The following is a 123,378-nucleotide window of genomic DNA, read 5'->3' as shown; positions in this document are numbered from 1 at the left end:
CCACGGAAATTTAACTTTTCTCGGGTTATAGTTATAAGTTATACGCTGTGTTCGCCGCAATTGGTATTATTTTTTTAACCGTTGCACCATCCGATTTACGGCCGACTTCCTAGAGTGCGATGCTTCAGGTCGCTGAAGAGCAACATTACTTAACTGGATTCATTGGCGCATCCTTCTGGCACTTGGAGACCAACAAACATTGCGCCATTCCACTATCCTTGTAGGGAGTTCGGTGCCGAGACATGTAGTATCAGTAGTGTCGTGCGGCAGCCTCACCTGTGCGGCACCACCAGAACAACGGTATTATTTTTTTTAACCGTTGCACCATCCGATTTACGGCCGACTTCCCAGAGTGGGCAGCTTCAGGTCGCTGAAGAGCAACATTACTTAACTGGATTCATTGGCGCATCCTTCTGGGACTTGGAGACCAACAAACATTGCGCCATTCCACTATCCTTGTAGGGAGTTCGGTGCCGAGACATGTAGTATCAGTAGTGTCGTGCGGCAGCCTCACCTGTGCGGCACCACCAGAACAACGGTATTATTTTTTTTAACCGTTGCACCATCCGATTTACGGCCGACTTCCCAGAGTGGGCAGCTTCAGGTCGCTGAAGAGCAACATTACTTAACTGGATTCATTGGCGCATCCTTCTGGCACTTGGAGACCAACAAACATTGCGCCATTCCACTATCCTTGTAGGGAGTTCGGTGCCGAGACATGTACTATCAGTAGTGTCGTGCGGCAGCCTCACCTGTGCGGCACCACCAGAACAACGGTATTATTTTTTTTAACCGTTGCACCATCCGATTTACGGCCGACTTCCCAGAGTGGGCAGCTTCAGGTCGCTGAAGAGCAACATTACTTAACTGGATTCATTGGCGCATCCTTCTGGGACTTGGAGACCAACAAACATTGCGCCATTCCACTATCCTTGTAGGGAGTTCGGTGCCGAGACATGTAGTATCAGTAGTGTCGTGCGGCAGCCTCACCTGTGCGGCACCACCAGAACAACGGCCGTGAAGGGATCAGTGGACGATTTTTTATGCATAAGCATTTCTTTGCCTACCCAAAGAGAAATTTGACCGTCACGTAAGACAATGAATGTATCATACCTCCTTATGCAAGTAAAAAATGCAATGGCTCATACCCACGCATGGCCGAAGTACAAGGGTTCAGCAAAGTGAAGCGAACAGTGCAGACGTTCATTAAAATCACCCATACAACACACATAACTGCATACGTTTCAGTAAATAACCAGCTCAAAACAAGCATACGAACCATCAATAAGCAATGCACACCCCCTTAAGCAAATTTGGTGCTGGTTTTGCAACAGCTTCGCTAACATAACCATAATTCAGGTTAACACCAAAGGTCTTGGGTTCGACTCCCACCAAAGGTCGAGGGTTACATTCGCTTAATCGAATCTATCTTAGGTACGTATGTGTTCGAGTGCCGTAATGAACTGTTTTAATTAAACCTGCCTTATCATGCTCGCTATCGAACTTGATAAGCGAACGACCGATGATGGTTGATAAAGGTTTATGCTGGTGGGATTAAGTTCCATAACATTGGTAATATCATCCGGGCTGCGTGGAGAGGTGCAAGTAACACAGTGCTTACGCACACTTGGGAAATTACCAGAGGAGTTCCTGCGTCATATCTCTAACGTAGCGCATGGCTCGCGGTTTCTAATCCAATGATCATGCCAGAATTTGTTACCCTTAAACGTAAATCGTGCCCGTTGTGATAATCCTGACCTATGTCTGTCGCTTCTAAAGCACATAGATTACCTGCCACGCTAACGGATTCGCACATCGTCGGGCACGCTTTCTGATGCTATTTTTTTTCCGTAATTTAGCACGGAGATCATCTAACAATGTCTTTCAAGAATACGAAACACGTATGTTGACATAGTTAAACGAAAAGACGATATTCACGACCCTGCAGTGACGGCTTTATTCTCGCTTCACCACAGCTCGCAACGGCTCTCCGGGTTCATGGGCGCGTTGTGCTGGCACTTGAAGACCTCGGCAAACTTCGGGTAGTTCTTGAGAGGCACGTTTACTCGCAGTCTGGCCGGCACTCCGTCTTTGTAGAGCACCCGCCGGCGTTCCAGGTTGGCGCTGACGCGGTCGCAGTGGGCCACGGCGTAGTTGACGAAGAACAGCTTGTCCATGGTCATGGTCTCCAGGCCCGGAACCCGGGTGTCACGTGACGTGTGGCGTGCCAGGTGCATCGCCTTGCGGTAGACGTCGTGCAGCGGGTGCAAGACGGCGTTGTCCGCGACGTTCTCGTCCAGAAAGAAGTCCTCGTCGATGTCGACGGCCAATGCGGTCTGCGCCTCGGCCGCGTATTGGTCCTGGAAGCACTGCAGCTTCGAGGCGAACCTGAACCGGCTAGCGTTTGACCACCAGTTCACCACCTGCATCAGAACTTCTCATTTAATGCAGCGCTACGCCGGAGCAGTGGTCCCGATACATTTTTTTTTCGGAAGTGCACAACCTTCATGCTCTACGGAGTCTAGAGGGTCAAATATTCAGGCTGTAAAGTGGCGTTGCGGACGTGTATGTGTTAGGTTAGAGTGCAACTGCCATATGCATTTAGCTTTGCTGTCTTTTTTTTTGTTTTCAGACGTTATCTTTGAACGCTTACGAGCTAAAAGAGGAAGGTATGACAATCTTCACACGAGGGATCTTAGAATGTGTGCAGTTTTAAACAGGTGACCCCAGGAATTTGAATATGAAAGTGGTTGTACTCTAGCGTGGGCTGTGGAAGTGGGGGCGGAGGAAAGAGAGCATTACACCACCACCCTCTTCAGACTTCATAACGACTTCCACTCTAGGTAGTCGGCAAGGCTACACCACAACGGGCAAGCGAGCTGCAAAGAAAGTTCCGGTCAGGGGTATGGTCAAGCAACTCGAGGACGTGCAGTCACATGATTGACCGGTCCTGCTCGGAAGCAACCGATCACGAATACCAGAATCACTTGCGTACGGTAAGGATACAAATATGTAACCAGTCAAGTGTACTGATCGGAAAGGTCGCGGGCTAGAACTTTTTCTATATCGGTATCTTGTTGAACTGTCTCCTGCGCTAATCTCAGTTCCACTACTACGGCTGTCGGCCGCTCCTTACTCTATATTTTTGGCGGCAACTATACACTCGGTTGCTCTCATTGTTGAGTGGCGAGTACGAATAACACCTCAGCACTAGCGCCACATCTCACTCGAGAAAGGGTTTTAGAGAAGCTACCTGATTCTGGAAGGTGACGGTGGAGCCGCGCCGATCGATGGCGGCGAACATGGCGCGCAAGATGGCGGGCACGATGAGCGGTACGAAGAGCGGGTCCAACGTCGGCGTGATGTTGCTGGCGAACGCAATGAGGCCGTGCGGAATGAAGATGAGGTTCTTCTCGGCGACGTACTCGACCTCTCCGGCGACCAGAGAGGAGGCCTGGTAGCGGGCGTCCAGGTCATACGATGAGTTTGTGATCCAGTAGAAGGTCATGGTCTCGTTCAGAAGCTTGTAGTAGCCCAGCAGTGCGTCGCTGGCCGGGAACGGGCTCACAAACTGCGGATAGTAGGCGTTCACCTGCTCCTCGCTCTCCCTGGCGGCCAGAAAGTCAACTCGAAGCTTGTCGATCTTCTGCGACGCAGCGTCCACTTCGGCCTGACTAAGCCAGGGCGCCCTCTGTACCGTCTGCTTCATGCTTTCCCTGACGAGGTAAATCAGCTTGTGCATCTCTTCGTCGTAGTGCCACTGAGGCGTGGTCGCGTTCTCCCGGCCGATCGTCATGCGCGCCATCTTGCGGACCAAGTACGGGCACAGGTCTTCGAGCATGTGGACGCACGCCTGCAGGCGCTCGGGCACTGTCTCGAGGTAGTTTTCGTGGCTCAGCGGTACGACGAAGTCGACGTCGCTGGGGAGGAGGGGGGAGAACTTGACTATCAGGGCGTAGCCGAGGTAGTTGAGTAGCGTCTTGCCCGAGAACTTGCTTAGCTGGAGGGAGAGGCGTGTGACGTACTCGCGGTCCAAGACCACCACACTTGACTGACGGTGGAACTGGACGCCCGCGTCCTCCAGCAGGAAGTTCAGGTAGGTCAGCCAGTGCCACGCATTGCGGCGCTGGAGCTCCTTGATGGTGGCCGTCCGATTGTCGTACGGCAGAAACCTCCGAGGCGCCTGCGAAAGTGGAGCGCTTGGAGTTGCTTTAGTCAGTGTCGGAAGGCCAATCGCTAATTGCCAGGACACCAAATTCACCACGATATCGCAACCTTTACTCACTTCTCTTCGGTATTATGTCTCTTAGAAGACACGAACAGGACCCTTAGCTGTTTTAGCGGAAATACGCTGCTTCTTCGCATATATAATCCATGTATGAGGGATCGACGTTGGGGTAGTTGGTATTGCATGTATGAACGGGGTAAACAGCGCGTAAGGCGAAGACAAGTGAAAGAATGGCAACACAAGCCCTGACTATAGAGCAAGAAAATTCTCAGAACCATTAACGTCATGCGTTAATACCACGTTTCAGTTCCTAAAATCTACGTTGTTTTTGAAACAACTAAAGGATTTCTAAGTGTAAGCTTAGTATAAGCCATTCACAGCATGAGTGGAAGCTTACAAGCATGAGATTCATTCTAATGCAACCTCAGAAGTGCAGTCATAGGGATACTTGCTACAGAAGCGCATTGTGGCTTCAACGCCTCCCTTGTGTCCTTTCAACAGCCTGCAGGGACGAATGCCCATGATGCGGGGCCACTCCAACCCTATACAATTACGTGGGAGTGCACGCTACACAACGTAGAACACCACGATGGAGCAGTGGGAGGCACAGCTGTCCAGCTGGGCCCTCGACGACCAGCTCAAGCTGATCCAGAGAGCTGAGAAGATAGCAGAAGCCAGCGGAGCGCTGGACTAGGGGCCCCTACCATTCCTGTCCCATCCTAACATTCGCTGCTGCTAAAAATATTATCGAAGTTAGAGTACCAACATACATCAGAGATGGCAAAATTCACATCCACTCGTCTTATTGTAGCACGAAGCTACAAAGGAAACCCTTACGGGTTTCTCAGAAAAACAGCTTCTCAGTTCAAGCTTCAACAAATTCGTCCTGCTCCTATTCCGGGCCAGGACGAATTTTTCTTCACCAGCCGTCGTTGCTTAGTGGCTTTGGTGTAGCGCTGATAAACTCGATGTCGCTGGAGCAAATCCCGGCCGCGGCGGCCGCATTTCAATGGGGCCGAAATGCAAAAACGCCCATGTACCATGAATTGGGTGCAGGTCAAAGAACCCCAGATGGTCAAAATTAATCCGGAGCCCCTTACTATGGCGTGCCTCATAATCAGATCGAGGTTTGAGCCTGTAAAATCCCAGAATTAAATATTTTTTAACTTTCTTTCTGAGAAACCTGTGTATGTTTCCTTTGTAGGTTCGTGCTACAAGACAGGTGGATTTGAATTTTTTCCTCGCATAAACATTCCTCCACCCTGCGGGCTTCCGCAAAACTGAATTGCCATCCACTAAGCGTAGGGTAAATATGAGCGCCTGCATGGTGTACATAACTCTCCCGGCTGAACCACAGGCTGGTTCGGTTTCAAATTTTGCATACAGATATCATGTATCATGTAGCGGTGAATTTGTTTGACTACCACTTTTTGGTTCATTACTTACCTGTTCCGCGCACAACAAATCTAGAGCACACGTCGCCTAGGGCGAAGCCAAAAGCGACAGTGGACAATTTGCGAGAACCAAACCCTCGGCACCTACTGTCAGCTCAACGACAGAACAAGGCGAGCTTCGTGTTTCACACACTTCCTTTGGTTTCACACGTTGGCATAGACGTAGACAACTTCATTCCACACGAAATGAACGAGCAACACACCCAAACTTCGCATTAGAAATAATACCCCGCGAAATGCGAAATAGCTCCCTGTGCGCGAAATTTGAATGGGAAGGAATCAACAACTGCAAGATAGTGAAGGGAGACAAAGCCAGAGAAAGAGAGAGTAAGAAAGGGACGGCACCTTGATCTGCAGGAGTCTCTGCTCCAACTGCACGACGTCCTCGGCGGCCTTGACCATGCTGGCATCGGTGAAGATAGACATGAGCCTCTCGACCCGTTTGGCGTAGTCGGCCACCGATTCGTTCGGGTACACGAACTGGTGCCTTTTGAGCAGCAGCTCCGGAGGCTCCAGGTGTACTTCGTAGTCGTCGTCTTCGAGGTCCTTGCGCAAGGACACCCTGACGAAGGCGAACAGACCGATGTACTTGTCCAGGACCATGGCCGTGTCCGAGATCCTCAACACCTTAGGGTCCTTCTTGAAAGGCCAGCCTTGGAGCAGGTTCTCGACGAAGATATTCTTCAGCGTCGCCCATACTGACTCGTTCTTCTCTGGTTGGGTGCAATTGCTGAGGAAGAACAGTAGCTGGAAAAGAAAGGTCAGGCAAACGGTCACACCTAATCCAAAACGCGATTAGAAAGTTCTAGGTGCAGCGATTCTGTCCACGCCACGTGTCCCACGACGAAAAAAGCTGTTTCTCAATTGCCGCAAGAGCAGAACGGGCATTCCACTCTCTCTCAGAAGGACAGAGTATAAAGAACATTTCACTCTCTCGTTGCTGACGCAGTGACCAATGCATTTTACTACGCCCGACGTCTTGGAGAGTAAAACAATTCCCTGAATAGTAAATCGGCCCTTTACTCCTGCGATACTCACCCTAGTCTTTGGATGTTGCTTATGTAACCGTAATGTTTTCCTGGAAGCGTTGGCGGCGAATGCTATGCGCAAAGGCGGGCTTTCTGGGTTTCTTTTTTTCTTTTTTTGGTGGTGTTGCAAGGAACCGAGCGGGCCGTGCCGCTCCTACTAAGACAGGCCTCAAACGGCAAGTGGAAAAGGGGTTTGTGCTTGAGTTCCCGCGTAACAGAACTATGTTTTCTCGTGGACGGTGGCCACCGACCGCTGGCCAACAACTTCCAACCAGTGACGACTGATACATCGCCATGTTCCGGACCAGCCTCCTGCAGTTGAAACAGGAGTATACGCTAAGTTTTGCTCTCTATTGCCGCAAGAGTAGAACGGGCATTCCGCTCTCTCAGAAGGGCAGAGTAACATTTCAGTCTCTTGTTGATTACGGAGTAAACAATGCATTTCACTACTCCCAACATTTTGCAGAGTAAAACAATGCCTTGAAGAGTAAATCGGCCCTTTATTACTGCGATACTCTCCCTAGTGTTTAGATTAGCCGAAAATGGTCAAAAGTGCCAAAGAATGCTGTTCGCTTTAATATAGCGTCAGGCATTAGGCGAGGGTGCCCCAGTGCCTTCCATCCTCCATGCTTTGACGAGCCACGTCCACGTTTCCGTGCCAGCGAATCATCTAAAACAAGAGACATATTTCCAGGAAAATGCAGGCTCAAAGTGATGAACCGTGGTAGAACAAGCAATGTCACTGAGGCCAACGTTTCGACAAAGAAAGCTTGTCTTCGTCAAGGTGAAGACAAGTTCCCTTGTTGAAACATTGGCTCCGCAACACCGCTTTTGGGTAGAATCCGGGTCCCTTAGGCATATAGTAGGGGATTGCAGATAGGCACCACTAAAACTACCAAACCCTTCTCACACCAACGAGTCTTGAGAATGAGCTTTGACCAGCTCCGACTTGGAGTATCAGCAACGGCTGATCGCGGGGTCCCAGGGTGCAGCCCGAGCTCAAGGAATTCTGGAATGAAGGCGCTTCTCCAAAGTAACATTCACATAACAAGGATGTTTTCTCTCTCTCTCTCTCTCTCTCTCCAGCGACAGGCCTTGTTCAACCACATCGAACCATCTAATCATTCAAAACACTTTACCGGCACTAATAGCGGCAGCTCGGCCATCATGGTTGTGGCAGCAGAGATGCGTGGCGAAGCCTGCTTTCCGAATTTCGCATATGGTTCAATGTCCATGTTAAACGGAGCTTTTAACTCCACTAAAACGAATGCATCATTTTTCATACGCCGAACTTGACACCTCATAATTCAGATTTAGGTTCAAGAAATTTGACGCAAAGCCTGTGGTACCGTTTCTGATGCGCTGGAGCAATGTTTCATTTGTAGATCACTTCAGCAAACTATTCTCTAATTATACTATTCTCAATATTAACTGAACAACATTTCCTTAATTTTTCCTACGAAAGCGTACTCCCAATGGCCACGAAAAAATGTACAAGTAGTTCTAATTTTCCTCAATGCGGAAGGGTGTTTGGGCTTTCTGGAGTAAGGAAAACAAGACAGTGCTGACTAGCAGGTGAATTTTTATTGAAGAGGGAAGAATATACTTAGGACGTCAAGCACCAGCCCGGCAAACCGTATGCATTCCTCTTGGTACTAGCTCTAGAACGTCAGATGAGACCTAGTCAACGTCGTCTTGTTTTTGTTCTACATTCCTCAGTATTTCTGTGTTAATAACGATATATTCCAACGCCTGCCTCTTCATGGTTGGAAGGGCCTAGCCGAGCTACTTAACCAAGCTTTGCCCCCGCTCTGACATAGTTATTTCCGTAATTTTCATGCTGGTATATTGCAACAGACAAAGATGTTTGATTATTTTATATGTATGTAGTTGAGAACTGTGCAACGAGTAGTGCAAAGAAATTGATAGCCGCAACGTTAGGAGACAGGAAGAAAACAGAGTTGATTAGCAGGGTAAGCAGGGGCATCTTATATTCTCGTTGATATTAAGAGCGAGAAATGGAGTTGAGCAGGAAATGTAATGCGGAAGGCAGATAATCGGTAGCCTATTAGAGTTGCAGAATGGATGCCAAGGAAAAGGGACGAGCAGTAGAGGACGGAAGAGAATTGGGTGGTGTGATGAAATTTTGGAAATTTGCCTGAATAAACTCTAGTACTACTTGCGGTTGGGCTAGTTGGTGCACGTCAAAATATTAACGAATTTAACGCCAAGGACATGATCGTAAAGAGGAGGGGACATAAAGACAGGACGAGAGAGCTGGGAAATAAGCACTCACCAGTTGTCTTTACGTCCTCCCGTCTCCGTGGTCATGTTTTTTTTTACTAGCATGCATAAGATGGTGTCAGCTGGCACAAGAAATTGGCAGTTGGAGATCACTAGGATCGTCCAGCAGCTACCATAAAGAGGGCTGGGGGAGCTGACGATGGAGCAGTGACTTTCGAAGGAACCAACACAGAACTCGAGTGTGCCTTGCCTGGTTGGTGAAGAGCGTCGGCCGTTCCCGGTACTGGTCACCGCGAAGTCGGTACAGGCGCTGCTGCAGGTCGGCCAGGTCGAACATGAGCTGCCCGGGGCTGTGTATGCGGTAGGGTCGAGTGTCGATGCGCTGGCTGTCCCGGTACCAGCTGCTCGAGCCGCAGACGTAGCCGTAGAAATCGTTGCACGGGTTCACGGACTCGTTGAACTTCTCGTACAAGTTGCGCCCTGGGGACAAGGTGCGCGAAGCCGTTCAGCACTTTTTTTTCGTATACCAAGTGTAAGAATGTAATCGTGGTAGAATCCCATATGACACGAAGAGGCGCCATTGGTTTTGCCAACAAATTGTTCAAAGTAGGATTTATGCGGCATGCAATAACCGCGTATATCCGCAAGTTTTCCAAATTCACCAAATTTATGACAGTAGTCGAAATCCAAGATTTTTTTATAGTCACTAGTAAAGCTTGCAAATGGGGTACCCGCCGTGGTTGCTCAGTGGCTATGGTGTTGGGCTGCTGTTGCGGGATCCAATCCCGGCCACGGCGGCAGCATTTCGATGGTGGCGAAATGCAAAAACACCCGTCGGGTACTTAGATTTAGGTGCACGTTAAAAAACCCCAGGTGGTCGCAATTTCTGGAGTCCTCCACTACGACGTGCCTCATAATCAGAAAGTGGTTTTAGCACGTAAAACCCCATAATTTTAAAGCTTGCAATGTCTGAACGTTGAGCAAGTCGGTGGGGTTTCATATCAGTGACAAAGACACAAGCAGGACGGTGTTGTACTTTTTAGTCCTATACTCGTGAGCCGGTTTACGCGCTTGTATTTCAGTGACTTGAGTCACAGCCGGATATCGAAGCCAAATATATTCACAAATTCACCTAATTTGTTCCCTCTATCGACGTTAAGGATTCTATGGCAATCACTAATAAGCACGACATCAAAACCAAATATATTCACGGGCTTTTTTTTTCGCGCATGTTGTGACCCGTGATGGCAGTGGCATGCCCAACCGTTCCGCGACCTTACTTACCACGTGTAAGAATGAAGGACGTTGAATCACTTCTCATAGCTTTGTCACAGAGGAGGGTCATTGGGTTCGGCAACGAAATATTCATAATAGTGGACGTGAAGGACTGTGTGATAATCACCAATAAGCTTTATATAAAAAGGCAAATATATTTCCGAAATCGCAAATTTCAGCAAATCAGTCACACTAGCTGGCGTGAAGGATTCTGTGATAATCACAAGCGATACAGCAGACCTAAGTATCTTTATTTGCTAGCATATTATAATATAGAAAAAATACAGAGCCTTTCCACTCTCTTGAGGTGCATGACCAGCGGAGCTATGTATATTGTGATAAATATATTGATGATAAATATGTTCATTGAAAGTAAGACATGCCATAATGAATTTCGTATTTTCGGGATTTTTAATCTTTAATCTTTAATCTTTATTTATTTTATTTGCATAATAATCAGGTTACAAATGGGGATTATACATACATACAGAGGGAGGTCCCATAGTCAATAGACTGTACAGGGGACCTCCCATTACAAATGAGTAGGATATATGAATACAAAGCAGCTATATGCAAAGACAAAAGACACCATGTTAAGTTAGTCACTAGTTTACGCAGTAAAATATTTAACGAAACAAAGCACTTATTAATATAATGATAACGATCAAATTGTTATATTGAGTGCAAAAATTTACGAAGTTTTGATTTGAATGTGTAAAAATGAGAGAATATCCTAATATGACACGGTAATGAGTTCCAAAGTAATGTGGCTGAAAAGTTAGTAGTAAATTTACCATAATTAGTTCTAGGTTTTGGTAGTAAATAGCTGTTGGTAGAAGCGAAACGGGTAGACGTGGAAAATGGATACTGGCTGGTAGTAATTATAGGGAACGGGAGCTTTCCGTTAACAGATTTATAAACAAGTATTCCAAGTGAGTATTTATTTAGTTTCTGTAACGATAAAATGCCGTTAGATCTGAGCAATGGAGATGCTTCCGATGTGTAGCTGCTACGTGTAATGATGCGAATTGCTTGATTTTGGGTATGCTGTAGTGGAGATAAATGTGTAGAATACGTGTTTCCCCATGATGATATGCAATAGTTAATATGCGTGTGAATAAAAGCGTAGTAGAGGGAGATGAGTGTCTTCATATTAAAGAAATTTCGAACTTTAATTAATATTCTAATTCCATATGCTGCCTTCTTTGTTAAGGATAAAACATGCTCGTCAAATTTTAGGTGTTTATCTAATATGACGCCAAGAAACAGTGCACTATCAGTAGGATAAAGTACACCGGAGGCAAAGGTTAGCGATGGATACACTGAGATATGTTTTTGTTTAGCTGAGAAGATGACGAAGTTAGACTTGGCAGTATTAATGTGTAGTTTGTTAAGTTGGCACCAGGTTATAGTATTTGCCGCGTCGTGATTAAGCTTACACATCAGTGAATCAAGACTTTTGTCTGAGGAGAAGATGGTAGTGTCGTCAGCGTAAAGGATACAGTCAGAGGACTTTAGGTACTTTGGGAGGTCATTAATGTATATTAAAAACAAGAGAGGCCCTAATATAGATCCTTGTGGTACACCAATGTTAGTTGTTTTAGGGTGCGAGTAAGTGCTGGAGATTGATACAGTGTATTCTCTATCTTTCAAATAGTTACGTAGTAATTGCAGTGCCGGGCCAGTTATACCAATAGAGTCTAATTTAGCAAAAAGGATGTTATGAACAAGTGAATCGAATGCTTTAGAGAGGTCAATAAATAATGCACCAGCGAAATTTCCAGCGTCAATTGCCTGCCGAATCTTGTCTGTTAGAAATATTAATGCCAAATCAGTTGAGTAACCTTCCCGAAACCCAAATTGATTTGGTGATAGGATGCAAAATTTTGATAAATAGCTTGATAAGCGTGTTACGATTAGTTTTTCGATAATTTTACTGAAGAATGAAAGTATAGCTATAGGGCGGTAGTTAGATGTTAGACGCTTATCTCCCTTCTTGAAAACAGGGATTATTTTGGCTTTCTTCAAAGAACTTGGATAAATTCCTGTTTTAAAGATAAGGTTCACTATGTGACAGAATGTTTCAGATATTAGGTAAGCTATCGTTTTTATAAGAGAAGGGCTGAAGTTATCAAGACCAGGTCCTGTATTTTTTAGACTGGAAATGACTGTGACTATGTCTTGAGGTGTTGCGGGATAAAGGAAAAAGCTATGGGGCAAACGGGGGTAAGTCTCGGTCAATGAATCTTCACACTCTTCATTATCTGCACAGAAGGAATTAATGAAGGAGTTTGCAATGTCCAAGGGAGTATCAAGGAGAAGATCCCCCGACTGTATCATAGTTATTTCGGAAGTATGGTTCGACCGACCTAAAAAAGAGTTTAATTCGTTCCATTGCTTTCTGACATCATTACCTGCAGACTTAATTTCATTTTCATAATACGTCGTTTTAGCCTGTTTGAGCAGTTTTCCTAGTAAGTTAGAATATTTGTTATACCTTTCGTGAAGTGCTGTGTTAAATGGCTGTTTTTTTGTTTTTCTGTAAAGGTTATCTTTTTTCCTTAAGCAATTTAGTAAACTGGTAGATAACCATGGGTTACGAGGAGCTGAAAACGTTTTTTTACAATTCATTAGTACCGTGGAATCTGAAATAGCTTTAGAAATTATTTGTGAGAATGTATTATAGGCAGTTTCTGGGTTATCACATACCATTACTGGGGACCAGTCCGAAGCGGCAATTATTTCAATAAAAATTGACGAATTAAATTTCTTTCTGGTGAATTTTGCATCGGTAATGCGAGCAGTAGAAGTTAAGCGCACGAATGTTGGGTAATGATCGGTTATTGAAGCTTCGACCACACCACAGTCAGGGTTAGTAAGAAGATTGGATACTATGTGGTCGATAAGCGTGCCCTGTTTATCCGTGGGACAACGAGTCGGAAGAGTAATTAGGTTTTCATATCCTAACCCATTGAGGCAGCTAACGTAGTCATTAAGTAGTGTATTGGATGTATCTAAAAGGTTAATATTAATATCACCCATGATAATGACATTTTTCTGTTCGAATGTTAAATTATGTAGCAAATTACCTAGGGCTAAGCAAAACGCGCTTCCAGATTATGAGGGTGAACGATAGATGCAGCCAACTATTAGGTTTTTCTTATCTTGTGAAAAGAATGTATCATCAAATTCGACCCAGACAGATTCACAGTTCGCCACGTGAAGTGTCAAGTCAGATCGCCTGTGAAAATGCAACTCTGAGGACACAAAAATAGCAGCACCACCATGATTACTGTTATCACGGTGGCAGTATTCGGCTGAGTATGAAGGAAAGCAATACAAGTTACTGTGGGAAGCGGAGAGCCAGGTTTCACTAACGCAGATAACAGAGAAATTATGACGGGTAGATGATAAAAAATTTGTGATGCCATCCATGTTTTTTTGCAGACTTCGCGCATTGAAATGGATTAGTGAACGGCAGTGCGATGAAAAATAAGCCTCAAGTTCTTCAGGTAAAAAGTACGTAGCCATTGGACAGAATTTAAAAATTGAAAGTTGGAACGCTTATGCAAAGTTAGGTAATGATAGATAGATCAGAATCAGAAGCGATGCGAAATACCCTACTATCGGGAGATTTCCGCACTTTGATTTGACAGTTTTCTGTCCAGATGAACTGCCAACCCCTTTCCTTCTTTAAGGCAAGCGTCCTGGAAAACAAACGCTTATTGTCTGGCGATAGATGCTCATTGATGAATATCGCCTGCGAGTGCTCTCCTGAAAACCCTATACTTCGGGTATTCAGTCGAGCCTTTCGCGCCTTCTTCATGAATTCAGTTTTTTTTGATCGAGAGCAAAACCGCACGATTATATTCTTTTGGCCAGACTTTGCTGGTACGCGATGAACTGTGTCAACATCTATGGCTGAGACTGTGCAGTTGATTTTGTCGGCGATGGCAGTCAGGATTGCGGTACAATCCTCCCCCTGGGTACAGGGCACCCCCTTTATTTCTAAGTTATTTAATCTTGAGTATTGCTCAAGGTCAGCTACTTTCCTTTGAAGGGCCTCGTTTTCTGCTTTCAGAACGCGGTTTGCCGCAGATAACTCAAGCTGTTGAGATCGGGTTGACTCGACTACTTCGTTTAGAAGCTTTAGGCTGTCATCCATGCGACCAACTTCAGTTCTCATCGCACCGATGTCTAATCCTGTGTCCTGAAGCTTAGTTTGTATGCTAATGACAAGCCGGTCGACCAATTCATTCAACCGATGTTTGAATATAGCTTCTAGCTCGTCCATCCGCCTACAAAGTTCAGCATTTGTCGGCATTACGAGGATGGCTAAATAGTGAACACAATGCGAGTACGGTAACAGAGAAAAGCAATAGCAGCAACAACTGTAGCAGCAGCAGTTGCAGGACTTGAGAAATTCTAAAAAAACATATCGAGAGTAATAAAAGCAACCGACCTGTGAAACCAAGGAAGTTTGCTTAGATGCGTGCTTGGGAATGCAACTGCTGCTGCTACAACAGTGATGCTCTCGTCGGGACGGCTTTTATGGCAGGAATCCGGACTGCGTAGAGTGCAGCTTGGGGGTGGTTTCAGCGGAGTGCGCGCCGAGATCAGCAGGGTAGTCAGCGCCGCGCAGGCACGTGTACGATGCAGGGATGACCAGCCAGGTAGTCACTGCAGCTATCCAAGGGACAGCCGATGCAGCTAGCCTGTGAAACCAAGGAAGTTTGCTTAGATGCGTGCTTGGGAATGCAACTGCTGCTGCTACAACAGTGATGCTCTCGTCGGGACGGCTTTTATGGCAGGAATCCGGACTGCGTAGAGTGCAGCTTGGGGGTGGTTTCAGCGGAGTGCGCGCCGAGATCAGCAGGGTAGTCAGCGCCGCGCAGGCACGTGTACGATGCAGGGATGACCAGCCAGGTAGTCACTGCAGCTATCCAAGGGACAGCCGATGCAGCTAGCCTGTGAAACCAAGGAAGTTTGCTTAGATGCGTGCTTGGGAATGCAACTGCTGCTGCTACAACCTTACTTTATTACTTTATTAAATGTATTATTATTACTTTACTTTATTAATGCAACTGCTGCTGCTACAACCTTACTTTATTACTTTATTAAATTGCATACTCAATGCTTTCTTTATATGTAACCTTCATTTGTTTGCATTTACGCATATATTATTTAGTCACCAAGGTGCCTATCGCTTTATTATCGCTACGATATACGGCCAGTGGCTCTGTGGCGACACTGGAAAGGTTCTTGGCCAATGTGAGGTCTATACACGACCGATGACGCGTCGTGGGCACACACTGATGTCTGTGTAACATTGAATGCCGAACCTTTCCAAGGGAAACGCCACGAAGCACTTTCCGTCTGGCCGACACACGTTCATGTTGAAATCACCGACAACTACGACGGGAGTGGAGTCGGTAGGAGTGATCCAACCAAAGGTGCATATGCTTAGCGTTTGCGGCACAATCTTCGCCCGTATTACGTGCCACCCGCCGTCGCCGCACACGTTCCCGCTTCGTTCCCGACGGTGTTCTTCGTAGGCGTGCTGTTCCTCCGCAGTCCTCACCACACGCGACCTATCCATTGCACTGATGGAAGGAAACTGAGATAAGGTTACGTGGCTTGCCTATAGAGCCCGTGATCTCAAATCGCAATCCGTACTAAACAGTGTCTATTCCGTTTTTACTTTTATTATTAAGATATTTTTTTATCACAATACATTTTGACACTTCTCGCGATTGAACTCAGCTGAGTATACCCGGCGATGCGCTTTTGCTCTATGCTTTGGCTCTTTTAGCTCTGGGGTGGCCGCCATCCCTTTAACCTACGCACACAAGCCGCCAGAACATAGCGCATAACAGCTCCACTGTAAAAAGATTCCTTGGAAGGGCAAATCAAGACCTTTAAATTCTGTCGTAACTGTCTGTACCTTTCAGCTGACGTGAACATTGGTCAGCAGCAGTAGCAGGCAAGAAAAGGATTGAGGAAGGATCATTCGAGGGAATTTGGTAGCACCGAGCGTACAGACTGGCCGCGAACTGCTGTAAGCGTTCCCAAGGCATATATGCACACTTTTGAGTACACATATCATTCGCGGATCGTTTAGATCCAATGAATAATTCGCAGATGTTTTTTTTTTAATGCGATACATTTGTTGGCGAACATTTGCCACTTTGACACTATCTATCTAGCCGCCTACGTCTTGGTGCTCTCATAGTCGTTTCGTTAACTTTGTATGTACCAAAGAGTGTATGACGAACATAAATGATCGGTCATGACATGAATATGACACATGTGTCATGTACATCACAACACAGCCGCCTACGTCTCGAATGTAACAGAATTGGCATGTATAACAATAGTGTGTTACGAACATAAATGATATGTCCCGACATAGATGTTTACATGCCTGCCATGTAAATCATAAAACAGTCGCCTACGTTTTGGTCCTCTCGAGGTCATTTCGATAACTTCGTAGGCTCCACGCACACTGGCTCCCATAACATCGATTCCCACAGGGCGTGGGAGCTGCCAGCTTTTTTTTTTTTTTTTCCTGGGAGGTACAATTTCGGTCATGCTTATTTGTACACGGCATTGCGTTCATGATGCTTCTGTAAACGCGTGCGCACACCGTAAACATCCTGAAACATGGTTTTACGGAGCAATTTTAAACGTGATACAGCGCGATACATTGGACAAACGCCGAACTTCAACTTACGTTTTACTGCAGAATGATACAGGTGCAGCAGTAGCGCTGCACAAGGATGAAAGAAAGACGTATTGCCACTGCGCACGTTATCTAACGTTCACAGACGTCGCCCACGCAGACTAGACATCCATACTAGATAAAGCTCTTTCTTTTTTCCACGCGGTAACGTACGCAGTGCCAGCCCAGCATTCGCATTTTTCCTTGGTGCAGCAAACCTCACTATTCCCTTTGATTCTGCGTCCTAAAGGTCACGCGAATACGTGTTCCAGCGAGCGCTGGAGCACACGAGTGGTAAGCGCACGCGAACCGCTCGCACCTTCCCAGAGGCAAACGTCCGAGTCGCACGTCTCCACCGGTGTGGCGTCGACGCCCTTGTTCTTGACGAAGCCCGGCGAGTCCAGGTAAGAGCCGTCAGCGTCCAACCTTGGCGCCGGGCGGTAGCTCCGGGCAGGAGGTGCCACGGGAGTGCTGCGTCCGTGACAGTGCACGGTATACGATTTGACTGACCGGGTAATCGGTACTGACCCACCGTCAGAGCGGCACGACCAGGTGACAGTCGAAGCAAGGCAGGTCCGCAGGAAGTTAATGACCTTATGTGATCAACTGTGGTCGAGCGAGAGACGCACACTTTCGGCAGGGAGACAGCGCCTTCGTAGAAACGTTGTCTCCAGCGGCACCCCTTGTTCGACCACAGTTGATCACGACAATGTGACATTGACGTACTGGACAATTCTACAGATATTCGTTAATGCGAGGCCATTAAAATAACAATTCTCGAGCCGCGCCGTATAAAAGTAAACCGACAGATAGACCGCAACACGAGCCGTCGACGGCAGCCCATGTAGTGCCATCTCGCGACTCCTTCAACCACAACGCGTTAAAGACAACTTTGTGTTGCGTTATTGTTCTCGTAGAAAGAAAAAAAACTAAATTCGATGTACGCCACTGACGTAGCTGGAAGGTAAAGGCACACCATGCACGTGCCGCCTCCCCCCATTTCTGTGTCAGTATGTGGCCTGCCCGCGCCCCCCATCGCCTAATCATCCCCTCCCTGTCCCCGCACGTCCGTCTCTCCGCTGTTCCGTTAACTGTGGTGCAGTAACGGGCCGGCTAAAACGTCGCACTTCTACAGATTGGTACGCAGACAGGGTTTCAAAAGACCTGCCGCGCAGCGCTAGGTGGTACTCACGCCACGCGCTGGAAGAAGTCGGCGTAGCGCACCGCCAGCACGCCGATGCCAACGCCCCCCAGGACGGTGAGCAGCGCGGCCAGGAGCCAGGCAGCACTGGCGACGGCCAGACGGCGTCCCCTTTCGCTGCGCGATGAGGAATGGGAGGCAGAGGCGGAGCGCCGCGACGTCGAGCGTCGCTTGCGACCCCTGCGACCGCCCATTCGGTGGCGTCGCGGGGACTTCGACGCGGCGGGGCTGCGGTCCTCGCGGTCACGTCGCCGGTGGCTGCGGTCCCGCCGGCGGCCTGGTTGACCTGTCATTGTGCTCGGTGGGCGCGCGGCTTTTCCTCTATCCGGTGGGCCCCCGGTGAACGGGATGGAGGCGTCTGCGCTGCGGCTGTGCGAGGCAACCGTCCTGCCTCTTCTCTCGCTTCTTCTGCTTCTTGCCTCGTGGCTCGAGTCGGTTCGCGTCCCTGTGACGATGGTGCTGATGATGGCCTCACACCGTGGCCCGTACCCACACTGGGGGATTGGGTCAAGAATTCTGTTCTCGTGTTTGGTCCGGTTATGTTTTCTTTTGCTGATTGACGGAGCATGCCCACTCATGATGATGGTGATGATGATGATATCCCCGACAACGGCAGACACTCGTGACGGAGAACTGGCTAAGAAGCAGGTGATAGAACATTAAGAAAAAGAGGCTGTGGGGGAAGGTGAATAATAGGCATGAGAACAATAAAGCTAGAAATTAATGAGAATATTACTTTTCAGCACCATGTAATTAAATATAGAGAAATAAGAATGACGTGTTATTTGGTGGAGAAAAACTTGGAGAAAAACACCTTGGAAAAAAAAACTACCTTAGAGAAAAACAGAAGGAATCCAAGGCTGGAGAAAGAAAACGGAAATGGTGCAGGATAGTTTGCTGATAGATAAAACTTGGAAGTGGCGTGATAACTTTAAAGAAACAAAAGAGGTTAATGTCAGATAGGTGCACCAATTTTATTGTGCTGCAAATGAAATTGCACACTCAAAGGCAAACACCTCTATGGGTGCTTAGGTAAGAGCGGTGGTCGCTTCGCTTTTTCGGCTCTAATATTTGCCCCAAAAGAAGTTCCCTCCCGACCGGACACGTGTGCTGTTATTCCTTGGTGCACCTGCTTCCTATCCTGCAGCCGATAGCAAGTCCGAGTAATAGTCCGAAATCCATAACATCTACAGCCGTAGAACAAGTTGCACTTTCGCCCATAATGCCCAGCTGAGACGTTATACAGCTGGCGCAATGCCTGTGCAGTAAGTCTTGCACTAGCATCAGCCGTCCACATCGCTTGCACAAAAAGTAATTTCTGCAATTATAGTGCAGTTCAAGTGCACCGGCCGCAGTGACCGCCGATAGTCTTCCTACGCATCCTCCCTGCGTGTACGCAGTGTTCCCACCGTCTTTTCCTGTTTCTATTCCCCTTTCCCTTACCCCCGGCGTAGGGTAACAAACCGGACACTCATGTGGTTGACCTTCCTGCCTTTCCTCTGCCTGCTCTATTTCTCTCTCTCTCTTTCTGGCACTAGCTGTATAGCGCGTTTTCGGCGAGAACTAAAAGATGTGACCGGGACACAGTTGGTGACAGCTGTGCCCCAGACGCATGACAAGCGTCTACTATCACCAAAAAGTAGCATCAAAAAGCACCGTGCAGGTATAAATCGAGAAACGTGCGAGCTCTCGTAGCGAAAGTTTCGTCGCCAAAACCGACCAAAACGAAGGTTTTTCACAATCCTGGCACATCTAACAGGACGTTCGTCTGTTCTTCGACGGCTGACGTTGAAGAACCTTAGGTGGCGAAAATTAATCTGAAGCCCTCGGCTATACGGTGGTTCTTATAGCCCCAGTTTTGCTTCGGCATGTTAATACTCATGAAGGCAGCAATCAATCGATAACTATTTCAGATCTGTCAGCCACAAGAGCGTGAACACGCGTTATTGCACGTGAAAAAAAAATGTAGCGAAGAGCTCGGCCCCAGCGTGACTCGTGGCGTGCTTCAACACTGGGCCGAAGAAATCCGGCGAGGAATCGTGGAACATTTGGCCATGAAGGGTGGATGCGACTGTCAGTCAATAGGCAATATATATATATATATATATATATATATATATATATGGGTGGGTGGGTGGGATGAGGGCTTGGGCAAGGCTGTCGGGCGGCAATGCCTTGGGAGGTGTGGCGTGTCGGGATTGTCACCACAGCGACATTACTAAAGTGAGGAGGTTCTCCTGTGAGTTCACCTCTGAGGAGGTGCCCGCGCTCGGGAAAGTAGGATGTTTGTCTAATCTTATCAGGTGATTGTGTTCTGTTGTTAGGTCGAGGTAGCCTAAGGAATACCCAGTGCTCGACTGGTGTGGGTGCACTTGTGGCGTCGGTCACGAGTATTCAAGAGCTACTGGTAAAATTAAGAACTAAACAGAAAGCTGAGCTAGTTGGCAGCAATTCATGTTGAAAATGTTTAGGCGTGCAGACGCCGACCCTAGAAAAGGGAAACTTGCAGATAAGTTTGGCGTGTGGCTAAAGCATTCCTGAGCTAGCGCCGATAAGTTTTGAGTCTACCTTCTTTTCCACCCCTGTGCGACCCTTCAGTTGATAGCGTTGTGTTGTCCATTTCCCTCTCCTTGTGTCCATGTCTGCCAGTTTTTCTAACATGCTAAAAGTAACTCTCCGCTGAAGGCCCGCCACATTACTTCGCAGTTCAGAATAAGATCGCCGAGGAAAAGACGCGTCAGCCTTCCAGAGAACGTCTCTTCGTGAGGAACATGGTACATGTAACACCGAAAAGCAACGCCCACTTCCAAGCAAACTGCATTTTCTGTCTCAGCCAAAAAAGAAATTATCCACTTATCGCCCCAGTGGGCCATTTACGAAAACGTGCACGTGCTAGAATTGAAAAAACAATTTTGCCGTGACACAATTACGCAGAGCAAACTCCCTCGCGTGAACTGGTTCACTATAAGAAATTGGACTTTCAGCTGGCTTGTGTAAATAAAGTATTACATGCTTTTCTTGTTCTGAGAGTGCGAAGTCACCGCGTTCAAAGGGCACCGCAGAAAACTGCCGCTGTACACGTAGGCTGTATCAGAATGAATACAGGGTGTTCAAAGACTTGAGGTGCAGAATATTCTGAGCAAGAGCTGCGCAGAAAACATACTTAATTCTGCACTAACTTTGGAGCCGAGTGGTACGCATGTCAGCGGAATGGGGATCAACAGTAGTTGAACGAAGAATGTCTCAAATCATGAAGGCCTTTCGGTGTAGCAGAGCTATAATCCATGGATGCAGATGGAAAGCAAGACAAACACCAGAAAGCGCTGTGTGTCTGTCTTCTTCTCTCTCTGCATCCATGTGTTAGCTGCGCTACGCCGAAAGGCTTTCATTATGACGTACCAACTGTGGGGTTCTCACCCGTGCTCTTGGGAGAAAGGAACGACCACACAGTAGCGCAAACAAATACAAGGGCATTTATTGCACCTTTCATAGACTAATATGCCTACTATCTGAGTTGCCATCCACGAAACACGCTGATGGGCGCGCGACAAATCGCGAAAGTCCGACTCACCGCGACCGGATAAGGAGCGAATATGTTCGCCCCATGCTGGACACCAACGCCTGGTCGTTCGTGCGTACGGTCACGCGAACGGTGGCGCATCGGAACGATCGTGTTCGTCCATTCCGGGGTAGGCCTCACGAGACGGTCTCGCATGGATCGGCGCACGCGCAGAACGTCCGCGCCGCTTTCCGAGCCCGAGCCCAAGAGGAAGAGCCTTCTCCTTTTTGCCCCAAAGTAATCCCGCTGTTAGATGCCGTTAGCAGAGCAACACTCACGCCATCTCTCGCACTACCCTGCAAGCATACCGACTGCCGCAGAAAAGCCACGCGGCGAAGCCGGATTACAGGAGACGGGAGCTATGCGAGAAAACAACATATCAGGGGACGCGTGAGAGTCGCGCATCCCCCCCACAACAAGCTCTAACATCAACACTGAATGTCTGTGGAACTTTAGGAACTTGTCATCAGAAACACCCCTTGTTCGATCGCTGAAATACGGAGGTGTTTAGTCATTTCTCGCAATCGTATTTGGAACGGTATGATTCCAGACTCCACTGGCGGGAACTGGTTTTGAGGTGACCTATGCAGTTTAGTTTTTTTTTATTGAGATGCACTCTCGCGCTTACAGTACTCTAGTGGCGCTTTGCATAAGTTATCTTTACCGGAAAGCTACCAGAACTGGAGTCAGCAAGCGCTAACATTATCTAACATTTCTAGAAAGACTTTTGCGTACTTTAGCGAGTCTCAAGAAAACGCCATAATCTGTCGCCTAGTCCTTCCTTCGTAGTCTGTCCTTGTTGAAAAAAATAACAGCTAACGCCTCGCGCACTCTCGGTTATCTAAAACGCAACATTAGCTGCACTCACCGCAAATCTTTCACCACAGAGACTGCATACGAAGAACTTTTGCAACCCCGGCTGGAATTTGCGGTTCCTGTTTGGTCAGCCCACCAGCCATGTATAATTCTCCAGTCGATTAATAACCATGCTGCAAATTTCATTGTCAGACATTTCAGCCCATAATTGAGCTTAGCTAACATCAAGTTGTCATTGTCACTATTATCCTTGGAATCTCAGAAGAATGTAACATTGCTTTGGCTGCTACATAAAATTATGCGTAAAGTGCACGAGTCTACCTTGCCACATGTTGGTCCATCCCTCATATCTTGGCGCCTACATTTAAACTCAGATTCCGCCTTATTTTCGGTTGCTCCAATGCATTTAATTCCTGTTTTGTCACGTGCCTTTAAACATTGGAATGGTCTTCCTGATATTGCTGACATTATCATCCTAGTAACCCTCAGATAAAATATATTTGGTTCGCTTGGCTAAAGCCTACTGTGCTAGTGTGCTGTTACTTCTATTTCTGATGTAATCAGCACAGTTGATGGAATTGTGTAACGATTGCGTTAACCGTATAACTTTGCAGTTTACTGAAAGGCTTTTACCGTACAACTTCGCAATTTGGGTTCATCTTTGGAAAAATGGGTACTTACCCATTTCAAGTTCAGTTTATATTTGCATCATTGTACAACTTGCTTTTTTCTCACTCTGTTATTGTATGTAACCCACCCTCGCTCAGTACTCCTTCTGGAGCCTGTGACGTTACCTGAATAAATTAAAAAATTTAATTATGGGGTTTTACGTGCCAAAACCACTTTCTGATTATGAAGGCACGCCGTAGTGGAGGACTCCAGAAATTTCGACCACCTGGGGTTCTTTGACGTGCACCTAAATCTAAGCAAACGGGTGTTTTCGCACTTCGCCCCCATCGAAATGCGGCCGCCGTGGCCGGGATTCGATCCCGCGACCTCGTGCTCAGCAGCCTAACACCATAGCCACTGAGCAACCACGGCGGGTCCTGAATAAATGAAAACTCGAAGTTGAGTATACTGCAAGTAGACAATGGCCATCATTAGAATCCTTGTCATGATCAGTTTTCAGAACACCAAAGCGTGCTACAGGCGACATGATCAAACACACGCTCAGGCGAGACTACATTTGCTGGCACACAGTTCTACAGAATATAAATAAGTGACGCAGGCTTCTTGATATTTGAGTCACGTAGGCTCCTGAACACGTGCCAGTCGTGCCTCCGACTTCAAGCAGTAGAAAAGACTCGAGTGCGATACTGACTAACCAAAACTTAACTGATATTGATTGTCGTAATGGTTTCCCAAGTCCAAATTACAATGAATACGTGAGTTGGATAAACTCCCAATATTCTAATGAACCCAGTAAAACGGCGCTTCAATTATTTGAATTCATAGTAAATTTGAGGAGTCAATCCCTGTAAGTATATAATGCTTATATTCAGCATAATCAAAGCAAAAATATCGCTATTAAATTACTGAGCCACGGGGCACAAGGACGAATTTGTACTACGTACGCGGCGTTACTCTTCCATCACCTTACGACCAACGTCGTGGGCTTCGTTCCCACCGTGGTACTAGACGCCCTCGCTGCATTTCCGGTCAATGTCAATTTCGCAAGCCACAATTCCTCACCAAGAGCGACACCATAGCGATGCCAACGCCCGCTAATTGTAATTAGCGCCAAGTTCATTGCGCCGCTCCAGCCGAGCTTCTCCGGTAGACTTTAGAGGTGATTGTGCCACATGCTGGTACCTCCTCACAGGAGCGCTTTGAACTGTTCCATGTCGCGCTAAGCCAAGAGGTCCCCTCGTCCAGGTTGCGGTTCACCTCTGGCCACTGTCCGCAATCGCAGCAAGCCGGGAGTATCAGCAAAGATCTTCGTGACCACGGCCGCCATTGTCCATAAACAAAGGCAGGCGCAAGTTTCTTGCACCCCCTTGTTCTGCTTCTCTTCGTGGTAGATCTTTCCGGTGTCCGATCTGGTACATGACGCTGCTCGCCCCCCCGCCCTCAACAGGCACGTCCCTCCCCGCTGGGGCCATCCTCAGTACGGGATCTGGTTCTGGTAGTACTGGATCATGTCGTACGTCCTGGTCCTGATGTTCAGGTACGAGTCGTTGATGATCTTGATCATGAAGGCAGCGGCCTCTCGCTCCGTGGCCGTGGGCGCAAACCGCAGCCGCAGCAGGCGCACCGTCTGCCCGCGGAAGCAGGGCAGTCCGGTGTCCAGCATCAGGGATACCAGGGTGACCACGTCCTCGCGATAGGGTCGCACGGCCAGGAAGCAGCGCACGCACAGCTCGGTGAACCACTTGAAGGGCTCGGCCTCCTGCTTGCCGCCCATGATCATCACCATCTCCTCGGTGAGCTTGATGTCCGGCTCGAAGCCGATGTTGCCGCCGGGAGAGCTCTCGAAGAGGAAGCCGAAGTCGATGTGGATGATGTGGCCGTCTTCGTCCAGCAGCAGGTTGCCGTTGTGGCGATCTTTCACCTGGTGGTAAAAGAAAGAAGAAAGTTGCGCAGGCGCCATTGATGGTCGCGATATTCAATTTAAGCCAATTACCGAACGCTCCCAGAAATTTGTTCTCTTTATTAAGCAAATAATGTGCTTGAAGGCGTGTACTTGTTACGGTGAATACGTTTAGGCAGCATTTGCTGTTTCATCGCGTATTGTTCCGTAAAAGAACAGCCCTTAGCGAGTATGCCTGTAGCGGAAGCACAGGTGGCTATAGATATGAGCCGGTTTCGTCATACGTCCGTTATCTTAAAAGGCGGCGTGAGCGCCAACGAAGAAGGCGACCTGTTAAGCTTCAAAGTTTCGAAGCTCTCGTGCAACTAACTGCACGTGCGTCTCAAATATATCCAGCGCTCGGTGACGAACGCGGCCCACAACTCGGACGCGCGAGAGCAGGCTCCATTTTGTACCAGCGGCGAAAGTCTGACCGCAAACCACCGACCATTACTTTGACAGTTACACCGACAATTACATTGAGAGAAGGAGAACGCGTAAACATCTAACGTTCAGTTCTCGAAAGAAAGATCAGAATAATTTGACCAAACACGGAAGAATGTATTGTAATCTACAATGAACTGCTTCTCATATCAACTAACTTTTCACGCACCAAAAGAATAACTCTCAATCACGACAATCGCTTAACTGTAGTGCCCAGTCAACTAAATAGCATTGCCGCAAACTCACCTCTGCATGGAAGCATCTTGCGAGTATTGTATTGTCAAAGAGCTTCCAACGTTCTAGAGAGCCTTACCACCGTCATTTTTCTTCTCTGTCATACTATTTCATATCATGCATTAACTGAAATTTATCCCCTATTCGTCTTCGCACGCAAATATAATTACCTTGCGCCTATATTATCCCAGGTTTCGTTACGCGCAATATGAAAGAATAGCATGCGCACTAACTGAATTAGAACGTGCGAGAGGTTTAGTTCCCTTTTTCACCGATGCGCTCTCCACCTTAGACTTTAGGAATGTGTGTCGAGGAATCGAAATCACTTCGTAAAATCGAAACTTTCATAAAGTAAGGTTTCGTAAACGCCAGGTCTGACAGTGATGCGTCACAGAAAAAAAACTCGTTTACCTCAAACTGCTGTGCTTCGGGCATTAAAACTTCGCTGAAACACCTGCGCCCGTCACACCAAAATTCTCTTACGCTGGAACTGTTCGTAAGAGAAAATTTCAGCCAATCCTCATGCTGGGCATTTAATTAGCGAAGACAGCCGACCAGTAGCATAAAACCACGTACGCACAGAGCTGCGCGAATTCGGCCCCTTGAATACACACGAAAAGATTTAGGTGAACTGGCCTGCAAGAGGAACATGGCGACGCTGTAGGCGGCCATGCTCTTGACGAAGTTGCTTCGTGCCTCCTGGAAGCCGCGCGTGGATTCGTCGCCGTACTTCTGCAGGAAGTACTCGTACATGCCGATGTCCGTCTGTCGGCCCAGCTGGTCCCGAGACGTGGTGTCCGGAACGCACTCGATGACACCGCAGCCGGGCGAGGTTGCCACCACGCGGTACGGGAACAGGTACACCTCAATGCCCGCGATGCAGAAGACGTGCTTGAAGAGCGCTATCACCTGAAGCGCCAGCATGTCCTGCCGCACGTCGTCACCCACCTGCGAGTTCCCGGAGAACCCGCATGCGTGTGTTCATGCGGCGTGCTTTTAAAAGTGTGCCCGGAGGTCTCAATTTAAACGAAGCTCGTGTCAGTCAGTCAATGAGGTATTTCTTTTTCCATTTAGACCCTTCGGGGCAGTGTCCGGTTTCGTGAGCGCTAATTTTGAGCCGAAGATTTTGGAGGAAAGTAAGAATTTTTGGCAACAGCCATGGCAGATGATTGTCGAAAGTAACTTGCCATGGTGGTTCAGTGGCGATGGCGTAACAGAAACATAGACAAATGGCCTCGTTAGCTACTTACGGATGTAATGCACAACACGTACATGTTAAGTCAGCCTTGGAAATACGAGGTAGCTCTTACATATAGCACATTGCTCTAAACAAAACAGGCCACAATCTTAGAAAAAGGTTTGTTTGGCCCGAGTGCATGGGAAATAAAGAATAGACAAGACAGCACGATCTGTATTGCGCATCCTTCATTTTTTCTCACGCAATCGCGCTAAACGAACGCTTTCTAAATAAGTCACACCAACAAGTCCCCACAGTCCCGATAGACCACAAGTTGTAAAATCAGTAATCGCATGTAAGGATATATATGGTAAGACAGCAGGCACAGAAACCTTCGCTATAATGACTTTTAAGCGCTGGTGTCAACCCACGTTGAGCGCTGTAGTATGGACAGCCGACTTCTTTGACTACGGCATTTTTTTTTAGAACGGCTCTGTGCACCGACCTTGAAGATAGCAGCCTGCCAGTGCTCCTTGCGCAGGTCTGAGGAGGTGAAGTAGCCGGCGTCGCGCAGGTCCTTGTATCCGGCGGTGGCGATCTCCTGCACCTTCTCGATGCCCACGCTGCGCACCTTGAACTTTGCCCGGAAGGGCGCCTTGGCTGCGCTCTGCATGGGCGCGCCGGACGCGTAGTCGATGTCCACGATGATGGCCTCGGGGCTGGAAGGCAGGTACGACCCTTGCTCCACCTTGATCTTGGACAGCTCGCAGAGGCAGGCACGTTTGCGCTCCGGGCCCTGAGCGAAGGAGCAATGACAGGCCTCGGAATGGGAGCATCAAGTAAAGCAGAGGCAACTGGGGCTTTGGATTGGATTGCGAGAATCACTTTATAGCCAACTGATGAGAACGCGGCGAAACACGTACAGTGCACTTGTAGTATGTTCGGTACGAAACTCAGCAACACTGTGTGGTGGGTTGCGGACGAGTCCTGCAAACAGCTCCTGCTTAACGCCATGCATCAGATGGCGTAATTTCTTCTCTTCGGTCATGTTTGGATCGTGCTAATTTAACGCCTTCGTATCACCACGTTTGCGATTATTCTTACCGACAAGGCCACGTGGGATAAATTGTGAGACCACTACGAATGGTTATGCGCTCATTATTATAACATAAAAAGGTGCTCTTGGATATGTATACCGATGGGGCAAAGGAAGTTGATGCTTCAATCTAGTTTCAGAAACAGGCCCTTGTTTGATAGCAAGTAACAGTTACAATGCCCTTGGTCGCTGCCGTAAATTTTCCATTGTGAAGAAAGCAATTACAGCAACCAAGCAGGCGAGGTTCGGGACACAAGCGTTGACTCCCAACTGCCCTATGTCTGTCGCCATGATATATAGGTGACGTCTAAAACAGGACCTCTATTACGTGTTTCCGGCAGCGCAGCCGCTTTCGACGCATGCAGTTAGCAAAATCATGGCCTTCGTAATTGGCTTCTCCTACCCAGAGAGAGCGGTCACTGGGGCGTGGATTTGAACTCCACCAGCTCATTCCTTTGTTTCCGCGCAGTTGTCGCTTTCGTTATGCATTGCCAACCAGCCCGTCTGTACACCTGGCTTAGTTACTACTAAGGTAGAACTGGTCATTGATCTTCTTGCACTGCGGTTTCGCGGGTTAGCCAAACAGAAAAGCACTCACAAGAATTGCCGCCGGAGGCAAACACTGGCTCTAAAAAAGCACCGCTGGAAGACAGATAGGCAAGACGTGGCATCGTCGAAACAGGCATACATCAATTCTGGGCATTGAAGAGCTGTAGTCATGTTTTGTAAAATAGTGGCATGAGATCGTTTAAGTAAACGGGGTATGTTTAAACAAATTTGTATAAACGACAAGAGCCCAATTTCGCAGTCTTTCAATTGGTGACGCGGAGACAGTATCGTGGTATATTACGCAATGTCTGGCTTTGGTCGAAACTTCTGTGCCGCGCCTCGGCCACAGTTTGATGACAGACGCGTCATTCTGCGAGAGGCAGCGAAACATGTGACTTCGATTCAGAGCAAACTCTTTACCCCATTCAGTGATTCGCAGCAAAAAAAAAGCGCTTCACTAGAAGGTAGAAGCTGCTTCAAAGTTTCACTTTTCCTTAAATTAAGCATACTGCATGTATACAACTAAGCATGGCGCAGCGGCCGAGTGTTCGGGCGATAGCGTTACGCTAACGGCATACCAACTACGGCGACACCTAGCCGTGGGCTAGCATAGCGCATCAGCTGGAAGGCAGTCACGGCTCGTCTGGAGCATTTCCGGAAAGAGAGACCGGTTCGAATGCAGCAAAACCGTAACGGACACGCGATTCCATTGAGCTTCGGCGCGCACAGTGCAATGTTGCTCGCGACTGGGGCACGTCGGCGATATTCCCCACGCGAAATATGACCAGAGCGGAAGCAACCGAAGCCTCGAGAATAGAAAGACAGGAAGCTGAGAAAAGAAATGACCAACTTTGACGGCGTTAGGACGACCGCTGCGCATTACGTTTGATGGCAAATATTAACTGGAACATTACAACGCGTGCAGACGTTAACAACTTCACACAACTAAAGGGCGTCAAGAAATTTGATGCTTCATTCGAGATGCCGCAAAGAGCAGGTCTCATTGTCATGTTAGATAGTTAATTGGCAGTAACCGAACCTCTAACCAAGCGACGGCTATTTCTGTCGACAATCAAGAACCAATGTGCTACATTTAACGTCTTCGTATCAGCACGTTTTCGGTTATTCTTACCGACAAGGCTACATCGGATAAATTGTGATACCACTACGAACTCTTATGCGCTCAGTAATATGTTACAAAGATGTTCGGTTCCACTGAAGGATACGGCGAAGGTTGCAGCACTTACACTCTAACACCACAAATGCCGGACCAAAGCCACAAAGTTATATACCACATAGAATTGTCATTTATGGCTAATCAGTGCCAGTGGAACTGAGCACTCATCAGCGCAACCAGTGGGAAACGGCCCACCCAACATCCGTCACCTTTGGGAAGTGCCTCAGTACGCCCGATATGGCGGTGATCTTGGTGAAGAAGTCGAACTCTGACTCGTAGAACAGCTTCTCCTTGCCCGTCAGGTTGCTGACCATGGTGTCGATCATGGAGTTGAACACCTCGTACAGGTCGGCGTCCTTCTCCTGGCCGTCCTCGTCGCGGAACATGTTGGTGCGCATGTTCCAGATGAACTGGTGCGTCAGCAGCTGGCTGATGTTGGCCGACGTGATGATGAAGTTGCGGATGTAGCCCATGGTGTCGTATCGCACCGCCTGCGCCAGCTGCGGGATGTAGAACATGAGCACGTCCGGTGGGCACGCCGACAGCACCCGGATGGCGTACTGCGCCGTGATCGGGTGCGGCGAGTACAGGCGCGAGAAGTAGGCGAGCACTTTGACGGGGGACACGGGCGCCCAGGCCTGCAGGTAGGACAGGTCCGGGTTGTCCTCCAGCACGAAGTCGGGCGTGATCATGTACTGGAGGGCCTCGGGCATGTGGCACACGAGGTCGGGGTTCGCTTGGACCAGCCTGGTGACTTCGTTGCGCAGCGCCTCGGACGACCTGCAGGAGAAAAAGGCCAGCGATGTGTTCAGCCGAGAACAGCTGACAGACCTCTGTATAGTCAACTTTTGACGAAGTGGACAAAGATGCAACGTAAGCCTACATGAATGTATATGGGATCATGTGTCCGACCACAGTAGCGCTGCTGAAGGTATCAACCATATCACAACTGGCGACCGATTTCTGTTGCGCGACTCTCATTTCCGAAATAAAAACGCTGCGGAAATACATTCGCAATGATTATCTCGCTGACAACGCATCTACAGGAGAAGCTAAGTGGCACAGAGCCGGTTGCCAGTCTGAAAGGACGGCCCCCTTTGGCTAAATATCGCAAGGCCTTTCGTAATTGTGCATGTCATATGCACAAGCTTTTACGCCTGTACGATGCTAAATTGGTCTCACTTTAGTACAGCTCATACCAATACCAAAGAGCCATTTCTAAAGGCAAAAAATTATAATGTTCTATTCGTTCAGAACAACATCAAAGGTGTAACTGCCTCGAGTAGTTCGAGGAGTATTGTCCCAGATATTCTCCACCATCATGAAACTACGGCAACCGTAATACGTATCGTGATGGGTACGCTGTTACATTTTGCCGGTGACCGCTTTCACCTAATCATCACCGTTACCACGCGCTGTCACTCGATGCGCGAAGCACGTGCTCTATCGCGAACTTCGCGGAGTCGCTCCGTTCTCCCCACGCGTTCATATCTTTTAATGAGCACACCATTACCGAAAGCGACTCGGCAGATAGACGGCCAGCATGGGCGACAGGTTCCAGGCGCACTGGGCCATGTCGACCCAGCCCCGCTCGGTGATGTGCTGGCTCCTCCACGCGCTGATGATCTCCTCGCCGGGCACGACCCTGTCGGGCAGCGAGAGCGGGTTGTACCACGTGATCAGGAACTCGATCTCCACCGACAGCAGCGCCAGTATGAGCGAGCGCTTGCGCAGGTACTCCTTGGAGTACGCCGTGTCCGAGATGAGCGGCGTCTCGCGCATCTCCCGCGACGTCGTGGTGGTCGTGGTCGTCTGTCGCGTCGTTGTCGTCGAGCTCTCGGTCGACGGTCGGCTGTAACCCTGTTGCTGCCAGCCGGCGGGTGTCGTGGGAAACGACTCGGCCTGCGTGTAACTGAAAGACAGTCGTGCGTTGTCACTGACCTGTTCGTTTTGTTGCAATACCCTGGCCTCCTCATCATACCTCTCTATTTAGCAAACTGTTTACAATATAGGACGTGTGAAACATTTAAGCGCGTGTCTGTTTTTTTATAATGATAATTATCAACCAATCAAACGGTTGTTAAACTACCGCTGTGTAATAACTATCGAAATGTCCTGGAATGTTTATGTCGTGTGTAGGCGTCGTGCGCGTAGCTGAGTGGTACAATGAATCCTCGCACACTTCGCTCATCTTAACACGAGGACTCCCATAATTTGTAGCGCTTAATTTTTTTCTCTCTAAAGAAAATATTTGGATCGTTATATATTATTTGGAGTATTATGCAAAGCAAGACCTTGCACAATAAAGCGCAATACAGAAGCTGAAGCCAACCAGGATTGCTACGTAGGCCTTCCGAGCATAGCTCAACTAGTATCGCGTCCACATACTGAAGTCTGAGTTTCGCTCTAGAAGCGCAGCATCGATTGCGATAGCAAATTATTAGAGATTTATACAAAGTAAGGACAGTAGTTTTATGGACCGTATAAACTTATTAACATTCGCATAGTAACTGAATCAACAAGCCTGGCGCCACGTGCGCATGGGCAAACATGAGCACATCTCACTCGATGACCGCGGACACTCGCCCTTCAAACGCTGACGTGAGAAAGCGTGGCAGCAGCAGCGAGCGAATCGACCTTCGTGCTGCCTCTCGCTTCAACACGAACAAATCGCCGAGAACACAGCGGGAACGAAGCTATCAGCCCTCAGTACGCTTAGCTTGTACTCATCGCAGGTTAGTTCTCTTCGCCATACGCAGCCACCGCCAGGCTGAAAATCGCAAAGCGAAAACATATCCATACGGGTCGATCGTCGCTTCACTAGCAGTACCGCGCAGTGCTGGTCTTCACTGCATAGGAGCGTTCGTTGAGGTAAAGTTGTAATGCGGAGTAAATATGAGTGCACAGAATTATTCCGGTTCAAGCATTTTCGTACACATTTCCCTATTCCGAACTATCAAATGCGCAAGCTACCGCGTTTTTGCTACACACATCACGGTCATAAAATATGATTTCCTTTTTCTCTCTTCCATTCTCACTCCCTGATAAAAATCGATAAAATTGAAAACACTCAAGCAACAAGTTTACACCTAGGTACATAATCCAAAACGGATATCGCAATTCTGTAAGTTGCATCTATTATGACATCTAAAGTGTAAAAAATTTACGAAACACTCTTCTTCTACAAGTTGCTAAGATATAAATTTCCTCACTTAAACGCATAGCAATTTTCATTCAGACTTTATCGGTTGTTGCGACAGTAAATGTTCCTATATACGGTACATACGTACTTAGATGGGCAACTCAGTAAGCCCAAAGCTGAACCTTCCTCTTCTCGTTTGGCCACTTTTCTAGTAACGCACAATAAAAAAAGATGCTTCGTTGAGCAGACCCGTACGTGCTTTGAAAGAACTACAAACACTCACCAATGATCGCTTCAAGCGCGTGCCAGCGAACATGCAATGGCACTTGTTTGGAACGCCCATTACAAACGCATTCAACTGAATGCACCAAGCATATATAGATGAATACGAGCGGTATATACATGATTACAAAGACGGCGCCGAATAAAACAACACACGAAGAAGAGGGACACGAGGCAGCACGTAGGCGCACTAAGTTGTTAGTGCGCCTACGTGCTGTCTCGTGTCCCCCTTCTTCGTGTGTTGTTTTATTCGGCGCCGTCTTTGTAATCATGCTTAACCAACTAGCCCACCAACACATGCTCGGTATATACATATTTTTTGAACGACACGTGCGCTTACCCACTCTCGGTCGCTGAGCTGCCCGCCGACGACCCCTGGCTGCGATTAGACAGCTGGTTGCCCACGATCTCCCTACCAAAGCTGGTTCGGCGCAGGAACTTCTTGTCGTTGTGCATCGCCATCCAGAACTTGACCATCATGAGGATGTTCTCGCGCAGCTTGCCGCCCCGCTCGGTCGGGTACAGCTGCGGGCCGCAGAAGTAGTCCAGGCAGGCGGAGTAGATGCGCTCCCGGAGGATGCTGCGGATCATCTGACTGCTGAGCGCGTCGGCGTCGCTCTGCAGCAGCGACACGGCGCTGCTCAGCAGGTTGAACCGGGTGCCCACCACCGAGATGTGGCGGCAGCTGAACTTCTCGTCGCCGATGGTGGGCGAGAACGAGCGGTAGATGAGGTTGGTGAAGATCTCTATCTCGGCCTGGCTGCTGAACTTTGCCGACTCGATCTTCTCGACGATGAAGTTGACCCACACCTGCGACGGAAATGGCGCGTTTGGTTCCGTAGTGGAAATTATCCCCCCTCGGGTACGCTGCGCGCCAGTCCTGTACGCGACTTTCTTTTTGCCAGTTCTGTACGATGTAGGAAAGGGGGAAAATCCCGCACATTATGCTTGGACATTATGCTGCGAGTGCGGCGCCTTCAATTTGCCCAGATCTGCACACACGGCCACATACCGAAAGAACTATGCCATGTTCTCAAAGATGTTTTACGTGCAGAGTTTCGTCAGTAACGGCAAACCAATGCATTATTTTCCTTTCTCGTAACGCATGAAGCCATTATTACTAACTTGTGCAAAATCGTTGTACTAGTGATTCAATTATCCTTACAGAAAAAATGCGACGTCCGACTGCGCAATAAATCAATGTTTAATTTCCCTAGGATGTCAATTTTTACTATTTGTCTTGTTTCATTATGCTTGTATCTGTGTACGTTTGACATTGTGCCGCTTCCAAGCACTGACTTCAGGGGCGACGGGCCTGTTCAAGCTGCCAAGAACCTGGTTATTCCGCAGCCTAGACATCTGTATCAGTGTAGAACACGAAGTGTGGAATATATATATGCATATGAGCACGCACTAGCATACACACAAAACACCATTCTACCCTACAAGGAAGTCGCCCCACTTCATTAAGAATAAATGTTCTATCTATCTCTCTCTCTCTCTCTACTACTTCCTTTTTCTTTCGATGGAGTCTCCAGCACCATAAAATAAAATTTAGCTGCCACATTGATCAACGGTAAATCGTAATTTGTGACTGAAGCAGCCGTTGTGCGTGACACTGTGCTAGCCTGTATACCATACGGTCCCAGTGCACGCGAAAAAACAGGCACACGGAATGGCAAATAAGACTGAGGGTTCGCAGAAAGACAAAATTTAACTGGATCACAGTGAGCCGACGTTTCAAGAGGTGGACTTGCGTCCCTCAGTACACCGACAACCACAACTCCCCCTCGTGAAAACGTTGGCTCCAGGCTGATGCTTTTCTTATTTACTATACTGGCAGTCATATGCCTCATTATACAGTCAGCGCATTTGGAAATCACTCAAATGTTCAACGTTCTACGATTTCGGCCAAATGATTATTCCAGTTGAGAATTGTTAGCAGAAAAAAAAGTTTTTTGATGGTATCACCAGTTACTAAACCCAAACTTTCTGTAAGGCTGACATCAGTGACTGAGACGTTCAATGGCTAGTTTACCATGCACTATTTTGGTGATTCGAATTTATATTATAATCCACAAAAACTTCAGTGTTTCCGTATTGGCTCTTGTTCCTGCTCGTCTGGAGTTTCGAGCTTTGTAAAACAAATCATGGTAAATTCCGCCCTTGTAACACCTATAAAAGTACCTAACTGACATTGCTTGACCGATAAATCGTACTGCTTTGCATTGTATCCCAGAGAAAAAAAAGAATGACCCCAAACCTCGTGCGGGGCTATGTACGGCGACTTTGGGCGCAAGTCGCTCTTCTCGCCCACGGCGCACGGATCCGTCTGCACGGGGTCCTTCGAGAAGATACCCAGCTCTCGCTCGACCGTCGCCTGCCACGCGTTGGACATCTCGTGCAGGAAGCGCAGTTCCTCTTCAGGCTTGGCCGCCAGCAGCCACTGCCAGCAGTAGATGGCGTTGCGCGTCGGCTCCTCGGAGAAGTACTCGACGGGCGACCAACAGAGCGCCCGCAGCAGCCTCCGGTCGAGACCCTTCATGCTGACCAGCAGGGCGCAGATGCGGAAGATGCACCGCTTGTGGAGCTTCTTGTTGGAAGTCTTCCAGCTGGTGTTCAGCTGGTTGAGCAGCTTGGCCGCGAGCTCTTTCCTCGTGTAATCCGTGTTCTTGGAGCTCATGAGCAGGCCCGCCACCTCGCCCGAGTACCGGCAGCGAATCTCCATGGAGCAGACGAACTCGGAGTAGTCCTTCTTCACGCAAGCAGGCCATCGCTCCAGCAGGGACGTCGACTGGGGCGAAGAACTGGCGTTGAGGCCCGCGAAAAGCATGATGCTCTCGATGGCCAGCCCGACGCCCGTGTGCTGGGTCAGCGCTTCTACCAGTTCCGAGTTGGTGACCATGTACTCCTGGAGGTGGGAGCGAGTCGCTATGGGCGCCCACTTGACGGCCTCCTGAACGATGCCCTGGCAATGGGCGGCCAGGTCCCGTACGATGGTCTCGCGGCCTTCCATGGTGTCGGTCAGAGTGATCGAGTACGGGGTGAAGGGGACTATCACCTCCTGACCGGTCTCGTTGGCATCGAGTTCCAGGGAGTAGGCCAGCGCCTGCAAGATGTCGAGCATGGCCCAGAGGACCTGCCCGAATGGCGGCATGGTTGCGAAGCCCGTAAGCCTGAGCCAAGCAATGCAAAGCATGTGTCGCTTTCTGAACCGTGATGGCTCCCACCGGCATCAGCCATTTAGTGACTGTTTCCTTTTGCCAGAGGGCAAGTTATTGGTCTCTCTATCAACCACTGCACTACTTTTCAACCTTATGACTCACTGATAGTAGGCCAGCACTTGCCAGATGTCGAGCATGGCCCAGAGGACTTAACCAGTGGACGGTACGGATGCAACGTGCGGATAAGCTGTCCTACAAAGCACTTTTCTCTCTTCGAAGCATGACATATTACCCATAAATGCAATTCATGTTTTCCTTGTCTATAGAGATGGTCGTCTTAAGAGTTGTTTCTATCTGAACAAGCAAAAGTATGCACCGTCTTAAATTAAAGTTAATATCCGTGGTTGTTCGTGCCATAACCACGATCTGATTACGACGCACGCTATAATTGGTACTCCGGGTCAATTTCGACCGTATGGGGTTCTTTAACGTACACCAAATTCAGACTATACGGGTGTATTTGCATTTCGCCCTCATCGAACTGGATGTTTTGAGGAACATTTCAATAAGGTGATTACGTACGGTGACTGGCTGAAATTTTCTTAGAAATTACCAAATAATATAATTCATCTTATTCAATGAGGGTTTGTCTATTTTCCTACTTTCTGTCAACAATGCTAAGTTTTGTCATTAAAAAAACAGCATATGCGCGCTAGTTTCCATATTTACACTATTAACGACTGGCCGTTTTCCCGTAAGAATAGCTTCCCTTGGAAACGAGTCGTCCTTTTCTAACACCACAGCTTTTCAAGTGTGCATTTGCACACGGAACATAAAATTCGGCAGCATTTTACACTGCTGTAACACGTAAAGGCGAAGGCCTGCTGCACCCGTGCTAATACATTAAGTTACGCAATGAGAGTAGTCAGGCTTCTTGCAAGACATAACGAGCCGCAGTGTGAAGAATGTATGGCGCTATAGGCCGACCTCCTCAATGACACATGCGAGCACCTAATACACTACCTAAAGGTTATTTCATTCTTTGCTGTTCCAGTCTTTGTTCTTCCTTTCTTTGTTCTTTCTATTCTTTCCTTCGTTTCTTCATTCATATTCAACTATTGAATCTTTGCTTACTTACGGGCGTATGAGCCATTCCTGGGAATTATATTCTTTGCTTTACTGGACTAGCTAGACACCGCTTTTTTTTGGATACGAGCCATTGCAATGAGTCACTTAAGGCCTTAAAAAGTTTCGATTCATACGAGAAGCGATAACTAGACTGCTTTCAGGATTCTATATTAAGCAAGCACGGCAGCTCAGATAAAGGCATGTGTCCTCTATGTTTCATTGTTTCGTATAACAGATTTTGGTTAAATCGCAAATGGTGTTTCAGTCATGTCTAAAAATCAAGCACTTCAACCATACCGCGTTTCGCTTTAAACGATTGCATGCTCTTACGTGTTTCGCTTCAGTTCTGTGTATTGTGAACAGTGTCGGTAAGTTCAGGTGTCCAGTATAAAGCCCTCACGGGCAATAATGCAAGACTAGCTACAAATTAGCACAGAAAAGCACACCAAGTACTTCATATTTCTACTTAGTACGTAGTCGCTGAATCTCATCGGGCTGTCTTGAGTATTTCTCGTATATACTTACCGTCGCAGTATAATAAAACATTAATTAAGATGCATAGTGGTTCATCTATACTTACCCAAATTATCTGAGTATGGCACAGGCTAACCCATGTTATACAACGCATTATAACGCCTGTTACGAGTCCTGCACAAGTTTTCAAGTGCGTTTTATCCCCAAGTGTAACACCGAACGCGTTGCTTATCTCATCTAATGGGGCAAACAAACGTGCTGCACATCATCTCACCTTGCGGCTCCACAGCAAGTGTGGGAAGCGATCGATGAAGTTCGAGATAAACTTGTCGGCTACACGCCGAATCTGCTTCTCGGGGTCGACGAACTTCACAAGGAGAAAGACAAACGCCTCCTCCAGCTCGGTTTCGCGCTCCTGGTGCTTGGGTTTGTCCTGCATCACGTCGAGAAACATGTCGAAGACCTTATCGGCAACCGCCGACATGCATATGAACATTCCACCCTTGTCCTTCTGTATGAGCGGGAATTCGAGGTACTGCATCATGGTCTGGTACGGGGTCTTGGTGGTCACCGAGTTCTGGATCCTCAGCGCTTCCAGGTCGTTGACCGACAGCAGATAGGTGGCCTGCTGGAAGTTCATCTTGTACAGTATGGTGCTGATCTCGGTGCCTCCCTTGAGTTCCTTCAGCAGCTGAAACTTGACGTCGTTGAGGTCGACGATGGCCGAGGTCTCGTGGCGCACGGGGTTGTTGAACTGCAGGATGGGTCTCAGGTGTTCCTTGCACACCAGGATCGGTGACTTGAGCGCGATGTCGGCGGTCCCGTAGTACCAGTCTATGGGCCACACGCCAGACAGCACGGTGAAGCCCATGAGCGAGGCGTAAAGCCAGAAGTCCCAGAACAATTTGTGCATCCTCGGCTTGGCACCCACCACGGGGTCCATGCGTTGCACCAACGCCGAGATGACAGGTATGAGAACGCCCATGTTGGCGGCGCAGCCCGAGTCCTTGAATGCCAGCTGGTTCTCGCAGTAGCGGCACCCGTCGAGTCCGATCTGCACGAAGAGCTCGAGGAGAGTGCTGAGCAGTTCGAGCTTCTCGTCGGCCCCGTCAATGCCCGAGGCTACCTTGACGAGGACTTTGATGACGGGCAACGCGACGTGCTTGTAGCCGGGAAACCTGAAAGTAAGCGCTCGAGGATGTTCATTTCGTTCTTTTGAGTGGAAAATATTGGGATCATATTCAGGCAGAACTATAGTGACTGATTAGTTACCTGAAGTGTCTAAAGCACAGCGTTTGCCGAGAGCAGAGCATCCGTAAGTTATATTATCATGTAAGCCTACGACAAGATTAAGCGCCAGTGCTGCGAAAACATGGTGCTGCTCTCTCGGTGTACGCGTGCCATTAATAAAAACAAGGCCAGAAGGTGAGCAAATTATTTCTAGGGCTGGAGCCAATGTTTCGGCAAGCGGACCTGGCTAGTTATCGAGCTGAGTGTGGAACGCTGAAACCAAACCTTCGAAAGGGAGAGGAGGGTTGCCAAATTTTCGACAAGTCCCCTTGTTGAAACTAGCCTGATACTAGCTTGAGACATCCCTTGTTTGACCCCTCTTGATGTCCGACATCCTGTACGGCAAATTGAAGTCAACTACTCAATAACAGCAAATCTTCATTAAGCTGCATTTCAGCTTGAAAGAACACCAGCTTCGGCTAGTCTTACTGCATTTCTGTTGTGCTGACTGACGTAAGACGATATACTCATAATAGATCAAGAGCTTGTTCGATTAAACTGAGACATCATAAACGTTTCCAGCTCTTATATAAAATAGACACCTCAGAAGGACGCAGGAAAGATGACAGGACCAGAAAGCACGTTGGCTTTCAGATGACGGCGAAGATCGGCATAAAAAACTAGCCTCCTCCTTGTCCTGTCATCTCTTTTTATGTGTGCGTGCTTTCTTTTTTCCTAACGTCTTTATTTTAAGCTGTCCGAGTTCCAACAAGCCCAAATTTCCGCATTAAGTATTTATTCTCATAAGCCGCTCTATTCCCGTTCACTCAACAATGCCTGCCGCGCGAGCTCACTTGAGGCCGGCGTCGGCGATCTTGGCCTGCATGGAGTTGGAGACCAGCGTGACCATGGTTAGCATCTTCATGATCTCGTCCCTGACAGACCTGTCCACCTTGGCGACCAGCATGCGGCCCATCTGGTCCACGATGAGCGTGTCCAGCGTTGAAGGGGGCTTGCAGAAGCGCTGCTGAAAGAACTGCAGCACCGACTTTTCGGTCCTGGGCGTGCCCCTCAGAGCTACCGCCATCTTGCCCAACGCCATCACCGTGTTGATGGCGATCAGCGCTCCCTCGCCGCCGCTTATTTCGGCCTGCCGATAACACAAGGAACACGGACGTCACTTTTGGTGCTGCGACACCTACTCCGTGTGCGTGCTGTGCTAATTCGAAGGGGAAGCTGTCAAAGGGGCTCAATAGTGCCATAATCAGACGGCATGCCGTATTTTCTGGTCTATAGGCTGAGGTCTACATGTTCAAAGCTAAAATTTCATTGCTACGGGTTACAGATAGATAGATAGAGAGATCGAGATAGAGATAGATAGAGAGAGAGAGAGCTAGATAGAGAGCTAGATAGAGAGCTAGGTAGAGAGCTAGGTAGGTAGGTATAGATAGGTATAGATAGGTAGATAGGTAGGTAGGTATAGATAGGTAGATAGGTAGGTAGGTATAGATAGGTATAGATAGGTAGATAGGTAGGTAGGTATAGATATTGATAGGTATAGATAGGTAGATAGGTAGGTAGGTATAGGTATAGATAGGTATAGATAGGTATAGGTATAGATAGTATAGATAGGTATAGGTATAGATAGGTATACATAGGTATAGATAGGTATAGGTATAGATAGGTATACATAGGTATAGATAGGTATAGGTATAGATAGGTATATATAGATATAGATAGGTATAGATAGATAGGTATATATAGGTATAGATAGGTATAGATATTGATAGGTATATATAGGTATAGATATTGATAGGTATATATAGGTATAGATTGGTATAGATATTGATAGGTATAGATATAGATAGATATAGATAGGTATAGATATTGATAGGTATTGATAGGTATAGATAGGTGTAGATATTGATAGGTATAGATATATCTAGATATAGATAGGTATAGATATTGATAGGTATTGATAGGTATAGATATTGATAGGTATAGATAGGTATAGATATTGATAGGTATAGGTATAGATAGGTATAGATAGATAGCTAGATAGATAGCTAGATAGATATGCATGGATGGATGCGCAGGCGTTTTCGGACCTTCTTTAAATCGAACGGGACATTTGAATAAAAGAAAAGATCAACAACGCCTGGAAATTTTAAGGCGAGGCTTTCTTTTTTTTTTTCGCGTACCCACCCGGTGTTTCGCGTGACAGCTGCTAGGTCGGACGGTATCTCGGCGGACATATTCGAAGAAGGAGCATGATTATATATGCAAACATATGTATGCGAAAGCTTTAAGGGCGCCGAATGTAAGTTCCAACAAACAGTCCTATATACTGCCCTTGAACGACGACCGACAAAGTAGTGCCAGTAAGCGCGCCTGTGTTCAGCGCGACAGAAAAATAAATGACGGCATAAAACCTGGCAATATGGTGCCAGCTCACAGGTATTTCGAAAGCAGACCGACTTCTTGACAAAATAGCGCATTACATTCAACGAATTACTTTATCTTTTTTTTTCCTTTTTACCATTCGGTGTGTCACTGGGTGTTCGCCTATTCTTGGACAATCATCCAGGATGGGTACGATTTTACGCATCGCCCTTAGAATAGTATAGAATCTGACACACGCCACTTCACTAAAGCATCGCTTTGCGTAGATTTCAGCATGTGCTTTGCATTTTTATATTTTTAACGTCTCTAATGTTCTGCTGATATTTCCACAACTGACCTATGTAATCAATTTTTACTGAACCAGAAACTAGCCTTCCTCTTCTATTCGTATTGATACTTCCGTATGGGCATTTACGTTTAATATTACATTGCATTTATTTATTTCTATTTATTTATTTATTTATTTATTGAAACAACTCAAATCGAACGTATGCTGGCGAAACTGACGTAGCCTAACCGAATGTGTACAATGCTTAAAAAATATTTCAGCCGACATTTGTACCGATCGGTACAATGGATGGGATTGGTGTGGAGAATCGAAGGAAGGCCACTTTATTTCATGAGCAAATTTGCTCATAAATTGCAGTAAACATTCCCTTACTAATTAAATTACCAAGCATGGTGCCACGCACGCACAGGCAAACATGAACAGCTCTCACTCGATGCACAGCGAAACGAACACTCCCTCTCTCAACGCTGGCGCGTAGCGCCGGCAGCGAGAAGCAAACACTTTGTGCTGTCTCTCGCTTCCCTGCGTCTCCGAAGATTGACGTTGCACTACCTCCAACAGAGAGCGCGCGGGAAGACAGCAACCAAGAAGCCACCAGCCATCTCGGTTATTAGCCTTTGTACCTGCTGCAGGACAGGACCTTCAGGACAGGACGCGTGGGCCGCGTATGCGTTCAGCCACGCGGGCAACCATGCGCAGCCACGGCCGGGCTAGAGCAGACGTGCGCTCTCCTCCTTCAGCGCGCGCTTGATGAAGCCCAGACCACACGTGCGCTTGCGGACGCGCGCAAGCTCGCGTTCCCGCGCCCACGCATGCGCACACGGTGCGGCATGGCTAGTACGCGTCGAAACGCGGCGTGATCTCGGGGACAGCTCTTCCCTGTTATCACGCGCCTGGGTTGCCTCGCGTCGGCGCGCCTGGCTACGCAGCTGCGGCGCGGAACGTTCAACTCTCGGTGAAGCAGATTTATATCATGCATGAAAGTGGTTCTTCTTTCCTTTTTGCGCTAACGGCTATAAAAATATAACAATTACGTTTATAGATATAGAAGCGTTTTGAACCACTGTCGATAGCAAAGTACGAAGCGGCGCCTGCCAAGGCCTCTGTGAGCGAGCCCAGTGAGTGCGCGCTGCCGCGCGTCTTTGTGGATGCAAACCGGCATTCCTCGCGAGACGCGGCAGGTGATAGGCGCGTGGACGCGAGCTTGCGCGCGTCCGCAAGCGTACGCAAGCACTGGGTGCGCGCATCGCGCCACTACCTTTTTCGGCTCGCCGCCGCACGCTTTCGCTTGCACCCACAGCCAAATGCGCGCGCCGTGATCTTATCGCACTCGGACTTTGTACGTAACATCACAGTGACGGCGATGGGAAAAACCTGCCTGAAGTTTCCCTGTAATTGAACAAAAATAAAAACGCTCCCTTGGAGTTGTACTCTATAGTCGCTTTGAGCCGTGTTAACATCCATTTACAATAACGCCTTTTGCATCCATAGGGAGGTTGGAGAGGGCTTGCCCTAGCAACTCACGAGCCATCTATCCATACCCATATCCACACACCCACAACCGCGTTCACCACATATAGTTGGCTATTTCACCCCCCGTGCCTACGCTCGTCCTGGCTATTTCCATGCTACTTCGATGCGGCTTCTATCGCACGCATCAACTGAACCTAGGCTAAGAGTGCCTCAGATCAAATCCTATATATCCCAGCAGCGTGTCAACGTCGAATACAGCGCATACCATCAGCGCGAATTGAACCTTTTCACCTTCCCCTGTGTAATAAACCAGGACGGGCGGGGTTCGTTTACACAACCGTGCTCTTGTGTTCTCATCTACCAAAAAGGTGACTTCGGAAGCGTTACTTCGTGGTATTGTATGTCCGGGATTGCATTACTGCGTCTGAGCGTTCTTTTAGTTTCTGTGTAAGGATATTTAGTCAGGGTCGATCGACTGCGAAGACACTTGCTTGAACTGCATCTTCAACCACGCGGCCTGAAATAATTTCGTAGAAAGTTCCTTCGACATGTGATTTGAGTCATGGCTCAAAAGTGTAAACATGCACACGTCGCTGTGCTTGTGGGCTTCCTCTGCTATGTCATGTCTTTGTGTCCTCGTCTTAAAAAGTGGCGCTGGATTACTTTCTTAAGAAAAATTATACGTCAACAACTAGCCCCGCAATGTGTTTTGTCAAGGTTCCTTCAAAGCAACGATAATTTCAGTGCCATGCCTTCGCGCACCGCACAGCGCCGGAAGCGATTGCGGCAGCCGGAAAAACGTCATCGCTGCCATGTTTTGAACATAACCGTCGGGCCAACGAGAAACCATTCTTACGAGCGAAAAGCTTTGCGAGTCAGCGTCATTTCTCTTCTTTCATTTTCGCACTTACCTGGAACAGCCGGTTTGAAGCAGAAGCCAGGTACGCCTGCACAATCTCGGGGTCCCGCTCAATGCCTACCCGAAGCACTCCGCACAGGCAGTCGATGCCCGCGTCGCGCACCTGCGTGGAATTCGGTTAGGAATGTCTCGCCGCAACCCGTAGAGATGTTTGGCGCGAATAATTTACGATCAAATGAACCTGCCGATTTAACGGAGAGATTTGCCCGCCAACTGATATCAAAGATCCGAGTGCATGAGATAAGTCTCAAAATACCTGGTATCCCCAATGACGTGAGCGACGCAGCTGTCTGGCGCATGATTAAAAAAAGCAAACACGGCATTTATTTTATCTTCGAACAACGTTTTAGCAGAGAGAAAGCGTAGAATGGGGCCCCAGAATGGCGTACCACTCGATTCTGACTTAGTATTGCCGTCTCGTGTCCGTTTTAGCATTGAATGGTTATAGGCTCTGGAAACACGGCATTTATTTTATCGGCGAACAGCGTTTTAGCAGAGAGAAAGCGTAGAATGCCCCACAATGGCTTACCACTCGGTTCTGACTTGGCATTGCCGTCTCGTGTCCGTTTTAGCATTTAATATGGTCAGGCTCTGGCATGCCTGCTTCCGACTGCCGGGATCGGCCTCCACAAAATGAAAGGGCAAAAGCTGTCATGCACACGAGAGTAACGCGATGATATGCAAAATAAACCCAGATGGATTTCTCTGAAAGAAATTTTCACGTTTGAAGAAAAATTGTGCGAATCGACGACGATTGTCAATGTACGGAAACAGCCAAACGCTTCTAGAAAGCTATTGGCTTTATTAAAGTAACTGTTCGCTCACATACATAAATTTCTGGCAGTGCGGATATTCATATAGTGCTTGCTGTTTCATTGCGTAATTACGAGGAGAACAGAGCTGTTAAGCAGCATATACGTAGCGGTGTATTGTAGGTGGCTTCGCATACAAGTCAATCCGTCCTACGTGCGTTATCTCCAGCGGCGCGAGCGCTAGCATGAAAAGCGACTGCCATCCTCCTCTCCCGCAGCCACCACATGGGGACATGCGACAGTAGAAGAGGAGGTTTGTCCTCCCTCAGAGTTTCACCGCAGTATCTAGACCTTCAGATGACCCAAAAGGCCCGTGCGTCTCGGGGAGCCGTCTCAGTTGGCGTTAGGTGACGAGCGCACCCTAAAACTGAATTTAACCACATCACGTGCCCTCTACATCGGTGCCTTTGAATCCGGGTCCTATTGTAAAGCCACGAAAACTGGCGAAAAAGCGAAAGAAGCCCATTCGGTCGAACAGTTGTCGTGGTCCATGTATCGGGCGTGGGAATAAAAGAATACTTTCTGCGACGTTAGCTTACATACTGCGTCAGTTGCTCGGACGCACCTGTCTGAGCGCCGCCTGGCAGATGGTTCTGACGCCGGCGTTGTCGCCGCTGACGAGCTCTTCCATGCACTGGTAAAGCTTGAGCAGGACTGGTGCTGGGGCGCCCAGGAAGTCGCGCGCGGCAAGCATGCAGCCATCCACGATCAGGGGAAACATCTCGGCCAGCGTCCTGATGCCGTTCAAGCAACTGATAAGGATGGGCAGGTGACCTGCACAGGAATCCAGGGGCTTACTGTCTGCTCAATTTTCATCATCATCATCAGCAGCAGCAGCACAATTGTTGCATAAATCTTCGAAGGTTATTGTCAAAATAAGCGAATAGGTTATGCCGACAGCAGAAACTAAATGCGCACGCGAACAATACTTCCAAAGCCTAATGCTGGCATCGTTAAGGGTGTTTGACGGTGGCGGTTCAAATTATCATCTAAGCGATTTGGTTGGTGAGCTAACAGGGGGGTGGTGGTACCACTACGACGGTGGGACGATGATGCGATTGAAAGGCAAGCGAAAAGAGGCGGGTCACAGGAACACTGAGAGCACAGACATATTAGACGGTGACCAAACAAGGAAAGCCTCAGCATAGAGCCAAGACTTCGACGCAAGGACATTGTTTTTGTAGGGTAATCATCTCCCAATCTCTAGTGTTACCCGAACACTGTGGGTGTGTGTGTGTTGTGAAGAGTCTTCTCTAGCGCCTCCCGTGCTGGCTGTTGTGTGGCTATATATACCGTGACCACCTGACCGGCTTCCCACATATCATACACATACACCTTTATTCCCACTTCAACACTTCTAATGCTAATGCAGTAAAGAACTGATAACCATGCTCACCCAGCGTCTGTTTAAATACACTGTAGAATAGAGGAATGTCTCTTAAACAGCTCCTCATCTTCGCAGCATCTTTATTCGGGAAGTGGCGCTGCGCTCCACGTGGTAGAATCCAGCGACAGTGTGAATACGAGAACCATTTGGTAAATACAGTAGTGAGGAATGGACCTACTTGCATATGCATTCTTCTTCAGTACTTGCTAGGGAGAGCATGCTTTATATTAGACTATAAAATGCTTGTCCATTTAGCGACACACTTGTGAAATAGTGACACGATGGCGCTTTCTATTAGACTATAAAATGGTTCATTTGGCGACACACTTCTGAAATAATGACACGATGGCACGGGCATTGCCTGAGGCGCCTTTCACATTCTGCAAACCAGTCCGAAGTGTGTTAGTGACACATCCACACACCTAAGAAGTGAAACTGATTTTATCAGCAGATATCTTTGAGCGCGCGTATCGTTGTCGATTGATTAATGTAGATGAGCATGTCCGAAGTGCAGTGTGCTTTATATATTGATATACTGTCCAGAGTAAAGACAATTGAAACTAAGCGCTCGTAGTCCCGTATGTGTTGCATTCACTTCTCTTCATGGTGGCTTCTTTGTTCCCGTGTGTAAATTTTCTGGGCGACAATGCGCAAGTCCCCAAACTACCACTTCAGGCAGAACGCGGCTCCAACTGATTAGCCAGCACTCTTAGGTTACTAAAGACGAGAATTTTGTCCTCCGCGATTCACAGCTTTGTAACGCCCGCTGGTACCACGAGATGTCGACTACACAAACGCATTATATATACAGATATATACGCAGCCTGAAAAGTTTTCGAAAGAGGCTGTGCGTACCAAGTGCAAGCTTGAGACCGTGCGCAGCGTTGAGCTTCTCGGCGAGCTTGCCGCAGAGTAGGTCGGCACCGTTCTCGTCCACCTCGGCCCAGACAAGGATGTCCACGCACGTGGCCACCGTCTGAACGCTGGCGCGAAACCGGTGCACGCACGTGTACTGATGATCCTTCTGCTCCTGTTCGCTCGCGTCGTAAGCCCTCACCTGCCACCGTCAAGGACAGAGCACGGCGCATTGCAGCATAACCGCATTGTTTGACGTGCAAGACGACGGGGCCATTGTGATGTCTCACTGCTGTGAACGAAAATGCACTGTCCTGCGTGCGTTACCATCCGCAGAGTGATCCAGCAGCTGCGAGGACTGCACCACTTCAAAAAATTATGTCCTGCTAACGCTACTATACAAGTGATCCGGAAGCTGGGAAGAGGGCCACCTCCAGAAACGCCTTCCTGTCAGCGTTGGATAACACGTATTCCGGCAGCTGTGAGGAGTGTAGCATTTCCAAGGACCCTGTCCTGTCAGCGTCATCATGAAATTGGTGTGCCGGCAGCTGGGAGGAGTGTACCCACTCCCAAGAACACTGTCCTGCCAGCGTTACCATGCGATAACCACCGATACAACTGGAAAGAATGGACCTCACCTACGCGAGCTTTCAAAAAAGTGCATAATGGCCGCATCTCGTGCAACCCATGAAGGCTGTGCTGGGCCAGATATTCTGCGCCGGCCAAAGAGGCCCAAACATGGGCTCTAGTTTTGGTGCAACCGATAAGTTACTTCGTCCATGCCCCCCCCCCCCACGTTCGCCAATTCCGCACCCTACTCACCTGTATGTCCTTCTGGCCGGCGAGGAATAGATGCTTGGCAAGCTTCTGGATGTCCTTGGCGAGGCTACAGAAGAGTGGGGAGTTGGTTTTCCATTCCTCCTTGTCGGCGAGCGTGTAAGAGCAAAGCAGCTCGTAGAGCAGTGTGATCCAAACGAGCTTGAGTACCTCGCCGAACGAGAGGTACGGGTTCACGGAGATCTGGCCGCTCTGGTAGGCTTCCATGGCGCATTGGTCGAGGTACTCGATCATCTCGTCAGACAGGATGCGGTCAGCGTACGCCAGGATCACCTGACAGCCGAAACAAAGATAGTCTGGGAAACTAACCAGAAAACACAATTTCCAAGCGCGTGTCTTAAAGTGGTAGTTTTTATGTGTTTATTTTTCCAACTCTCGATCTCGACAAAGAGCAGGGGGAGCCGTTCGTTCTGATCAATTATGTACGATTCCTTAACGGAAAGAAATAGAAATATCACTCTACAAGCCCTTGAGCTATCAACTTTGAGATGAAGTAAACGATGAAACGTCTACCATAAAACCGAAGTGTATAAAAGGAAAGTAGAAAAATATAATTAGAAACTAAGTTTAGTCATATGATACCTTACCTCACGGCCTAGGCATTTAATGAATTTATAAAGCTTGTTGCTCCTCATAAAACCAAGGAGGCTCGTGTAGACGAGACGAATTGTATAGGCGAGCATACAGAACAGGGCGAGGTCTTGCAAGACAGCCGAATAAAATATTTATTAATCATCCAGAATTCGATCAGTATTTTCACTTTGTCGAACGTATTGGCAATGAAGAGTTTTGGATCTATAAAACACTTAGCACATCACTTCGTTGTAAAGATTGCGCACCGTACCGCTCACAATAAATCAGAGTAAGTACAGTTGGCCAAAGAAAACTTTAATTTAGAATGAATTCAAGCGATAACTAGCGAAAACCTTTCGCGAAGTATTTCTTGAATTTACGTGAGTACTTCATTCGCCGCATTGCGCCGCCGTTAGCCGACCTTGTTGCAAGATGGTTCAGGCATGACAGCGTCGTGCAGCTTGCCACATACTGCTTTGGGGACACGCGGGAAAAAAACCTCGGGGGTCTGCTCTGGAACTGGTTCTGGACAATGTCAAATTCCGAGCTGTCCGTGTTTTAACCTCCTCAGTCACTTGGTACCCAATTGTGTACCTTGCTGTAATTCGTTTTCAACGCTACCTCGGAAGCGATGAAGCCACATATTTATCTTAGATATATAGTCAGGTATACTGAAAACATACAACACCCACAAGAAAAAAGACGACACTACGGGCGCTACTTCAACTGTTTAATGAGGGTGAAAGCACTCGACATATATAGCCCTCCAAAACACCGCGCATGCGTGCAAGGCAACGTGGAGTACAAAGTTTTATCACAGTAGGCGCGATAGAAACTTCAGCTCAGCCTCGTAAAGAAAAACAGATGTATCACTAACACAGTTCGGACCCGCTTTCTTGTTGTAGAAGGCTTCCAATATTTCACGCGTTGTCTGATGCCTGCCCCTACCCAAAATCCTCGCATCGCGGAACCGTGGAAAACAATCGGTGCAAGACCTGCAGTGATCCACAAGTCGCTGACCTTCGTTATTCTTTATAACTTTTGCATGTTCCCTAAGCCGGTCGTTGACACAACGCCCCGTCTGTCCAATGTAGGATTTCCCGCAGGACAGAGGAATTTCATATAGGACGTTTGTGGCACACTCTACGAAACGCCGGCCACGCTTCTTCTGACAGCCAGGCATTTGGCTTTCGCAAGTTATGCGACGACTTAGCTGGGCAAGCTTTTGAGGAGCGGAGAACACCACCGGTACATACTGGTTAGTCACTTTTTTCAGGCTGTGCGTGACTTTATGGATAAAGCGCAAAACTGGTAAACTAGGTAAGAAAAGTAAGTTTTTCTACGACAAAGATCATGAGGAGGCGTTTACGTTCTCCACTTACATAAAGAGATGCTCCTTTCACTATCTAACTAGGAAACTGTAAGAAATCGTTATTGCCGTTCGTAACATTCCAGTCGGTCATGAGAACCGACTTGAGAAGCAGTTAGGTCCCTGTGCCATTCTCAGGTCAAGGAGGTCAAGCCACCCGGAGAGCGCACCCTGTGAACAGAGTCTGAGTTGGCAGTGTAGCGAATCTGACATGCCAGAATTCGATTGCATACACGTCGTCCCCGCATTAGCGCACCTGGATCTTATTGGCCGAAAACCTCGCGTGGCTCCTGCGCGCGACTTCGGGCTGCTCGGCGATGATTCGCATGTGGCTGAGACTCGAGCCGAACGTCCGGAACAGGTACGTGGACGCCTTGAACGCGATGGGCGTCGTGATGTTCTCGTACGGCAGCAGCCCCTCGCGGCGCTCGCGCGCCGCCCCGCGGCAAGCCCTGGCCATCCAGTAGTCGACCATGGCGCGCCGCGACACCATGACCGGGTTGTACGTCTCGGCGCGCTTCTTTTTCTTGGCGTAGTTCTCGGCGCCCATCTCGTCCTCGATGAAGTCCACCTTCTCCGGTGGCGGGAAGATCTGGGAGATGAGGAACGGCGCCTGGGGGCTGGTGCGGCCCAGCGCGCGGCACGTTCCGAGGATAAGCGGAGCTACTGTTTGGCCGACCTGCAAAGTCGGTGTACGAGGCGGTTGCAAAGAATGTGCCAGTTCCACGCTTCGGTCGCCGTATTGCAGCGATAGGTGTGCGGGCTCCTGATCAGCGTAAGGGCCGAGTTACGCTCGAGCCGCACACCGCACCGCCCGCCTGCCGCACGCGTGCGGTCGTGCGAAAAATTTCGCACGTCGCGCAATGGTGCACAAACTTCAGTTTACACTGGGCCCGTACATGAAGTGTAAACCGAAATGTTAGCGCCAGTGTGCGACATGGGCAGTTTTTACGCGCGACCGCAAGCGTGCGGCAGGCTGGTGGTGAGGCGTGTGGCTCGATCGTAAATTGGTGTTAAGGAGGCGTGCAGCAGTATAGGTAACGTAACGCACATCCAAGATGTAAGGTATCCTGAAAACACTTAAGTCTCCCGAGGGCAGACTGAGTGACGCTGTCACAACTAGTTGGATGTTGGAAGCGAGATCAATCCTTGCGAGTTTGTCTTTCCACCTTGTTTCATGGTCCAGACAAGCTGTGAAGCGTGACGTCACAGAAACGCGGCGGCGCTGCCGCCGCTTTAAGTGCAGGCAAAACAAGAATTTGCAACAGAAACTCCAGTGGCGTAAATTCTTCCGGAAGGCAAAAAAAATCACCATGTGGCCAAGTAATAAAGTGGCTTGGCAAATATCCTTGTTGCAAGAAGCAGACAAGGAAGAAAACTGCCGATGTGTCGTAGTTTGATCTTCTTGCCTGCACTGTGCGGCACCATGCATGCGATCGTTTGTTTAAAAGCATGCAGCAGAAGAGGACAAGGTGGGCGAGTCGGTTTACCCAATTTTTCTAGCACTTCTATAGCCTTGACTGCTAGGTCAAGACACGTACATCTTTGACTACTGCAGGCATCTATCTGCACGCAGCACAAGCTACTTCGTCCCTATTATGTTTCCAAACAGTTGTACTAGAACTTATACAGTCCCGCGCTGTCTGTGACTGCACCCATGGCGGAATCAAACTAGTAGGGAGCGTCAAGCCATAAAATTGAAGCCAAATAAAGTCTGACCAGCACGTCATCAGGTCGCGATAGGCTTTAGTGTGAGCCGCTGCCGCGTTCAGAGCGCGCGACAGCAATGTGGGGCTGTTTCACTCGTGCTTTGAAACGAAAAAGTGTATACGAGAAACGATCGAAGATGCACAAGCATGTCAAGAGAACATGTGCTTGCAGCGGTTAGCAAAGAACAGAGTAAAGCCTATACCGGGAATCAAACATACTAGCCAGAGTTCGCCAAGGGCCGCCGAGACTCGGAGGTCACATGATAAGTAGACTTTTGGAGGCACGGGAGAGTGAAAACGCCGCGGTTTCTCCCGAAGCACGGAGAATATTGATACCGATGAAGCGAGTATTAGAATGTTCTGTGACGTAATTAAGGCTCGTGCTTGAGGCGAGCAGCGAAAAGACACAATAAGAAGTCGAGAAAGACAGAAACAGCAGTGGCCAAAGCCTCCGTAATGTTTTTAGCGCTTCTCGCCTCGAGCATAGAATACCAACTCACTCAGAAAAACATCCTTCTTATCTAAGGCTCATACTTTTATGGCCGGTATGAACTGCAATGGAAGATTCCCCAGCTGAACATGCGCGTTGACATGTGTACAAAAGGGCAGGAGAAGAGCATAAACTCGATCACTGCGACCACTCGCCGTCACCACACCAGTGTCACAAGATATATATATATATATATTGATGGGAAAGGGCACATTGCTGCTTCCCTGCAGCGAGCGCGGCTCAGCGCCCAGTGTCATAAGCGCGGGTAGCGAGGAGCTTCCGTGCTCGTCTCCCAATGCGAACGTTCCGTGTTGCCGCTCCCTCCATATTCCCGCTGCCGCACCTCCTCAACTCAGCAGAACGTGGGACCTCCAACAATCGGCATGCGGGCGGCGCATCTACCATCGCACTGTGGCACCGATGGCAAGATCTCTTCTCGAATGTCCTTATAAGTGTTATCGCTGTGAAAGCCAAGTGCAACGGCTGCAAGGAAAGTTGGCTCAACCGCGAAGGTTGCTTGCATAACGTACGTCATGCTCAATTCTATTTCCTTGCTCCACACAGCTACGCCCAGGGAGCTCGAGCTCTATATAGTCGGTGTACAAACTAAGAATAAAAGATCATGCGTACTGCCGTCCAACTCAGACACAATTAGCTTAGATGTGGCAGCCAAATAGGTTATCTATCATTTCTGTGATGTCAAGATGTACCGCGTGTTCAAAACGACTGTTTTCTTCGTAGAGATCTGTCTTTGAGTCACTTGAATTAGGATTAAACCTGACCATCGATACTGACAAATTTCTATGGCTGATCCTGATATCAGTGCTCAGTCAAATATTCCAGCTTCAAACATTTAACGAGCTATTATCTTTCAATCAATCTAGCATATATATTAGCAAGAGCAGCAAAGTATATAGCTACGAACGGACTCCAGCGCGGGCTCGGCTCTTTCAGAGCCGAAGGGCACACGCGTTGTGCTTTTCAGGGTAGAGATCGTTCCGAATGCTCAGTTGTGTGTACAGGTGCTGTACAGCGGCAGAGCGGACCTTGACGTTGAGCGTGGCTGCGGTGCTCGAGGGCTCCGGGCTCGCCGAGCTTGCGGCGTGCGCGCTGGCGCAGATTCGCACCAGGGCACCGAGGAAGTCGAGCTGGCAGTTGGTGACCTCCTCGCCCAGCTCGTCGCAGTGGTGGGCCACGTCCGACAGCACCGTGTGCAGCAGGAAGCAGAAGCGCTCGCGCACGGGCAGCCGCTCGTCGGGCTCGTACTTGACCTCCTCGACGAAGCTGGCCTTGAGCAGGCCGCGCAGCAGCTTTATCAGGTACGGCACGATTCGCTCGCGGTGCTGGAAGCCCGACTCGACCAGGTACACGCAGAGCGAGATCACGGCGTCCTGGCCCCGCTGGTCGATGCGGAACACGCCGCGCGACAGCTCCACGGGGCAGGCGGCCATCACCTTGGCCACCTGCGGAAGTGTGCGGGACGCGTTTCGCAGCGCGCCCAAACTGTTACAGGGGACACCGCGACGCACTTTTATGCAAGCTTGAACACACTGATACGAGCATATTTTTTTCTTATAATGGCATATAAACGGAGATGTCAATAGCGCAATGTCCATAACTTTCTACGTTTCCCCTCAACTGAACGCTTCCGGGCATGCTGCCTGCCTTGACTCTCTAGCTGTTTCATCCACGTTGATTTCGTTTCGTTAACCATTTCGTTATGCTGCCTAAACTGTCAAGGATAATATCGAAAAAAAATCGAAGCATACATGGAGCTCGTTAAGCAAGGTGCTGCGCACTACAAACATGGACGAGAAAAGCACAAGGACGGGCACAGGTCTGCGTCTGTCCTCGTGCTCATCTCCTTCATGTTTGTATTGGGCTGTACTCTGCTTAACGATGTACGACCCACTCGCCCAAGAGCATGCACTGTTAAGCATACGTAGTGCACTGAAGGAAAAGGCTGCTTGCTCTGCGACTTTGTCCTGTGCAGGAAGTATGAAGTGCTAGTGGCCGGTGGCATTCTTGCTGTGAACGAAGTGGCAGGAAAGCGGCCGTCAATTCAGCGAATCATGTGGTACTTAAGTGCGCATTGCTGCGATAGCGTGCAAGTGCGTGAATGCAGCTCTATCGAGTACCACGCCTTCCGATGGGCCCACAGCAGAGATGAGAAAGCCAGCAAGCCAGTCGCATGCTGTACGTGGCTGTATTACGCGTAGCAACTTAAATAAAAGTTCACCGTCGATTACAATACTCCTCAATGCGTAATTTGATCACATCTCTATACGTGAAAGTATGCGTGTAGATATTTTTGTATAATTATATAGATAAGCGGTTTGTATTAGGAAGAGAACGCTGCGAGTAGTGTGGCTGGTGCAGACAATGTCTTGTGCGGCACACTGCAAACGGAGCGAAGTGTGGCGCGACTGCCTCGCTAATCGGAAGATCGTGAGAGGCAGCGCGTGGGTGACGCGTAGACGCAATTCACAGCAGCAGCTGCAGACAGACCTCCGCTCATGCAGCGCTTTGTTTTCGTATATGGCATATATATGTGGACGCGCTCGCCAAGTGCGTTTTCGATGGCGTCATCGGTGAACAGACGACGGCGCGCTACTCTGGCGCCATCGCGTATAGCGGTCGTCGCCGCATAGCCCGTCTTGCGCGGCACTACGCTTATCTTCTCACGCTTTCGCCATGCCCTCCTCCGTTTTCCTCCTCGTGGTCACTTCGCTATCGTTGTCTTTCGTCCCCCGCTCCGCTCCACTTTCGATCTTTCATCCTTCGCTGTGCTCGTTCGTTCGGTTACGCCGAGGACGCCGACACTCGATGCAGGAACGGGCGCCTAAGAGCTGCGCTCTAAAATGAAACTTAAGGAAATCTCCAATCACTGCCTCTAGACAAACGATGCGATTTGCCGTCTTGCTTTAAATGCACCTTGCCCACCACTCCTGGTTATAACATGCATGAAATGGTTCAGAAGGAACACGTCCTGTCGGCATCTCGCGCTCGCAAGGTTTGAAGAACTGAGTCCTAATGCGACATGCATTTGGTCTCTTCAATTTGTTGCCCCGAACTGCGTCGTGCATGCCCATGAGTCATCTGGCCACACATTCATGGTACGATAAACCCTGAGATCGAAAGAAGAGCTCGTGCTCGGCCTTCGCTCTCCGAGTCCGAGATAAAACTGATGAAGTTACTTGTGTGCCAATGCCAACCAAGAGTGAAGCGGCGATCATCTTATAGCGCCAATCGTTCGGTCTCTTCGACTTGTCCCGGATTGTGCAAGACTGTCCGAGAAAGCCAACGCTCATTGGGCACTCTTGGGCAGTCCGGGAAGACAGATTGAATAGACCGATTATCCTCGTGGACGGCCAAACGGTGGCAACGTCGCGAGCTTCAAACCACATCTGAGGTCAAATTAATATTTGGCTTCAACCTTATCCGAGTCAGACCATCCAGGTGGAGGTGATGTCTGCTAGCTGAAAACAACTCAGCCTCACGAGACACGCTTGAGGATAAGGCTCTCAAATTTGGTCTGAGGTTTAAAGGCGGAATACGTTGAACCTCCTAAGTCCATTCCCCTAATTTTAGTGGAGGATTACCGAATGCCGGCTGACCACAGAGGAAACGCTGTTCTGTACGTTAGGGCAATTAAGTTTTGTAAATATGGGCCCGGACTCGGCAGACCGCCTGCTGCTGAGCAGGGGTGGCTTTACAGGGGGTTGAGAGGGAGCGGCCGACAACCCAATAACCCCTAGTGTGCAGTGCGGGCTTGTCGGTAACCCCCCTCCCCCAATCGATCTCCGTACTATAGCAACGTGGTGTGCCAAGTGATAGTGCCTTCCTGCACGCCCAACGAAATGTAAAAATTGGGCTCCGCCCATCCAGCAGGTAAATCTTGGCCCCACCCTTGCTTCTCAGCCGTGCCCTATCGGTCAGCGGTCACCTTGGTCCATGGCGTCGGCTGAAGGCGAGCCAGGCAACGGGACAATTCCATGAGGCCATGCCGGAACGCCGCGCGCTCCCGTTCCTGGGCCAACATGCCGCTGCCGCTGCCGCCGCCGCCGTCACTGCCGTCGGCGACGGGAGCTGGCGTTGGCGTGCCTGTCGATGCTGGAGTCGGCGTGCCTGTCGATGCTGGAGTCAGACCGGCCATGTCTGGGCCGCGGGTAGGCCCTCAAGTGAGGGGGGGGGGCCTCTCCGCGCCGCCTTCTTGACTGGCGCACCCGCGGCGCCCGCGTTCGATGACGTCTTCTTTGTCCACTCCTAAGCGCCAGCTGCTCGGCACCGAAGGGGGCAAGGAAACGGCGTTAGCGTACGGCGACGTCGCAGGACAAGAGCTATCCGCTGAGCGGAGCACTTCCATACGACCAGCGCTAGGCAAAGCCGTTTCAAATCCGTGACGCAGGGTTTTCGCCCTTAACGAGAAACGGCTGACCCACAAGCGTGGCGATATGGCGAAATGAAAATATATAGATATACTCAGTCGATTCCTTGGAACATTTTACTATATACGCAGCAGCTAGCACGAAAGCCAAAATTTAATGATTCCGTTGTGCCTCGCTGAGAATAGTCACCGATCATGCGGGCCAGAGAGTTTTCTCAGTTATTGTATGAAATTCAACGCTACGAGCCATCTCTTTCACTCCCTTTCTGTAAACGATAAAAGCAGCAAGAAACCGTTCTTTTGAGGGTATTTCCAAGCTAATGAAAACGTGTCGGCTCAAAATGAACCATGCGAATGCAGCAAATAATAACCTAATAGTTTATTATTTAGTGTGGTCGGAGGCTAGTGTGTAGACCGGGGCACCTTTGACTTCAAGTGGGAAAAGGATCGAAAGAAGCGAATTGTGCAACTGCAGGTGGGAGACAGTTCCGACAACTTCAAACCGCATTCGATAAGTGTTGGCACACTGTTCAAACGTATTTCCTTCGTCCAGGGCTACTTCCTTCCGGGGAGGCTCATGCGTGCTTCAGAGAACGACGAAGCATAAAGGAAGAGTGCGCTACAAGCCTCACTGCGAGGAAAGTTTGCACCTTTGGAGGCGTATCTTGTGTTCAACCTACAACCACTATCTATCTAGCTTGCCTCTTTCTTTTCTTTAAAGGTGTATCGACACGATATTTTCGAAACTTCCTGTTTGCTTTAACTTAAGCTTCGACACCTCTAAATCTGCCCCCCCCCCAAAAAAAGAAAAATTGTGAAAAGCCGCAATTGATTATTAGAATATTACAAGGCTCAATAATCAATAAGTTAATATAATAATTTTTCTACAGTAAGTTCTGATTTCGTTTCTACTGTGTTGTGTGTGACGTGATGACGCCGTATGTGGTCACTTGGGTCACTTGGTAGCAGAACGGAGTAGCGCTTAGACACTCGCTGGGCTCGCTTGGTCATCTACTATGCTGGTACATTAGCCTTCACGAGCAATAGCAGCATACGAGGCGACCTAGCGAGCCAGAACAAGTGTCAAAACGTCGCGATGTCCGGCTTCCACGTGACCACACACTGTCTCATAGCGTCATAGCACTGGCCATACTAACTCTATGCATAGCACCAGTATCCTCCTCGGCAACGATCGAAACCGAAACTGGCTGCAGAAAAGCTATTGTAATAAATTATTTACTGCACTTTGAGTCTTGTCCCAGTTTTTCTAGGGATTGGAGGTCTATGACTTTAATTCGGCGGCAGCAAATGAATAGTCAAAAATACCACGTCGGTACCCCTCTAACGCTGCGCGCCTGGCACTTCCTGGTAACGAACGGCACGCATGTTAGCAGCGTGACATATAGCATTCTTGATTGGAAAGTAGTGAGCAAATAGTTTGCAACAGACGAAACGCAAGCAAGACGCACTGAAAAAAGTTTGCACCCTTTGGGGTTTATCTTGCCGGGTCGATCCAAATAGGACGCGAAGCTTCCGGCGAAAGGCGGTTCAGAACGAATTGTTACATCAGCAAGGGACGTTATGGTAGCAGCGATTGAAGCGCGGCTATGTAAGGGTCGAGGGAACAAATACTGGAAAAGAAAAAAAATGTGTTTTAACTAAAATGAAACAGTTTACTCATTCAGTAAAAATAAAAGGCCTAGTAAGTATTACATATGGGTGGGGAGAAAAGATAGCTCTACTTTACTTTATCAATAAATACCTTTGTTCAGCGCCCACTAAGAGCGGTGGATATAACTTATTGAGTGGCTTTAGCCCCACCATCCACGTTTTCGCTGAGCGAAAGTGGCGGTGGCGTGTGGATGAAGGGGCTTTAGGTTTCGCTATAATTTTGCTATTACTTACTTACTATCACTAACTTTAGGTTTATTTTCTTGAAAACTTGAACACAAGATGTTGTCACGTTGATAACGCGCAAGCCGTTCGTGACTTGGAAGTACCGGGCTCACAGCGGTAAACAAAGTAAATCCAGGCAGGACAGATTGCGATTATCGTTGTGGGAGAAGAAACAACACAAAGGGTGTAAGCCTTTTCTTAAAAGTGTTGTTTGGGGACAAGATATGCCCTAAAGAGCGTAAACGGTTTAAACTGCAGGGTGTTGCTTCCCTTCGCTTGTCCGCTCAACGACGCAACATTCGAAAATGAAGTCATACTTTTCCAGTAAAGTGAGCTTAGCTGTTCCTATATTTACTCTTTATTCTACAAATGTGCACGTATGCACGTCTCGGTAGACTAGTAAGTGTTCAGCGATTAAAATTTCACGGCACATCTAGAAACGTCCACAAATGACTCCACTTACACCGTATGGAGAATGCCTACAGCCTAATGGCGCCAGCGAACCTCCCAATACGAGCTTCAGTCAGTGCCATAAGCATCATCGGCATCATCATCGCCGTCCTGTTGAGCGAGCGCCCGCAACCAGAGAAGAGCGTGTGTGTATGTGTGTGCGTGTGCGTGAGTGTTTTTCGGGAAAGTGTGATACGAGTTTGTTATAATATGCGCGTATCGTGAGACCAAGCGCTGGCGTGGGAGCGTGTGCCTTACTTTTATTTTTTTGCTGCCCCCTCGACATCGTTTCCAAAACCGGGGGTTATGTTTGCACTTACCTTGGTCCGCCAGTAAGTATGCCATACACTGGTTCCGCTGCGCGTTGTCCGGCGCCTTCAAAAAGCCTTTGCCATTCGCCACATAGGCACTTCAGTTTAACGCCTGTAGCTCGGCGCTGCGGTGTTGAACTGAAATAAAAATGTGGCAGTCGGAGAACTTGAGACGAGACGCGAGTGCATAAAATTTTTTTAGTAAGTCTTCGTTTGCAGCACAGCCAAGTGTTTGTTTGTGCTGGCGAGAGGCCCCGGCGTTTTTCCTGCGAAAAGAGCGGCCCCTGAAAAAGGCGAAGCCTCGCTGCGGCAGCGTCGGCATCGCCTATCGCGCGGTGTTTGTTTCTTCGGCGACGCCGACGATATGTAAAATGATCTCCAGTCAAATGCCATTCTCACTGAAGTTTCGCGGATAATACAGTGGGTTTAGGCGCCCTGCGTTGCGAATTTCGTGCTGCTAAGTTGAACGCCTCGCTGGTGATCGTCGTCTGACCCAAATCGTGCAGTTTACCCGGCATTTCTTTTCCTTTTTTTTTCGATTTTCTAGGCATTTCGATGTATGCTTTTTGCGCTGTTAGTTGCAGTGATGTAGACTGCAATGCACGCGAGTGTTAGTGTAAGGTAAAGAAATGCCGGTGCTAGCGTGCTTTGTGGGGGGTATTTTGACGCGGACTGCGTAAATGTGCGGCGGTGCCGTGTTTCATGCTTGCGTTTTTCTCTCCTCTCTTGCAGTGGGGAGACACTGCACAACAAAGACAACGTCATTCAAGGTGGGTTACAGCTGCCCTAGAAATGTGCGGACTCGTAGTTCCGTGCACTCGATGTGTTGTCACTTTCGGGCAATCTAAACGTTTTTCTGCAAACCCCGAGTTGCTTTGGTTATGTTCCATGATGTTGGCTTGATGCTGATACTGATGTTGGGTTGATGCTGGCCTATCACACTGTAGTGACGCAGACAGAATCAGCTTACGAATTGACTTGCGATAGTGAAAGTCCAGACTTTGTCAACAGTGAAAAGTTGTTCATGCTGCTCTAAATGCGAGTCTACAATTCTCTCTACGAGTTTGCAGACTGGCGTTTTGAAAACATTCAACATGGCGGACTGTGTGATCAGTCCTCACTCAATCCATCAGGGTCTTGGGTATCAATGTTACCTAATACAATATGCTGTTAACTTGCCACGGCAGCAGCTCTGCAACTGCTTAATTGGTGTGGTTACACATAACGCATGCAAATTCAGGGCAGTCCAAGAACATTTCAAGTTCAAATAAAATGTAGCAGATGCGGTCTGAGCACGGCTGTTGAGTTGACCATGCAGGCATTGATGTATGCAGCCCTTGCATTTTTTTTTTCATTGTGTGAAAGCTTACGATTGTTAGTGCACATTGTCTCGGAGCAATGCGGTGTTGCATCATCCCGATTTGATGCGCAGTTGCATTGTTCCAGAGTGCATGACTGCTGCGAACCAGTATTTGAGGCTTCTCTGACTCACTTCTCATGATTTTTCCAGAAACTCTTTTGTACACTTAATGTTCTCAAGTGGAAAATTCGTAGTGTGGTAAACTTCTTGTGAGATGTATGAAGTATGCCACACTTCTTTCATCTTTGAATTTAAGACGAGTGTATAAAGGGCGTGCATGTCTGTGACTTTCGAATACAGTTGAATGTATTGACCGATTGGTTTGACAGATGTTTTACTGACGACAGACTGGTCGAAGTGAACTGGCAGACCAAAAATGGATGAGTGTCTTGACAACACAGGTTTGCACTGCTTTGTATGAGCTTAACCCACAAATTCCAATGTATTATTTTTGATACATTCAATTTTATGATTCAAATTATTTCTTATATTTAAGTGCAGGAAATGTAATGCATAATCCACAATGAGTTTTTTATTATCCAAGGCAGTTTTTGTGTGGATGGCTTAGCAAAGCAATTACTAATTAATTATTGCCAGAATTACAATTACTCCAAAATGTGATTAATTACAGTTAATCAATTACTGTTGTGTAAATAGACAATTACAAAAGGTGTTGGTTAACATCACTTTTGTCCCGACATTTATTAACATTGCATTCAGATGCTTATTTGGGTGCAGATGCTTAGAATAGCATTGCAATAACAGAATCCGTAAAATTTGTTTACCAATTGTATGGCCATACAGAACATTCGATTCTCCCCTTCTATGTACGTTAATCATCATCATCAGCCTGGTTACGCCCACTGCAGGGCAAAGGCCTCTCCCATACTTCTCCAACTACCCCGGTCGTGTACTAATTGTGGCCATGTTGTCCCTGCAAACTTCTTAATCTCATCCGCCCACCTAACTTTCTGCCGCCCTCTGCTACGCTTCCCTTCCCTTGGAATCTATTCCATAACTCTTAATGACCATCGGTTATCTTCCCTCCTCATTACGTGTCCTGCCCATGCCCATGTCTTTCGTCTCCTGCGATAGCTTACTGGTGCCTAACGGAGTTACCACCGACTTCTATTGCACACTCCTTAATGATGCCAACAAAATTGTCGTTCATTGCTTCAACACTAAAGTCCTCTTCCTGAGTTAAAGCCGAATACTTGTTCTGTAGCTTGATCTGGAATTCCTCTGTTTTCCCTCTTACCGCTAACTCATTGATCAGCTTCTTTTGTACAAGTTTCTTCCGTTCCCTCCTCAGGTCTAGGCTAATTCAAGTTCTTACCATCCTATGGTTACTGCAGCGCACCTTGCTGAGCACGTCCACATCTTCTATGATGCCAGGGTTAGCGCAGAGTATGAAGTCTATTTCATTTCTAGTCTCGCCGTTCGGGCTCCTCCACGTCCACTTTCGGCTATCCCGCTTGCGGAAGAAGGTATTCATTATCCGCATATTATTCTGTTCTGCAAATTCTACTAATAGCTCTCCCCTGCTATTCCTAGTGCCTATGCCATATTTCCCAACTGCCTTGTCTCCAACCTGCTTCTTGCCTACCTTGGCATTGAAGTCGCCCATTAGTATAGTGTATTTTGTTTTGACTTTACCCATCGCCGATTCCACGTCTTCATAGAAGCTTTCGACTTCCTGGTCATCATGACTGGATGTAGGGGCGTAGGCCTGTACAACCTTCATTTTGTACCTCTTATTAAGTTTCACAACAAGGCCTGCTACCCTCTCGTCAATGCTATAGAATTCCTGTATGTTACCAGCTATATTCTTATTAATGAGGAATCAGACTCCTAGTTCTCATCTCTCCGCTAAGCCCTGGTAGCACAGGACGTGCCCGCTTTTTAGCACTGTATATGCTTCTTTTGGCCTCCTAACTTCACTGAGCCCTGTTATATCCCATTTACTGCCCTATAATTCCTCCAATAGTACTGCTAGACTCGCCTCACTAGATAACGTTCTAGCGTTAAATGTTGCCAGGTTCATATTCCAATGGCGGCCTGTCCGGAGCCAGGGATTCTTAGCACCCACTGCTGCGTCGCAGGTCTGACCGCCGCCGTGGTCAGTTGCTTCGCAGCTGCTGGGGACTGAGGGCCGGGGTTTGATTGTTGTGTTGATATAGGAGGTTGTGACCAAGTACTACACCAGGGTGGCCAATCCTGCTCTGGTGACGAAGTGCATTACCGGTTCTGGTCACCGGGATCTGGCCACACTCCAGGCCTGTTTATGCAATTTTATCAACACGCGGATTTTTTGTTTTAATCCGGTGGAAAATTGCGCAGCACCGGGATTCGAACCACGGACCTCTCGCACACGAGGTGGGTGTTGTACCTCTACGCCACCGCTGCACCCTATGTACGTTAATCAAATGGTGAAAATTTTTAAATGTGCAGAGTTTCTTCAGGATAGCGTTTGGCTGGTTATCCAAGTCACCAAATGCACTTCGTCTGCTTTGCTCAGTCTTCATCCCTCATCGTTTCATAGAGCTGTCATCATGTCATAGAGCCAATACTTGCAGTCTCCTTCCTCGGCCATTGCTGTAGTCTGTGAAATGTATTGTGGCACACTGATTGTAATGCTAACAATAAAGTGTGCAAGTCAAAATCATGCCAACATTGCAAAAAGGGGCAGAGTCCGAAACAAAAGAATATTTTCTAGTTAGACCAAGTTAGCCCTAACCTATTCACATAATATGGTGCTGGGCTGGGTGGTCTTGTGTTGTCGACCTAGTGCAAAGTGGTGGATCCACCAATGCAGCTCAATGGCTGTGGTGTCGTGCTGTTGAGGGCAGCGTTGGACATTCGACTGGCCACGGTGCCTGCGTGTCGAAGGGGGTGGAATGCAAAGGTGCTCGTGTACCTTGCATTGGGCACACATTAAAAGGGCACTAGAGGGAAATGATAAGTTGACCCACACCGAAAAGTTGGGCTTCTGTATTAACAAATTGGAAGTGGAACCACCTGTTCTAGACTGGTCATTAGCCGGCACACCCACTAGACTCACTAGCAATAAATGTTCTTGAAGCTTGCCGAGCTCAATTTCTGTCCCTTCTAAGATCCAGTGTAGTCATTCTCTACTTCCAAAATATTAATTAGGCTTGAGTAGATGAAGGATGGTGGACAGATTGTTCTAGAGAAACTGGCCACCCTGTATACGCAATGCCTCATGACCTCGAGCGTACCGGAATCTTGGAAGAACGCTAACATAATCCTAATCCATAAGAAAGGGGACGCCAAAGACTTGAAAAATTATAGACCGATCAGCTTACTGTCCGTTGCCTACAAAGTATTTACTAAGGTAATTGCAAATAGAATCAGGAACACCTTAGACTTCTGTCAACCAAAGGACCAGGCAGGATTCCGTAAAGGCTACTCAACAATAGACCATATTCACACTATCAATCAAGTGATAGAGAAATGTGCAGAATATAACCAACCCTTATATATAGCTTTTATTGATTACGAGAAAGCGTTTGATTCAGTCGAAACCTCAGCAGTCATGGAGGCATTACGGAATCAGGGTGTAGATGAGCCATATGTAAAAATACTGGAAGATATCTATAGCGGCTCCACAGCCACCGTAGTCCTCCATAAAGCAAGCAACAAAATCTCAATAAAGAAAGGCGTCAGGCAGGGAGATACGATATCTCCAATGCTATTCACAGCGTGTTTACAGGAGGTATTCAGAGACCTGGATTGGGAAGAATTGGGGATAAAAGTTAATGGAGAATACCTTAGTAACTTGCGATTCGCTGATGATATTGCCTTGCTTAGTAACTCAGGGGACCAATTGCAATGCATGCTCACTGACCTGGAGAGGCAAAGCAGAAGAGTGGGTCTAAAAATTAATATGCAGAAAACTAAAGTAATGCTTAACAGTCTCGGGAGAGAACAGCAATTTACAATAGGCAGCGAGGCACTGGAAGTCGTAAGGGAATACATCTACTTAGGGCAGGTAATGACGGCGGATCCGGATCATGAGACGGAAATAATCAGAAGAATAAGAATGGGCTGGAGTGCGTTTGGCAGGCATTCCCAAATCATGAACAGCAGGTTGCCGTTATCCCTCAAGAGAAAAGTATATAATAGCTGTGTCTTACCAGTACTCACCTACGGGGCAGAAACCTGGAGGCTTACGAAAAGGGTTCTACTCAAATTGAGGACGACACAACGAGCTATGGAAAGAAGAATGATAGGTGTAACGTTAAGGGATAAGAAAAGAGCAGATTGGGTGAGGGAACAAACGCGAGTTAAAGACATGTTAGTTGAAATCAAGAAAAAGAAATGGGCATGGGCAGGACATGTAATGAGGAGGGAAGATAACCGATGGTCATTAAGGGTTACGGACTGGATCCCAAGGGAAGGGAAGCGTAGCAGGGGGTGGCAGAAAGTTAGGTGGGCGGATGAGATTGAGAAGTTTGCAGGGACGGCATGGCCACAATTAGTACATGACCGGGGTTGTTGGAGAAGTATGGGAGAGGCCTTTGCCCTGCAGTGGGCGTAACCAGGCTGATGATGATGATGAGATGCTGTCAAACTACATGACATCATGGCAAGCTGGCGCATTCCTGCGCCGGCTTGCTGAACACACTAACTTGCCGTTAAACCTGGTGCAGGAACTTCAAGGCGACAGTGCCACTGAACTTTCATTTTCTTGCGTTAGCAATTCACAATAGTGACAAAAGCATCGTAGTATGAACACTCCAGGCGAATTTTCGCCATCGCTGCCAATAAGAGCCATCGTCGCTGTGATGTTCCGTATATTATTTATGTATACATATGCTATATATTTACCTGTGCTGCATATGCTAGGTAGATAGGTTACGATTCACCTGGCAAAGTTGCTTAAGCCAGGACTATGTGCTCGGGTGAATTGTGCCTCACAATTTTTTTTACAATTGCAGGGCACTAACAATAGTAATAAACATTTCATTTGCACATGCGTGTATCTCATTCTGAATCTTCCATTAAAAGGTGAAATTATATATATATATATCACAGCTCACAATCTGAAAATGGCGTAATTTTACTGGTGCTGCTTTTTAAAGGCCGCGCAGTGGCGCCTGTGTGATGCCATTACAGGCGTTACACGATGTGTTGACGCTTCGAAAGGTGCTAGAAATTTCGGCCCATCGGCCTGTGTTGTATCCACGCATAGTCAAACCCGCGCATAGTCGGAACACTGTTCGAACAATTCGAGTGCAATGCTAAACCTTGCACCCATTGTCAGTGCTTCGGCCTTCGGGCGAAGCTGCCAAATTTTTTGTCTTGCTTAACAAGCTTTCTCCCATGGCAATACTGGCCGTTGTGGTGTTGCGTTAGGGTACTTTACGAATACAGCCAAAATGACTGTTCCTTTAACTCAGGTGGCCATAATTGTAACCTCCAGCCATCTGCATTGGTGTCTCTTGTAGCACCTGTGCTGGATTGGGACTTAAAGCCCAATCAATCGCTCTCTGATCAAAAGTGAAAAATGGGTGAGTTGGTATGGAAGCACGATCAGAAGCGAGAAATGGAAAGTTGGTGCGGAAGCATGGGAGTTAAGACAGAGAAAAAAGCCCCTTGAAGAGCGCCGTGTCCTGTCTTTTCTTGTGCTTTAGCTTGTGTCTCAGTAGTTCGCGCTCTGAATTCAGCCATTATCACTCTCTGATGCGCAGGCCAGCTGGATGTACCGCTGTCGAGCATCGGCCTTGAGCAGGCCGAGCTGCTGGGCAAGCACCTGCAGCAGCAGAGGTTCACCCACGTCTACAGCAGCGATCTGTCGCGTGCCAAACAGGTGCGGGTGCACGTTGTAGAAGAGGGCCCCTTACACACTAGCATGCTTAGAATTGCTCTTTTGATCGTTTTGTTTCCAGAAAAAAAGAAAATTACATAGGGCAGTCAGAGCGGATCCTTGCCACCGCCATTCTCATGATGAGGCGTACTGAAACTTGTCCTTCAATGAGCGGCTTCTATGATTGCTGTAATAGTAAAGTAAAGCATGGGGAGGGGGGGAAGAGTGGTAACATCTTTCACAGTTAACACAAGCACAAGTATTCTCCTTCAGTGGCCTTATAATGGTGTTTTCTCAACACTCTTTAAACAAGGTTGTCAGCACGCTTGAACACCGTGTTTGTTGATAACACCTGGTTTGGGTTAACTTGCACATGTTAGTTAGCGCATGTTGCCTCGCTAATGGAACTGCCTTAATCTTTCCTGCCTTGCTGGTTACCATGGATTGAACAGCTGTCATGACCGGCAATCTATACCGGCAACCGGTAAATGGCACCCGTGCAGCACAGCGTTAGAGCACTCTAGATCAGCATGCTCACGATTGTACTATTGCGTTCAGTAGGACTCGCAATGTGCAAGCCTTGGTCGAAGCACTTTCTGGATCAAGCTGGTGGCACTAGCATGCGAAGCTCTCCAAGTTTACAGCAATACATGGGAACTCTCCTGTGCTTTCAGTCATCCACCAGTCATCCGCTTTCTTTGGAGGCCTTGAAGCAAAAATACCCTGGTATGCCCAGTAATGAGACTTCCCCTGCTTGACACGGCATGCTTTGCCATTGTGTGTAGGGGTGTGCGAATAGGGATTCTTGAGACCAAATCGAATGTGACTCAAGTAGCGCCAGAGGCAAATTGAATGAAATATTGAACACTTTTCAAATAGGTTTCAAATAGTGAATAACTGTTATCGCAATATAAAACGATGTTCACATCCTAGTATCGCTAAACTTAGCAACTTTCTGTTGTTACATAGTACGTTACAAAGCATTCTGTATTAAAAGCACAAATGAAGAATTAGGAGTAAACAAGTTTCTTTGCATGTACAGGGACCCGTCACGATGGCTTAGTGGCTACGGTGTTGCGCTGCTAAGCACGAGGTCGCAGGATCAAATCCCGGCCATGGCAGCCGCATTTCGATGGGGGCGAAATGCAAAAACGGATGTGTACTTGGATTTAGGTGCACGTCAAAGAACCCCAGGTGGTCGAAATTAATCCGGAGTCCCCCACTATGGCACGCCTCATAATCAAATAGTCGTTGTGGCGCATAAAAACCCCAGAATTCATTTCAGGCACAGGGCTCTTCAGAGAGTGCGAATCATCGCTGTACAGCCTCTAAAGTATGGCTACCTAAGTTACATAGCCTACTCCACTAGATAAGTTCATACGTTTTGTGTGTATACTATGCCCGTGGGGAAGAAAATTTAGCGTACTTTTGCTCCACTGTTGTTTATTCAGGTGTAGTTGGCATTTAGTTGGCATTTTTAAATATTAAGGAAACACTTGCATTTGCACATGATGACTATTCAATTGGTTTGGCGAATTGAATAATCATTGTTCGTAAGTGCAAATATCTTTTATTTTAGTTATTTTATGAATATTTTTTCATTTCAGTTGACAAATTGAATAGGACACTATTCAATTCGTTGTTCGAAAGTTTCAAATTTTCACACACCCCTAATTGTGAGCCGTTGATGTTCAGTAGGGCAGTGTATTATTACTGCACGATATAGGAACGCAGCTGCCAAAGAATTTATATTCCCCAAAGTACATCGAATGATGGGCAGTGCTAGAAAGGTAAAACCCTCCCTGTGTTTTTGGTTTTTCCTTAAAAGCTTCACAAGTTAGCGCTACCAGCTTGACCTAAAGAGTGCTCTGGCCACGGCTTGTGCTCAGCATCAACATCATCATCAGCCTGGTTACGCCCACTACAGGGCAAAGGCCTCTCCCATACTTCTCCAACTACCCCGGTCATGTACTAATAGTGGCCATGTTATCCCTGCAAACTTCTTGATCTCATTCGCCCACCCATCTTTCTGCCACCGCCTGCTACGCTTCCCTTCCCTTGGAATCCAGTCCGTAACCCTTAACAGCAAATCATGCTCAGCAAATCATGCTTAACACTGTAGGCTGCCCATGTTAGTCACTCGCACTGTTTGTAAGACAGATGCATAATTTTGCTTTCTTTGAAATTTCTTTAGGTCCTATTACGTAGAAGTCACCTTGTGGCCCTTTTGTGATCGCTATTGCTTCAACATCACTGCTGGCAGTATTGAACACGGAACTCGGCTTGGTGGCAACAATCGGTTAGGGTTAAAGAAGGGTGCTTGCACTGGAACTTCTTATCGCTACAGCTAGTGCTTTGCTACTGTTGCCGAGTGTTACAGAAACACTTAGACATACTGCAAGCACATGACCCAAAGCGAATATGGAGAGTGAGAAAATATTTATTAACATCTTGCTGTAGGATACAATGCCATTCTCTCCTTTTATCATCTGGAGGGGATGGGAAATAAGATGGGAAAGGGAGGCTGGTATTTAAGGCTGTGCGAAGCAGCTGGCTTTGTGTTACTGCTCGAATGGAACTTTGGACATGTTGGGATTTGAAAGACCCTAGAACAACCGCTGCCCTTGAAACTATAGTCGTTTACTTTTATTTGTTTTAAAAGGAAAAGGTACTGGAGCTGCACAAGCAGGGATGCTCCTAATTGTAAGATGATGAAAACAAGAATAGAGGCCTCGGCCTGCACTTTATAAAAAAAATTTGGAGGACGCTTAAGTTTTGCCTTTAAGAGTGAAATGCGATAGCATTCGAAGATCCCTGACTGTTTCTCGCACTTCCCGGCAACTGGAGCATATGTAACCGTAATGTTTACCAGGAAACGCTGGCCGCGAATGCTATGCACGAAGGCTGGTACAAACACAGCCTCTTGCATGGGCCGCGATGCAACGGCTGGAGGTATTGCAAGGAAACGGGTGCGCCGCTCCGTGGCTCCTGAGACACCTGCGCGCCAGCGCATGCAAATGGCAGACGCCATGGCTGGTTTGTGAATGGTAGAAATGCTGAAAAATGGTTTGTTTGAGTTTTCGCATAACAGAATTATGTTTTCTCGTATACTCAAATTACCATACGAGAGCTGCATGTCTGTAGGTTGCATGTGGTTGCACGCGTTTTTCTATGTATTTTACCTTGAGAAATTCAGTTAATTCAGTGCATTACTTTCATCACGTGAAGGGCCTGGGTTTGTGTGGTTCTAAAATCTTTTCGTCTGAACAACGTCCGAAACTGACCCCGAATTTTTTGCGACATGAGCTCCTTGATGCTATCATGTTAATATCAGTGGTGGTCCAACTGCGCCATTTGCGCCATTCTGCTACAATTCGACTTGCCTGCTCCTGGCTGCGCCCACTCAAGTGCCATTTGCGCCAACTGCGCAAAAGCGCGGTATTTTGCGGCAATGCAATGTTTTCAGTGGGGTTTGCGACTACAGTCAACAAACTATTTTCCGGACGCCCGACTTTTCGGACATGCCCATTGATCGGACGCCTTCGCGCCACCGCCATGGTACCGCATAGTCAATGTATAAGAATGTCTGAAATTTCTGATGCGAAAACTCTTCGCCGTCCCATTTTCTGGACCTTTTTCCAAGATCGTAGATCCAAAACGGCATTAATCGAAGCCACCTCCGCCGCCATATTTATTATCTCGCCGTTTAGAACAGGCGCTCTCGCACGCAGATCCACTGGCCGCCGCCCACTGCCGCGGCAACGCTGCGCTAGGCCGCCGCAGCAAGGCCTACAGCTACTTAGACGTCTGCAACCAAGCTTCTTGCTGTTCGGTGCCTTGTTTTTCATTAAAGCAATTCGTCGCTGTTAGCAATCGCGCCGACTCCGTCTTTGTAATCCTCCCCCATGGCTTCGAAGCTCGGAAAGCACTACGTGTTTAAATAATGCCGGCTTCTGAAAGTCAGCTTCTCCTTAATACAGCAGTGTTATGCGGTGAAGCGTACGCGAAGCATTGTTGCGGTGAAGCGTTGCAAAAGTGGAAGGGGCAATTATCACGGCACGCAGTATGTACTGTATTCCTTAATTGCACATCCGTGCACTCGCTGCCCTGTCACAGTGCGAGCACCGATAAGCCTAGTAAGTGTACTTTCAGGCCTTCAGAGCTATTTCGAATGTTTATGTGGTGATTTGAGCCCTTGGGGGCAGTAAAAGGCAGATTCGTTTTTTCGGACGTTTTCACGGCTTCTAGGGAGTGCGAAAATCGGACGTTACGAATCAACTATACGAATAAATTTAACATTCAAATAATTCATTTCGCGACTCAATTATTTGCTACTCTGTTTTTGCGTATTAAATGAAATATTCGGCTGAGGCCCATGCATTGCACGTAGCCTAACTGGGGCACTCGGATGCTTTCGGGACAGGAACGTCCGGGACAGAAACAGTTATGTGGCTGAACCACAATCTGATTATGAGGCACGCCTGTATTAGTACAAGGGTCGTCCCGGTCATCAACTCTAATCGAAACAATTCTTATAACCGACGCCGACAAAGGGAACGGCAACGAAAGCAGCGCTCATGTGCGAAGGTATAGGGCCAATTAGCCACTGGAAGGCACGGAGATCGTATCATATACATGTTCATGCACGTGGATTCATGCGTTTGCACATGCAGTTCGGAACCTTGTGCCAATCTGCAAGCTTCTATGCGCGATTGCTGTAGCTGCCGGCTTCGACAGTTGTCAAAAACACGTATACATGATCTCGGAACCGATCGCTGGTTAGCCACTCATACGAACATATTAGCGGCAAGCTTTCCATGAGGACTTGTGGAAAGCTTGCCAGTCAAATTGGCTAACAGCCAATTTTCGCCTTGGCACACTGCCTCGGCCTAGTTAGGCCTAATCAGTAGCGCTACGAATGGTCAGTCGGGTATAGGTGAGAAAATCTCGGTTTTGTGCCGAATCGACTGATACTTATTCGCGGATGCCACACAACACACGGGAAGGCGACAATCTGCCTTGCAACGAAAGCGAGTGTACCATCTTTGCGACATGGTGCACAACGGTACTCATTTTGGCACTGTTCATAGACGCATAGTCTTATCAAGCTTCTAGCATTGTTTTAGGCATACTAATACAAATTTTGTCCGGTGCGGTAAAGTCAATCAAAGCACATCGGTCATTTGGAATGCACATAGGACATTGGCCATCACTTTTTGTCTTGTGCACGCATAAACGGCGCAAATTGTTCTGGCGCATTCGTAATTTTGTGCTGCCGTTGGCTTTGTGTCTTGCGTCACTCTTCACTTACTGATTGCACAGTAATAACAAGCTTTGCCAAATGGCTACAGATTACTGCCGTACTACTCCAAATGCTCCAAAAAGACAAATTTTTCTGCTCCAGAATGACAATTTTCCTGCTCCAAAAATTGCTCCAAATCCTAAACTGGCTGGACCACCACTGTAATATAGCAAATATACCAGGCAGTCCTGTATATTAACACCCAGTTAATATGTTCCTGACCTAAAGCCCATTGACTCCCATCTGCTGATGTGTTCCCATTTGATACGTTGTTATTTTTTAATGTTCCCGCATCTTGTGTTGCGTTTGAACACAGCAGTCACATAAATTTAGTGGTGTAGAGGGAAATTTGCTCTAGCGTGTTGCAACCGGTAGGCTGCAACAAGCGACCGAAGCTTGCAATAAGTGACTAAGGATGACCAAGCCAGACACCGCACAAGCAAATTGGCAAAAAACATGCACAGAAAGTAGTTAGTGAAGCACCCGAAGTGCGCATTGCCTAAAACCTACCAGGAACCATGCACACTGGGCCAAGTCATACCTGCCAAGTGCAGAGCGACATTTATTTTGGGGCCGGCAAAGGTCTTATATGCATTGCATAACCGGCAGTTTTTTTTAGTCAGCTTTGCCACAATAGAGCCATGTTATGCAGTGAAGCTTATGTAAAATATTGCGGTCAAGCATATCGAGAGTAGCAAGGGGCCACTGTCATGGAATGTCGTATGTAATGTGTAATTGTACACGTGCACACAGGCCATATCCAGTCATACTATGAGCACCGAGGCATCTATTAACTGTATTGGCAGCTCTTCAGAGCTATTTCTGTTGTTACTATGGCAATTTGTGGCTTTCCTTATTGTTAAGCTTTCCTGCCTGTCGAGATTTCTTTTTTTTTTTTTTGTGATTTCTTGAAACACATATCAACATGGTTCTGCTGTATCTATATGTATATGCAGGGACAATAGTTATCTTCGTTTTTATTTTATTCTTTGCCAACCGTCACGTAGAGTGGCTGTTCCCAGCAATAGCAGCAGCATGCAAGCCAGTAAAAAAAGCTGAAAGGAATGGAAGTAGAAAATTATTCACATTGCATGTGCTGCCACCCTCTCAAAACTGATGTCCAGCTTTTGCTTATATGTTAAGGTCACCAAGTGTTCAAACGTAATGGTGAATCTTGCCCCTGTTTGCATTCAGTTCTCCCTGGATATTGCACGACAGTAGAAGGATAATGAATACAGGAATTGGGTAAAATTTGTCATAGTGGTGTGGTAGCCAGCCACATTGAGCAAGGTTTTCTACTGTGACGATTTATTACTCAGTGCCACCTGGGGTGTTAAAGTGAGTAATGAATACAGTAAAACCCTGTTAATACATTTTTCAGAGGACTGTGGAAAATAAACATAAGCCGGTAAAATGGAGCTGTGAGGAAGGCCCCAAATCGCCACAGTCACGTCGAAAACAGCTCTGAATGGCTGCCACTGCAGTTAACAGACGTCTCGGCGATCGTACTATGTTTGAATCTGATGTGTGCATGTATAATTATGGGACACTTACTATGTTATGTAGTGGTAGCCCTTTTCCACTGTTAATATGCTTTACTGTAAAATACAACTTTACTGCAGGGAAGCTGACTTTAGTGAACCAGCAACAACTGGCAGTTGCGTCAAGACTCGTCGGGATTGACGATCGTGTGCTGCCAGCATTTCGGGGTGGGACCACGGGGCTTGCAATGTGTCAAAGCGAATGCGCCACTGCACCGCTAAACTTACGGACCGCTGTGTTCAAACGCAGCGTAAGATGAGGGAACATCACAGAATGTGAACGAATTAAATGGGAACATAATACATAGGAGTTCATAGGCCATGACCCCGAAAACATGGCATAGCAGCTGGGAAAACGCAACAGCAAGGAACTTATCAGCAGAGTTCTGCTGTGCTAGTTCTGCAAATAGCAGAGATTGCAATTTTAAAGGAGTCCAAAATACCACTAGGGCTTGGTGAAAGAATGCAGCCCGTGGATGGCATACGCTGCTGTGAAAACACCTCAGCCAAATTCTGCGCTTGTGTGCGGCACCATTTTATGTGATACTCTTTTCAATCTACGCCTTCTCCTCACCCCTTCCAAACATGCCGGTAGCTTGCAGATGTTGTCATATGCAAGGTTCCATAGACAGCTGCTGTTGGCTGATAGCTGACACCAATCAAGGAGGGTGTTCGGATCATTGTGCTTCTTCCTACTGCTAATGTGTATATTTATTGACACAAACCCACAAGGAGGCCCCTGAAGCAGTGTGACGTAGACGTCGCCGCAGAGGGTCCTCACGTAGGAGTGAGACTGCTTCGAAAAATGTGTTACCTATTCAAGTAACAATGTCACCTGCACTTTCCAGCGCAGCAAACGCTGATGCTGGACAGCGGAAAACTCCAAAACGTCTCTCTTAAAATGAATGACCGTTGCTTCCAAGTAGACAACATATAGAAGAGCAACAGCAGGTGGCAGTTTAGCAATATCAGAAGTTCACACGTGCACTGAGCAGTTGTCGAGCATGAGCAGTACGTGCTTTTCTTGCCTCTGCCTGTCGCAGTCAAACTCGCCCAGTCACTCTGTGAATAAATTATGCTTCACCCGCGCCTTAGTATTGTGCCTGTAGCGCACAGGTACACAGCTCCGAAAGCAATGCAGCTTCTGTGATTTTCCTACTACAAAGGGCACGCACAAGTCGCTGCCATCCATATTAACCCTTCGAGGGTCAATGACGTAAATATACGGCGCCGCGAACAATCTCCAAAATGGTCGATGCTGTATATGTACGGCGCCGTCTGTATACTTAAAAAGCGCGCCAATTTCCTAACTTTTTTTTTCTGTTATGTGCTGCCACTATGTGGGAATACACGGAATTTTTTTTGCACGCCTCCCTCTCTCTTTTCGTTGCATGGTTTGTTTTAGCGCTAGTTAGCTTTCGCGCGTTTATATACTACCGCTCTCGCATTGGTGCGCGCGTGGGCGGCTTCTTGGGTTTTGTTCCACGAGCGTTTTCGGCTACTTGCGCTTGCAAAACTGATGGCCATCTCGTTACTAATCACTCAAAGAACGACTGCCTGTTTCTCGCTCGTTTAGTGCTCACAGGGGTGCGCATAGGAAGGATGTCACGGTGCATGCATTTCCGTTACTTCTTTTATTATTATTTTTGCTCTAGTTGGTGATAATTGCCTCTAGTTGGTGATAAGATGAAATTTAGTGGAAGTTTGTTACACGTATTGTTTTTTTCACGGTCACACAACCACACTGTTTCCTTGAGTGTGCGCACCTACACAGTTCGATTACGCTATGGATGTACATATTAGTGTAAGAGCAGGAACATTTGAGTCTTGCGAAATATTCTCCTGTGTGGATTTTCAAAGCCTTGAACTATAACAATGCTTAAAATTTTCAATTCTTATAGGTTTTTTTATTGTTATTCATGAATGAAGAGTACATATATACCAACGCAAAATATTTTTTCTCACTTTATGGTCACCTTAGAAAAATTACGGTAAATTTTTTCCGAAATAACTCCCTATGAAGAATTGCAATAAAAAAAATCGACCCTGGGCAGTTGCATCTGGCGAAAAAAATTGACCATCAAAGGGTTAATGCACTTCAGTATTGTAACGTGCACTTTACTGTGCTTGCCGCCAGCACATGAGTCGTCTTTCATAGTATGCGTCTTGTAGCTTTAAGTAGTGCGTCCTCTACATCTGCGTATTGGACTTTCTGTTTGTCGAGTCGGCAGTAGAGCTGGCGATCTTTTCCTTGTTCTTTAGAATCGTTGAGATGGTCGATTTGGACATGTTGTACTTCTTAACCAACTTGCAGTTTTTAGCACCTTGAGACACTTCCTTCAAAATTGCTTCACTTCGTTGCCATGTTCAGCGCTTTTCGTTTCGTGACTGCTGCAGGCATGGCATCCCCCTCCGCCATCCTGAATTACTACTCGGGCCCAACTACAGGTTTTCCCGCTCAATTTAATCCAAGCACCAGTCAATTTAATCCGAGCGCCAGTCAGTTTAATCTGAGCGCCAGTGAATTTAATCCAAGTGCCAGTGATTTTAATCCGAGCGCCAGTCAATTTAATCCAAACGCCACTCAATTTAATCCAAACGCCAGCCGAAATAATCCAAGCGCCAGTGAATTTAATCCAGGCACAACGGAATCCAAGATCCAAGAACCTTTGGATTTCAAGACTTCTGAAAATTTGCGAACATGTTATGAGTTAACACCTTGAAAAATGAAAGAGCGAGGTAGTAAACCAGTAGCTATCCTGCCACGGGACTAACGACAACTTTTGGGAGTGTTGAAGCGAAAGGTTTCACTACGCTAGTCAACACCATGCATCGCGCGAGCCGGCGTATGTCTGAATTGGCTCCGTGAGCGTGTTTGGTGTCGAATTGGCTCCGTGAGCGTGTTCGGTGTCGAATTGGCTCCGTGAGCGTGTTCGGTGTCGAATTGGCTCCGTGAGCGTGTTCGGTGTCGAATTGGCTCCGTGAGCGTGTTCGGTGTCGAATTGGCTCCGTGAGCGTGTTCGGTGTCGAATTGGCTCCGTGAGCGTGTTCGGTGTCGAATTGGCTCCGTGAGCGTGTTCGGTGTCGAATTGGCTCCGTGAGCGTGTTCGGTGATTCTTCATCACTAGAGTGAATCAATCTTAGTATTTCCTATAGTTATCAAATTATAGTTAGTGAATAGCCGTGTGAATTACATTTCATTTCATATCTATCACGCTATTCTGCATAAAAATTCGAGAACATCGCAGTGAGCGCATCACTAGGGATGAATAAAAACTCGGCGGTATCAGTTGGCAGTGGTAACGCAAAAGTACTCATCGTGCTACAGCTTCATTGATAGTACTGACGGCACCCACGAGGGAAAGCAGCCTCAGGGATAGTAAAATAGGTGAATAATATTTACCAATGACTTAAGTATACGAGTTTATAGTAGGCATAGTGAGTCACTCGTTTCATCGTATTTCATTGGATGTATATGACGTTATGTTGCACAAAACTCCAACCCCGAACTGCGCATTGTATTTCACTTGTGATCACTAGTGGCTTGACCATATCAGTTATGCGATTAAATGGTATTCATGACTGTTTTAGCGGTACCGATGACAAGGTATTCGATTGGAGGCTGCGGATATCGCAGTAGAATAGTGAATCGTATTCGCTAGCGACCGAAGCCTCCAAGCGAGGACCTAATGATTATCATCGAATCAACCTTTATTGTATCGTTTGATAGCCATGACCAAATCGAATGTGTACCATTAACTCGACGTACTCATGCTGATGTTTCCTCTCAAATAATTCGGAGAATGTTCATCTTCTGTGCTGCTCTCATAGCGAAGTAGAAAATAAAAAAAAATGGCTGGGGCTTAGCTAAGGTTAAGCCTGGATATCTCGAAGCGAAAAAGTTTGGTGATGCTTATGGTTTAGCTTATGGTTATGCTTTATGATTTAGCCTATGGTTACGCTTACGGTTTAGCTTATGGTTATGCTTTATGATTTAGCCTTGGATATGCTTACGGTTTAAGTTATGGATATGCCTATGGTTTAAGTTATGGATATGCTTACGGTTCAGCTTATGGTTATGCTTTATGATTTAGCCTATGGTTATGCTTACGGTTTCACTTATAGATATGCTTTCGTTAGCTTATGGTTATGCTACACGTGTGCCTTGTGTAGTTATGCAAATTGATTATCAATGATATATACCATAAGTTATGCAGGATTATTAAACTTCTTTATTCATCACTGTTGGGCACATTGTCTTGCGATTTCTCCACAGCCATAAACACAGCTCTCTGTATCGGTAGCATCACTCTCTTCTCCTTCCATGTTGAATGCGCATGCCTATACTATGGCAAGCGGTTATACAGTCGGCCTCCGCGATAAACACACGCTTCGGCGAACGTCAAACGACAACCCATAGCGCGGGGCAGTGGCCACCTGCGCCGGCTCCGAACACGCTTATGGAGCCAATTCAACTCCGAAGACGCTCACGGAGCCAATTCACCTCCGAACACGCTCACGGAGCCAATTCCGACATACGCCGGCTCGCGTGATGCACGGTGTTGACTATAGCGTAGTGAAGCTTTTCGCTTCAAAACCTCCAAAAGTTGTCGTTAGTCCCGTGGCAGGATAGTTACTGGTTTACTACCTCGCTCTTTCATTTTTCAAGGTGTTAACTCAAACATGTTCGCAAATTTTCAGAAGTCTTGAAATCCAAAGGTTCTTAGATTCCGTTGTGCCTGGATTAAATTCACTGGCGCTTGGATTATTTCGGCTGGCGTTTGGATTAAATTGAGTGGCGTTTGGATTAAATTGACTGGCGCTCGGATGAAAATCACTGGCACTTGGATTAAATTGACTGGCGCTTAGATTAAATTGACTGGCGCTCGGATTAAATTGACTGGCGCTTGGATTAAATTGAGCGGGAAAACCTGTAGAACGAAGCGCAACTAGTGTGGAGAGGGCTGCTTTACAGTAATGGCCAGGAAACAAAACCTCTGAACCTTAACAGGCACCATAGCACGCACGCCGGGACAGCGAGAGAGTGCAAGAAAGAGTGAGGAGAGGGGAGCGAAGTTGAGAGCATGGGCGGGAGGGCTATCTTGGAAGCCACACGCCGACACTTCTGAGCAGCGCATGATGGAGGGGAGGGGGCGGGGGGCCCCCAAATGGATAGTTAGCCTCCGAGGAGGCTTGAGAAAACAGACCGCACTTGCGAAAGGGTCGGAGGTGGCTGTTATTTCGCATTGCGGCAGCTGGTTTACGCCGTTCGTTCGCTGTAACAAATCGGCAGGGCTCTAAGGCATTCATTATATGTGGGATCTTATGCCATTAAAATAATGTATATTTTGATGGTCGCACGGCTCTCGTTCGTTTTAAGTGAAAGTTTGTCTTAAGTGGAGCCATAAAATACGGGCTCAACTGTATTGTACATGAAGGAGTGGTTGACAGGCCTCTGTCACCTGAAGTTCTTTGCTGGAAAGACCTGGGGAATGTCCACAAGTGCTATGCTGCAACTATATAGGTTACTTCTTGGCTTTTTGTGGTACAGCTTGCCAGCATTCACTAATGCAAGTAAAACAAGCCTATGTACTATCCAAAGCGTTCAGGCTGAGGTGCTCAATTTGTCTAGGTCTTCCTCGAAGTGTGTCAGCGGCGCCAACTATTGCAATCGTCACATCACAGTTGAAGCAATAAGAGTGCACGTAAGGCACCTTGCCCGCACACCTTGCCACCATCTAGCCTCCCTACTTGCAGATAGACCACATGCCTCGTTCTGCCAAACAGTATCTGCATACTGTGAGGCTATACCATCTTTCTTGACACCTGCCGCGAGACCTTTGACTCCTCCTTGGTGCCTCATTCAACTAAAGATCAACCTGACTACACCTGGTGTCTGGAAAAAAGCAGATATGTCATTGCTGCCTGTTAAACAGCTTACCTTACTCCTATTACATAAGTACCGGAATCGCGGCCACATTTACGCCAATGGCTCCGTCCTGCCGAGCAGCTCTTCCGCAGCTGTCGTCATTCCAGCAAAAGCCATGACTATCAAGTTGAAAACAGCTCACTCGACAACGGCGGCTGTAGAACTCGCAGCGTTTCGAGTCACACTACACTTTATTAATGACAAACCAACACACAAATGGTCAATTTTCTGTGACTCGAAGATGGCACTATAGTCTTCATTGTCAGCCTTACGACGTGGTCTGCATGAACAGTTAGTATTTGAAATCACAGAGGCCATCCACCACCTTACTGAGAAAGAATATGAAACAATTTTTCAGTGGCTACCAAGTCACCGTGGTATCATCGGCAATGAACGTGCTGATCAAGCTGCTCATTCAGCTTATGCAGAAGACAACCGCCTATCGATCCCGCTGCCTAGTACAGATGCTGCAAGAATACTCCACCTACTTGCACGCCGATGCACTACATCAGAGTGGAATGAACCACATTTTATGCACGCCTGTTATGCACCTTGGGTCCAACCTTAAGCCTCCGACTTCCACCAGGACTTCCCCGAAGAGACGCAACCCTTTTGTGTAGGCTATGGTTGGGCGTTGCATTTACCAGTGCCTATGCGTTCCGCATAGGGATGGCTGACTCCGCAGCATGTGGCGATTGCGATGATGCGGAAACAATTTGTCATGTTCTTTGCCAGTGTTTGCAGTACAGTGTGCAGAGACAATTGCCTTTCGTCATGCTGTACCAGCCTCTGTCGGAAGAAATAATTTTGCAACATCAGTCTGACTTAGCATCGCATCAGAAGGCCGTGCAAGCGCTACTGTGCTTCTTGATATCGAACAGCCTTTGTGAACGCCTGTGATTGGAACACCTTTTATGTTACCTGTTCTCTTACTTTTTTCTCCTTTTGTGTCTTTTTCTTTTTCCTCTTGCTCTGTGTCATCTTTACGACCCTTGTACAGTTGCCGACCATTTATTCGGACCTCACGGGGACTGCAAAAATGTCAGAATAAACAGGTGTCTGAAAAAGCAGATAAAGAAAAAAAGGAAATCCTTTATTTCCACGCGCTTATTCGGGCTCGGCAGTTGGCTTGGAGAATTCGTGAATGCGCCGTTGCACGCTGTTTTGTTGATGCGCCATCAGATAAGCCTGAATCTTTGAGAGGGTCGTACGGTCACTATAGGCGGCTGAAGGCACAGTCATCGCTTGTGCACGCTCCGCATGCGACGGCAGCATAGCACATGGTGCATCATTTTCCGACTCGGGAGTCATCGTCCGGCGGTGCAGCAGAAACCGGACGAATGATCTCGCCGTCGTCGAGTTCTGCGCATGTCAGTACAGCAGTGTGAGCACCTGTGAAACTGTCAAATGAGACGGTGTCCGGAACCACTGCACAGGTCTCGGCAGAACACTTTCGGCGTCAGTAGGGTGCACATCGGAAAGCGATAAATCCTAGGCCTCCCGGCACCTGCTTGCCGGCATTCTCGAGTGCAGTCTGCGCAGGCACTGTTGGTACCATTAGACACTTAACTTGATGTTCCTGTATGCCACATTGCATCACCGCAACCTCGACACAGCACACAAAGCAAACGTCACCACGCCGTCACGCCGATACCAGTCGCACAAACAAAAAACGTGGCCTACTCGCAGTGCCGTGAACAAAGAAACAAACAAATCAGCCGCTGGATTGTCTTGACATTGCTTACTAAGCTGAGACCGGAACTGCTGTAGCCACGAACCAGGCAGAAATGATGATGATGAGCGGGGATTTGCAGTAGTGCCACTTCGTGGGGCATCAAGGAGGCTCCGTTCAAAACAAAAATGGCGTTCAGCAAGTCAACAAGTTCAGCAAGGATGGCGGTGCAGCGAAGCAGACCGAATAATCGAGCATGTCCGAATTTTGGGAGTCTGAGAAATCAGTCAGCGACTGTATCCCCAACCCCAGTGCAGGATAGCAAACTGGAAACTCGCCTCTGGTTAACCTCCCTGCCTTTCCTCCCACTCTCTCTCTCTATTGACACAATTTAATAAACAAGCTGAAGTAAGCAAAAATGTGCATTATGAATTTTGATAAATATTGAGCACTTCTGGAGGGAGCCAACTACTGTTTGCTTATGCTGGATCGTGCCTGCCCACGTATGAATGATACTTTGGCCACTCTGCTTGTCAGTATCGTAGCCATTGGGTCTCGCTAATTAGTTAGTTTTGAACACTCGACTAGCCTCGAACCATGTAAAACTTAAGGTCAGATCACACGTATGCTAGCCAGTGCTTGCTATTGCAGGCTCCAGGCTAAACACCTTGGCAGATTATTGAGCTATTGACAGCACTTCAAAATGCGCAAATGTCTACTCTCTGTTGGTCAAGCTGGCACAGGACAAAGCTGGTCTGCACCCCGTAGCATGGCCAGACTGGAGTACACGAGTGCAAGCGTACACCCTCGTTGCGCACACAGCAAATGCTGTGCATACGCACCACAGTTGCATGTAGCTGCGTCTCCTTCGTAGCGGAGGTACTGCAGCCATCGCGGGGTGTCGCGACGAGTCAGCTCACTGTGGCACGAGGATAACTGTTTGGCATGTCTTGGGTACCAAAATTGGGAATAGTGTCATCTGTGTCAGTCTATGCAAGCATCCAAAAGGAAATTTGAACTGCGCACCTCGGTGATGTTCTCTAGGCGAAATGTTCTGGACACACCCCACTCCGCCGTAGCCTTTGCAGTGCAAGACTTCTATGAAGGAAGGAACAGGAGCTCCGAAAAGGGGATCAAATGTGATCTTTGATCGTCAATAGCTCCGCTTCTCCTGAACTTACTGAAGTACATTTTGCTGCAAAGTATTTCTGAAATAGTCTATTATATCTTAACATGCATTTCTGGATTTCGATAAAAAGTGTTTTAGGCTCCCTTTAAAGTATGATGAAACCAGAGTGCTGGTGGTGCAGGCGTGAAAGTAATTCCAACTGGACACTACCCTTGAGGAAGAGAAGTTGGAATTTACACTCAGAGAATTTCACTTTACACCCTTTGGGACATATCTTTGTACCACAATATTAATCCCCATCTATCTTGCATTCGTTCCCTTTAAATTGCTTCGTTCCTTTCCTTTCATTAATGCTGCGTACCCAGTACATACAGGTCACGAACACCATGCGTGTCACTGGCGTGACATAGCATCCTTAAAAGGAGAGTGGCGAGTGTAAAGTTTTCAACAAAGAAAACAAGCATGGCTGATGATGGTTATTGTTGTGGCACAACGATGCACTCCAAGTGGTCTCAACTGTTTTTAGAGTGTAGATTCGTGTGCTACTGGGGGCATGGTCTTGGGACGTGCTTTGGCTTTGGGCCACTAAGCAACTAATGCGTCTTTCTCATCGTGCAGACTGCCATGTCTATCCTGGAAAAGAATCGGGTGACTCCAGGGCCTATTATCGAAGACCAGCGGCTACGAGAACGGGTGAGTTTGCACTGCTGAAGTTGAAGCAGTGTCTGTGCTTGAAGAAAGTGTTTAAACTCTTCCTTTGTGGCCATTTGCACTTGCACTAAAGCATTCATTTGAGTACGAGCTTGGGCTAAGGCTTTTGTTGTTATAAGCCAGTCTTCCTCTGGTTCAGGCAGTGGCGGAGTTTCTGAAAATGTTTCTTGAAATTGTTAAAGATCTGCAGCTGCCTCTTTAGAAACTTGGCTTTGGTACGCATTAACTCCAGGTTTTCACACTAACCCAGATGAAATTAAAAAGCCAGAAGCACTGTTAACCTCGAAGGAGCCTGGTACAGTATTCAGCAAAACTTGTCATCAGGATCCCCATTAATTGCATGCAACACCATTCTCCTGACTGTGAACAGTCTAGACTGAATCTATAGCCTATAAAATGGGAGTAACATACAGTTTCCAATCGATTTTCTAGACCTCGCGGGCACAAAAAATAGTCCAAAAAGCTTGTTCACACAAAAAAATAGCATTTATTAGGCTTAGAGTGGCATAAAAAAATCTAATGATGCCCTGCCTCGTATTATGCTTGGAGGCAATCAGGTTTGCTTGGATTTGAGTAAGAGTGACGTCTCCGTATACAGCCGACAGGAGTGTCACTATGTTCATGACCTCCATTGCCAGAGATTATTATAGAGGTCGTAGACATGAAGAACCTTACTTCACGCCACTTGGCTCCAGTGAATCCGCACAAACACCCGCAAAAGTGTGACATGTCCGAGACGCACCTGTTCTTTGGACGCGCCACTTGCAAAATAGCAACCAAAACTTTCAACAAAAAGAAAGTGATCCCTCAGCAAGTGATTATGATAATAGTGCTGAGCGAAAAGAGAACGAAAAAAAGTTTTGACCTCTGAAGCGGTTTGTCAGCTAAGACTGAGTGGGCATGGCCTCCGAGACGGAAGGGTGGCACACAGTGTACCAATCTCGGAGGCTATTGAGTGGGCCACTGGAAGACAAGCCTGGCCAAGCCTGCGGAAAATCCACCATGGCAGCCTCCACAGTCATGTAGCGTGGCTTGGAACAAGCGATTTAGTCCGGAAAATGGAACTTTGGGGCCTAAATGTGTCCAAAAAGTCAGTCACATACCCGCCGTGGTTGCTCAGTGGCTATGGTGTTGGGCTGCTGAGCACGAGGTCGCGGGATCGAATCCCGGCCACGGCGGCCGCATTTCGATGGGGGCGAAATGCGAAAACACCCGTGTGCTTAGATTTAGGTGCACGTTAAAGAACCCCAGGTGGTCAAAATTTCCGGAGTCCTCCACTACGGCGTGCCTCATAATCAGAAAGTGGTTTTGGCACGTAAGACCCCAAATATTATTATTAAAGTCAGTCACAACAATGCATAAGCTCTATGGAAACCCTGACGGTGCTTTTATGAAGTCCAGAATATCCATCAAGTCTGAAAAATCCGTCTACAAGCTAAATACAGTAGGATCTGGGTAATACAATCACTTCTGATATGAATTTCTGGATGGCACAAATTTTTCAAGTCCTGGCACAAGTGCATTAGCTTACCACATGCTGAATTCCTAATGTTACGAACTGCTTCTCATGCTGAGGCGGGCGATACGAACAATTGAGCTGCCACGCGATGAGGCCCCGGCGTACCATTGGTACCCAGCATTGGCTGTTGTTATCTAGCCGTCTCGACTCCATTCCCTCCTACCCAGCAAAAAAGATATTGCTTCGTGTAGTACAGTCGAATCTCGTTAATTCAAACACACTTAATTTGAACTTCCTGTTTATTCGAACTGACGCTGTGGTCCCGTCAAAGTTTCGTGTATTCCGATGGGGGAAAACGCCCGGTAGTTCTAACATGCGAGCATTTGCGATGATTCATTCGAACATACCGTGCCCCAGAAATGCTTTCAGCAGCGTGCCAAATCGCACGGCAGCGCCTCGGACCAGCATTGCTCTGACCCCGCCATAGAGGAAAGGCTTAGGAGAAACCCCTCAATGCTGCACACGAAAAAAATAAATAAATAAAAGGAGGAAAACCATCGTGGAAATTTCACCCTCTCGTAAATGGCAAAGTCAGTGTTTCTGGGTCGCGCCATCCTGCCCCAGCCACACTAGCAGCAAAACGGGCAGCGGGGCTCACTGCGTGGCTCGCCGTGAGCGGAGGAGACAAATAAAAGTAGTCCGTACAGTGACTTGAATGTGGGAAACTGGTATCATGTGGACCCACTAGACTGCTTGTTTCACACTACCGTCGGCTCGCGCCAGCTCTCTCTCGCACCGGTTTTGGTTGGCTTCGTTGGTCTCGTTCGCACTTGTTTTTTTGCAATGACGCATCTAAATCGAGATGTCTTGTTGAAAAGGTTGTTGGAGACAGCGCGCCATATGCGATTCTGTACAAGACAGATCCTGCATGAGTGCAAGGATGCTAGGGTAACATCCAGTACCTCATTCTCCATGTCTTTCGAACGCAGCCACGTCACAACAGAAGGGAGCGCACGGATATGATTATGATCAGTGGCAACGACTTCGTCATCTTGATAATACGTGAATCGCGTTAAGAATGCAGGACGAAAGTAAACACAGTACCAGTATGTCACCGGATGAACAAACAAAGTGCGAGCATGCAGAGGGAAGCAGCGGCAGAGGCCCAATCCTGGCCTCTTCAACGCCGCTTCTTCAGTGGCAGTAGGTGGCAGAGGTAATTAGCGCCATCCGGCTAGGTGGCGGTAAAGCAAATCCGCTTCCCTCCCTTATCTTCGATGGTCTCTGCGCTGGCTCCGCCAGCCGCACGGGCTCGGCATCAGCTTAGCCCGCTCCTCGAAGTTTCGTTTTCTGCCGTTACCGGGAAGCGAGTGTTGGGCCAATGTGGGCAGTTTCGTGGTCCTCACTCGCTGTGTGCTTGCACATCGCTATATTTCACGACTCACACCGTTCGTGCATTGTGTTGTGGTGTACAAATACTTCAAAAACAAGTCCTTTGTTTAATTCGAACAAATTTTCTGGCCCCTTTCAGTTCGAATGATCAAGATTCGACTGTAGCCAGCAAACTCGTGCGACTCCATCTTGCCGCATCAGCAAGATCTGCAGCATTTGCTTCATGGGTAGCCTTACCTCGGTATTTCATGCCTTCCGTCAGTTTCTGCGCCCCATGACAATGCGAAAATCGTGCTTATCACCACCACGCAACAGTAGGATACAGCAACAAAAGAAACTCGAGCTACTCAGGCAGATCTTGAAATGTCGGCCTCAAAACACGCAAAGTGCGCAGCTCGCTGCTGCCAAAATGTTTGTGATACTGTTAAAATATTCCAGAAACCTCGCAGCGCTTGTTTCATGCCAAGATTTAGTTTACGAGAAAATTGTCTGAATATTGCGTCTGCATTTATCGCCATTCAAATCTCCCGCCACCCAACTGCAGTGTGATGAAATTCCCAATGCTATCACCACTTACTGCCATCGGTGAGTAAAAGTACACCCGACAGACAGCGCTATGGCTTTCTGCGCTAAACGCAAACACGCGGCCATGAAGAAGCGAGGACGAAGCGTTGGATTCGCAGCGGCTCTTGGTAAAGTGGCATAGACCGTTTGGGAAGCCCGCGACATCATATGAGTGTGGCATTCTCTGCTAATTGCACTTTGTATGGGTTTCACAGGCCAGCAAAACCGGCGCTCCACTACATGATAGCAGAGTCCTTTCATTGTTTCCTGGTCCTTAAACAGCTGCTTCAGTTTCATATAGAGCCAGTGCCCGCCGCTATAGGCACAGCGGTGCATGAGCGGGCATGTGAACGCCACAACCGCTGTGGGTGTGTGGGCAGCCTTGGTATTATAGCTTTCTAAACTTCCACAACCGTTGCTTTAGTTTCACGTAACAACTTATAATATTCCACATGCATCAATAGGGTGTGTTCTGCCATGAAACGAGCACCCGCGGTAAAAAAGTAGCCACTCGTAACATGCAGCTTGCGGCGGTCTAAGTAAAAAAAAAAATTCCGGGATTTTACGAGGCAAAACTACGATATGATTATGGGATGTGCTGCAGTGGGAGACCCCGAAATAATTTTGACCACCTCGGGTCTTTTAATGTGCACCTAAACCTAAATAAACGGGTGTTTTTTGCATTTCGCCACCATCGAAATGCGACCACCACGGCTGGGCGGTCTGTCCAGATTTCTTTCTCAGCACCGTTCAACTCAACGCTTCGATAGGTTCAGCTTTTTAATATTTGCCTGAAGTGAAACACTGCACATTCGCAACAAAGCGCCAGTGGTGTCGCATGTAAACAAAGGCAAACAGTTGGGCTGACCCTCACTCACGCTTAAGTAAGCGCCAGCTCTCGGATGTACATAACGCCAGATTGTTTAAGCACAGCTGTTCGCCTTCTGTTAAGCTGTGAGCATTGTCTTATCAGGAGATCAAAACAATGAAGCTGTTACTGCAAGGGCTGCTTCTGTAGAATCACTTTGTTTAATGACAAAGAAAGGAAACTGAGCTGGTCTGTGTGCTTCAGATCTCTTGGCAAAGCGATGCCATTTCTGATAATTGTAAGAAAAACCTCACGACGAAATGTCTTCGGAGCGGCTTTTAGCATAGGATTAAGGCGAATGTTAAGTTTTAGGGCCTGAAGAGCTGAAACTGTACTGTAATTGGACAATACAGTTTACTGACAGACGAGATTACTGACAGAAGTCAGTAATCTCGGCACTTATTCACTCAGCTTGTGGTTTCGACACAGAAATGAGACTAGGTATTTTGTTTCTTAATGTGCAGCTGTAAACAAGAGTTAAAATATTATAATCACCGGTCCTGATATTCTTATTATGGTTGAAAAATCTGAAAAAGAAAAGCTGTTTTGTAATTTAATCAGAAAAAGAAATAAGACGTGTTGGTGCAGAAACCACATACGGGCACGATCATTTATTTATTGTGTAAAGTAAGACATACAGACAGACGAATGGTCCACCATTCCCAAGAAGTTTGTTAAAAGCATGGCCCTGATATAAGAAGCTAAAGAAAGAACATCGAAACACAGAGATGGCATTGGGAGGCAGGAAACACCAGCAAATGAATCGCAGTAAATACAGAATGTATAATCGACTGTTTTTATACACAAGAAAGCGTAAAGCATAAGCATTTCATAACACACCACATGGCAAAAAAACTCTTAAACGAACCTAAGTAGCCTCGTCACTGATATACTGGATTTTCTTTTTCCTTTTTACTGAGACAATTCTCTTAAAATAGCCTGTTAAATGTAGCACCATTCTAGTTCTTTAGCTGTTACCTAAACATGCGCACATTACTTGCTCAACAAATCATAATGCAAATATTGCTAGCAACAGTCTGCTAATAATCTAATAGCCAAGACAAAAGGACAATGGAAAGTAAGGCAACGCATATTACCATATTTACCAGCATAATGATTGCACTCCTGGATTTTGTCCTCAAAATTCGAATTTTTTTCTTTCCCGTGTAATGATCGCACCCCGAACTTGTCGCAGCGATATGTCGTGTGCAAAGTCTAGCTAATGACGATCGCGCTTACCATCTGTCGAATGCTACGCGAACGACTCTTGAAGACATACCAAGCAGTCTGCACACACCCAACATTCTTAAGCAGATGCCCCATTTCATTCCCTTCATCACTTTCCGCACTTCCATGAAAAGAAAGCTACAACCAAACTTGCCTCGGTTTTATTATTTGTAGGCTTCACAATGGCTTTGGTCAACAACAACAACATAAAGGGCACCTTTTGATTCTTCTCGTCTGCACTCGTGGGCACGCAACAAATTGCGAGCGGCAACGATAGTGGCCACGTTTACACTGATACGTTAGAAGCGGACCCTATTTATACGCCGACGCTTGTAACTCAGCCAAGATATTCGTTCACCCTTAGCGGAAACACGCCATATTAGGATAGCAGTGAAGACAAATGCTGCAGTTTCCGCAGCATGCCCACCATGTGTTTCTATGTCACTGGCAACTAAGCGCGCCAATCTTCGTTTCTGTCCCCTCAAAGCGGACATGGCTACGTTACTGTCGCAAACTGGCCGATATTAACGATATTCGTTACTGATACAGAAGAAACTGTTTCAATGCGCGTTCAGTGCGTTTGGCTTGCTCCGCCGGCCGCCATTTTTGCTTTGGTGTCCTGCACTGACAGTGGCAGCTGCCTGCTTGTCATCCCGCAGCAAATGCGAGATGAAAAAAAGGAAATGGTTCTCTTTTCGTGGGAAATTTAACCCGCATAATAATCGCACCCCTAAATTTGCCTCAATTTCTTAAATAAAAAACGTGCGATCATTATGCGAGTAAATACGGTATCCTAACTGGCATTTAAAGGCATTCTAATCCCGTCCCTTATACTGGTGCCCCTTTAACTGGTTGGTTTTCTACCACCCGCTGCTGGACATGAGGCTCACCCTTTGCTCGTATATGCGTTTCTTTCCTGTTAAAAAAATGCAAGTGGTCTTAAGAAAAAACTGTACTGCTGCAGTGGTGCTTACAAAAAGTGGGATTTGCAGCCAACAGCAGCTGTAGCAGTGCGACTGTCCATCAAAACATTCTCCACAATGTTCACACACAAAAGAATAGCAAAGCACATGCACAGAGTGCACCCTGTCAACCAGCTTGTCTCGTAACGCGCACGCATCTCGATATGCGAACGATGCCTCTACGCGTCGCAGCAGCTTTGAGCAGTATATGAACCTCTCCCATAGCGTGACAAACTAGTTGCATGACCAGAAAGCATGGAAGGACTTTGGCGATGGCGAAACTACTGAAATGCAAAAGTGTGGATAGCGCAGTGGAGAAAACAAAACCTTTTGGCCACCCACGTCGTTGTTACAGGTAGCATCAGTGAGTTCCTGTTTTCTAAGGATCTATTTGAACTTGACAAGTAGCATTTTCTTTCGTCTCATTATGCAATGCAATAATGTTCTTGATATGAGTGTTTGAGTACCAGAGACAGAATTATAGTGAGGAGTGTCTTCGTCATTGTGCTAGTATTTGTGTCCTGGGGGAGTTTTTAATTATGCTGTGCATCTACCTCAATTTCTTGATTACTAAAGCTCTGTTTGCGATAACATTGATGCCTTAAAGGTTCTTCAGCACTGACCTACCACTTTAGCTTGACTCTTGTTACAACAGACCCTGATAATCCACAAAAAAACATCCGTTATATCCGAAGTCCGTAATATGCGAAACGCCTCACTTCCTAAACTTTCGTCGTGATGTCTAACAACATTATTGCATAGAGTGAGTGACGAACCTCCTAAGTAAAAAACAAAACCAAAACGATGTCGCAGTTTCGTCAGAAAGGCGAAGCATTTATTGCGATATGTACCAAATTAAGATAAGTGCAGCAGCAGTAGCGAGCGAATTGACCTTTGTGCTGTCCCTCGCTTCAGCGCGAACTTAATATCGAAAGCACAGTGCATATGAAGCTACCGGCATTGGGCGCATCTTGTCCGCATCGCAGATAGCTTTCAGATATGGTGGCCACGCTGTAAGCAGCAGTCGCCGGAATAGAACCCCCCATCGTGCCTCGCGTATAAGAAAGACTGTGCCTTTTGGCACGCCTTCCTCCCTCGTGTACGTGATACTGAGCCTCAGTCGCCAGCTGACCCTTGCAAGTCAGTTGCCAGCCCGTGTCGACACGGAAAAGGTACGTTATACGCCCGATTTTGAAAAAATGGCCGCTAATTTCGTCCGCTATAGCGAATAGTCCATTGTAGCGTGGTCCATTAAAAGCGAACTTCGTTGCATTAATAAAATTTGTAGAACAAACCAAGGCTGAAATACGGCCGTTATATCCGAAAGGCTGTTGTACGCGGGTCCATTGTAACAAGTGTAGACTGTATTTGCCTTTAGTGTCCCTTTAACTACGACAGTGTTTCTCATCAGCTGGTCCAGCCACATGCTTCTTCCCGAAAGGGGCCAGCACCGAGTGAACGATGTGCCCATATGCTTGAAGTTTATTAAACTTTATCACTCTGTATGTAGAGGCGTCTGTTTATCATAAGACAAATACCAAAAGAAGGCAAGCCAGAAGAAAAATGTACAATTTAACTCTGGGTACAGTGCGGCGCTTGTCTCATCTGTGAATTTCTCATAAATAAGCAGTTTCGTGAGCTGGTCTTAATGTTTCATGTTTTCAAGGCTGTTGAGGCACTGAGCAACACAGAAATGCCATGTACCAAGCTTATAGGGTGACGAAGTCACACTTGCTGAAGTACAAACACAACCTTGGTAGCACGCACTGTAACGCAAATGGGCGCACAGTTGCTCCGACTGGAAAGGAGGCGGCCGGTGATGTTGGATTCTGTCCAGTAGGGCAGCAATTGGCATTTGTGTCACAGCGGAGACTTGAGTTTGTTTCGTCGATTGTTTTAGGACGGCGACGGGAAACCAAATCGAAATTGAGGTTGTTGGCGACACTGAAATACGATGACACCAGAGCTTACATCACACTCATTTTGCACTGCCTGCAGCAAGGAACGGCGACACATTTGTGTTATTGCCTATTAAAAAACGTACAATACACTTAGAGTGGCACTAAGCCACACGAACTGCGACACAGATAGGTGAAGATGCTCATCGTAGTACTATTGGCGGCAACAGCTGTGAATGCAGCATGCGACAACCCACAAGGAGATTTGCTCGTACCAAAATAGGAAACTGAGTGAACACCGGCATTTTCACGTAATGCAAGCAAGCGAGCACTGTGGGGAAGCTGCAGCGGTGGGTAGCTACTGTTCACAACTGCGCACATCTTGTGCCTTTTCTTGTTAACATGGGATCTAGCGGCCACTAATCGTATCATCCAAACGTAGTTTGCTTATGTTCACGCTGGAAGGTCATGTTTTCTGGTAACGTATCAACTGGTTTAAAAAAAAAGCGCAATTGAGTCATTTTATGTGTGTGTGTGTTCTCCATCGGAAATATTGGCGCCTGGAAATGACACAAAACAGGATCATATCAATGGGGTTCTACTGTACTTGACAGTCTCCTATCTGACGTTCTTGCATGGGGTTCTCGCATGGAGTCTAGAGGCTTGGTTATAACTCAAGCGTGATAGGCACATTTGGTGTCAGTGGCGAAGTCAGAAAAGCAGCTGAAGTCATAAAAAATGTTTCATTGTCGACTGTCTAACTCGAGCAAGGTGCACATTATGGCTAATGGGCTGGACAAAGTGCAGAACAGAGCATCGTGTCAATTTGTTTTCTTTCTTTTGTATGAGTTCTTTCTTGACGCTGTTGACATGTGGCCTCGAATGGTGGCGGCACCATCTTCTCGTACAGAAATTTGGCACAGTGGAAGGCCAAAGCTTCGGCTACCTGAAGGAGGCATCCAACAAGGCCAACCAATCAGTGAGCTCCTTCACGCCACCAGGTGCCGAGACGCTAGACCAGGTAGGTGGTGCAGCTATCGTCCACACTCATTTAACCACTTTCCTGCCCGCAGGAAAAGCATCCGTTTTTTGGGTTGTGTCTAGTAAATACTTATTTTGAGCTCTAAGTAAGGCAAAATGAGCATGCTGAAGTGAATCAAATTTTTTTTTACTTTGCTCAGACGTTAAAATATATTGTGACTGGTGCCACGGTGCTGCTTACAAAATCTAGCACCTTGTGCTAGATTGAGCTCGTGAGCTTTGCGCTTCTGGTAAAAATTTTTCGCCTAGCTTTATTATTCCACACTGACTAAACTTGCATGCAGTCAATGCAGTGTACCATGCATGCCCCTAGGCATAACTTCTATAGACCAATATCTGACCTTGGATACATTATTTCATTAAAAGATCAAGTTCATTGTAAAATGCATCATCATAGTGATAATGGCAATACATGTATAATGTATCTGGCCATGTTACGTTGTTACCTTTATTGCACACGTCATTTCACAGTAAAGGCAGTTGACTGTAGTCATCATGTTCAAGGAACAGGTGAGTCTGAAAAAGTATCTTGTGTTGTGACTACATACTCGGAACTAGTTATACCTTACAGTATACTGATGTTACAGTACTTAAGATGTCAAGGTAAATGCGACCTCTTAATCTTCCCCCTCCCTCTGCTTCAATACAGTAGGATCACAGGTGAGTAGGCAACAAAGAGAAGAGAAAAGCATGTACCCAGGACTAGAACTGCTTTTTTGTCGTCTCCTTACTGTTTCCCTGGCCCAGTTATTTTGTACACACTAGTGAGAGACACTGCCACTCCTAATCTTGATACAGTTTGAATGATTAGATGTCTGGCATAATACACTGAAGTCATTATGACCGCATTTGACTAGATTGCAGTTCACTTCTCTCTGTCCAATGTGGTTGTAAGCATGTTTGACAGGACTTCAATTCTGCCTTCCACAATGCAGGTACGGAAGCGCGCCGTCTCCTTCTTTGAAGACCTCTGCCAGCTTCTCCGCGGGGCATATTTGACGGAAGACCAGGAAAACCTGAGCCCCAGCAAACGTAAACGCGAAGAGCAGACTCCTTCCCTGCCATCATCGCTGAGCAGCTCACCGTCTGCGTTCCCACCGTCCCACAATTCTCCATCGTCAGCTACGACACCATCTTTTGCCGACGAACTCATCCGCGCAGCGCTCGGCCCAAGCACCGATGACACTGGCATTGCGGCGACAGACCCAGCCCCCAACGTCTCTCTCTCCCCCCTCGTTGAGCAGTGGCCCGCCACCAACCCACCGCGGAAGCTCTCAGCTTGTAGTTCGTCGGACGAAGGCGACGGTGTTGGGGGTGGGGGAGCGCTGCTGGCAAGCATCCTCGTCGTGAGCCACGGGGCCCTCCTCCGCGAGATGGTCCGGCACCTCGTCGAAGACCTCGGCTGCTGCGTGCCCGGCGGCCGTAGCCAGGCACTGCGCATTAGCCCCAACGCGGGCATCTCCAAGTTCACTGTTTCGGGGCCACGTGACCGGCCGCGCATCGTCTGCCACCTGATTCACGACAGGCAGCACCTGATGGGCGGAAGTGCCTGTCCGATCGTGAGCAGCGGCGAGTCAATACCACGGCGGCGAGAAATGCCTCCGGCTGGCCTATCGGCAGATGCTACGGCACTTTAGTAAAGGCGTGGGTGACCAGGGACTGTGAACGGAATTGTCTCGTTTTTGTGCTGGAAGCACCCTTTGATTCTGTTTTTTCCTTTTTGTGAAGTGGCAGCAGCTGCAGCACTGGCATGAAGGTCTTCCGACACTTCAGCACAGGGCTGTGGGTATGGCTTCCACGTGCCTCACTGACGGGGAAGGCAGTGAGCTTGTCTGCTGGCGCAGCAGTGCTTTAGGAGGCAAGCAACAGTGACGGGTCCGTGTGGTTCTTATGTTGGATGTGCATTGCGTATTTTGTTTTTACATTTTTGTGCTTCCACGGGGAGGCAGTATTTTGCACTCTAAGGAAACGGGACGTCTGCAGCGGGAGCACAAAGCAGTGTTCACTTTGTAGCGCCTTCTGTCATCTGTATAGCCGGCAGACAGCACACGAGGGGCACTCAAGCGGTAGGGGGGGGAGGGGTGTACTGCTTCCAGTCTGCCTCAATTTTTGCGTTAAATTGGGGAATTTGTTTTTGTTTTGGTCATCTCTGTCACGTGAAATCAGTATTTTGCACCTTGTGAGTCTGGAACATTCGACAGGTGAAGCAGTGAGCTATTGTTAAGCAGCCTTTTCTGGCAGCATTGTTAACAGTGTAGACGTTGGCCGAAGCTAGCAGCTTTCCATAGTCAGCAGCGGTCGACTAAACTCTCGAGGATGTTGCACTGTAATCCAGGGTGACCAAACGGTGCTTCAGGGCCAGTTCACTTGTGGTCCTATTTCATGGCACTGGTATTACAGGTCTGGTCCCCCCTGATCCACAACTGCTGCAGTACTTGTTTACCAAGTTCCTTGGTTCTGTTTTCACAGTAGCTCAGGAGCCTGTGGCTTTTCGTCTTTGTCCCCCCCCCCCCCACCTCCCTCCTGTACCTTCTTTGGCGTTTTGGTTTAGAACCAATGAGACTTATGTCGGAGAAGGAAATAGGCACAAGCAATGTTCCAAAGGCTTGACGGTGCGACAAATCACCTGTGACAAATTTCTCACTTCACTGCTCTCATCGTTAGAAATTATTTTACTGTTATGCACTTTTCCCAAAAATGTGACTTCCTGATTGTGGCCACAAAACAGAAAAATTGATGCACTCTTAAAGTTTGCTGCAAGCATCCCAATCGCGTACCTGTGGCACCTGTTCCTAACTAGCACATAACAAATGTGCCTGTTAACAACGATTTGCTGTCTCGCCGCTCGGATAGCTTTGTACTTGAGGAACGGTCAGGCAAAGCTTGAGGAACGTCCAAAGTTCTTTGCTGCGTCTTACGACGCCTAATGTATTGTACACTAGGCAAAATCTATTTTCACAGTCGGCGCTTCGTTCAGACAGTAAAGAGAACCATCTTAACTAAAAGTCCTTGGCATAAGTTGTGACATTTCATCACTGCGGTATTTGAACACTGTATGCCATATTACTTTCTCAGTGCGAAGGCTGTGCCTACTTTGCAATGTATTGGTGGCATTCTTATGGTGTTGGTTCTAGGTGATCCAAAAGCAACAAACAAAAAAGTAAATGTTTCGTAGTTAAAAACTAAACCGTAAAAACCTGTGGTTTTCGTATAATTTTAAACAAGACATCTTACAGCCAGAGTAGTTGCATGCCACACTGACAGGTGATGCTTCAGATTGCTACAATGCTGCCACCTATTCATGGCAAACATAAGTGCTCTGGCTATAAAAAAAAAAAATCCTTACTTTTCCTGTAATTTTTTTTATCACCTCATTTTAATTTTGAACTGGAGCATGGGGAAATAGAATGAACTTGTGTGGCAATTGGAACAGCTGGTTCAAGATCGCTGTTTCGAGCCTAATTAGCATGAAGGAATTCAGGGACGTTCATCTTTTTTGTTTATGCAAGAAAGTTTTTGTGAACATACGCAAAATAGAATGGGTTTCATACAAAAATTGTTACTTTGACCCAAAGTAGCCTCCTGAAACTACAAAAAGAACTGTGAGTCATCTCAAAAAAGCATCGTCGTCCAATTAGTTTTCTAGACCTGGGTGAAATTTTCTTGAACTATGTAGCTTTGTCTAAGGAGGCTGTACAGATTTTTGTACATGTGTTTGCACGTGTAATTGGAGCTACTTCTGGGTAGGTGACAATTTTTTTTTTTTCTTCCTTTATGCAAGAAACCTAACCGAACTTGGAACACATGGTTTGTTACAGCAGTGTTAAAGTACACTTTGAATTGGAGCTTCCTCGTACACTTCAAAATAGCAAACCTCACCTTGTCAACCACACACTGTAATTACTTAGAAAAAAAAATTCGTTACATTTCTACATCCTTCAAATCTCCAACAGCACTTTAAGGGGAGCAATTAGGTTGTTCCAACTTTGATTGACACCCATAAATTTACAATCTTGCTTCAGGAGACGCTTCATGCATTAATGCCTTATGCCTGTGCTACACTGGGAAGGTAAATGTTGTTAAGTGTCTTGGACTTTAACTTCCTTAAAGCCATTTGATATAAAGTTGGTGTTGGTCCTGCGCTTTTAAGGGCAAGAAATGCCATGACGATCAAGCTGCAGTAACTCCTGCAAGTGTGTTTAGAACTATACAATTTTTTTTAAAGAATTATTCAAGGAATAAAGATGTAAGAAATGCCACTAAAAGCACTAATAGACGTATTTTATGTAGGACAATTTTAGTTTGCTTGAGAAACTTATGTGTAGCCATTACTGCTAACATTGGGAGCTGAAGTACGCATTCAACGGCCTAATGAGATGAGAGAACGCACTACACTGCAACTGGCAATTAAGCTTTGATGCCATTAAGTATATTCAGTTTGCACTGCGTAAATGACATTAAACATTAGCACTGTTTAACAGTCAATTTCATTTCTTGCACCTGTGTAACGCAGTTGCTACAGGCAGCAATCAACAGCGGCTCAACAAGAGATGCCTCAGACTGGCGATAATACTTTAATATAAGGACTTATCCTCGTTGAGGGTACTAGGCAGGTTTCTTTAATATGTCCTCTACTAACACTAGCATAAAAAAAATTGACAGTCCTGTTAGACAGTTTTAGCTGTGCGTTGCTGACGGTCTGCTGTGCTCAGATTTCGCGCACAGAAGTGGAGGATTGTGCTGCTTTCGCAATTTTGATAAATGTGCCTGCCAGAGATGCTAGCGACATTGAAAAAAAAAGTTCATTCACTCTTGCACTTCGTTAAATCAGCTCTGTCATGCACTGCGGGCAGTATTCTATGTCATGATGTCGTGTGCTCGTGCACTAATATTCTGACTGAGCAGGTACATGCAAGTTATCAGGATACTCCAGCATTGAGTGGAGCAAACTGTAAAGGGTCGGCTGAAACACTGTTGCATTACCCAGTGTTTTCCCAACCAGTCTGCAAGAAACAGAACATTGCAGTTGTTCAGGAATTATGAAAGATTGAACTGTATCAACAACGTGAAATGTGTTAGTCAAGTTGTGATAAAACTTCGCTTTTAATGATGCCAGCAACTTGCAATTAGTATATCTAAAGGTCCATGGCTGGTGTTATACAAGAGTCTAAAATGAACTGCCAAAGGGTGACAGGGTAAATTGGGGAGATGTACTTCAGGTTATGGTGACCCTGTCTTGTATTTCTGTGCTATCTGCACTTTCCTGTTTCTGCTTTCCCCTTCCTCCCTTCCATTATAGATTCAGTTTAGCTCAGCAGCTCCGCTATCATATGTGCAAAAATTGCATTGGGGTAGAAGTATTCGAAGATGAACTGAGAAAAGGCAAGATAGGCTACGACACTGCTTTCTTCTATTCTGCCTGCTGGAGTAGTTCTTGGCTTGTGTTATGAAGACATTCAAAAAGAATTAATCTGAGCTGAGGCTGTCGGTGCTGCAATCTTCAGGTAGCATTTTACATTAGAGAAGTGTATAGAACTGTTGTTCACAAGAATGTGAAATGAAATGCCATAATTCCCTTTACACTCTTTGTCCCCCCCCCCCCCCCCCCCCCCCCTGTGTGTCTGGAATTAGCTGCTGTGGTATTTACATTGCAACTTTCTTGGGGGGGGTGGGGGGGGGTTTCCTCTCTTTTCTGTTGTGTTCTGATGGTGGTATTGTATTTTCACTGCAGCTTGTTTCTGTACTCGGTTAACATAAAGCGTTTTATACTTTAGCGGCAGCGTAGAGGTGCTGTAACATTAAGCTATTCCAAACTTTTCTATTCCAGTTCTGCAGTCAGCCCTCCGCGATTGGTCAAAAACTTTTTTGGGCCGCCCCCGCTTCTCCTACGTGTCACGCAGCATCACAGAAACCGCAATAGCTCCCAATCTGACATGAAGTGTGCACACTGATTATGCACGATTCGACCGAACAAAAGAAAAATAATTATTTCTAATTCGATTCCTTTTCGCTATTAACTCTCTGCTATTGGGTCTAAGGACCTGTCTGTCATTCGACTTCACAAACAACTGCTGCATTGTCTGAACACCAAGATAAATACCCACTTGTTCACTGGGCTGCCTTCTTTTGTACCGTGGTAAGTACGAGGTCGTGGGTTCAAATGCCAGCCACGGTGGCTGCACTTAGATGAGTGAAATGCAAAGACGCCTGTGTGTCGTGCATTGCGTGCCTGGCACATCAAAGAACCTCTGGTGGTCAAAATTAATCCAGAAAGCCCCACTACGGCGTGCCTCATAATCAAATCGTGGCTTTGGCATTAAAAAAAAAAAACATAATTCATTGCTTTTGTAGTGTTGTGATATTGCGAGGCGACAGTTGCTGTAAAGTCGCTTCTTTTTGCTTTTGGTTGGCGTGCACTTCTTTATTCTGCGACGTGCCTCCTCCCAGCCACATCATTTGCCAACATACTTCTAAACCAATAAATCAATCAGTAATGGACGAACGAAAAACAGCGCATGCGCAACAAGAGAGAACGAGGCAAAGATTTCACCACAGCGCAGAGGCAGCTCGGCCTCTGTCCCCGTTTTGGATGTGTGCACAATGTGTTTCACTCATCAAAAATGCATTAACAAGCCCAAGTCTCTACTCTACTGAATTAGTGGTGCTTCACTATAAAACCTGACAGAACCTGTATTACTCTCATGCGTGCTCAGCTTCAGTGTAGTGTACTTTACTCATGCAAAGCACATGGTTGCTTCTTTTCTGTAGAACTCCCTGATGTAAACTTTAGCATCAGTGCTGTGTTATAGCAAAGTTTCTTTCTCTGCATGCATGATTGACTGACTCATTGATGGGAGTTTAACATCTTGGACCAACGTGGGCCACGATAACTCCCACAATGGTGGGCTCTGATAATTTTGGCCACCTGGGGTTCTTTGACATGCACCCGAGGTTTGGTGCAGTCGGCATCCAAAGTTCTCGGACAGTGGGATCTGAGAAAAACGTCTTGTTTCTGAGCATTGAGTAACTACAGACTGTAAAGCCGTGCAGCAGTACGTTGTTTGCATATTACAAGTAGAGGCTGGAAATAAATACCAGACTGCGGAAATATTCGGCTTTAGATCGAATCGCACGGTCTGTAGACTTGACACAGACTGTATGCGAGTGTTCTTGCATACCACCCCCAATCAGAACGAACGCAGCCATGATGGCTCTGAATCAAACCCACGACCTTGTGCTTGGCAACAGGACCCTATAGCTGGTAAGCAACCTCGACAGGCTGGCCCTCCGTTCTGAATTGAAGCGTTTGCCTACACACTAAGACTCTTCTGTAACCATTCTCTTGCACTTAATTTGGGAACCTTGGTATCTGCAGGTTTTCACACATTTAGTTTTCTGCCTAGTGATTTGATTTGCGAGATGAGCCAGTAAAGGTTCGCCGTTGTTATGGGGAGTACTAGCCAGAAGACTAGAGTTGGTCATTGAGAAGGCAGAAGTGGGCAAATTAACGTGTTAATTTTAGAAACCGTGTTCCTGGTTCATGTTCATGATAGCATCAAACACAGAAAGAGGCAACTTGCAGAACTGCTTACACCTCTTTGCAAGTACTTTGCCAATATGGGTAGCACTGTGGCTGTATGTTGGGGCAGTTCCATTCATATTGGCTGCCATGCCAATTTTGCCAATCCTGCAATTGTTCTTGGTTCATGTTCAATGTTCAAGCTCTTGGTTCATGTTTATATGATAAAGGCACACAGGGAAACTAAAACATACAGACCTGGCTGCTCACACCTTTGGGAACGCATGAATAGTACGGGAAGCACCGTGATCGTATTTCATAACAGGAAGTTTTAGATTTTGTGTATGCAAATTGGTTTGGGTACCCAAAGGGACCTTTGCATATGCAAAGCACCACGCCCAGCTTGCATTCTTTTGGACCCCTTTGGGGTTCTTTTGTATGCCTTTTTGCATTCTTTTGTAAGCCTGGCAGTTTGCGGACGCGAAATATGAAACTCCGAATCATTTTTCAGTCATACCAGCCATCTTGCCACTTCTAGTAGACCCAGCAGTTGTTCTTTATTCATCTTTATGAATTTAAAAATTCAGACATGGAAAAAAGAACGTGCAAAACTAACTACTCGCACCTTTGCGAGTGCATTGACAGTATTCCATGGAAGCACTGCAGCCATATTTCGTAACTTTTACATTCTGTTCATGCCAGCCAATGTGCTAACTTTGCCAATACTGACAACAATGATAGCGAGACCAAGTGCAGGCTCTTCGTGAAAGGCAGCAACAAGGGGATCCTGGGAAGAAGTTGCAAAATCTAGACCCCCGATTTTGGAGGTTTTGGATTTGATTATGCGCAGTTAATTACTGTAGCAGTTCTAGCCCAGAGGAATTTTATTGTGCAAGACTGGCAGCATGTAATATGACTGTAACGGCCAGATAAGTTTCTTCCGTCTGCTTCCTTACTGTGATTGTGCCAGACCTGGCGTAGCACCATACAGTTAGTACCTGATTAATTGACACAAAGCCGCAATTTCAGTCACGTCCACAGGAGACAAGATTGTGGTTCATATTGTATGGTGATGAGTTTTTACAGTTTCGTTAGTGTGTCTTTGTTTTTTTTTTCTCAGTGTTGAAATTTGTTGTTACTGCTGATACTGCTTTGAATGCCTTGCAACTTTGATGTTTGCCGACTGTGTTTTGCAGTATCTAACTTGGTTACATTGTGCCAGAAAGATTACCGATCTCCTGTTGCCGAATGGCTGTGCTATGCATGGGACGCCACTGGGTTTGTTATCCTGGGAAAGACATCCGAATGAGAAACTTGGTTGTCTTGAGCAACTAAATGCTTATGAAATCTAAGAACACCCGGCATTACTGCAACTACCATCTTTAAAGCACAGCCATTTAAAACTGCTTCAACGTGTAGGGGGCTTTTCAGAGAAATGTGTGTCAGAATTGCAAAAACAGGTTGGATATCTGGGGAAGTTGTTTGACTCTGGAAAATAGCAAAGCGGACAGTGATATGCAGATATGTACTTGCATCTTCTTTATGTTTAGCAGCTGTCTGTCATCCTGCTTTCATTATGAAACGGCAAGAAAGTAAAAAGCAGGACAACGTGGTACTGTGGTGATATTTTGATAGAACTTGCCAATGTTGTAGCAACTCTGGCATTCAGATGTCCGTTCGAGCTTTTCCCAAAAAAATGTTGCAACTTTTGCCCGAGCGAGCACGTTCGTAATGGTGTCATTCTATCTGTCAACAGACTTCCTGGATATCTTTGTTTGTTTTTCTCCTGACCAACTCCAGAAGTTTAGTTTTGAAGACTATCACTGGGAAATACCTTGTTTTACTGCCTTCTGGCTTGTACTTGGAAAAAGTTAAAAATATATGTGCTTTGGTGTTCGGATGACGTGTGTTGCTCCATTAGCAGTTCTGTTCTCATTTAGAAAGCATCTTTCATGCTTTGCTCCGCTCATGCTACACACCTTTTTCGGCACTGTTTCAAGTTCCTGAGCAGCAGGAGCAGTACTGCAATCTGTAGCCCAGAGAGGGAAACCACCCTGTATTTCTTTTGTTCGGCGTGCATTTTGCCCTCCTTGGACAGGTGGTGCCACTGTTCCTTATTCAGAGATTCTTTCAATCCAGCATCGCACTTCTGGTTTATGGTGCATAAAACAGACAAGAACTGCATTCAAACGTGGTATTAAACAAAACCCTCAAAGTTTTTCTTACAATATACTAGAGGCATGTCTGGTACTACTAATCTATACTCTTCAAAGTGCAGAAGACACTGAAGTTTCGAGTAAAAGTTAAAGTAGGGCAAATAAGCCAACAGGTCTAGCCGGAACGAGCCATCTATACTGGCCTTCGTCATGGATGCAGCACACTGTACTTTTTTACTTGAAAACACTTCGCAAACTATAGAACGGCCACCATACTTGGCAGCAACCATTGCACCATCTGGAGCATTCACTTCCATACAAAGTTCCGTGCTGTCATGTTGAGCTATGTGTGGCATTTGCAGTTATTGTACCTGGACCTAACAGTTCTTCAGTGCAAGATACAAGCATCAGATGCGAGAAAATGGCAAATTTGCTGAGTCAGTAATTGAACATTGTGCAAAAAGGTGCTGCAATAACGAGCAGGTGAGAATATGAGCAGACGACACAAATGCTGACAGCCAACTGAAAGGATTGCGTGAGAAAAACGGCATACATATGAGCGCAGAGTTAATACGCCAAAAGCACTGCACATTGCAGACTCGCACCGGACAACCGGGGCACAAAAAGCTATTTAGTGAGGCCCACATAAGACATATCCCCTTTGCTAGTGTATTGTCGGAGAAGTCTCTGAAGCACACATTGCTGCTTCCTTGCAAATAAAGGAGGCTTCTACAATATTGATAAAGATAATGATGTCCTTAGAATTCTGCAAACTGGTTTACAGCACATAAGTGTTTTATGCTAGCCCTTTATAGTCTGTGTTTAAATTTTTTCAAGCACTTCTGTCTGTACATTACTTTTCCTAGCAAATATTTAGTTACCAGTCACTAGTTAATGCTGTTGGACAGGCTTGTTTGCTGCGTTTGTGACTGATGTTACACCAGCACAAAGTCAAACAAGACATCAAGATACGAGACAGAAACCACAAACACTGGACTACAACTGAAATCTACACCCTTTAAGTGCTTGCAAGAAATCAAAAAATGCATTCAGAAAATGACTTATTTATTGCACGTCTGGATATCAAATTTTTTGCTGATTTGAAATATAATGCGGGGGTAGTCAATTCACAGCTTGTGTTTAAATACACAAATGAAGGCGCTGGTGGAAGGTTCCGTCCATCTGACTTAGTTCATTGCCACGCTGTATCATCAGTAGATGACATCAGTCACTGGATGTGTCTATAGCACAGCAAATACTGCCGTCACTGTCAATGCTTTCATGCAGCAGCAAATTGTCTCCACAGCTTGATGACTCAATCAAATGACAGCTACACTTTGGTGATGGGTGCGGTAACACACGGGTAGCAGCTGCCATTTTTAAAACCCCTACTGGACGAACCTGGAAGAACTGACTCTGTAGGCCCCCTAGTGGCCAAAGAGGGAACTTACCAGAACGTCAAAATGGATTGGACCAACCCGGTTCGTTATTGGCACTTAGTGTCGAAACACGTGGATAAGACAGCGTTATTACTGTGAATGCGTGCCATTTATCCTCCCTCTGAGTATTGATACTCCATTTCCTTGTGATACCATTAGAAAGGGGGCTAATGCAATTATCACCTTTTGGGATGCTAAAGACCTTGCAGGCCAGCCGTTTGCTTTACAAAAAGGACAGCTGTTCACAGGAAGATGGAGGCGTCTAGTGATCAACGCCGGTTCAACGAAGGATGTTGCTGGAGCCAATGTTTTGACAAGTGAGAACGACGCACTGCATTGCCTTGTTGAGATTGACTTTATTGATATTCCTTGTTTGACGAGCGTTGATCGCAACCTGTTAGGTCCTGATTTAAACTGATGCAGCATATGTGGGTTATCAATACGTGCACATCCTGATCAGCAATTAGTAGGGGTGTGCGAACATTTGAAATTTTCAAATAATGAATAAAAAATTGGCCTCTTTGAATCCTGTTGTCACTTTTCGTAAGTAGAAGTATTTTTCTAATAGTTTTTTTAATATTTCAAAATATCAACTGTGTGCAAGTAGACATAAGGTTCGACCAAAAGTATAGAGTTTCATCCCCTAAGGCATAGTACAGGCATGAAACGCAAGAACTTACTTAGGGGAGCAGGCTGTGTTGCTCAGGGAGCCATACCTTACCAGCCATTCAGCGATCATTCAGCGAACTGCCTTATCTGTTCCTAGTCCTCCATTTCCTTATTTGAGAACACTTCAACATTTGCTAAGATGATGAATGCTAGGATTTGCACATCACTTTAGATCAATTGTGAAAACGGCTGTTTATTGTTCGAAGAGTATTCGATTCGCTTCTGGCACTGGTTCAATTCGTATTCATCAAGACGGCAAGTTGGGCCAGTTGGTTACGATTCATTGTGAAGTTTGCAACAGCACAACACAAGACACGGCCAAAAGCACAACGTATTCAATTCAGTGTCTACAATTGCCATTTGCGCACCCCCAGAAATAAGCTAGATGTCGTGGCGCTGCTGTCGCTACTGCGTGCGTCTGGCATTCTCCTGGCCCATCGTTTAGACACGCACACCAGTGGCGTTTGTTTTTGCGTTGCATTTGTGCCTCGTTTGATTTTGTGCTAGTAGCATTTATCAACTTTCCTTTCGGAGTCCTTCTTTCTTTAGCGCTGTCTAGCTGTAGACCTTTTTCTTTCCCCCCCCCTTTATTTTTTTTAGTGCACTGCGTAGCAGTGCCACCTTGGAACCATTACTTTGCTGTGCTTGCAACAGATGGCAGCACTTGCACTGCAGTTGCGGTTCCATGCAGTGAACGATGGTGAGTTCGATGATGAGAAAGATGAGTTCCATACAGTGAACTCATCAGTACACTGATGCCGAGCTGCACCTCTGTAAGGCCTCGAGAGCGTGCTTCTGTATTGCGATGTTTGTTGAGAGCACAGAATGTGAGTGAAATGTACTGTTTTGCCAGAACGAAACAAGGACGTGAAAGAAACGAGTGGAACACCTTGTGTGGGGTGATCCAGAAGCAGCATAAAAAGTAAAAGCTTAATTATTTGACAAGGATAGGTACTAGAATGAAGCAACTTTTACAGAAATGCTATGAAAGACCGATTTTCTTTCCTAAAATATTCTCGTGCTAAAATCGTTTGTCACTGACAGGTTGTGATAGAGGACTTTAGTGCTGCTGTCATAACTGAAGTGCCTCCTGGCAGTGCCTCTGAAGGCAATAAAATTGTTTCTTGAAATCATTTCGAGGTTTTTGTTTAATGCATTCTCTTTTTATAGTTCACGAATTATGGGATGTTTACTTTTCTGTTGCTTTTGGATCACTGAAGATATGCTTAATTACCAGAGGTTTGCAGTATGTGAGGAGGGGGTAATACAGGGATAAATGCACTCCAACCCCCAAGAATTGGCACCACCATCATGCATACACTGGCAAATGTCCACACGTTTCACTCTGGCAAGATAGTCTAGCTGGTAAGAACGGCATACATCCATCTTACTTGGCCAAGCAATAATGTGTGCAGATGGTATCTGTTTGTTCTGCTGCAGATCAGAAATGTGGCATCGGGTTGCTGAATGCTTGTTTAAAATTGATGAGAATTGGTTCATATGGTGTGATGTTGTCTGGATGCATGCTTTATCGTCAGTGATGTCTTTGGGATGCTGGCTATAAATGTTGACAAGAAAAATATGAACTGCGTGCTTGTGTTAATACCACACTATCTTACTATCAGTATTTGGTAGACACTGAATGCTGCATTCCTTTAGAATATTAACGTGTAGTTTAAACTTAGTTGCTTGGGGGCATTATAACAGTTTCCTCATTACATATTTGAGTTGCCAATGTGATGAACACTGTTTCTGTCACTTGCAAATCAAATGCTCTTAGTCGGCGGCTTTCCCACAGTGCGAGCGCAGAGAAGTGTTTCTCGCAAATTGGTGGTTTTCTTTGCCGCACTAATCAGTGCGCAGTGAAGCGTGTCAGCGTGATGACTCCTGGTGCCTTGCTTGCACTCTTCGTGTGGAATACTGCATGAAATGGTACAAGTCACTCTACTAGGCTTTGTAAGGAAATAGTTCACATCTTCGAGTCTCACTTCTGCATTGCTGTGGACAGCTGGATACGGGTGACAAAATGGAGGAAAACAGAAAATGTGTTGTTGGTGCTTTTTTTTTTCGTGTGCTATGTGTTAAGGCCTGCGAATGAGATGTGCCGTTGGTCGTTGCCATGCATATACAAGGCGCTCCATAATAAGCGGAAAAGGCAAAAATTTAGTAATTTGACCAGTGTAAGCAGTAGCAAGGTGTGCTTTTCCCAGAAATACTCAATGAAACAAGGAATCTTTTTTTTTTTAATTGCAGCAGGAGTAGTTAGATTTGTCTCGTACAAGTGGTGCTGTTGCCACTTGAATGATGTGACAACTGAAGTATGATCTGTTGGTGACAAACATAATGGCTCTTGCTATCGAATTTTGGTAAATGAGTGCCACATTCTTCTGTGTGCTTCTGAGAAAAACTGCATCGTGCTTTAGCCTATACTTTTCAAATTGGGCATAATATTTTTATGTTCGGATTACCCTGTACATAGTTGCAGTTTTATTATTGTTACTGACAGTCCTGGTGTGCTGCTTGGAGTTTCTTACAGTGCCACTGTTCTGTTTGTGGTTCTTTTTTTTTTTTTTTTAACCATAAACCAGGATCAGTTCTGAATGGAGCATGTTCTGCTGTAATGCTGTTTTTACATGGCTGCGTTCAGCTGTCAGTTTTTTTACGACAGACACACACGGGAAGCTTTGTGATTTTACAAATTGACTACTGAAAGGGCTGCTGTTTTTTTTTCACAACCCTAATAAAAAAATGCTTCATTGTCATCTTTGCACACCCTATTATTCACTTATCAGGCAGCCTTGTTGTTGTCTTCTAGAAATCCTGTAAATGAGTAAACTTGAACAGCCTTTGGGTGTAAATGGCTACAAATACCAGAAGGCTGAAAGTGAGCTTTTTCAGGGAGCTGTTGAAAGAATATGAAAAGGTCGGTTATATTAAATTTTGTACGTAATTTGTTGTTTCAAAGCAATCTGGAAAGTTGTTCAGAACAACTTTGAACCTCCATACTGAGAATGAATGGGTCAGATTTCATTATCTTGATCTAAGCATATTTAAGCTCGCAGTAAAGTGCAATTGCTGTTTTACGCTACATCTAGAGTATTAACCGTGTTTTGCTGGGTTAGTGCAGATCGACTTGTTCTGACTTGAACGTTGCCCAAGGAGGTTAAAGAAAACTGCTGGAGTGGAAGTCGCCTATACCGCCATCATTTTTCAATTTTATCAGCATGAATATGCAGCTGCCGTAAAGTGGAAAGAAATTTGCGGAATACTTTGCATTTATTTGGCCTTCTTTAATGCAGTGTATAAGTTGGTCAATGATGAAAGCTGTCTGAACAAAAAGCAATTGAAACCTGGAAATGTAGCATGAGAAATAGCAGTACCTGCAACAAGCATAATTATGCATTATTAGCTTCAGTACCATCGGGTGTTGATGGTGCTTTATCATCCTCATTGCATAGAGGGTCTCTGAACTTTAGTGGCGGCCATTTCCTTTCAGCTGAAATATAAAGATTCCCATTATTTTAGGGCAAGTCAGTGCTAATGTGCAACCTTATTTAAATGAGAAGGATAATGCTATCATGTCAACTGCTTGTACTTCAACTTTCCTATTGCAGTTGCAGTTCCACCCGAAAGGCGAAACACCGATTGCAATAGCAAATTGGTAGATAACTATGAAGTAATGATAAGTAGTTTATCGGCCGTATAAACCTGTAAGGATTCGCAGGCGAATGTTTACAAGTTCATACTGTCTGTGAAAACGCTGGAGTTAGAGTTAGGAATTGCGGCAGTAGCCGCGGGCCAATTCCGCGCATCTGTCGCTTCAACGCGTATGAAACGTCGAAAGCACAGCGCATACGAAGCTACCGGCACTACGCACACTCTGCAAACATCGCAGATCGCTTTGAAGATGAGGCCTGCGCGGGCGCGCACTTTAGCCGCGTCGCAGACCGCTTTCGACACACACGAGCGCCGCCAACGCGTCCCTACGGCGTCTGCTACGGCGTCCGCTATTCGCCTGGCCAACGCCGTGGGAGACGCCGCGGTTGTTTCCTCTCTGTACGGAGCGACGGGCGAGGAGGACATCGAGGCACGGTAGCAGCTGCCGGAGAAGAACGCCCCTCCTCCCTCGCCTCACTCCCCTGCCTCGCGCGCCGCAAGAGAGGGACGCGTCCGGGCCGCGTTCCTCCCTCGCGAACGCGAGAATGAAGCGCGTTCGCCGGCTCGCCCTCTTTCACTCATACGGAACCTGACCATAGACCTGACGGCGACGGCAAAAATGTGCCTGTAGTGTCCATATAATTGCTATCGCAATAAAACACCCGAGCGCGCTAGCACATTTTGGGATCCGCGCACGGCCATTGGCACGGCAAAATACGATGACCCAAAACACGTAAGCTGCGGCGACTGGCGTGCCATGAGCGTGCTTTTGCCCCCTGCAAGATGGCGACGCGGCGGCTTCACTCCAGCAGTTTTTTTCTTTAACCTCGTAGAGTTTCTCAAACCTTGGTGTTGCCGGAGCACCTACACAAATGCTAATCATTATTACAATACATATTGTGTTGCCGCTGAGATATGGCAGCGCGCGGCGAGCGCCATTCGGCCTCTTAAGCCGTACTTTTTTTGCTGGAACTTGTACTACAGGAATAACACCCAGCGACGGCTTCCATGTCACACCATTCGAATGGAGCATTGACGTTTAGCCGCCATCATAAAAACTCCACTACTACTTTTCTTTTTTTTTGGCGAAGGACGCGTCGTATCAGATCAGTTGGCAACGAGCGTAGAAACGAAACTTGGGTTTGCTATATCATACCACTGTACCACTCTAAAAACAGTTCTTTTTTTGTGTAAACAACGTTGTTTTTTTTTTTTTGCTATTAAATAGGCATGTTATAGCAACACTGATGTCAGAAACCCGAGAAAACTTGGTAAGCGATCATTATCATTTGCCGCCGCTGCAGCTGTCAATAAAAACGTAAACAATGGGCTCCGGTGCGTTTTAGTAGCGGCGAATTGGATATATGGCGCGCGCAAGTTGTAGAGGTTTTTGTACTGGAGCCAGTTGTTTACTGTTATTTTACAGCGCCGAGGTGCTCTGACTATGACCACAGCAACTGCGATGAGAAACGTTACTTGACTCCAGCACAATATTTGCTCGCAAACCCCACGGGTGCTGGTGTCTGTGATGTTCTGCTATGAGCTTGAGGCGAATTTTTCCGTTTTCGCAAGACGACATCCAATCGAGGGTGTCTCTCGACTCCACGGAAACATTCATTCTGGGCGACGATCCCACGTGAGTTAACCGTGACCGTGATTACAGAATAAAGTCAGAATAAAGTTGCAGATTTGCAGTATATTTACGAATGATTAAACTGTTGAAGGTCGTGATAAAGAAATTATAAGGCGTCCGTGCGGTGAGCGATTTCTTCAACTTGAAATGCGTTAATCGTCTCGCATCTGGTGATTGCTGGCTGTCACTGTGGGTGGGACTGATATAATAAACGCGGTTGCAACCCTCTTAATAATCGCTGCAGCATCAAGGCGCCGGTAACCAATCCCTGCGCAAGTACTCGCGGAAGTGGTGCGCCCTGATTGGACGACGCGAAGGAATGTGCGTTTCCTCGTGATTCTTGCAGTCACCTTGTGTGGCTCTGGTATCAGCCTTGTCGGTCCAGTCAAAAACAAGAGCCCCCAGTTGGTGCTATTATTTTGGTAAAGAAAGTGAAAACAGACATTTGAAACTTAACAGGAGCGACAAAAATGCTTGACTTGATTTCCCCTCTACAATTGGTACATACCCACTGCTGGAGAGTTTGGATAAAAATCGAATTTATAGCACGAGCAAAAGCGCCATTAAGAATTCTGTTTAGTAAGCAAAGAAAATATGGCGAATGAAAGAACACCGAGGCATGTGGAAAATAAAGTGAACTAAGAATTTACTGAGGGATACTAAGGAGAACCGCATTTTAAAAAACGGCACACCCTCATCAAATGCTGGACAAACATACTTCTGACTGCTTGGACCCATCTCTTTTAATGCGATTGCATTGTAGAGGCCAGTCTGTTCATGATGTCGTATTAAAGTGGCAGAGAAGCCAGCAATAATGGAATACGTGTAGCGTTTAATTATGCGCTGTGTGCATCAAACTGCAGTCGTGGTGTTGTGTTACTCCCAGACTACTACCGTGGTTTGGAAAGGCAGGCGTGTAAAAACAGGCACAAGTAGAATGAACAGGACGACACCGATGCCTTTCCATATCAGAAGCCCCTACCACATTTTCTCAGCCTTCAGTCTTCCTAAGGACCACTAACAGGGGCACACACGTATATTAATAAATTATTAGTACACATACATAATAAAATTACGAGTAGGTAGGCAGCTTCACTAGAATTAACTCGTAAGGGGCTGGTAAGCAACACCAGTAACTCGCAAGGTCGCAATAGTTCATAGATAACCATGGGAGGGGACCAAAGTTCACGTGGTTGTTAATAGATGATCATTGAACAGTATCTCGTAATGCTTAGGTCTCACTCACTTAAGTGTAGCGTGAATGAAGCTCTGCGAGTTTAATTTTATTTTTCCCTTTGCTGGGGGGCCGCAGTACCTGGATGTACGGTTTAAAATTCTAATCCGTTTTCCCAGATGCCTGAACTCCTTGGCCCTGCAGCTTGCCGTCACATCAGCAGAAGCTGGCGAGTACGTGGCCATAGTTGGCTGCAGTGCGATCGAGACGGTTTTCCACGTTCACGGCATGCCCACGTTCAGTGAAGACATGGTTGACTTCATACGCCCAAGGTAAAGCAAGGCTGTTTTTTTTTTTCTAGCCTTTCGTTTTAACGGTGGCCAAGCCTTCCCTACATGTGCATTTAGGCGAGCTATCTAGGCTGGCAGTCACTTTGCCTGAGCTGTATCACTGGGTAGTTTACTGCACACTTAGAAAAGCATTGTCTCTCGAAAACTTAATAAAACGGGGGGAGGCTCCTATTAGGCATTGTAGCCACACGTTATTGAGCCATGTCGTTCATCCAAGATGCTGCATGGTGATTCCGCACCCTTGCACAACTAGAAATGGTTAATGCATCTGCATGCAGGAACAGATTGACACATGGTGCCGACGCACTTGTGTCAAAAGTAGAATGATGTGTTGTGCAATTGCCATAACTGTTGTGAACTTTGTTTAGCTAATCAGTTCTGTGGACACATGTTGGGGGAGGAAGTGGCATGAGAGAGAAAGATTGTCATTTACCTGGAAAGTTGCACTAAACTAGGAAAGAAATTCATACTGATTACTCAGAAGAAAAAGAATGACATTGCAGTTTAACGCAAACTTGTGTTTGTCCAGTGATTCAAACTGAAACCAACAACTTTTTTTCTATAATCGTCCTGCCATCTGAGCTAACCAGGAGGCTGGCAGGTGGCAGCTGAAGGCCAGATTAATTCACAACTCAAAACAGTGGTACACTGTACATAGCAAATGGGTCCTGTGAGAACGCGCAGTGTGTTTATGTTTTTCAATTTGTCTGCTGATTAAGCCCAGGTGTGCTTAGTGGTGTCCTGGGACAGTTCTTTTTGTGAACGCCCAGTGGGGTTGTGGTTCTGGTTAAGGAAGGGAAACATGGTCAAAAACAGCAGAATATTTTCCGGTGTGATGAAGTTAAGAAATTTGCAGGCATAGGATTGAATCGACCGATGTACGGCAGGGCCAAAGAGACCACATTTCTCAAGTGTGCATCAACGAACCAGTGATAAATTTAAAATAATTAATATAATTTAAATTAATTACATTAATTTAATTAATTAATTTAAAATTTAAGTAACATTTTTTATAGCGGATCCCGCACCCGCTCTCATGTCTTTGTTTAGCTTTATGCCCCACCTTTCCTGGTCCACATAATAGGCCATCATGCAAAGTTTCAATAGAGAAGTTTTCATCATCAACATTGTTTCTGTCGTACTTGGTTCTTGTGTCCACCACATTACTGCAAGGCAGCCTTCAGTATTTGCATTTTGTTCACAAGCACGAGTGCCCTCTTTGTGGTTTCCATCCTCTCTTGGACCCTAGGTGCCCACAGCATTCTGTTGTCGAGCGTGAGTTCTTGGGTTCGATGCCCAGTCGCGGCGGCTGCATTTCGATGAAGGCAAAATGCAAAAGATGCTCACCTAATTTGATTTAAGCGCCCATTAAAAACACCAAGTGGTTAGAATTCATCCAGAGTCCTCCACTAGAGCAGCTCTCATAGCCCTAACGATCGAATAAATGTGCAGTCTTCTATCAGAAGTTGCCAGGCCGCTGCATGCACAAGCACATTGTCTTTTGGACGGGGGGTAGGGGCTCCTGAAGTAATTCTGACACTTGGAATGTGATGACGATGTGAAACAATGGTCTTTTCCCACTTTAGAACCTTGTAGCTCTTGGAATCGATCACATATAAGCTCCACTACAGGAAATGAAATTAGCATGTTCATGCACGCCGTCGTCCCACGGAGGTTTCGGCCAAGACTGTAAAATAGGGTTCACACCTTAAGCTGCAACACGTATACTTCGACAGTGGACTATGGCCGTCTGTGTACCCTGCGCTACGAAGGCGACCTTGGCTTTTCCACGAGGCACTAGTCGTAACGAGATACTTTAATACTGCATGTTGTACTGTGTTACGCTGCACCAGAAATGAGTCAAATGAATATACTATACGCTGTCTTGCCTTGTTTTTCCCTATGCTAAAGCATATGGCACTCTCACTTTGCAGGTTCATGGGCGACCTGAAGTCTCTGTTCAACTACCTCACCAAGTTCCAGCAGCTCCCTGTGCATCCCAACGTCCTCATACTGCACGGACTTGAGGCATACATACAGGAAACCTCGGAGGTACATGCTGACCAGTTGACCAATCTGTTCTAGCGAATGGGCTGTAGTGCATTTGGACCAGGGTGTTCGCAGGAGCTTAACAACATCTGCGAGTCGAAAAGCATGTCATCGCTGCACCACATGTCTCCACATACACCATGAATAAGATGACCATTCTAGCCACGATCAAAGAATAAGTGGACCTTGGCTAGCTGTGTAACGAGTTATAGTGGCCACCACTAGGCAATGGCTGAAGGTGAAAGGAAAGAAAAGCGGGTTGGTATAGAACAGCTGCAACAGCAACATCACAAGTTTTGGTAAGCACATTCAATGCCAATTGTTGGTTCTTCTCTCTACCTTGCCTCATTGTAGCTACAGTACGGAGTAACTAGTGTAGTATGATGGGGTGAGGCTGAGACAAGAGCCAAGAGTCAGCGTTGAACATGCTTGCTGCATAATTACTTTGTTTAGCGCAAAACAATAGACACAAAGTAAACAAAGTAATTATGGATTCGCACCACTTAGCCCGCCAACACATTGTGATGCTTACTGCACCTTGTGATGTTTCTGTTGCGGTTGTTAAGTGCCACCCCTCTTTTTTCCAGTCCACTACAGCTTAAAACAGGCCAGCAGTGGTCTGTTGTGATAAAGTAACATAACAAGTGTCAAAGAACAAGAAGTACAGGTGAGATTGTGGGTATGTTGCTTGGAGATCTGGAGATGCATTTAGGGCTTGTCATAGCATCAGTATGAAAGTGTACTTGTTATTTGAATTTGTCCAAAGAATCAACACTAGTGGGGCAAACTACATCATCATGCAGTAGCAGTTTTCAGTAATGCAACAAAAGAGGAAGTGTGACTCATAGTTTCCTGCTACAACCACTAGAGGGAAATCTGGGGCTGCAGTTCAACTGCAATGGGAATGAAGAGCAGTATACAGGAATTCATCTACAATTTGGCATGGATTTGTTGAGGAAGGAAACTGCAGCTTCTTTTACGGTTCTTTGTGGTTCAGCTGTGCTGTGTGCTAATTACAACCAGAGTGTTGAACCAAAACTCTTTTTCTTTATTCCGGTTTTTGTTTTGATTCACCAAAAACAGTTCAGTTCCAGTTGAACTCCGGAGCGAAAAATCAATGGTTCAAGCCAGTTTGAACCGGTTCAAGTTCATTTGTATAACTGAAGAATAATTACAGGAAAGCAGCACAGGTTTTCTTTGTACAAAAACTCAACACTGCTGCTAAGCTGCACTGAAAGACTACGCCTGTTGTTTGTTCTCCAGGCTGCACGTAGTAGTTGCCGAAGAATTGTGCAGATCCAACAACAATGTGGGAATCTATGTCAAGCCACCCGGGCAGGTCCTTGGTTGACCTCCCTACCTTTTCCTCTTCATTTTTCTCTCTCTATGTCAAGTGAAGCTTCATTGTGGGAGAGAAAGAAAGAGAGGAGAATATATTGAGAAAACGCAGAGAGTCCTTCAGCCTGCTACTCTGCTCAGGGAGAAAGGGAAGAGAAGAAAAATAGCGGACTGAGGAGTAAAGATGAGCACAGGCAGTAGCATGCAATTATGTCCACATTCGTGTTCGGAGGGCCTTTTCACAGCCTTGAACCTAGGCCTGTGGTAAATATCCTAAGAGAGCGCTTGCTTTATTGATATGCCCAGTCAACAGCCCAGTAACAGTCTCTCACTGAATGGCATGTTTTTAATCGGCACTTGCAAAGAGATCAGTGCCTGCTGTTCAAAGTCATACTGGGGACAAGTAACACCTGTGCCGTGTATACCAGCTAAAGTTAGCAAAGCTGTACAATGAAAAAAAGAGGGATTTAGAATGCACGGTGCAAGATACAATTATTTTGATCATAATTTGGGATAATAGTGTGGTATGGAAGGGGTTAATTAAAATTCTGTGTGGTCGCTAAATTTACAACTTTCCTGCTACTGCTTTAGTTTACATGTTTGTAACGAATTGAATGCAAGTGAGGTTTGGTTACAGTTGGGCTATGGCTTCTGTCATTATGACATTATGGCATCACTGACTACAAAATAAACAAGTTTCTTCTTGTTTAGTAGCTGTTTGTGAAAATTGATTCACCAAAAGATTAAGCTGACTTAATACCTTCCCAGGAAGAAAATGGGGACCAGACCATTGCACGCCTGTTCGCACTGGTGCAGGATGCTGCAAATTTTGCCACCTCAAAGAAGTGAGTGTTCATTTCTTTTACCAGTTCTGCACTGATCAGAACCATCATAGCAATAGGACGGCAGGTTCGGCCTTGTTGGTGTGAGATTTTGATCTGTTTGCTGGGCAAAACCAGACATGGAGGAATGGGACACGCCACTTGTGTTATTGTAGGGGAACTATTGCGCTGTTTCGTAGCGTAAAACAAAGCAGTGCAGTAAATCATATAGAATGTACCGTACTGTCCACTGTAACGAGGAATGCCAAATTAGATTCAAACCTCAATATAACGAAGTATTGGATATAACAAAGTCAGTAAAATATCCTTACCTCTAGCATTACAGCGTGACAGATATGTTTATAACAAATATTGGGTATAACAAAGCTATCTTGCGTCAAATCCGAATTCATCACAAGGAACTCAAACTGTATTATTTCAGATATAATTACAGCTTAGTGCTGACACAGAGGCCTCTGCGATAACTTTTGCTGTTGTGTCTACCAAACATGCCAGATCAAGCACTGTCTTTCTATGATGATGGTATGATCTGGTTACGTTGGTTATACTCATTAGGTGTTCAAGATTAGATCATGCTGTGCATCCAACATGTTCTTATGGCTTGTCAATATACAGTGTCACTTTGTTTACCTTGTTGTTATGGTAACCTCATCCATAGCTTGAAGCGAGGTGGGAAACAGCTTCAGCTCTTCACGGGGGTGCCAAGGTTCTGCTCGGTTATTTAGCTGAAAGAGCAGTTTCACCAGAGCTGTACCTTCTACGAAATTAGCATATCAAGCAGCCTGAGAAATCCAAGTTTCAGAGGAGTGACAAGAGTCTTGGGAACGAAGGGAGTCGATTTATTATAATGACAAAATAAAGCTAAAGCAATCATAGGGGAAGTTAACTACGGTATGCAAGTTTCTTAATCAAACAGTAGGAATCGTAAGGGAAGGGGAGATGAAAGTGCAAAAAAAAGAGAGCTTGCTGCCAGTGGTAGTCACAACCACAACGTCCGCATGACTTGTGTGATGCGATGCTGTACCAACTGAGTTATGGCAGCAGTTGTCTCCCCTCACCTTGTTCACATGCTTGGGTATATGAGGCTAGTTCTGGGAGCGTTACCCATTACCACTCGGTGTATTTGACCTTGTCTGGCAGTACAGGGATGTGTTGCTGATGTCCTTCACACAATAAACTTAACGCATTCACTGCTGCAGCACTTTTTGTAGTCTCGTTACCTGCGTGGCGTGACTCACCAGTAGTCCACTTGTCATAGTTCCCTGTTGGTGTGTCGTGAGCCACTGGTAAGTCACCAGAGAGTGGTGCTTCGATTATTCGAGCTAGTAATGTCCACCTCTTCGAATAGTACAGCTCAACGACAAGAATTATGCTATCTGCCACAGGCGATATTTAAAAATTACATAAAACCTGAGAATGGTCAGCCTGTATATTCAATACGTTATTACAACTGTTATGTGTTATAAGCGAGTCCAACTGTAATGAAGTTAGATTTGACACGCAAATACCACCTACACTATATCCAGCATTCATTATAAGCGTACATTGAATACATGGTGATCTCCGAGAGAAGCATTTTATAGTTACTTCATGTATAATGCCGCTAGGTGTCATGAGCCAGCACTGAGAAAGAAGTGACTGGAACGGTGCGCTCGGCAAGAGGCGTGCGCTGAAGAAGTGGAGGCCGAGGATGCTGGCTTGAGTTTTCGCACGCCATCTTGTATAATTGTCTTGTCTCGCCGACGCCGGTTACATTTTCGTACATTCCTATAATTCTCACACTTGTTATATCGAGTTGACTGTAGTGTGTTGTTAGAGGACTGAACTTGTGCACGCCATTTGCTCACTTGTTCCACAACCATTGCGGTGGCCATGTCATTGTGATGCTGCGCACAAGCTCGCAGTTTCAATTCCCTGCCGCTGCAGCTGCATTCCAAAAGCGCAAGTAAGAAATGCTCATCTACTGAGTTAAAACACATTGGCGGCGAGCTAGTTGGTTAGAATCCATGATAGAGCATATAAACGGGACTGAACGAGGACGTAGAAAGAAACAGATACACAGAGACAGCGCTTCTACATACGGATACCCAGAGCACTGTCTCTGAGTATCTGTTTCTTTTTACGTCCTCGTTCTGTCGTGCTTATACACTCTTATCATCTACCAAGCATTCTGTTCAATTTTCAACTGTATATGTTGACTAAATTTTTTTTTCTTTATTCTTGTCCTTGTTTGCCTGCAGTCGCCAGACGTGCCATTTGCTTGTGACTTGTTGTGATGCCGCATCCAAGGGTCACGTATGCCCCAGTTACGTGAGCCTACCTTTCTTCCCACTTCCTTGGCGCTGCAGCAAGCTGGAAGATGGCCGTTTCACTCTCCAACTGGATGGCCGCCTTCCAACAACTGTCCTCTTCGGTCTGTCCAAAAGGGAGCTGTGCTTACAAAGAGTGGACTGCTGTTGATAGCAGTGTGTACCATCTTTGACCTGAGCAAGTACACACAGCGGTGCAACAAAATGAATGAAAAATTCAGTTGTGATCAAGATGGAGGAGGGCTGTTTCACTCTCTATCAAAATGGCTGCCTTCCGTCAGATGCCTGCTTCAGTTTAGAGAGTTCTGCTTGCACAGAATACTATATGGTTCCTAGTAGTGCTGTCTACAATCTCAGTTTCCTAGGTTTCTGTGCTATGCAGTGTTGCAATTTAATGAAGGTGAAATTGAGTCTTGTTCCAAAATGGACGATGGCCTCTTAGCTCTCTATCAAAATGGCTGCCTTGCAACAGGCAGCTGCTTCAGTCTGTCTCAGAGGGAATACTGCTTGCAGAGAGTGGACAGCATTTAATAGTGCTGTCTACTTTCTATTACAGTGCTGTGCATAGATGCAAAAAATAATGGAATGTGAAATTCAGTTATAACTAGATGAGGTGCGGCTGCTTCACTCTCTTTCAAGATGTCTGCTTTCTGCAGCCATAAACTTGAGTCTGTACAGGGGGGAGTTCTGCTTGCACAGAGTAGACTGCTGTGTATGGTGCTGTCCATTAATATATGATTTATAATATGTTTTGCTGTTACACAGTGGTGCAACAAAATGAAAGTGGAATTTTGTCTTCATCAACAACTTCATCTAAGAGAAAGTTCTTGGAGAGTGTAGACTCCTCTTTATGGTGCTGTCTCTAATCTCTGGTTTTTGTTATGTCACAGTGTTAGTTAGTCGTGCTAAATAACCAATGTGAAATTTCGTCTTTATCAAGGTGGAGGATGGCCACTTCTCTCAAGGTGGCTACCTTCCAACAACCCTCTGCATCAGCCTGGCCAGAAGGAAATACGGCCTCTGCATAGTTTCTGATGATACTATCTAGAATCTCTGGCTTGTTTAATTTGCAGTGTTATGCAATAGTGCAGCATAAATATGTGTAAACATAACTCTCCATCAAGATGCCAGTGCGTGAGGTACTCCCAGTTTATTAGACATCTTCTTAATGAATTAGCAAAACACTATGAGCATAAAAAAAATTCAGTCTTCATGGCTTCTCTTATTTCATAATGCATTTTGCTTCCCTTTTCTACATTTGATCTCTGGAAACCTGTTTTGTTCTTTATCAAGATAGCTGCCTTCCAACGAGCATCTACTTCTGTCTTTCCAAAAGGAAGTTATGCGTCTAAAGAGCTGACTGCATTTGATGGTGCTCTCTGTGATCTCTGGTTTGTGTTAAAGCACAGTGTTATGTTCCACACAATGGTGCAACAGAATAAATTGGATTTGTCTGCTGTAATTGCCTTAGTTTGCCCGTTTGCACAGGCACTCGCAGAGTATCTGCACATAATTAAGTATCTCTTACTTCGATTCTACAATGTGTTAGCTGGGAGAAAAGGCAAATATCTTTGTTCAAAGTGGAGAGAAAATGCATGCAGGTAAAGTTTTTTTCAAAGTGTCTTGAAGCCACCGCAAGTGGTCTTGTATGTACTGTCATTGTAAAGGTCATCATAAGAGTCATCAAAAGTCGTCATAAAAGTATACTTTAGAAGAATAGCTTGTATATACAATTATACTGCCTTGCTTGTTTGTCTGTATGCTTGGTTCTTCATTTGACTTGCATATCTCACATTTATTCTCTTCGAGAAAATGAAGCACCTTCATTTAAAGAGAGAATTTATTTTGAATTTTCTCATGAGTCACATTCCTGCTCATGGCAGCCACTATTTCAATTAATACAACAACACAGGCTTTACAGCAGACATATATTAACACATATCAAACAATACGCCTTATGCAAGCCTCAATTATGGGGCACAAAAAATGTATTCTGCTGTTTAACACAAAAAAAAAAAACAGCAGTGGGAAGCTACTAGATGTTGCAGAGATTATCAGTTCCACATAAAAGAAGTCGAACACCAAGCCGAGATATCTGTCATAAGATGACTGTAAGTTTTGTACAACAGAAGCAATCATTTCCAGATTGTAGACAATGTGGGAAATATTAGCACCAGTATTTTAGATCCATCCTTGCATCACCTGTAGAACTGAAAGGCATGTCACACTTTGAACTCTTCCCATTGCTCTAATCATTGCTGTTCTGGTCTCTCAAGGATGGCATACCCCAATGCACACTATTACTCTCAATATTAAAAAATTGGCAAGGGGGTGGGGCAGTATGAAATACATGTACCGTCTTTTGCTCCAGTAAGACAAAGTGCTGTATTACGCTATTCTAAGCTCACATTTTTTTCCTAGAAAATAGTTGATAAGCTATAACATGCATATTAGAATCGAGGCCGAAACCAAAATTACGGTAGGTGGTGCCAAAATCTCAACTCTCCAATCTAAAATCCCACCTTCCAGTCTCACATTGCCGCGATGAGTGACGCCCTGTCCACATTGGCTCGCACGTAATAAATTTTTTTTTTTCAGATTGAGAACAAATCGCTATTTCTCTCTCTTACCATGAAGATATGGTGGCGAAACAACCATTGCATTTCATTTATTGCATTTTGCACTTTTTTGAAGGTATGAAAATCAGGGTGTCCTTACAATCAAGCATATGTCATTTTCCTATTTGTGTTATGTTCCTATTTGTGGTTGTGAAAAATTGGGTATGTGTTACAATCGAGGATGCATTCAAATCATGTAAATATGGCATATAATTGAAAGTAATGAAGTGTCAATCTTGGCATTTCTGAAATACTACAGTGTGTTACTTGTGACTAGCTTTGAAACAAAATGTGGCTGTGTTATGTTTGGGATTGCATATTTGCCTGTGTTCAGAAAGGGACCAAACTGTACTGTTGGTCTTTGCTGAAAATCTGTTCTACTCCACGAACAAGAGCCAACAGTTCTCAGTTTGGCCTCTCCAAAGCTGTAGCCTCAAGGTATAGACATGCCTCAGCCATATTTGATGAAAGAGTTCTGGCTGCACCATGGAGGGTCACAACCAGAGGTTATGAGGCTGTTTTGAAAAGAGACTACTATGAAGCAACAGAACAAGTTACCAGGTACAAGCTTATTGGTAACCCATTTTTCATGCTAGCATAAAAGGTAGAAGGACAAGCTGATGCACATAGGCAAGTAGCTAATGGATGAAGTTTGGCAGTAAATATCTGTTGTAGCATTTTTCTCTACTCTTATGCTGCAAATTTTCTATCTACCTCCCACGAGTCTCTACCGCAGCTGGCTTAGTATGCCTATTCTTCCTTGGCCAATTCCACTTTAATTGTCTACTGCTCCACGCTGGCTAAATCTGGTGAGAACATGAGCGGATTATCACCCGAGACCATGACAATGTGTGAGAAGGATTGCAATTTTAACAGACTCATTTCTTCATATCAGCCCTGGTCACATTAGGACCAGCGTTATTTTTTGGGCATTGCTGCCAGTAAGAAAGAGATCAGCATTTGTCTTGGCAAATATAAACTGGTGGCACGAATTTTTTTTTCGTGTGGTAGTTGAACAACTCAACTATGCTCCCCTGTGGTGACATTGGCGTCGCTGTTCTATGATGACTGCATCTGGCTGAAAGGGTCAGGAGAAATTTGAACACGTGGTGCAGTCGCTGAAACATCGTCTCCAATTCCGTGACTTTCAGCAAAATAAACCGTGATGACAGACAAAGAAAAAGAAACAACACACGCGAGCAGTAACTGCTGAACGCATCCATTCTCGACATGTGTGGATACATGAATAGACAAGAAAAATATAGAAGCTTGGCTATACCAGGACAAAGAAACAGATCAGATTGATAAAACAGATTAATGGCTCAGTGTCACGCATGTACTTCCAGATGCCTTCATGGTGCACAAGATTTCAGTAAGCCAACTCCCTGCTTGACAGTGATAATAAGACTCTTACAGAAAAGCTACTGACCCATATGTATACATTTCCCCATTCCTGCAAACCCAATCCAATGTCAACATGTGTATTGCAGCTTATGAAATGCTGGAGATGTGCTGTGGCAGCAGTGTAGGTAGTGGGATCTTGTCATGGTTTGTTGAATGCCTTAGAATTATTACTGGGTAGCGAGGCTGCTCATATCAAAAAGAGCCACCATACACTAATGATTACATTGTTACTGATAAAAGAGAGCCACTATACATTCATGATTGCGATGTTACCAACCTCTGTAAGCCAGTAGTTAAGTTGCACATAGTAGAGTTTTGACTGGTTTCCATTTTATTTCAGTTCTCCATCCTTTGTCCAAGCAAGTTGAACAATGTGTTGTTTGTTGCATAATTAGTCCACCATAGCAGAATTAAGGTTTTCAAGGGTCCATGGTTTATAAATACTGTAAGCCAATGTGGATGTGCAATATAAAACAAAACAAGGAAAAATTTGATCTTTCAGTGTACTCTTCTTTTAAAAAAAGTTTTGACACATTAGATGACATGAACCTTGACACCATACATGTTAAAACAAAAGCAGAGAAAGCCAAAATTGACTTATATCAGGTAACACTGATGCTTAAGTTGTTGACTGGGAAATTGTCACCAATAAGTCAAGCCAAGTAAAGCAATAAGCGTTGCTTGGTTCGTGTGAAGATATGGTGTCACCACTTGGCATTTAATGGAGCTGGGAAAGCTTCTACCGATACTGCATTACAGAATTTACGGAATTCAGAAGGCCAAAGTAGACCAGCTTATTGAAGTTTACATTCCTGCCAAGTTTATCGACTCGACATGTAGCATTGTAGGTTGTAGTGGCTGTTTCAGATTGAAATGCGATTTGAAATATCTACAGCATACACGGGGAAGTTGCCTATGCATTCCGTACAACCATTTCACACAGGCACAATGAACAGGAAATGCGATTTTTTTATTTGTTTATTTCTCAGCAACGACTCCATTGCAAAACCTGACACAGTCAAATCTGTCGATAAAATAATCTGTGTGCAACTCCCATCTTCACAACAACCAACAACTGGGTCATGCTTCATTTAGGCCAAGGAAAACCAGGGTGTGTACGTGGGTACGGACCAGGTTTGAAACCACCACATCGTGCTCGGCAGGGCACTGCTTGTTACCTTTGCATACTGGCCAATCCAGAAAAACGACCCGTGCAGGGCTCTCCTACTACATTGCCAATCGTTGGAATGGTAACTGTTTTATGCCCTCTCATAGAACTCATTGCTGCATGGTGGCGCCAGCAGCACTGCTGCTGGCTCCTCAGTCTCCAATATTGTTGTGTTCCATAAATGGCATTATGTGTAATACATGCTAAAATGCAAGCTAAGAGGCTACATAATCGAAAGACAGGACCACTGTGACCTGTCGTTCTTCATCTCTAACACATCTGTGCTGTGCACCATAAGTAAGCATAAGTGAACATACAAATGCTGGTAGATCTGTGTTACGTTATAGTGAAAAGGATTTTTTGCGTTGATATAGTGCAGTCCTAAAGGGCTATTGCAGAAGTTGGGAGTGCAAGATAGAAAGATGGCAAATATGAAAACAAGATGCAATTCCAAATAAATTGTTAACATATAAAAGGAATTCAACAAGTTATAAAGATGGGACATAACCGCGTAAAGCATTTCAGTTTCTTATAATATGGAGAAAAATACTGTACTTAGATGCCCTGGTACGCTGGGGAAAGGAGACATATTCAACTCATGATGGTTCCTAGTGGATGTAGCTCTAGCAGGTGGGATGTAGTTGCTGAATAGAGGAAATTGCGGAGAGTTCATCAGAGAGGAGAACACCATTTTTAGAAGATTACTCGTGATTTGTGGGTTCCGGGGTTTGCACACGTTAAAATCCTTGAAAATCTTTGTATTCGGAAAAACAGATTCAAGGACCCTTAATATTCCTTGAAAATAAATGTGCTCCT

General features: G+C 46.4%; 7 protein-coding genes across 10 annotated transcripts; 2 read left to right on the top strand and 5 right to left on the bottom strand.

Moving 5' to 3' along the window:
* Positions 1-1,776: 1,776 nt before the first annotated feature.
* On the bottom strand, positions 1,777-7,945 carry LOC142563232 (neprilysin-2-like). The gene is made up of 4 exons (XM_075673783.1): positions 7,850-7,945; positions 6,028-6,429; positions 3,254-4,183; positions 1,777-2,423 (listed from the first exon to the last, which is right to left on the bottom strand). Exons 1-4 carry the CDS (start codon positions 7,943-7,945, stop codon positions 1,968-1,970), a joined length of 1,884 nt encoding a protein of 627 aa, XP_075529898.1. The 3' UTR covers positions 1,777-1,967.
* A 1,178-nt stretch (positions 7,946-9,123) lies between these two features.
* Positions 9,124-18,546, bottom strand: LOC142563231 (uncharacterized). The gene is made up of 3 exons (XM_075673782.1): positions 18,143-18,546; positions 17,270-17,421; positions 9,124-9,434 (listed from the first exon to the last, which is right to left on the bottom strand). Exons 1-3 carry the CDS (start codon positions 18,442-18,444, stop codon positions 9,124-9,126), a joined length of 765 nt encoding a protein of 254 aa, XP_075529897.1. The 5' UTR covers positions 18,445-18,546.
* A 5,070-nt stretch (positions 18,547-23,616) lies between these two features.
* LOC142563615 (phosphatidylinositol 4-kinase alpha-like) lies at positions 23,617-40,342 on the bottom strand. The gene is made up of 10 exons (XM_075674190.1): positions 40,077-40,342; positions 39,514-39,530; positions 38,237-39,153; positions 35,460-36,335; positions 33,602-34,006; positions 31,286-31,743; positions 29,982-30,552; positions 27,456-27,746; positions 26,410-26,721; positions 23,617-25,077 (listed from the first exon to the last, which is right to left on the bottom strand). The coding sequence occupies exons 1-10, from the start codon at positions 40,292-40,294 to the stop codon at positions 24,631-24,633; spliced, it is 4,512 nt and encodes a 1,503-aa protein (XP_075530305.1). The 5' UTR covers positions 40,295-40,342; the 3' UTR covers positions 23,617-24,630.
* Positions 40,343-43,814: 3,472 nt separating this feature from the next.
* LOC142563230 (phosphatidylinositol 4-kinase alpha-like) lies at positions 43,815-52,565 on the bottom strand. Its single transcript, XM_075673781.1, has 7 exons — positions 52,521-52,565; positions 50,366-50,788; positions 48,153-48,440; positions 47,331-47,532; positions 45,654-45,862; positions 44,269-44,379; positions 43,815-43,874 (listed from the first exon to the last, which is right to left on the bottom strand). The coding sequence occupies exons 1-7, from the start codon at positions 52,563-52,565 to the stop codon at positions 43,815-43,817; spliced, it is 1,338 nt and encodes a 445-aa protein (XP_075529896.1).
* A 693-nt stretch (positions 52,566-53,258) lies between these two features.
* On the bottom strand, positions 53,259-56,388 carry LOC142563229 (phosphatidylinositol 4-kinase alpha-like). The gene is made up of 2 exons (XM_075673779.1): positions 56,255-56,388; positions 53,259-53,771 (listed from the first exon to the last, which is right to left on the bottom strand). Exons 1-2 carry the CDS (start codon positions 56,348-56,350, stop codon positions 53,259-53,261), a joined length of 609 nt encoding a protein of 202 aa, XP_075529894.1. The 5' UTR covers positions 56,351-56,388.
* Positions 56,389-59,151: 2,763 nt separating this feature from the next.
* Positions 59,152-101,656, top strand: LOC142563617 (fructose-2,6-bisphosphatase TIGAR-like). 3 transcript variants are annotated; one of them, XM_075674192.1, is made up of 6 exons: positions 59,152-59,373; positions 60,085-60,122; positions 66,427-66,545; positions 82,734-82,808; positions 92,107-92,217; positions 93,173-101,656. In XM_075674192.1, the coding sequence occupies exons 1-6, from the start codon at positions 59,348-59,350 to the stop codon at positions 93,872-93,874; spliced, it is 1,071 nt and encodes a 356-aa protein (XP_075530307.1). In that variant the 5' UTR covers positions 59,152-59,347; the 3' UTR covers positions 93,875-101,656. The 3 variants fall into 3 exon arrangements, with proteins under 3 accessions (XP_075530307.1, XP_075530309.1, XP_075530308.1); XM_075674194.1 differs by lacking the exon at positions 59,152-59,373 and adding an exon at positions 59,471-59,553; XM_075674193.1 differs by lacking the exon at positions 59,152-59,373 and adding an exon at positions 59,657-59,772.
* Positions 101,657-108,886: 7,230 nt separating this feature from the next.
* On the top strand, positions 108,887-119,114 carry LOC142563619 (uncharacterized). Of its 2 annotated transcripts, none has more exons than XM_075674196.1 (5): positions 108,887-108,948; positions 110,664-110,816; positions 112,769-112,886; positions 114,990-115,066; positions 117,304-119,114. In XM_075674196.1, exons 2-5 carry the CDS (start codon positions 110,773-110,775, stop codon positions 117,521-117,523), a joined length of 459 nt encoding a protein of 152 aa, XP_075530311.1. In that variant the 5' UTR covers positions 108,887-108,948; positions 110,664-110,772; the 3' UTR covers positions 117,524-119,114. The 2 variants fall into 2 exon arrangements, with proteins under 2 accessions (XP_075530311.1, XP_075530310.1); XM_075674195.1 differs by lacking the exon at positions 108,887-108,948 and adding an exon at positions 109,020-109,313.
* Positions 119,115-123,378: the final 4,264 nt, after the last annotated feature.

This window comes from Dermacentor variabilis, chromosome 11 (assembly GCF_050947875.1).
Source record: "Dermacentor variabilis isolate Ectoservices chromosome 11, ASM5094787v1, whole genome shotgun sequence".
NCBI classification, from domain to species: Eukaryota; Metazoa; Arthropoda; class Arachnida; order Ixodida; family Ixodidae; genus Dermacentor; species Dermacentor variabilis.
Note: the sequence above shows the minus strand (reverse complement) of the source record. Positions and strands in the feature narration are given on the sequence as shown.

Bases quoted from the DNA above. Each gene is read 5' to 3' on its own strand.
- LOC142563230 (XM_075673781.1), bottom strand. From the start codon at position 52,565: ATGACACTGGGCGCTGAGCCGCGCTCGCTGCAGGGAAGCAGCAAT. The intron at 48,441-50,365 runs GTGCGCTAATGC...TTCGGCTGTCAG, and splicing joins TTTCGGCCAATAAGATCCAG to GTGATCCTGGCGTACGCTGA. The intron at 44,380-45,653 runs GTGCGTCCGAGC...AATTCCACGCAG, and splicing joins GCCAGGCGGCGCTCAGACAG to GTGCGCGACGCGGGCATCGA.
- LOC142563231 (XM_075673782.1), bottom strand. From the start codon at position 18,444: ATGACAGGTCAACCAGGCCGCCGGCGGGACCGCAGCCACCGGCGACGT. The intron at 17,422-18,142 runs GTGAGTACCACC...TCACGGACGCAG, and splicing joins GACTTCTTCCAGCGCGTGGC to CACTCCCGTGGCACCTCCTG. The intron at 9,435-17,269 runs GTGCGAGCGGTT...CCTTGTCCCCAG, and splicing joins GGACGTTTGCCTCTGGGAAG to GGCGCAACTTGTACGAGAAG.
- LOC142563619 (XM_075674195.1), top strand. From the start codon at position 109,216: ATGAGCTTGAGGCGAATTTTTCCGTTTTCGCAAGACGACATCCAATCG. The intron at 109,314-110,663 runs GTGAGTTAACCG...CCGTTTTCCCAG, and splicing joins ATTCTGGGCGACGATCCCAC to ATGCCTGAACTCCTTGGCCC. The intron at 112,887-114,989 runs GTACATGCTGAC...ATACCTTCCCAG, and splicing joins ACATACAGGAAACCTCGGAG to GAAGAAAATGGGGACCAGAC.
- LOC142563232 (XM_075673783.1), bottom strand. From the start codon at position 7,945: ATGGACATTGAACCATATGCGAAATTCGGAAAGCAGGCTTCGCCACGC. The intron at 6,430-7,849 runs GTAAAGTGTTTT...TTTCTTTTCCAG, and splicing joins AGCTGCCGCTATTAGTGCCG to CTACTGTTCTTCCTCAGCAA. The intron at 2,424-3,253 runs GTAGCTTCTCTA...GTTCTGATGCAG, and splicing joins CCGTCACCTTCCAGAATCAG to GTGGTGAACTGGTGGTCAAA.
- LOC142563229 (XM_075673779.1), bottom strand. From the start codon at position 56,350: ATGTTGGCCCAGGAACGGGAGCGCGCGGCGTTCCGGCATGGCCTCATG. The intron at 53,772-56,254 runs GTGACCGCTGAC...ACACTTCCGCAG, and splicing joins AGCCGACGCCATGGACCAAG to GTGGCCAAGGTGATGGCCGC.
- LOC142563617 (XM_075674192.1), top strand. From the start codon at position 59,348: ATGTTTGCACTTACCTTGGTCCGCCA. The intron at 59,374-60,084 runs GTAAGTATGCCA...CCTCTCTTGCAG, and splicing joins GCACTTACCTTGGTCCGCCA to TGGGGAGACACTGCACAACA. The intron at 92,218-93,172 runs GTAGGTGGTGCA...TCCACAATGCAG, and splicing joins GTGCCGAGACGCTAGACCAG to GTACGGAAGCGCGCCGTCTC.
- LOC142563615 (XM_075674190.1), bottom strand. From the start codon at position 40,294: ATGGCGTTGGGCAAGATGGCGGTAGCTCTGAGGGGCACGCCCAGGACC. The intron at 26,722-27,455 runs GTCGGTGCACAG...GGGAACTCGCAG, and splicing joins GGCAGGCTGCTATCTTCAAG to GTGGGTGACGACGTGCGGCA. The intron at 25,078-26,409 runs GCCAGTTCACCT...TTTTACCACCAG, and splicing joins TCGCCATGTTCCTCTTGCAG to GTGAAAGATCGCCACAACGG.